At 35.1% G+C, this 144,179-nt stretch overlaps 3 protein-coding genes, 1 long non-coding RNA gene and 4 pseudogenes across 5 annotated transcripts in view; 2 read left to right on the plus strand and 6 right to left on the minus strand.

Annotated features, from left to right (window-relative positions):
- Positions 1–14,663: 14,663 nt before the first annotated feature.
- Positions 14,664–16,774, minus strand: LOC142636931 (G-type lectin S-receptor-like serine/threonine-protein kinase At1g11330). Of its 2 annotated transcripts, none has more exons than XM_075811223.1 (7): positions 16,640–16,774; positions 16,372–16,479; positions 16,126–16,292; positions 15,841–16,051; positions 15,409–15,646; positions 15,167–15,317; positions 14,664–15,056 (listed from the first exon to the last, which is right to left on the minus strand). In XM_075811223.1, exons 1-7 carry the CDS (start codon positions 16,740–16,742, stop codon positions 15,051–15,053), a joined length of 984 nt encoding a protein of 327 aa, XP_075667338.1. In that variant the 5' UTR covers positions 16,743–16,774; the 3' UTR covers positions 14,664–15,050. The 2 variants fall into 2 exon arrangements, with proteins under 2 accessions (XP_075667338.1, XP_075667339.1); XM_075811224.1 differs by lacking the exon at positions 16,640–16,774 and adding an exon at positions 16,568–16,631.
- An 11,904-nt stretch (positions 16,775–28,678) lies between these two features.
- On the plus strand, positions 28,679–30,102 carry LOC142636636 (uncharacterized). The gene is made up of 2 exons (XR_012844365.1): positions 28,679–28,854; positions 29,852–30,102. It is a non-coding gene; the product is annotated as an uncharacterized LOC142636636 (long non-coding RNA).
- Positions 30,103–37,914: 7,812 nt separating this feature from the next.
- Positions 37,915–54,981, minus strand: LOC142636543 (G-type lectin S-receptor-like serine/threonine-protein kinase At1g11300; annotated as a pseudogene).
- Positions 54,982–77,675: 22,694 nt separating this feature from the next.
- On the minus strand, positions 77,676–78,361 carry LOC142635780 (uncharacterized; annotated as a pseudogene).
- A 190-nt stretch (positions 78,362–78,551) lies between these two features.
- LOC142635781 (uncharacterized) lies at positions 78,552–79,732 on the minus strand. The gene is made up of 2 exons (XM_075809870.1): positions 79,708–79,732; positions 78,552–79,624 (listed from the first exon to the last, which is right to left on the minus strand). Exons 1-2 carry the CDS (start codon positions 79,730–79,732, stop codon positions 78,552–78,554), a joined length of 1,098 nt encoding a protein of 365 aa, XP_075665985.1.
- Positions 79,733–104,355: 24,623 nt separating this feature from the next.
- LOC142635782 (G-type lectin S-receptor-like serine/threonine-protein kinase At1g11300) lies at positions 104,356–109,013 on the minus strand (annotated as a pseudogene).
- A 28,911-nt stretch (positions 109,014–137,924) lies between these two features.
- On the plus strand, positions 137,925–141,710 carry LOC142635783 (protein DETOXIFICATION 18-like; annotated as a pseudogene).
- Positions 141,711–142,707: 997 nt separating this feature from the next.
- The window catches only part of LOC142633908 (G-type lectin S-receptor-like serine/threonine-protein kinase At1g11300), a 3,639-nt gene continuing 2,167 nt past the window's right edge, over positions 142,708–144,179 (minus strand). Inside the window, exons 4-7 of the mRNA XM_075808167.1 lie at positions 144,010–144,179; positions 143,535–143,772; positions 143,295–143,445; positions 142,708–143,186 (exon numbers count right to left, since the gene is read on the minus strand). The exon at positions 144,010–144,179 is cut by the window's right edge and continues 41 nt beyond it. Coding sequence (XP_075664282.1) covers positions 142,878–143,186; positions 143,295–143,445; positions 143,535–143,772; positions 144,010–144,179 — 868 coding nt within the window. The 3' untranslated portion in view covers positions 142,708–142,877. The remainder of the gene's footprint in view (positions 143,187–143,294; positions 143,446–143,534; positions 143,773–144,009) is intronic.

Consider the following 144,179-nt stretch of genomic DNA (forward strand, 5'->3'; position numbering starts at 1 on the left):
AAAAATACAGACTAATGTATATACACAAAATTCCCCACGGGGTTTCTTCGTAAAACACGTTACTTTCTAAAACTTTGAATGTAAAATAAGTGAGATGCATAATACAGCCTAGGTATTGATTAGGACCCCAAATTTTAATTACGACTTAATTAATTAAGACTATTTTATCAATTAACTCCAAAGTTTACATGATTAATCAATTGATATATGCATGTAAATAAAATGTAAAAATCCCATAAAATCAAAAGACACAATATCAAAGGTAACACCAAATGTGTTATTAAAGAGGAAAATCTAAGCACCTGGGTCAAGAACCACTTCATGGTACCATCGTCATTATGATCCACTAGAATGAATAGTTGTAATACTTGATAAGTGCAAAACCCCAATTTGAGTATTCTCCTTGCAAATTTCAGGGGAAATGAGGCTAATATATAGAGGATAAAGGCTGGTATTGTAGAGAAGTTCGTAATTAAATCCTCTCTAGTTCAGGTGATTTCACTCGTCCAAGGGTCAAGCCAAAGTCAGGCGAAAATTCGGGATGAAGAATCAATTTCAGTTGATTGAAATTCCTTTTGTAGTATCTTCAAATTTTAGCACTTTGAACCTCAACCCAATTACAAATTAACACACTAACACCAAAATACAAATATTTGAATGTTAGTTACAAGAACTGTTAGGGTCACATTTGTTGTAGTTGGCTAATCTTTTGGCAAAATACATTTTACTAAGATGAGTTCAGTATTTCAAAAAACATGTTGTTAAAGTTAAGTATTAAAGACATGAAGATTAATCCAAGAAACAAGTGAAGAAAAGTTATTCATTAAGTCTTGATAGATAGCTCGACAGATACCTGCTATTGAGACTTAATGTGAAGCTCGATAGATAACTAACAGCAACTCGATCTATCGTGAATTACGATTTCAAAAATTCCAAATTTGAAATTCGGCCCTGTCTTATGTATTTGTGTAAGATTTATTTTTTTACAACCCTAAACATATATAAGGCTTATTTTAAAGGCCGTCATACAAGGATACAAAGGCCAAGAGACTTATTTTCTTTGTGTAAAGCTACTACATTTGTACGCTATAGGGTTTTGTAACCGAGTGTTTCTAGATCTTCATTGTTGATGAACTGAAGAACTTTGTAGCTAATAACATATGTTCAAGTTGCTGGAGATAATCACATACTTGGGATTCGTGCAAAGGGTTAGTCACAAATTGGAGGTTTGTGCATCAAAGAAAAGAAGGCTACTACAAGATCAAGTCCAATTGGGTATTGGAGTAAAGATTCAACTGTAAGTTGGTATTTCGGCATAGGTTAAGGGTAGTTAGTAAGATTCCTTATACTTGTAACTGCTTGATTGTTGCTTAGTGGATTCTTGGGAGTGGTGACCTAGGTGAGGTTTTTGTCTTGCGAGATTTTCCTCATTTATCAATAAATCACCGTGTCAAATTCATTTTCCATTACACTTAGTATTTTGGTGATTTGTTGGTGCCTTCACATTTTTGCATGCAAATTGAACTTAATTAATCAACTTTGGTAATTGAATAATTAATCGGGGTCAACCTATCTTAACCCAACAAGAACAATTTAACCTGGAATATGCCAACCCAAAATAAAACCTAACATAAAACCTAGCCTCTTTATTGTATTGTTATATGTGCAAACCATTAATTATGTGTTACATTCAAAACTTTATGGTGGGTTTTGTGTTTAAAGGAGAACCCACGATTGGGTTTTGTATACTTTTGCAGAAAATTAGAGGCTGTTTGGATGCTTTTTTTTGGTCACTCAATCACTCACTCATCACTTTAAAATGTCACACTCATTTAGCACCATCACTCACTTCCTATCACTCAATATTTTTCACACTATTTGTAGGTCCCATACCTATCATTTGGTGCAGCTTTTTTTTCTTTTTCTTTTTCTTTTTCCGAATACCCAAATTAGCCGAACCCAGTGAAAGAAGAAAAGAAAAAAAAAAAAAAAAAAGAAACCCAGAAACCTGAACCCAGTGAAAGAAGAAGGGAAAAAAAGAAGAAGGAAGAACTGATGAGTGAAGTCTGAACCTAGTGAAAAAAAAAAAATTGAAGAGTGAAGACCGAACCCAGTGAAAGAAGATGGAAAAAAAAAAAGAAAAAAGAAAAAGAAAAAGAAAGAACTGAAGAGTGAAGACCGAACCTAGTGAAAGAAAAAGGGAAAAAAGAAGAAGAAGAAGTCAATTGGTCAAAAGATGCGGCTGAGTTATGACTAGTGGGTCCCATGTGTGTTTAATTACAAAAATGCCATAGAGTTATGAGTTATGGAAACTGAAAACAGCCAAAATGTGTTTTTAGTTTCCATAACTCATGACTCAAAAATCAAAGAATTGAGTGATGGAAACAGAGTTATGGTACTCCCAAACGGACTTCTCGCTATGGGTCCCACCATTTTTGAGTTATGAGTTATGAAAATAGAGTTATGAGTTAATGAGTTATGGAAATTAATAATCCAAACAGCCTCTTAGTTTCTTTGATTTGATATTATCCAGAAATTGATATCCCATATGCTATCATTTTGACAAAGAAAACCGTTGAATCATGAATGTTAGATCAGGCATGTGCGTTTGTTGTATCATCCATGATCAATCATTAAAACTTATCTGGGGAAATTATGCTGTCTACGTATAATGTCCATGTCCAGGCCTGGCGGCCTGGCCGAGCTCCACATATTCATTCTTCATGACAGTGGGAAATATTGACTTATGAGAGAACTGGTCATTGCAATTTATAGCTGGGACTAATCAAGTTTATTAGGTTGGAGGACAGTTGAATGAAAGGCATGTAACATACACTCATTGGACCTAATGGAGTATTTTCTCGATGCAGTTAATAGGAGGATTCAATTCTCATCTTACTCATTAAGTCAAAACAAAAAAAGAGTACAATTGTCCATTTCATTTACCGTTTCCATTCTCCTTTGTCTTTGAAGGCCAGCAATTGGTTGTTCTTTTGTTTTATGTTTATTTGTTTTGTTTTGTATGTGTGGATAAATCATTAAACTTTTATGGATAAAAAACCAACAATACGAAACAAAGGCCAATACAGGCCCAGACAACAAAACTAGGGGAAAACAGAGACTCCAAGGAATACAAACAGACTTGAAAGGCCCAAACCACAGATGCTGCCTATAACCTATGGATTATGGCCATTCTCATTGATGATTCATTCTGAAACATTCTTAAGAGCTACAACAATTTATGTGCTACGGTGGAAGCCCTTTTCAACAGTGTTGAAGAGCTCTCCATTGGCCTCAACTTGGTACTTTTTTTTTCATTGCCTTATAATTTTTATAATAGTTTAATATATATATATATATATATATATACACACACACACACACATATATATATATATATACATATATATTTAGTTTACTAAATCATTCAAATCCCACCAATGGTGTTTATATATAAACATCCTTGTAATTGATATAAATGAACTTTTGTAATTGATACTGACATAAAATCATGAAAGAGTGATAAAGCTAACCAAAGGAGAGTTGTGTGTACGTGTTATAATATGCTGAAGGTAATTTGATGCTGATCACTTGGGCAAATGCATATGATGAATGCACTAATGGAATTAGTTTGGAGTTTGGACAATATAAAAAAGTTATTGCCATTTTTTTTTATTAAAAAAAGACTACTAATTTTTTTAGGCTAAATTAGAAGTTGCATCCTCTATATTTGACTGGAATTCATTTCAATCCTCTAACTTTACTTAAAATTAATTGAATCCTTTAAGTTTAAATTTTGTTCAATGAAGGCATTTTTTCCAATTCCATTAAAAAAATTACCGTTAAGTATGCAATTAACTAATGAAATGAATTTTTTAAAAAAATTCTCATATAAAAAATCTATAAATATTATTATTAATTTTATATATTTTTTTAATGGCAATTTTTTAACAAAATTGGACAAAATGCCTGAATTGAATAAATTTAAAACTTAGCAGATGCAATTGAATAAAAGTAATGTTAGATGACTGAAATAATTTTTAGACAAACTTAGAGGGTGTGATTTGCATTTTAACCAATGGATATTTATTCATATATAAAAGATTTGGTAATTGAAGTCTCAAAATATAAGAAATTGTAGAAATTATCATGAAATATAGAATTTTTAAACTAAAAATATCACACAAGGAATTCAAATTTTACCATATCATTTCTTCCCCATCTTGTAAGTAAATTTTTTGAATTCTTATCCATTTACCTTTTTCTTGTTCCGAATTGTTATGTAACTTATCTAATTATTAATCAAAACTTGTTTTAGAGAAGAGAATTAACACAGTTAATGCAAACGCTCCTTAATTAACTAGAATTGGAAGAATTCAATTAGAAATTTTTCATGGATGGTATGAATGAATTGATTCAAGCAGCACCAAATTAAAGGAGGAAATATTTTTATTGGAAGAGACTGAATGCACATGTTGGAAAAGATAATTGGGGTTTCGATAACGTTCATGGGGCCGTGGGTATGGAATGCACAAATTGTTTTTTGTTTGGTAATAAAAGTGATACAATTTACAAATGTTAGTCCAATAGTGTTCTTCCTCACCGGAAGGAATATGAGGTGTGAGCTCCCCAAGGCATGGCGTAAGTGCCACCATGTCTGCCAAATGAATAGGTGATGTGTGTCTATTCTAAACATAGGCATGGGAATACACCATTAACTCTTAGGTTATATATGGTGAAAAGAGGAGTTATCACCCAGTTATAGACTTATAGGTCCAAGAACAAAATTGACCAGTACCTAAAATGAAAAAGCTTGATCATTTAACCAAGAATTAAAAAAAAAAAAAAACCAATTTTATTTCATTTAAAGGTTCCCAACTGAAGTGTCCATGTTGGTGTATACCACATCTTGAAAGGAAGTTTTAATTTCCTAAAATTATTTTGAAGATCTTCGTCTTTATTTAATTTGAGTCTCAAAAAAATTTATTTCTATGCGAAATTTTTTTTTCCTAAAAAAAAGAAGAGATTTCTTAAACAAAAACTATGCCTGAGAATAAAATCATTTTATTTCAATCATTTTTCCAAGGATAATGATAAAATTTTATTAATATCACAATGTGAATAAGAGTTCATTAGTCCATATTCTCTCTATCAATAGATTTAATATTTAATTAAAAAAATAGATTTAATATAAAACCATATCTGGCTAACACATAGGCATCTGTGCTGGAAGTCTTTGAGGCTATCCAAGTACCCATAACTTTCGAAAGTCTTCCTTTATACTCCTTCCGTCCCACTTAGTTTGTCCTATTTGAAAAGTCAAACTTTTTTAAGAGAACATCATTTATTGTCTTGTCTAACTTTTAAAAATGTATTAGTTTCCAAAACTACCCTTAAATAAATTTATCAAAAAATTGTTTATTTTCTTTTCAAATGGAGTAGTTTTGAAAATTAAATGGGGGTATAATAGGAACATTAGTAAATTAATGACTTTTATTATTAGAAACAGGACAATATTTTGAGACATCTCAAAATAGAATAGAGGACAAATTAAGTGGGACGGAGGGAGTATAATTTAGGAGGAAAAAAACAAACAACCTTTCAAAAGTCTTTTTTTTTTTTAAGCTACCTTTCAAAAGTCTTACTTGTAGGAAAATTAGCAATCAAAGGTACAGTACTAAACAAGGTTTATCTGTCATTGTCTCAAGTATAAAATCTGTTTAACCATTAGGTTTTCAGTTTTATTTATTGCTTTGCTGGTTTTTATTTATTTTTTTTTTCATTTCAGGTAGGTCAAACAAGGAATGAGTTGAAGCATCTTATATTGGTTAAACAAAAAATGACTCTGTTCCAATCGATTGGGAATTTGGGATTAAAAAAAAGGGTAGGCGACACAATATGGGGATAGCACTTAAACCCTTCAAAATACAGATTTTGCTTACTTTCATTATTTTTTTTAACTGAAATTTCCTTTTAATGAGAAACTACCACATCACCCACTAAATGAATAAAATGTGAAGATTAAAACTTACTACCACTTATTATTGTATATTTAAAATAAAAAGAAACCCCCAGTTAAAAAATACTAGAGGTAGCCAAACCCCTCAAATACGTCGAAACTTTTTTTTTTTTTTTTATATAGAAAGTTTCAACTTATTGTGTCTGCTCTTGATGATAGCTCTTTATTATTAGACCAAGAGATCAATCAGTTTTTGGTGTAGAGAGAAATTGAACCCCAGTTCTCTTATTTAACCAGCAGTGACTTTACCAATTAAGTTAATTGGAACCCACAAATACAATAAAACTTGAAAGCATGTTTGTATCATTTAAAAAAAAAACATGTTTGTATCACATTGCGAAAAAAGTAATGCACTAGAATAGAATTAATAAACTACCAATACGTTTGTGACAAACTAAACTCTTTCTACCCTCTGTATCTCTGTTTGTTTGTTAATTTTTTAATTAATGAGACACTGTATCTCTATTTTAAGCCTATTTTTATGTTTGTGGAAGACAAACATTGAAGTTGACATAGAAGAATCCTCAAATTGGACTAAAATCATGGACAATTAATGTTCCTTGATTTTAGTCAACCAAGGAGATCAAATGTGTAAATTGTGGTATGGTTAATACTCAATACACTAATCTGTTTGAAGGTTTAATATCTTAGTTTGGTAAATTCCATTAAAATTATTATGGAGATTGCATAAAATTATTTGATTGCTTATTATTGAGATTGCTTATTTAATACACGAATCGGTTTAAATTATTTGTGTCCAACAGATTAGGGCTTGGACCATTATGAAGTCATAATTAATTTAGTAATAAAGTAAAATTTAAATAAATATAACAATTCTGTAAGAATTAGCAACATTACTAAAAAATATAAAATGAAAGTTAAACAATTTTCAAGCGCATTTTTTCAAATTACCTATGAAAAATAAGAAATAATAAAGAATAAAAAATTTTAATTAAACTTATAATTAATCCATCAAATACAAAGCATGATAACATAAATAAACAAAGAATTTCCAAGTTTCACATTGTAACACCACAAAGATAAGAATCATTCATTAAAAAAATATACAGCCGTAATCTATAAACATAAATTTTAAACTTGTCAAGTACATAAAGTCATAATGAATGACATAATAAAACAAACTATAAATGGTTTAGGTTTTTTTTTTTTTGATAGGAATGGTTTAGTTATAATCTATATATCTATTTAATATCAAAAGGTATAATATTTATTGTTATTACGCTTCTATTGAGCCACATCAATGTAATATTTCGGTCCATTCAATCCACTCGGTCCATTTCAGTTCAATTATGTCCACTTCAGTCAATTCGACCCCACTTAGCAAACTTTTCAAGCCAAGTTCAAGTTTTTGTGGATTCAGTCTTATTTCTTAGAGATTTAATGCCTAAAATATATCCCTTCAAATGGAAGTTTATTGTGTGAGCTTTCTAGTTGAAGTAAAATACTAGTTCATATGCTACACAGGTAGGTGCCATATTAATTAGCAACTAGCAGATTGCCCGCGTGATGCGCAGATAATGTTGAAAGCTTTGATGTAAAATGTTTATGGAAAATGTTGAACATATATTAGAGTAATAATATGAATTATTATTGCAATAACATAAATATTTTTGTTGAATTGAAGTAGTACAAATAAAGGTGATAAAAAATATAGACTATAGCATAATTGTTATAAAAATTAGAAATTAGATGAAGCAATTTGCCATAAAAGAGAGAATTTTAAGTTCCACGCATATATTGATTACAATTTTTTTTTTTTTTGGTGCTAAATTTATATGAAGCCTTCTAATTTGGAAATACACTTCAATGACTATGGTGTGCATTTTTTTAAGAAAACAAATCAATACAAAACAACACAAAATTCAATTTTGGTTGTAATCCTTTTCGAATTCTTTCTCAATTCGATACCTCAAAGTTATGTGCTTTAAGGTCTGAATGCCAATCATTCAAAGTTACGTGCAAATATGAGATTAAAGATTAAATACAAAATTACTCTAATAAAGCACCATATAACAGAAATTCATATTTTGAAATAATATATATGAAATTATTTTTATGGCTGCACATTTCCTTTGTGACAGAATCATTATTACAAATCACTACAACAAAATGTATTTTTAGTGACGAAATTTAGTGAGGAAATATTTTTCGTCGCTAAAAATATAGCTTTAGTGACGAAATATTCATTTCGTCACTAATGGTGAAAAAAATTATAACATTTAGTGACGAAAAATAAATTTCGTCACTATTGTGGTCTGAAAAATGGGCGCCAAGGGAGGGAAACTTTAGCGCGAATTTAATTAATCTATAGTGACGAAATATTTCGTCACTAAAAGTTGAAATTTTTAGTGACGAAACATTTCGTCACTATAGGTTTTGCACTTACATATTTTTAGTGACGAAATCATAATTCGTCACTAAAAGCATGCTTTAGTGACGAAATATGAATTTCGTCACTAAAAACCTTAACAAATCCTCCCAAAAGTCTCTCACACAAACCTGAAATTTACATGTCATTTCTCCCTTTTATTTCAGCTCCCAAAAGTCTCCCACAAACCTTCAGACCAACACAAACCTTCAGATCAACACAAACCTTCAGATCAGCAACGCTTCCTGTTGGCGACGGCGAGGCTTTCATTCGTTGACGGTGACGCTTCCAACCGCGACGATCTCCGGCGACGCTTCCAACCGCGACGATCTCCGGCGACGATTCTCTCCAGTCGCGACGATCTCCGGCGACGATTCTCTCCAGTCGCGACGATCTCCGCGACGCTTCTCCTCAGCCGCGACGCTTCTCCTCAGCCGCGACGCTTCTCCTCAGCCGCGACGCTTCTCCTCAGTCGCGACGCTTCTCCTCAGCCGCGACGATCTCCGCGACAATCTCCGACGAAGCTTCTCTCCAGTCGCGACGATCTCCGCGACGATCTCCTCAGTCGCGACGCTTCTCTCCAGCTCGCCGTCGCCGATTCAACCCCAATCGCGACGATAGAACTCTCCGGCGAAGCTTCTCTCCCAATCGCGACGATTTTCTGGCGACGCTTCTCTCCCAATTTCTGCGATTTAATTCTCCGTCGCCGATTCAACCCCAACTGACTCTTCGCCTCCCTTCGCCGACCGTTCACCTCCTTTTGCTGATTCAACTCCCAACGCCGACTCATAAGTTTCTTTCTCTTCTCTGTACGCTTTTCTCTTTTGTTGTTTTTTACCGTTTTTTTTTTTTTTTTTTTGCTTGATTCTTTAATTTCTATTTGGCAACACTTGATTTTGATGGACTTTTCAGATTCTTTGCTCACCCAAGACTGAAGTTGGTCTCTCACCCGTGTAAGTTTTCCTCAATTTTTTCTTCATTTTTAGTTGAAAGTTCTTTTTTATTATACAGAATTAAGTTGCTTCATATGGTTTAGTTTAGAATTAATTTTGCATCATGTGGAATTTGAGATGGCTAACTGGGTATGTAGAATTTGAAGTTCTTTTGTGTTTTTGTTAAATTAGTTGGAATTTGAGCTATCTGGGTTGGGAGAATTTTGAGTAAATTTGGGTATGAATCACCTCGGTTATGGTAAACTTAATTGGGTGGAGTAAACGAACTTGGGTTTGGTGTAGTCAGTTGGCATGGATTACTTAATTTAGATGAAATGGGTGTTGGGTTCACTGCTAGATGATGCACTTACATTACAACATATTTTGCTATATTTGAGTTGATTATTCCTTCTAGTCTTGTAACTTCTTCCAAATCTTTGCCCTTACGTCTCTCTATCTATCATTTGACATAATTTTTGTTTGCCTTTATGTGGAGAATTGCTTTAATGGATTGTGTTGTTTCCTTTGTTTTTTTTTTTTTTTTTGAAATGAAGATTGTGTTGTTTTCAAATGGTTATTGTCTACATTTTTCTGTCTTTGAAATAAGATGTGTAAGTTTATAATAATCTGTAAGGATCATTTCACAATGTGGCTTGTCCTTAATGTTCACCAAACCAAGAACTTGATTTCAGTAAAAAATAACTTCATTTTATCCAATGCATGTAACATTGCTTGGTTATCCTAGTGTTAAAGTTGAAATTGTATATATTATAATATTACTAGCAAAGATGACTTTATAAAATTAAAAGCAAAGGAAGTATACAAGAACTCATAGGAGTAACCTTAGCATACAAAGGCCGCATAATAAAGGATCTCTCCCAAAGTTTAAATTGTAAATATATATATCACTACATCTTATTTCTTTTGGGTCTTCACTTTGATAAAGCTAGATTATAGTTTTATGGTTTAGTTAGTTATTTTAGATTATTTTTTTGTGTTTCTCAATTTTCAATTTTGTTTCTCTTTCTCAGAAAACATTTCGACCGTAAGTATACTTTGGCAAAAACTAGTGATTGATCACTCCCTGGCCTAGTGCCTTTGCTTCTTTTTATTATGAGGATCATTTTCAAGATTGAAGTATTTATAAATTTAACTTTTCTTTGCAGGTTAAATACACATTGTTTGCAATAACTTTGAATTTTTTCTCGAAAAGTTGTAAGCTTCGCTTGAGCAAAGTAAGTAAATTTTAGTAGAAAACCTTATAAAACTCTATACGTGTGATGTTGGAAATTGGATTTGTGGTGGTATGTTGTGTTGGAGCAAGCGGGTGGCTTGCATGGTGTTATAAGGTGGGTTAAACTAATATTGGGAGTGTTTTTCATTTCTTGCAAATGTTAATGAGTATTGTTGATTAGATGTGATGAATAGTGTTTTATTTGATTTAAATACTTGTAAAACTCTATAGTTGTGATATTTGTGATTGGTTTTGTGGTGGTATGTTGTGTTGGAGCAAGCGGGTGGCTTGCATGGTGTTATAAGGTGGGTTAAACTAATATTGGGAGTGTTTTTCATTTCTTGCAAATGTTAATGAGTATTGTTGATTAGATGTGATGAATAGTGTTTTATTTGATTTAAATACTTGTAAAACTCTATAGTTGTGATATTTGTGATTGGTTTTGTGGTGGTATGTTGTGTTGGAGCAAGCGGGTGGCTTGCATGGTGTTATAAGGTGGGTTAAACTAATAGTGGGAGTGTTTTTCATTCTTGCAAATGTTAATGAGTATTGTTGATTAGATGTGATGAATAGTGTTTTATTTGATTTAAATACTTGTAAAACTCTATAGTTGTGATATTTGTGATTAGTTTTGTGGTGGTATGTTGTGTTGGAGCAAGCGGGTGGCTTGCATGGTGTTATAAGGTGGGTTAAACTAATAGTGGGAGTGTTTTTCATTTCTTGCATGATTTTATTTGATTTCAAAACTTGTGCATTCATGAATGGGATAGAACTTTATCTAAGTAGCTTATAGACTTAGATGTTAGAATATATTATGCATGAGTTATTCTTATTTTACTAAAGTAGCATTTACCTTATTGTAGTCAAACATGGATAAAAGTTGGATGCTAATGGCTAAGACACCTGATGGTAGATTAAGTCGTCCATATATTGAAGGGGTCAATACATTTATTAATTTTGCAAGATCGGTTGTGGACTTGAGTGGTAATATTCCGTGCCCGTGTATTCACTGTGTGAATTGCTATCGACAATCTCTTCAAATTGTGCGTATCCATTTGCTTCATCGTGGGATTATGCAAGAGCTAAGGACCAAGAGGAGCGAGCTAGGGACCAAGAGGCACGAGCTAGGGACCAAGAGGCACGAGCTAAGCAAGAAGAGGTCCAAAAGAATATTCTTAATTTTTTAAGGAGGAATGGTTATGATGACGCTCTTACCTATGGGGGTGGTTCAACTTCAAGTTAAAACATGTTTTGGTTAGTACTTTCTTTTAGCAATTGACCCATATTACATGGTATGACTACTCTTAATGTATTGTTAGAAATGTTTCTTCTAATATAATTAATGTTTTTACTTTATGATTTTAATGTAGTATTGGTTTTATATTTGTGCAGATTTCTTATTGGTGGTTTTAAGAAGATTTACTTTTGGCATTACTTGAAGACATATGAGGACATCTTCCGTTAGTTCTAATTATATTATGCTACACTTTTTGTATTGTTATAAAACATCTTGAGTTATTGTATATGTTGAAAACAATTATTGTATGGAAGGAATTTGAATTAGATACTTGTTTTATTTTTTACTTGTGGAATGTATGGATCTTTTTTTTATAAATGCGTTGTTGAAATAAATGTATTATTCAAATGTGAGGTTTTAGTAATGTAAAAACAGGTTACAGGTTAATATCAAAACCATGAAAAAAATAAAAACAGAAAATAAGTTTTAGTGACGAAATATTTCGTCACTAAATGTAATAAAATTTTGTAAGAAATGGTTTTAGTGACGAAAATTTTCATCATTATATGTGCATGGATTTTCTTAAAAATAGTTTTAGTGACGAACTTTTTCGTCACTATATGTACCCAATAAATAGTTTTAGTGACGACATTATTCGTCACTAAATATGATTTAATAAACTAAAGTGTTTTTAGTGACGAAATATTTTTGTCACTGAATGGTGTTTTTAGTGAGGAAAACATTTAGTGACGAAACGTTTTCGTCTCTAAAAGTTAAAAAAAAAAAAAAATAAATCGGACTTTTAGTGACGAAATTTTTCATCACCAGGACTTTTAGTGACGGGGTTTCAGCGACGAAATGAATTTCGTCACTAAAAGTCCAATTTCGTCACTAAAAGTTTTTAGTGACGAAATATTGGAATTTTAGTGACGAATTTTTTCATCACTGAAAATACATTTTGTTGTAGTGAATAGTTTAACAGTGGAAGAACACCAAATGACAAAATACGGTGCTATGGAACTTAAGAGAAGATAACAAAGTGAATTATAATATATTGCACATATAATAATACATGGTGCCAAGAGGGAATTGTCACAATTCCAAATAATTTGTAAATAAAAAAAGAAAAAAGAAAAAGAAATCATATGATTTTTTAAAGCCATATGATTAGTGATTACCACTATAATTCCATGTAAATAAAATTGTACATGTTTAAGGCTAGGTGACTCAATATTTTATCTATGAAAGAAATCTAAATTGACACAAGACTGAATGGGGTCCCATTGTGTGGTCACCACCATCAACCATCACCAATCATATTCACCCTTAATTGGCATCAGCAAGCAGCCAAGCACCAAAGGTCAATTTGTTTTAATAGATATGAAATCGTTTGCTAAAATAACCCAAATAAAGAAAAATTACCATGTGATATCACTATGACCGATCTTGGATTATTCCATCCATGACGTTCACTTTCTTCTTCAATGCAAGCTTCAAATCCTTAATTGTTGTGATTCAACGATGTTGTATCTTCACACACAAATAGAAAGAAAGAAGGAAATTAAAACAACTATTTTCTTGTCAAAATGAGTATTAGCTTTCAATATAATTTTAGTTATAGCCATATGCTTGTCAAAATCTAGAGAGAGAGAGAGAGAGTACTAGAGGAAGTCCCATCCAGCAAATTGAGGACGGAGATACTAATAGTGATTCCCAACGTGATCACAACCCACAAGGTTCAATATATATTTTAACCCTGCCTTCTTCACATTAATGCTTTTGCATTTGTATTCTAGTTCTAGTACTTATATAAGAAGATTGGGAATAGAAGAAGTTAGGCAATGCAAGCGTTACATGTGAAGGTGGAGATGAAAGGCCCAAATCTGATATCAAGGCGTGGTAAATGAAAAGCATTCTAATTCCTTTTAAGACAAGGATATTCACCCTTTTAAATATGAGAGAGAGAGAGAGAGAGAGAGAGAGAGAGAGAGAGATGACCACATGGCAGTCATTAAACATTTAGGTGAGGTGGAAAGTCAAATAGAAAAATACTCGTAGCTGTTCGGGTATGCTAAAAGACATACAGAGATGAGAGATGTGAATGGAGTAAACTCTTCAAAGAGAGTGTCACATGGCAGAACCTCATACTCTGCCACATGAGGTCTCTACTTTTATATATATATATATATATATATATATATATATATATATATATATATATATATATATAGATTGCATCCACATTGGCATGACAAATCAAAAACATCCACCATAAATGCTTCCCAAGAACTCAAAAACAGCTCACAACACTCAGAATGAGTAAGGTTTGTGTTTGGGCTAAGAACCTCTCAAAGGATATAGAATTAGAGAGGGAGGAGTATGAGGAAAACTAAGAGAAATGTGTAGATGATTGTAGGTAAGTAATCTCATACTCTCAAATGGATTTCTAGGGTTTTCTCTTTGAAACTCTCCTTACAATATCGTGGATAATGTGGGCTTTTATAGTATAAGTAAAGAAATGAGGGAAGACACACAAAACAGCTAGTAGTGCATCTTGGGAGTCAAGTCGTGAGTTGGCAAAGTCTCGAGCCACTCATGAGATGCCATCCATCACTTAAACCTTTAAACTTCTAGCATTTGCCCTCACGTGACCTTCTATGAGTTGCACCACTCGTGAGCTAGTTGTGAGCCAAGTTGTGAGATGCTTAGTTTTACAATTCTTCACCAATTTCACACACTGAACCCATTACATTGAATCCCACAAAAATATAAGGAAATGATTGAAGAATTACAATCAAATTTAACATGGAATTAATGCCAATAAACGTAATTGAAAATCACAACTTTACAAATGCAAACAAAAGTTTAAGATTCTTTAAAAAGTGTTCAAAATGAATAAATAACTACAACATGATTATGTGAATAATACATGCCAACTATCGACCTTGAACCATTGTAACAGTAACATTGTTAACAGAGCATTTTGTTTGGAAGCATTTAGAGGGATCTGTATCTAATGCAATCAACTTTTCAGTGAATGCTGGTTTCGTTGGAGGAGGTAGATTACTAATCTCACTTTTAAGCATGGAAACAACAATAGATACAGTTGGCCTATCTTGAGCAAATTCTTGCACACACAACAACCCAACTTGTATGCATCTCAAAATCTCTATTTCAAAGCAAGGCTCATATATCACTGGGTTTATTAATGCTATAGCATTGTCTGCATTCCACAATTTTCATGCCTGAAAAAAGTGAAAACAGGACTGAAATTATCACCACCAATACCAAAAATTATTAAAGAACAAAAAGCAATGGACATTTAAAAAAACAATGAGGCAATTAAATGACTTACAAGTCCTAAAAGGCTTTGGGACTGCTCATCATTATAAAAGCTAGTGTTTCTTCTTCCACTAACTATCTCTAGTAACAACACTCCAAAGCTGAAGACATCTGATTTTTCCGAAAATCGGCCTTCCATTGCATATTCAGGAGACATATAGCCACTAAATTTTAACAAATAGTACATCCAAAACTTGTCATCAATAATATTAGTATCAGTATCTAATTGAAATGTTCAAACCAAAAGCTACTTACTAAGTTCCAACGACCCTATTAGTATTGGCCTGGTCTTCATCACTTCCAAAAATCCTAGCCATACCAAAATCTGATATTTTTGGATTTAGCTCTTTATCTAACAGGATGTTACTTGCCTTTAGATCTCTATGAATAATCCGTAATCTAGAATCCCTATGAAGGTAGAGTAGACCTCGACCAATTCCCTCAATAATGTTAAAGCGTTTTTTCCAATCTAGTAGTCTTTCTTTGTGTGGATCTAATGAATTTAAACAAAAGAAAAAAAAATGAAAGAAAGTGCTGATTAAATCTACAAGGTGAATGAACATGAACTTTGCAAAATTTCTTTTGGTGGAAGTCATCAGAAAACTATTTCAAGTGAAGTACGTGCACAAAATTAAAAGAAGAAGTAAAATATTTTTGTAATAAAAAATGGTTTCAAAATTAACTAACCGAAGAGAAATGCATCAAGACTTTTGTTTGGCATGTATTCATATAACAACATCCTTTCTTCTCCTTCAACACAGCAGCCAAGGAGTCTAACAAGATTCCGATGTTGGAGTTTAGAAATTACTACCACCTCATTCATAAATTCTTCTAACCCTTGGGCAGAGGTTCTAGAAAGTCTTTTCACTGCAATTTCTTGTCCATCTGACAGTTTTCCCTAGAAAAAAACCCAAATCATTAACTACATATTCATAGTATTTGAAAATAAAACTTTAGAAGAGCAACCATTACCTTGTATACGGGACCAAATCCACCTTGACCAAGCTTGCTAGATAGATGGAAGTCGTTTGTTGCTCTCACCAGCATCTCAAAATTGAATAGTGGGAGCTCCTGGACTTGGTTCAGGTTGTCACTAGGAAAAGGTGTATGTGATTCCTCATTTCCTTTTAATCTCCTTGCTGAATTCGACTAAAGTTGTGATCAATCTGAAATATATACAAAAATTTCCTAGTGGTGTTATTTTAGTTGAAATATTACCTTTTTGTTTAGCCAGGATCCTCTTCCACAATCTGTTAACGCAGAATGAAATGGTCATTCCTATGATCACAGTGATTCTGACAATTTTTTTCACTTCTCGCTTTGTATCTGTAAATCAGAAAAAAACTATTACATTAATTCAAATAAAACAGCTAACTATATATGTTTTCTTGGGGTCAGATATATTGCATATAACATGGATTTCATCAGCTTAGGGAGCTGAGGAATTTTGCGGGGCTGGGTAAAGACGGAAGAAAAAACAACTCACCAAGTTCTGAATAGGCAACATGAATGTAGAGATCAACTCTGTCGCTAGATAATGCCTTTGGGTCAATTAAGCTTCCAGTGTGGAAAAATAATGCAGTTGACATACAAGTATACAACCTGTCCCAGTATGAAATGCATAAGCTATAAAAAAACTGTTACGTGCGGCTTTAACTTGTGGAAAAATAATGCAGTTGACTAGAATTAATAAACTTTCATTACGTACGTGATAGACCAAACTCTTTCAGGCCAAACTCTTTCAACTCTCTGTCTTTTTTTATTTATTTATTTAATTAATTTTTAGTTTTATTATTATTAAATGCTTCATATCTCTGTTTTAAGCCTATTTGTCCAACTGTGTGACAAACACTGAATTTGGCATAAGAGAATCTCTTAATAATTGGATTAAAATCAAGGACCATCACTATGGGCTAAATGTCGTATGGATGATACACTAGTATGGAAATAGGTTTGAATAATTTTTTATCTTAGTTTGCTAAATTTGTTAAAAGTATTTTTGGGATTGCTTAAAATTATTCAATTGATTATCTTTATCGTAATTCAAGTAAAGTGGATTGTAACCCAACAGGTTAGAGCTTGGATTATTATGAAGTCATAATTATGCGTGTGTGTATTAGTGTGTAGAATTAAACAACTTTCAAGCGCTTTTTTTTTCTTTCAAATTACATAAGAAAACTAAGAAATAAGAAGGAAAAAAAAAAAAGAGAAAAATTAATATTAAACTTATAAATAATCCATCAAATAGAAAGCATGGTAATATACATATACAAATTGTCAGTCTATTTTTAGTGTGGTTGTACGGAGTCAAATTGTGGTCACCCTGACAGTCCCTCGCTTACAATGATGCTCATGTGACTTAAATCCATGACTTGACTCAAATATCATTTGTCAAACCGTGTGCCACTCCACCTTAAAATATATTAGTAATGTGGAAGACACTCAAGCCTTTTATGGCATTCAACAATGTGTCCTATAGGCTTGTTTTTAGAGCAGTTGTAGAGAGTTAAACTGTGATTTCTTAACACAAATAGTTTCCAAATTTCACATTGTAAAACCGCAAAGACAAGAATTTTTCAATAAGTAAAATATATACTCATAATATATAAACATTAATTTTAATCTTGTTGAGTATATAAATTCATAATGAATAACATAATAAAAAACTGAGTAGGTTATAATTGAAAAAATACGTGCGTTCATTTGTTATTGGTTATTGGTAGGTGCCATATTAATACAAAATTTTTGGAATTAACCTTAAACCCCTAATATACCAAAAATTTTGTGTTTTTTATTAATATCATTTATTTATGAGTCCTAAAATTTTGTGTTAAAGAGAGGTAAGTGTACCAAGAAGGGTATGGTTTAATGGTTTACTTCTTAGATTAGACAAATATGGTGGACTTCAAAGAAATAATAGAGGAAGTAGTTTATTTATTTTTTATTTTTTATTTTTTCAGTTGAATAGAGAGGAATTAGTATTAACATCATATATAATGCGAGAGTATAATCATATTTCAGTTAAATTATGTAAATATATAAAATTACCTAAATTCTTTAGCTTCACCTCTGATTACCAAAAAAAAAATGTTAAAAAGATGCTACTAATACCTTGGCATGTATTTAGAACCTATGAACCGTTTTACCGGCTTAATCACTTTTAATCTAAAACTACCAATTAGTCCAATGTATGTGATTAACCAAGTTCCATATAGCAATCATGAACAATTAATAGCTAAAGAAAATAAATAAGAAATATAGAAATGCAGAAATAAAAACAAACCAAAGCTAAAAATAAGAAAGTATTTAGGAAGAGGAAAACCTAAGCCTTCGGGTGAAAAAAAACCTCTCCCCCACCACATCATTGGAAAATTTCAACAAGATGAATAGTTGCTGTCGACGCCCGGGCCGCGAGCGGACGGAAAAAACCTCCGCCAGGCCTTTGTTCGACCACCCGCAATGGCTATGCTCTCGCTCACGCGGGGCCCATTAGAGGCCCCTCTCGAATGTTGGGTCTTTGCGGGGTTCACGCAGAACTTCGAGTGCTTTCTCTCTCTTGGTGGAGGAGGGTGTGTGTGTACCTTTGGAGGCATGGCAGACATCTTGGCCAAATTTTAAGGGATTACCAAAGATAAGTAAAGTCACCACCAATCATTGGATTTTTCTAAGGTGTAATTGGTCACCTGTTTCTAGTTGATTTTATTACCAATCCTAGGTTAAGAAAAATGGCATTTTTCCTAATCTAATGTGGATGGCAAAAAATCTTGATTCTTGAGTCTCGAAGTTTGGTTACGTGTGGGGAAGGTGTTAGACACCCCTACAACGTCTGTCCAAGGACAGTCCTTTGTTTTGATAAAACCTTAATTTTTGGAGATTGGCAGTAAAAAACATGATTTTGACATTAGCTTTCGGGGTTTTGCATGCATGGGGCCTTTGAGGTTTGGATTTTGAATGGGTGTGGTCCCAATCTATGCTTCACTAAGACATTCGGGCAAAGTACTAGATTTCCACTGCAAAAATCTGGTGACATGTCACCTTACTTTCATGGTGAAAACTAGGCATTGCTTTGCCTTAAGTGGCATGGATTGTGACAATCACACTAGAAGGGGCGAGCAGGTATATATATACATACATCATGCACAATGCAAGCACACAGAGTAGAAAAGTAACTGCCTACATTCTTAGAGCATGGCTCAAAATATAGGTGTAGGAAACTAAATAGGGGGCGCCATACTCTAGAGATGAGAACAAATGGTACATGACATGATATGCCTAATACAACCCATCTAAGAGAGAAAGGAAGGAAGAAGGAAGGGGGTTTAAAAGAGTACATAACCAAATGGGAGAGGCTAGACCCCTAAATCTACTGAACATAGCTGCTTGGCTTATATCCACATGCTTGCATCCTCGCCCTTTTTTGCTTACGCCTGGTAGACCATGCTCTAGCTCCATGCATCCTCGTTCCATGTGTGTACATGCAAAGACAAAGGCAGGAACCAGCAGACAAGCAATGGAAGGAAAAAAGATGCAAAGAGCATGTGAAAGAGACATAAAGCAAATAAGCATGATAGACATGGAAAGCATAGCATATGGCAGGAGATATGACGAGCCACAAGATAAACAAACAAGCAAGAAGGCAAGAAGACAAACAAGCAAGCAAGCAAACAAATGGTGGTGTCTGCGAGGGACATGTCCATAACTTCATTGTGTTGAAGCATGGATGAAACAGTGGCAAGCAAGACTCATGCATGAACATGTAAGCAAGTGTATAAAGATGCATAGAAAACCAATTGGTGGCGCAAACAAGCATGGTAAGCATAGCATTGCATGGAGCGGAAAAGGGGAAAGGTATGCATCAAGCAATCAGCATCATGATGATGTGTCCCAAATGGTTAAATCCAAACAAAGCCTTATGGGCGTCGGATGTCACCGGACAACCACAAACCCGCTAAAGGCGTCAAGCGTGGCAAAACCTTGAACTAGAAAGACTAACATGGAAGAAAAGCATAGAAGCAAGCAAACATAGACATACAAATAAAGATAATCCAAACCCTTTGATATGGGCCAAGGTGTACGAATGATGACCAAGACCATAAAGGGGTTAAGATCTAAATCCTACCAAATGGACAAAACACAAGAAAGAGAGACAAAAGAGACAAAAGGGCTACAATAGCACATGGCATGACAAACATAGCCTAGGTCTAAGCACACAAACATGGCGTGGACCGCACAAGCACATGGAAGATAGTATAAAGCATGTAGAGAACATAGATCCAAGTACAAAGACATGTGAAAACTTAGGTCAAGACATGTAGGCATAGAAACATACACATCAACATGTACAAACCTAGCACATAAATTTCGAAGAACATGAATCCAAGCATATAAGCATGTGAAGACAAGGATCTAACCATATAGCATGGAAATATACACATAAATACATAGATCCAAGCGAGGCATAGCCAACAACATCATACAAACATGTGAGCATGTAACCTTAACATCAACATAAAACAGAAAGAGGAACAAAGCATAGGAAAACATGGCATAAAGCGTAAAGCACGTAGGAAAGACAAATAGACATGTAAACAAGCATAGAAACATGTGGATCTAAACTAAGAACATGCTAGGAGCAAGATAATGCAAGAATCATGCTAGATAAAGCAATAAATCATGTTATTAAGGCAAAAATAGCAAGATAAATGCTAGAAAAAGATTTAGAAAGTTAAGGGTGTGGATAGTAGCTAAAAAGCTACATCCACACCCCTAAAGCCCAAATCCAAGGTGTAGAACCAAGGAAAAGAAGATTGGGTGTAAGGACAATACCTTGTGTTTTTGGTGAAGAGAAGAATCAAGAGGTATTTTGATGTGTTTTTTTTTTTTTTTTTTTGGGTGTGTTTTTTGTGTTTATAAGAGAGGAGAAATGTGTAGAAAACTTCTAGGCAGAGAGCAGGCAGCCAGGGTGTCCTCCTTTTTTGATTTGGAGGTGCTTGGGGCCTTTTGTAGCCCCATCGTGTTTTTCGAGGCGGCAACCGCCACCTTCAAATGGTCTCTGATCGGGTTGATCTTGACTTCCTGCTTCTATAAAGGTATGAAACTCGAAAATCCAACGGTCAGATCAAAAGTTATGGCTTCGAGAAGTTAGCGGTGCATTAATCGATGCGTTAGCCCAATTTTCATGATATCTCGACTGTTCTAACTCCGATTTTGACTCATGAATAGTCGTTGGATTGCGAATTTGATAATCTTCGCAATGGTAGTGGTTTCAACCTATTTTGGAGGCCAAATCAAAATTAGGGTTTTTAGGGCCCACCAAGAGTCAATTATAGGTCAAACTTGGTCAAAGTTGCCGAAGATCTCCGAAAAGCTCGGGTTTGATGTAAAACCATGAAAAATGTTGTTTTGTGAGGATTTTGACCTTATTTGACTTTTAGTCAACCCAAAGTTGACTAGGGGCATTTTGGTCATTTTGGTTGAAAGAGGCACTTTGAGTGCTCTGGTGTCCAAACGAGTTGTGCCACGTCATTCTAGATGTTCTTGCGGCCTCATGAAAAGAAAATAATATTTTTTTTAATTTTTCGGGATTTGGCACGCAAATCGAGGGCAGATAAAATACGGTATCAACAGTTGCAATACAAGAGAAACAATGAACCATCCAAGTCCATATCCTCCAATGTACTTAAACCCTCTAAGCTCTCGATAGCAATTGCCTTCCTTGAGTCCTTTCTTCAACTGGCTTGTTGGAGACACCACCATTAAGCCACCAACGGAAAGGCACCAAAAGTATTGTATTTGAGATGAAGGGAATACAAGTTCACCATAAGTCAGTGGCGACGCCACGTACATTTCAGGGTGTTCCCAGGAACACCCTGAACTGAAATTTTTTTTTATATATATATAATAATTAAAAAAAAATTTGTTTACCTTAAAAAAAAAATTTAGGAACACCCTCAATCAAAGGGAGGAACACCCTAAAAAAAAAAAAAATTATTTGTTCAGCCAAAAAAAAAACTTGGAACTAAAATTTGAAAAAAAAAAAAAAATGTAACAGAGCAAGCGGCAAGCCCACGGATTCTCGAAAAAAAACAACGGACGCCAAGCCCAACATCGAGCCCAACAGATGGTAGCAAACCCAATAACCCACGGATTCTCAAAAAAAAAAAAAAACCTAACCTAATATACTGAAATCAGATCAGGCCAAACACTTCACACTTCATAGACACAGACGCAAAAAATTTCACAGACGCAACAACCAACGGAACGAATGACGGAGTAGGAGATCGCCAGATCGGGCCGGCTCAAACTCGATCTCCCATTCAAACGGTAGCTACATCTCGACGTGCTGCCCCGCTGCTCGATCGGTCTTCCTTAGTTCCTTGCCTCGCCACGCCACTGTGCCCGATCGGTCTTCCTCAGTTGAGTTCCTCGCCTCGCCACTGTGCCCAACGGCGCCACCCCTCAGGTATTTCATCTATGTGACTCTGTCTCAGTCTCTCTGCTCTCTTTATCTGAAGAGTGAAGAGGGAAGAATGGAAGTGAAAAAAATGAGACTCTCGGACTCTCCCTCTGTCTCTCTGTCTCAGTCTCTCTCTCTCTTTTAATACTTTGAACTAAGAACTGTTATTATTATTATTTTTTTGGTGATTGTCATTTGTCTGCTTTTGCCTTTTGGTTAGTATGCTTTATAAAGTTTTATTAATATTTGCACTGTTTTTGGAGTTATCCGTTGGTATTGATGTTGGTGTGGTGAGATAAATTAATTCTCTGTGTTGGTGCTGGTGTCTTTTTGTGAAATACAATGGGATCAGGGGCATTGGGTCCTGTTGAATTGGGGTGAATGGGGGTGTGGCTGTTTGCAATAGTGCAACAAATAATTAATGAACAATCATTTAATTAACTAATAATTAATAAAAAATTATTTAATTAACTAATAATTAATTGAAGGAAGTAACTAATAAATAATAATTAATAATTTAATTAACCAATATATTATAAAAGACAAACAAATTAAATTATGTTACTCTAGGCTAAACAACAATTAATAATTTTATAATTAATTAAACAACAATATAACAAATTATAGTTTATAAAGGTCAAAAAATTAATGAAACAACTAAACAACAATAATTAATAATTTTATTAATATTTCAAATGAACTTATAGTTTATTTGCTAGAATTATGGACAAATATTTGATAAGAAAATCACGTACAAAAAAAAAATTCTGAGAAAAATTTTTAGGAACACCCTGGAAAAAATTCTTGGAGCCGCCACTGCCATAAGTTCACCAAAAGACACCATAAGTTTCCAAACTTTCACTCATCACACAATAGTCAGCTATAGGTGAATGAGATGAAGGGAATACAAGTTCACTCAAGAGCAAGACAATGGTGAAAGAAATAGAGAAGAGAGATTGAGAGTAGTTAAATCTCAAAGGCAAAGAATCTCTTTCTCTACAAGGTGGGAAGATGAAAATGAGCTCTAGCAATAGGCTTATACTTAGATCCCACTCTCTAGGAACGTCCAGCTTGCACATGGTGTGTGTTGGACTATATGGAAAAAGCATATCAGGATGAAATATGACAATCTATTTGCATGCTGTTCATGATCTAGTCGCGACCTAGCTAGGTCGAAAAGATGTCGTAACATGCCTTGTCAGTAGCCACCTTGATCTTCTGCGACGTGTCACTCGCAAGCTATGCAGATCACATGAAGGCCGCGAGGTCTCGGAAGCAGCGTTAGCCATGATTGACTAGGGTCAAGTACTTTTTAGCCCCACTACAACTAAGCCCAAAAAAAAAAGAAAGAGTACATAAAAATGTTGTCACTGAATAAAGCCAATAAAAACATAAACTTTACAATAGCGTCTATTATTTGTACCAATGGTTTTGAATATTCATTCAGTTCGATATAGCAAAATTTTTAAGATTCTCCTGAAAGTATTCAAAATGAATGCACAACAAGAACATGATTATGTCAACAAGACATGCTAGCTATCAACCTTGAACCATTGTTACAAAAACATTTTTAACAGAGCATTTTGTTTGGCTGCGTCGAGAGGAATCTGTAATCAGCCTTTCGGTGAATGTTAGTTTCTTTGGATGAGGCATATCAACAATCTCACATGGATACAACAATGGATACAGTTGGCCTATCTTGAGCAAATTCTTGCACACACAACAGCCCGACCTGTATGCATCTCAAAATCTCCATTTGAAAACTGGGTTCAAATATCATTGAGTCTATTAATGTTATAGTGTTGTCTGCCTTACACAATTTCCATGCCGTGAAAAATGAAAATAAGAATGAAATTATTACTATCAATACCTAGACTTCGTGAAGAACTAAAGGCAATTGAGGCTTTAAAAAACGAGGCATACTTGTGCGTTAATCTGTTGATATCCCATATGCTATCATTTTGACAAAAAAGACCGTTTAATCATGAATGTTAGATCATGTTTGTGCGTTAATTTTTTGGATCATCCATTATCAATCGTTAAACTTAGATGGTGAAATGATGTTGTGTTTGTGCAATGTCCACGTCCAGGCCTGGCGGCCTGGTCGAGCTCCACATATCCATTCTTCATGACCGTGGGAGATATTGATTCGTGAGAGAACTGGTCATTGCAATTTATAGCTGGGAGTCATGTCAAATATATTAGGTTCGAGCATTTGTGTGTGTGGATAAATCACTAAACTTTTATGGATAAAAAACCAACAATTCGAAACAAAGGCCAATACAGGCTCAGACAACAAACCCAGGGGAAAACAGAGACTCCAAGGAATACAAACAGTCATTGAAGGCCCAAACCACAGATGTAGCCTATACCCTATAGATTATGGCCACTCTCATTGATGATTCATTCTGAAACTTTCTTAAGAGCTACAACGATTTATGTGCTACCATGGAAGCCCTTTTCAACAATGTTGAAGAACTCTCCATTGGCATCAACTTTGTAATTTTTTTTCATTGCCTTGCAATTTTTATAAGGCAATAGTTTGATATATATTTTTAGTTTACTAAATCATTCAAATTCCACCAATGATGTTTATATATAAACATCCTTGTAATTGATATTACAAGGGTGATACTAACATAAAATCATGAAAGAGTGATAAAGCTAACCAGAGGAGAGTTGTGTATACCTGTTATATTATGATAACGGTAATTTGGTGTTGATTACTTGGGCATTTGCACATGATGAATGCTGTAAAGTTGTTATTCACAACTATGTTTTATGTTGGCTTTATTTCATGATAAAAAGTGTTGTAATTGCATTAATTTTGTTCCTTATATTTTGTGGGATTTTATTGTATTTTGAAATGAAGATCACTGCAGTTTCGCGACTAGCTCGCACGAAGTTCGCGAGAAAGATCCCTGCGAAAAGGACACATGAGAAGTACATGCTAAAAGCTGAAAAATCAAGTGTCAAGACTGCATTTTGCAAGTACTTCGCAAGACAAGCCATCTCACGAGATACTTGCGAAACTCTCTACCTAAAGGATTTTTAAATGTAACTTTCTTATCCTTCACCTATACTATATATACCTTCATTTCCCATAAAAGCAAAAAGAGAATATTTAGAGAGAAAACCCTAGAGAGGTTTTTACAACACAATACACCCACCTTTTAGAGAGAGAGGTACTCGTCTTTAGTGAGAAATATTTGTAGCCTCTTTTCATTCCCTCTCCCATTGTTATACCTTGAGAGGAAATTTGTACCTAAACACAATCTACACCTTTTCAGAGTGTATAGAGTGTTTTAGAGTTTAGGAAACCTTAGGAATTTGCCAAAAGAAGCCGGTGAGGCTTGGCGGATGCAATCAGGCGTATTGTGGAATCCAAAACGCTAGAGAAGACTTGATTTTAAGAAGTCCGTTGGTAGCAAGAGCTTGGAGGGCTCAAGTATACTGAGAAGACTAGGCTTAAAGGGTCTTTTGTTATTCGTGTACTCCAACTTTATTCTCTAGTGAACCGATTTCAACTTTGAGGGTCGTGGAGAGGGTTTTCGCCGAGTTCTTCGGATTTCTTTTCGATAACATGTCTTGGTATTATCTTATGTTTACATCACTTTTCTCTTACTCTTGTGTTTTACTTTAATTGTTTATTGTTTATGTGTATGCACTAGAGTAGATCTAGTGATTGTGCTTCATTTACTCTTGTTCTGCACTTAGATAAGTTAGAGTAAAAGCAATCTAGCCGTAATTTTTTATTTGAGAATCTAAACAAGCTCTTGGGTTTTAGCACAAATCCAAGCTTTCAAATGCAATAATGGAATAAGTGTGAAGTTTGGACAATATGAAAAGGGTATTGCAATTTTTTTTATTTTAAAAAAAAAAAAAAAAAAACTACAACTTTTTTAGGCTAAATTGATCCTTATCTAGAGATCGAACTTAACAAAAATTTCCAAAGGTAAGGTATACGCTTCGGATGATGTTAGGTGCCTGGTGCCCCACATGATCAAATGGATCAGCCTCCGATTCTGTTGGGCTTCCTATTTTAATAAAATATTTATTGTGTTAAAGGGGATATACACAAGGAAACCTTTTGAACAATTAAGCAAATATACTTTGAATTAAATTCAAAACTAGCTAGACAATCTTCGCCAAAAAAAAAAAAAAAAAGAGATAAACAAATCAATCAACATTTAAAAAGGAATTAGACCAGAACAACATTCAATGGAAAATAATCAAATCAAATCAGAATTTATTAGGAAATCGAATCGTATTAATGTGAAAAAATCATAACAAGAAAAATAAATTAAATAAAAGAACCAAATAAAACTTTTTTTTTTTTGTTTTGCAAAAATGTGCGTGTGCTTCCATGAAGGGTGAGTATGCAGCCTAAAAGGCATAAACGCAAAGCCCTGAGGACAATGAGGAGGCTTATGCATGCTTGGATAGAAACTCACAACAAGCACACAAACTTGTGAAAATTACAATTTAGAGGTCAATGTTGATGCATACTTAATCTAGATGACTTAGGCAGCATGTGAGGGTGTCACTAGGGGTGGAGCTAGGAATTTTTGTATGGAGGGTCAAGTTGTAATACTAATATATTTATCAAAAGACAACCCCTCACACACACGCACACATATATACACACGTTTTTTTAAAAAAAAAAAAATTATAGACACTTTTTTAATTAAACAAGTAACTTTATTAAGAACATCATAAGAACCTCGAAAACATAGTTTACCTAATTAAACACTTAAAATTTAAGCACGTAAATCATGAATCCCCATTCACGTGATTGTCACAAAAGCTATAAGAGTCAGAATGCCACTAAGTTAAAATCTAAGATTAAATAAGATATCACATAATATAATGAAGTACATTATGAGAGATCAAACATTTAAGAAAGCTCGAATTTTGGCCATGACAGAGATGTTCACCATGGCACTCAAGATATTACCTCAATTTAAGGCAATCTTCATGTTGATTTATCGATATAGAGAGACACTTTATTTTGTACTTTCTAGAACTTGACTCCTAGCCCTGAATGAGGAACAGCACCTAAAATGAAAAGGCTCGATCATTTGACCAACAATTTAAAAAAACTACCAATTTTATTTCATTTATAGTTTCCCAACTGTAGTGTCCATGTTGGTGTATACCACATCTTGAAAGGAAGTTTTAATTTCCTATAACTATTTTGAAGATCTTGGTCATTATTTAATTTGAGTCTCAAAAAAAAAAGTATTTCTATGCAAAAATATTCTTTTTTCCTAAAAAAAGAAAAAAAAAAAAAAAGAATTCTTAAAACAAAAACTATCCTTGAGAATAAAATCATTTTATTTTATATATATTTTTTAAATACTAAGTATTTTTAACAACGTACACGAGAAATTGAGAGAATATTTTAAAGAAACTAATAATAGTGTTTATTCAAAATGGTGTTAAAATCATTTTATTTCAATCATTTTTCCAAGGATAATGATAGAATCTGATTAATATCACAACGTGAATATGAGTTCATTAGTCCATATGCTTTCTCTATCAATAGATTTAATATAAAACCATATCTAGCTAACACATAGGCATCTGTGCTGGAAGTCTTTGAGGCTATCCACATAACTTTCAAAAGTCTTACTTCATATAATTTAAGAGGAAAAAAAAAAGACCTTTCAAAAGTCTTACCTGTAGGAAAATTAGTAATCAAAGGGATGCAGTATTAAACAAGGTTTCTCCGTTTCTGTCATTGTCTCAAGTGTAAAATCCTTTTTTTCTTTTTTTTTTATCTCAGTTCAGGTAGGTCAAACAAGGAATGAGCTGAAGCATCTTATATTGGTCAAGCAAGAAATGATTCTGTTCCAATCGATTAAGAATTTGGGATATCATTATCACTGCAAAATAATAATTTAGTATACCAAAATAATGGTAGGCGACACAATATGTAGATAGCACTTAACCCTCCCAAATACAATGAAACTTGAAAGCGCGTGTATATCGCATTGTGAAAAAAATAATGCACTAGAATAGAATTAATAAACTTAAAAGTACGTGTCTGACAAACCAAACTCTTTCAACTCTCTGCGTTCAAATTTCATTTTTCATTCCTTCTCAAAAAAAAAAAAAAATCATTTTTCATTGTTCATCAAAACTCTACAAACCTGCTGTGTCTCCAGTTCACCTCTACTCCTTCAGCTCTCAGATAGCTCGCTTCAGGCTTAGGCTTGATGAGATCTCCATCCTTCTCTTGGGTTAGCTCTCTCTCTCTCTCAATATATTCCCCCCCTTTTTTTTAATTATTCCAAGACTTTGATTTCGTGCAACAAACACAGCTTTTTTAGGGGTTTAAATTTTAAGTATTTCATGCAATGGATGTTTATAATTTATTGAATTTGTGTAAATCAAAGTACAAATTGATAGGGCTTGGTCTATGCGAGCTTCCTCCTGAAAGATTGTCTTTAAGGTGTTTGTGAAAATGCCTGTTTGCTTGACATTTCTCTATTGGCTTTATGCTTTTGCTTCTGGTGGGTGGGTTTGAATGAAAAAAATATATATGAAGAAATGAGTCCATAGTTGATGTCACTGAGCCAAGTAGTACCAATTTAGTTTTTATTTTCCACTTGTTGCTCTTATAGTTTCTTCAAAAGAAGATCAATAAGACATGGTGTTTTGGGCTCTTATTTATTCAATATTTTGTAATTTGAGTGTTTTGTCATATGAACTTCTTGAACTCCAACCAAAAAAATAAAGGTTCTTGGTTCTTTGAGCAATTTGCTTTGGCACCCATTAATTGTTAATAGTTCTATTGTTTTTACCAACTTCAATTTATCGTGAAGACGTAAAACTCACATTCCCCCTTTTGTCTTTTAGTATTGGCTTAAATTTGCTGCCCGCTTTTTTTCCTTTAGGTATTAGCTTGAGAATCCCTGTTTACAAATACTTAGGCACATGTTTACAAATACTTAGGCCTGAAGATATTAGAGTGTAAGAGTGTACTTCACCAGTTTTAGTTTTTGGCAAATTTACAAGCATAGGCAGCCACACCGTTTATGCTTTGCAACTATTTTCAAGGAATGTGCTTTATATACTTATTGCTCCACTGATTGCTTATTATTTCTCTAATTGAAGTTTCAATGAAATTGTTGGTTTATTTCACTTGAAACCAAATGAACATATAGAATCTTTGCAAGTAAATGGAGGTTTGGCTTCTTGGATAATACTGTACGAATTGAAATTTGTTTTTCAAAGTTGCAAGATGATGGAGTCCCAGCTAAGCCACATTGCTAATAAAAGGTTTTTGAAGCAGTCACGATGGATTGAAGTCATGCATCTTGAAGTTTCCGAGACAAATTTTTAGTTTTACTAAAGTTTTAGATTTGATACATGTTAACTTCTTTTTAGTTTGAAAAAAGTGACATGTCATGTACATACTTTTGGAATTTGGCTTATAGAGATCATAATAGCTCATTGTTGTGCTTGAGAAAACAGTTCTTCCCTAACCCTCTTTTTTTTTAGGTGACTGGAATCCAAGTTTTAAACCATTTGTTGAATATATAAAAAAATTCATCAAAGATTTTTTTTGTTCAAATAATGATGCCTTGAGAAACCAAGCACTAAATGCCATATACTTCCATTTTTACGAGAGAAATCAGGAAAGAAATGCAGCAAAGTTGCTCCATGAGTTCCAAATAATAGAATTAAACATAATTAGTTTCAAAAGCATAAAATTGAGTCCCATGAATGGAATTTAGCGTTGGCTAAATCACTAAGTCTATTCAACCCAATCTTGAATGAGGCAAACCAATCATGAGTAAGACTCAGCTCTCTTATTGGTGTTGAGTAATATAAATAATGCAAGCACAAAGACTAGAACCTGATCTAAGCCTCAATACTCACATTCTCAATCTCACTAAAAGTTTTAACAACATCAAGACTCGACACCCATTTCTGAGCTCAAACTCGTTTACATACCAAATTCAAACAAAGTTCATTAAAACCTCACATTTATCTGGAAAAAATCTGTCAGCCTAATAATGTCAATACCACTGAAAAAATTCTTTAAGGTAAATTCACACAAATAATACTTTGTCAACAAGCTCTTAGTTCTTCCTAAACATTAAATCAAGAACTACTACCAGGAAAAAGAAGGGCTTAACAACCTATGAAGAAGCATTTCAATCAATTGCACTCACATATATCATATCAATAAAACCCATATGAACTGGATGACTAAAATCAACATTAAAACAAACCGAAGCATCAAAAGGCACAATATATGCAACTATGGGCCAAAATTTGAAGCTTAAAAGAATCAATAGAAGTAGAATCACATACCTTTAGACCATTTCGAAGCAAACCCAGAAGCAATCTTCGTGCTTATCTATTGTTCCCTGTGAATATGAGATTATATAACCATCAAAAGCGTTCAATTAAATGATGGCTCATTGAAAGAAAAAAAAATTACAGATTAACAATGACCCAAGTGACCAAACAACCATAAGAACAAATCCAAAGAGAATAAGAAGATGGGACACGCACTTCAAGTAGATTGAATTGAAACAAAGCAGACCCTTTTGCTGCACAAGAGTGAGAGAGGGAGGGGGGGGGGGGGGGTGGAATTCTTAGCTTGCTGACCTTAGAGATCTCATCGAGCTTGGGTTTGGGAGCTGAAGGAGAAGAGGTGGACTGGAGACAGAACAGGTTCTTGGAGTTTTGATGCACAATGAAAAATGAAATTCAAAAGTGTGCGGGTGAAAAAGTGTAAGGAAATGCGTATAATGTTGTTTAAAAACTGAAAGCATATATTTAAACACATGTACCAAACGTCCCATTTGAGTTTTGAGTTTTGAAACTGAAAATTTTCACTAATGCCCCCAATTAATTCATTTCCAAAAATTTTGAATTTGTTCTTCAGATTTTGACGGGTTAACAGATGTTAAGGTGGGTGAAGTTTATTTAGTTAATGTGGCATAAAAGTTTATGTAAGCTAATTTTAGTGAGGTGTCTTAAATCTATTGGTTGGGACTACAAGGTCAGCCCAGACCACCCAATAATTTCCCAAAGTGGACATAGAAGAATCCCCAAATTGGACTAAAATCAAGGACAATAATGTTCCTTGATTTTAGTCGATCAAGGAGATCAAAATGTGTTAAATTGTGGATTGGTTAAAACTTAATACACTAATCGGTTTGAATTGTGTGATATCTTAGTTTGGTAAATTTTGTTGAAAGTATTATTGAGATTGCATAAAATTATTTGATTGCTTATTTTAATTCACACAAACTAGATTGTGCCCCAATAGATTAGAGCTTGGACCATTATGAAGTCGTAATTAATTTAGTAATAAAGTAAAATACAAATAAATATAACAAGTCCGTAAGAATTAACAACATTGACTAAAAAATATAAAAAGAAAGTTAAACAATTTTCTAGAGCATTTTTTCAAATTACCTATAAAAAAAGAAATAATAATGAATAAAAAAAATTAATATTAAACTTATAATTATTCCGTCAAATACAAAGCATGATAACATAAATAAACAAAGAATTTCCAAGTTTCACATTGTAACACCACAAAGATAAGCACCATTCTATAATAAAATATACAGCCATAATCTATAGACATAAATTTTAAACTTGTCAAGTACATAAAGTCATAATGAATGACATAATAAAAAATATATAAATAGTTTAGTTATAATCTATATAATATCCAAAAGTATCATATTTATTGTTATTACGCTTTTATTGAGCCACATTAACATAACATTTCGGTTTCATTTAATCAACTCAGTCCAATTATGTCCACTTCAGTCAATTGGCCCACTCTGGTCTATTTGGTCCACTTCAGTCCATCTGTCTACTGCAGTGCACTTTCGTCTGTTTTGGTCTAGTTCGGTCCATTCAGTTCTTTTAGTCCATTTGGTCCACTTATGTCAGATTTTCAGCATAATGTTGGTATGATCTTTATAAAATTACATTTTTCTTATATGTTATTAAAGTCATGTATTTTTTTTTTTTAATGTTAGCGATGAATTTACTTATATCTGTTTAATCCTTAGGCCATTCTAGACGTGTAGAGGATGAATTTTGTGTAAATAATACTAGAAAAAAATCCCAACCTCACATTATATTATTTAAAAAATATCTCATCTTATATTATAATTGAATGTAAAATGTATTATGTTTCCTTGTAAAAAATCTTACAAAATCTAAAACACATTCAAATAACAAATGCATTTAATTTATAAAATCTAATATATTGTGTCAACTATAATTTGTTAAAAAATAATCACATCATTTTAAGAAGATTTTGGGACTAATTCTTATAAGGTGAAACGTAACATTTATTTTTCTTGCACTTCTGTTAAGTCACATCATCATTTATTTTCTCCTTATTAATTTATCTCCTTTTTGTAGGGAGATTTTTAATTTATAACCTTAAAATTACATTTCCCCTTCACTTCTATGTTTTATCTTCCATTTCCTTTTTACCTTAATGACTAATCTTACAATTCCTCCATCCATTCATCCCCCTTTTATTTCGACTCTTCTTCTCGTCATTTTATTTACTATAAAAATGTATTATTCTCTCTCTTTTTTCAATCCATATTTTGCCCACAAAAAGGTAAAAACTCTCTCTCTCTCTCTCTCTCTCTCTCTCTCTCTCTCTCTCTCTCTCCTTCCTTTATGTTGATGAATTTTTGTGTTGAATTCTACTTTGGGTTAATGTGATTTGATTGAGTTTTAAATTTTTATTTTTTATTTTTTATCTTTTCTTTTTATCTTTTTTGTTTTTTGTTTTTGGAGAATCATCTTTTTTTTTTTTTTGAGAAAGAGTTTCAACCTATGGCGTCTGCTCCTGATGATACTCTTTATCATCAAATCAAGACACCAATTGGTTTTTAGTGTAGACAGGGATTGAACTCTAGATCTGGGATTGAACCCTAGATCTCTTATTCAACCATCAGAGACTTTATTAGTTGAGCTAAATGGAACCCACAAATCATCTTTGTTTTGATTGTTAAATGTTATCTTCTGAAATTATATAGTATAAAATGTTATAATGTTATTCTGTTACGTAGCATTACTCGGATAATTTAGCGTTTACAATTACACATTTTTTCTTTCAATATTCTTCATTTCTTCTACTAATCTTTTTTTTATTATAAAAATTTGCCATTTCTATCACATTATCTCCAAAAAGGGGTAATTATTCTCTCTCTCTCTCTCTCTCTCTCAATTATTTATTCTTTATTGCAACTCTACTTAGATTGATGAATTTTTGTGGGTTTGTATCACTTCTTTGCGTTAAAACATTTTGGCGATGTGCCTTCTGAGTTCTTCATCACATATACTTTCTCTTGCTCTTATAGTTTTGTTTGAGTTAATTCTTAGATATTTTGAAAGTGAGAATTTGAATTTATGTCAAAATACACTGTACAGGGCTAAGTATTTGAATTTGTCTATCAATTATAAATTTATGATGAGGTTTTATTATCATGATAATCTCCTTAAGAAAATGAGAAATTTGAATAATTAATTTGAAACTTAAAATAGCTTAATTGTACCAAAAAAGAACAAAGCACACTATAACAAAAATTTGAAGAATATAGACCACTTCAAAAAAGATAAATATTAATCAAAGACACTCAAGTTTCTAAAAAAAAACACCAAAAATAATAGAATGATATATTTGTAAAGAATCTAGAGATATAAGATGAAAAATAATTTTAGAAATAGTTTAATTTTTAAGGAAAATATATTATCTTTATTAAATTTTAGAGAATAAATTATACATTATATCACATTACTAATTGAAAAATCAATTAATTTGAATGGAATTTTAAGGATTTTATTTTAGTTCATCCCTTAAAGATCAAATATAGCAATCAAAATCCCTTGTAATTCCTTCTCAAAAAAAAAAAAAAAAACCCTTGTAATTAATTGTGATAGGACCAAACCACATTGTATAAATTCCCATTTTCCCATTTCTTCTAAAATTAAACCATAAATTCGAAGGTTATATCTAAATTCTTTCATATTTTACTTCTCTACATCGGTAAAAAGATGCTTACCTTTGGTATTCCAATCATGTTTATTTTTAAGTTACACTTTGAATTTCAAGCCAGAGGACAATCACATTACCATAACAAGTTAAACATTACTGTACCTATCCAACTTGCAAGCTTAAGTGATAATATCATCTTTTGATTGTGAGACCTTTATTATATAAAGAAAATTGAAGACATTAAACGGAAAAATGAAAAGTAAGTAGTACTTTGGATTGAAGAAAAGAGTTACCAAAAAATGAAAAGAATTACCTTTCAAAGCATATTAAACTTTTCTTCTTTGGAAATTTAATATATAAACATTTATATTTAAGCTGTTTTTTTTTTTTTTTGATAGAAAATAGAATTTCTACTCTAACTTAATCTAAGTATATATGTGTGTAAAACTTCCTTCTAGAAACTTAGGACTTGAACCTTAGCCCTTACCCTCCACACCTCATAAGCATTTACACCACCGTACTAAGGATGTGTGGTAGTTATTTAAGCTGTTAATGTGTGCGTGTGTAGTTGTTTTTTGTTTCTATAAATTATTAATGGCTGAATTTAGTGTTAGTTTACATTTATGTATAAGTTAATATTTATGTATGTTGTTTTTGTCCACGCGCTTATACATATATTTTGTTGGGTTGTGTATGCGTAACATTTGAATTAATGTTTCAAATTTTTACCCATTAAATTTTTATGGAAATTTAATTTTTTTGATAAGTCAATTTATGATTGAAAATTACTAGGTACTAGGAAAGAAAAACATTAGCAAAATAATAAATCACAATCTCTGTTGTATTTGTATAAAATATAGATTTGTTTCAATTTCTTAGAGGCAAGTACATTGCTTTTTACAGTTCTTATCTAATGAATTTATCTTATATATATATATAAGATAAGAGTTGCGCTGGCACTAAAATCTATAAGATAGGAGTTGTAAATGAAAACAGAGATAAGAATACTAGCAAATATATGCATTAGGCGATGACACGTTCTGCTTTTAATCTACAGAGGGTATAAAAAAAACTGCTACTAGTGAGAGTAAAAAAGGAATTAGATACGGTCATAACATGCAACTTAAGTCTCTCTTGTATTTGTATAAAAGACAGATTCTCATCAATTTTTTAGGTGTAAATAATTAGAAATTGATGGTTTTAAATTTCAAAAGAAACAACTAATATGTATATATTTTTTTATGGTTTTGAGGAAACTACATCTAAAGAGTTGGACAAAATCAAATAGAATGCCTAATAATTTTTCATCATAAATTGATTCATCAATAGATAAATAAAAAATAAAATTTGTGTAAAACTATGATTTGGTAAAAATTTACAGCATTAATTCAATTGTTACACATACACAATCCAAGGAAATAAATATGTCATTCAAAAGAAAAAAAAAGCGTAAATACAAAATAAGATAACTTTAGAATAACCTTTGAAAACTCATTATCTTTGTTCTTCTTAGTGAATTTTTGTAGATAAACTTAAAATTTAAGTTATTAAAGTATATTTTTATTCACATAGCTATTTTATGTTTCGGTAAAAATATTAATTGTTGAATTTAGTGTGTTAGTTTGTGTATATGCATATGTTAATGTTTATGGTGCTTTTATATATATATCTATATATATATATATATATATATATATATATATATATATATATATATATATATATATATATATGTCAATGTTTATGTTTGTGTCAACAGATTTCCTAATCAGTCTTAGAAATGGTCCTAGGATTCAGCTTAACAACAACTTCCTTCTACCATTGACAAAGTAACAAAATCAAGGTTGTTAAAATCGGGATCTTACATAAAATCGTGAGAGGTAAGTGGGATCGTAGATCGTAAGATCAGATCGTGGATCGTAAAATCAGATCGTGAATCGTAAAATCAGATCGTGAATCGTAAGATCCTACATTATTTGAGAAAAAAACAAAAAATGCACATTGGTATGTTAAATAATCACATAAATTATACATTCATTGATATAATTATCATACATCATTACATCAATTTGTAAGCATCATTTAAAAATACCAAAAATCTCAAAATGTGACACTCTATTGGGATATTTTTTATTTGGGTCTAACTAACACTCTTTCTTTATTAGAGTAGAAAAACTTGGTCTATTGGGGTTTTATTTTTTCATTTAAGTCCAATTGAGCCTTCTATCAAGTTAAAAAATATAAGAAACTAAGGTCGTTTGAAATCATACGATCCTACTGATTCTAAACAATCGCAAAAATTCTTAAAAGATCCGAATCGTTTTGGGCAAGTGGGATCATAAAATCGTAGGATCGTAGGATCCAGATTGAGATTTTGACAACCATGAACAAAGTGATCAAACGTGATTAGTAAATAGTTCATAGCAATGTGGGTACCTCAAACTACATTTGGAAACTACAAACTCTAGATTAGGGTATCAATGTCATCTTTCCTACCCTGAAATCATTGAGAAGTCAAGCAAAGATTATTACTCATGGGTAACCAGCTAGAACCATTGCCATGGCTCCAACGATGTAAAAGATACCCACAAGTTGAACTGATCTAATCTATCCATACTTATTACTTGTCCACGCTCCAATGACAATCCCTAAAACCGCGGTTATGATAATACAATTGCAATAGGTGCTATGTCATTTTGGAGCCATCTTTCATACATAGAATTAGCAAAATCATTAATTATGCAAAACATAGACACAAGACTTGTCATACATAGAATTAGCAATAAAATGTTAAAATTAATATTTCACAATTGGATAATATTAATTTGGGGAAATAAAGCAAATGGAGAGTATACATTGAAAATTTTAGATAATAATAATAATATAATAAGGCCAATAGTGTGCTATTAGGAAATTTGAGGAACCAAAAGCACTCACTTAGCAAACTTTTCAAGTTAGTGCTTTTGGTCCCCAAGTTCAAGTTTTAGTGAGTTCAGTCTTATTTCTCAGAGATTTAATGCCTATAGTATATCCCTTCAAATGGAAGTTTATCATGTGAGCTTTCTAGTTGAAGTAAAATGTTAGTTCATATCATCATATATTACAGGTAGGTGCGGTATTAATTAGCAATTTTTGGAATTGACCTTAAAGCTCTAATATACCTAAAATTTTGTGCTAAAGAGAGTTAAATCATCCTTCAGATGATTTAATGGTTTGCTTCGACGTAGATAGGACTAATGGTGGACATAAGAGAGAATAGAGGAGTCAGTATTAAAACCATATAACATGCTGGAAATGTCTATTATTTGTAACAATGGTTTGAATATTCATTCAGTTCGTTGAATACAAACAAAATTTTTAAGATTCTTTTGAAAGTGTTCAAAATGAATAAATAACCACAACATGACTATGTCAATAACACATGCCAATTATCGACCTTGAACCATTGTAACAGTAACGTTGTTAACAGAGCATTCTGTTTGGCTGCGTTGAGAGGAATCTGTATCTGATGCAATCTGCCTTTCAATGAAGGCTGGTTTCATTGGAAGAGGTGGATCAACGATCTCACTTTTAAGCATGGAAACAACATCAGATACTGTTGGCCGATCTTGAGCAAATTCTTGCACACACAACAGCCCAACTTGTATGCATCTTAAAATCTCTATTTCAAAGCAGGGCTCATATATCATCGCGTCTATTATTGCTATAGCGTTGTCTGTGTTCCACAATTTCCATGCCTAGAAAAGTGAACACATGATAGAAATTATTACCAACAATAAAAAAAACTTATTAAAGAACAAAAAGCAATGGATATTAAAAAAAATAAAAATGAGGCAATGAAATGACTTACAAGTCCTAAAAGGCTTTGGGACTGCTCATCGTTATAGAAACTACTGTTTCTTCTTCCACTAACTATCTCTAGTAACAACACTCCAAAGCTAAAAACATCTGATTTCTCTGAAAATCGGCCTTCCATTGCATATTCAGGAGACATATAGCCGCTAAATATTAACAACAAAACACATCCAAATCTTGTCATCTCAAATATTAGTATTAGTATCTAATTGAAATGATCAAGTCAAGAGTTACTTACTAAGTTCCGACGACCCTATTAGTATTGGCCTGGTCTTCATTACTTCCAAAAATCCTGGCCATACCAAAATCTGATATTTTTGGATTTAGCTCTTTATCCAACAATATGTTACTTGCCTTTAGATCTCTATGAATAATCCGTAATCTAGAATCCCTATGAAGGTAGAGTAGACCTCGACCAATTCCTTCAATAATGTTAAAGCGTTTTTTCCAATCTAGCAGTCTTTCTTTGTGTGGATCTAAATAAATGAAACAAAAGAAACGTTAACAAGAGAAAGAAAGTGATGATTAAATCTACAAGGTGATGAACATGAACTTTGCAAAAAGTTATTTTGGTGGAAATCATCAGAAAACTATTTCAAGTGAAGTCTGTCCAGAAAATTAAAATGAGTAAAATATTTTTGTAATAAAAAATGGTACAAAAATTAACTAACCGAAGAGAAATGCATCTAGACTTTTGTTTGGCATGTATTCATATATCAACATCCTCTCTTCTCCTTCAACACAGCAGCCAAGGAGCCTAACAAGATTCCGGTGTTGGAGTTTAGAAATTACCACCACCTCATTCATAAATTCTTCTAACCCCTGTGCAGAGGTTCTAGAAAGTCTTTTTACTGCAATTTCTTGTCCATCTGACAGTTTTCCCTTAAAAAAAAAAAAAAAAAACCCAAATCATTAACTATATATTCGTAGTATTTGATAATAAACCTTTGGGAGAGCATCCATTACCCTGTATACGAGACCAAATCCACCTTGACCAAGCTTGTTAGATAGATGGAAGTTGTTTGTTGCGTTCGCCAGCACCTCAAAATTGAATAGTGGGAGCTCCTGGACTTGTTTCTGGTTGTCACTAGAAAAATTTTTATGTGATTCCTCTTTGTTGAACAATAACATCCCTTTTTCTTTCATTCTCCTTGCTGATTTCAACTACAGTTGTGATCAATCCGTAATATACTGAAAAATTTCCTAGTCGTGTTATTTTAGTAGGAATATTACCTTTCCGTTTAGCAATCCACTTCCACAATGAGTAAGTGCAGAATGAAATGCTAAGAATTCCCATGATCACGGTGATTGTCACAATTTTTTTCACTTTTCTCTCTGTATCTGGAAATCAGAAAAAGAAAAGAAAAAACTATTGCATTAATTCAAAGAAAACAGCCAATTAAATATGTTTTTTTGGGGTCAAATAGATTGCTTTTTACAAGGATTTCATTAGCTTGGGGAGCTGAGGACTTTTTGGGGGTTGTTGGGTTAAAGATGGAAGAAAAAACAACTCACCAAGTCCTGAATAGGCAACATGAATGTAAAGATCAACTCTGCCGCTAGATAATACCTATGCGTCAATTAAGCTTCCATTGTGGAAAAATAATGCAGTTGATATGCAACCTGTCCCATTATCAAATGCATAAACTACAAAAGAACTGTTACGTGTGGCTTTAACTTGTGGAAAAGTAATGCAGTTGACTAGAATTAATAAACTTTCATTACGCATGTGATAGATCAAACTCTTTCAACTCTCTCTATCTTTTTTTTTTTTATTTAATTAATTTTTAGTTTTATTATTATTAAATGCTTCACGTCTCTGTTTTAAGCCTATTTGTCTATCTGTGTGTGACAAACACTGAAGTTGACATAAGAGAATCTCTTAATTGGACTAAAATCACCATCACGATGTGCTAATAGAGAAACAGGTTTGAATAATTTGATATCATGATTTGGTAAATTTGATAAAAGTATTTTTTGGGATTGCTTAAAATTATTCAATTGATTATCTTTATCGCAATTCATGTAAAGTTGGTTGTAACCCAACAGATTAGAGCTTGGATCATTATGAAGTTTTGATTCAAATATATATATATATATATATATGTGTGTGTGTGTGTAATAAATTTGTAAGAATTAGTAAAATTGACTAAAAAAATCTATAAAAAAAAATTAAACGACTTTCAAGTGCATTTTTTTTTTTCAAATTACATAAGAAAACTAAGAAATAAGAAAAAAAATAAACAACAAAAAATTAATATTAAACTTATAATTAATCTATAAATACAAAGCATTGTAATATAAGTAAACAAATTGTCGGACAATTTTTAGTGCGTTTGTGGAAAGTCAAATTATAGTCCCCTAACAACCTCTTGCTCACAACAATGCTCGTGTGACTTGAACTCATGACTTGCTTGATGCCTCTAATATCATTTGTCAAATCGTGAGCTATGCCACTCTACTATAAAATATATTGGTGATGTGGACACTCAAGCCTTTTATGGCATTCAACAATACATCATACGGGCCTGTTTTTAAAGTAACTATAGGGATTTTTTTTTTTTTTTTTTTTGAGATCTCCCAACACAAATAGTTTTTAAATTTCACATTGTAAGATCAAAAAGATAAGAATTCTTCAATAGATAAAATATACAGTCATAATCTATATACAGTAATTATAATCTTGTCGAGTATATAAATTCATAATGAATGACACAATAAAAAACTATAAATAGGTTATAATTGAAAAAATATGTGCTTTCATTTGTTATTGGTAGGTGCCATATTAATACGAAAATTTTGAAATTAGTATTAAAATCATATATAATGCGAGAGTATAATCATATTTCAATTAAATTATGTAAGATATATAAAATTACTTAAATTCTTTAGCTTCTCTTCTGATTACCAAAAAATTAAAAAAAAAAAAAGAAGAAGAAGAAGAAGAAGTTAGAAAGATGCTACTAATACCTTAACATGTATTTAGAGCCAATGAACCATTTTACTGGCTTAATTAATCTCTTTTAATTTAAAACTACCAATTAAATCAATGAATGTGATTAACAAGTTCCATATAGCAAGCATGAACAATTAAGAGCTAAAGCAAATAAATAAGCAATATGGAAATGCTAAAATAAAAACAATCCAAAGTAAACACGAGAAAGTGTTTAGGAAGAGGAAAACCTGAGACTCTATGAGAAAACCCCTCTCCCCCAACCACACTATTTGGAAAATTTCCACAAGATGAATAGTTGCAATACAAGAGAAACAATGAACCCTCCAATCCCATATCCTCCTATCAAGGGAGTCAATCTTATACCGAAGGCTATATTGGTTTGACCAGTGAAACGATATATTTTGGTATCAGTCAATACCGATGTACCGTTTTGAGTTTATTGCTATTTTATATATATATACACACACACACACACACACACACACACACACACACTATAATAAATATAAAAGTTTACCATAAAACATTACCTCAATTCAGAATAAATTATTCATGATTTTAAACTTTAGCATAAAACAAAAAAACAAAAAAAAAAACACACACACACACACACACACACAATATAAAAAACAAAAGGCTTAATTGTTCATTGTTTACTAAGAAAACAAATAATACTAATAAGTTAATATAAATAAGTTACCATTTTGTCCTTACAAAAATTCAAAAATTACAAAACTAAAAAAAAAAAGCTTTTTTCTATATCAGCTAATACGCTCGGTACATGGCCGGTACACCTAGTATTGAAATTGGTACGAAACATTACATATACCGATACAGTACATGAAAGTTCATTTGGTGTGTAAAACACTAGTGAATGTTTAGACCCCTAATTTCAAATAAATCAACACAAGCTTATACTCAAACAATATATATGCGAAATGATAAGCATAAATTATACCCAAATAAACAAATTACTCTAGACCATAATTAATCACAACATAACAACAATTAAAGGTAAAAAGTAAAAGTTAGAGAGATGCAAACACATAGATAACTCCTACACGTGTTATCTGTCATTGTCCCAAGATTAGAAGTTGTACAGAGGATTAGAGATTCAGAAAAAGAATTGGTCAACAGGCTAAACGACATAAGTTGCCTTTATTTATTGCTTTTCTGCGTTGCTTACTAGTGAAATTTTTTTCATTCTGTTCAGGTATTTTATTGCCTTTGGCTTCTTCAAGCAAGGATTAAATTGAAGTATTTTATTCTTACTAACAAGTCCCATAACTTGTTCAGAGTTATCTTTTGATTGTTAGAGCATCCACAGCAGTGGAGCTAAAAATTTAGCTTTTTAGCTTCACAAAAAGTTACTTTATCTATTTTACCTATACATTTTACAAAACATGCTGTAGCAGTGGATCTATTTTAACTTTCAACACAATAAAATAATATAAACCTCACAATAAAATAATATATCTACTACAATAAAATAATATATTCATTACAATAAATAACAATCACAACCAACCGCAACCGCTATCACTACCACTACCACCACTGCCACCGACTCTTCCACCGCCACCGCAATCGCTACCGCCGCCCACCGTCACCGCCGCCACCGCCGCCACGTAATAGAATAATATATTCTCTACAATAAACAACAATCACAGCCACTGTCATCACCACTGTCACTACCACCACCGCCATTACAACTGCCACCACCACTGCAACCGCCACCATCAAAAAAAATATTTTTTTCTCACCAATATTAAATAGTAATAATCTACTGCTTAAAATTTATTACAAAAATATTATAAAACATTACTTAATTTTAATTTCTTATTATTCTTTATTTTATTTTTCTTATTTATCTTATTTGTTGGTTTCATCCAAATACACGTTTTTTTTTTTTTCCTCTTTGTTTGCTTCATTTCTTCAATCCTCTGAACTTTTCTTTCTGAAAGTGAATGAGAGACAGAGAGAGGCACGGTGATAAAAGAAAGGAAAAAAAATGGAGCAAAACCCAGAAGGATCGACGGTGAGCTCAAAATGATCGGCGGTCAAACTCAACCAAAAACCCAGATCAAACTCATAAGGATCGGCGGCGTGGGCCTGAGCTAATCGGCGGCTTGGAGGGTCGGTGACGGTGTGGGTTTGAGAGCTTGGGATGGAGTGGGTCTGAGGTTGAGAGGGTTGATCGGCGGTGGGTCTCAGCTGGTGGGTCGGTGGCGGTGGGTCTCAGCTGGTGGGTCTCGGTGACGGTGAGCTTGAGAGAGTTGAGAGCTTTGGACGGCGTGGGTCTCGGCGACGGTGAGCTTGAGTGAGTTGAGAGAGTTGAAAGAGAAGAGATGAGAGTTGAGAGAGTTGAAAGCTTCAGTGCACACAGAGATGAGAGTGACTGAGAGAGAGAGAGAGAGAGAGGCTTTGAATTATTTTAATCGGGGCCCGAATAAAATATATATTTTTTTATAACTTTCAGCTACAGTGCTCATGTATTGATACATGAGCACTGTAGCGCAAAGCTAAAATTTTTTAGCTTTGCCTCCACTGCTGCAGGTGGGTTTTTGTGGTTTGAGTGGAGCTAAAATAGCAATATAGCTATTTAGCTCCACTGCTGTGAATGCTCTTAGTTATCAGCGACAGAGGCTGTTGGCTACCCAAGCACCCATAACTTTTAAAAGCCTTCAAACAACTTTAAGAAAAAAAAAAAAAAAAAAAAAAATTTCAGAGAACACCCATCAGATTCAGAGTTCTTCTGGGAAAATTAGTAATCAAAGGGTTGATTCGCTGCAGTATTAAACAAGGTTTATCTGCCATTGTCACAAGATTTGAAGTTGTTTAACCATTTCTTATGGGGATTAGAGATTCAGAATCAGAAATAGAATTGGACAATTGGGCAACTGGCCATGTATACTTTGTCAGGTCTGGTATATTTTACCTAAACAGTCTATACTACACACTTTGCCTTAATTTATTGCTTTTCTGGGTCGCTCACTAGTGAATTTTTTTTTTTTCTTTCAGTTCAGGTATTTTATTGCCTTTGGCTTTGTCAAGCAAGGAATAAGTCGAAGTATTTTATACTGGTCAATCGAAAAATGATTTTTGTTTCAATCTATTGGTACTATCGATATAAAAAACTATTGCTTTTCTTTTCTGTCTTAAATAATTAACAGGAATACCGAAGCAACGATTCCCATGGCTTTGGTTGGCCGATGAGAGAGTCAGGGAGTCTTGCAGGACGTATTGGATTTCCTTTTTAACATTGAAAAACAATACCACTACTCTTTTTCCTTCACACTTGTGATATGTTCTACACAGTACATACATCTTAAAATTTATACATGTTAATTTCACTTTATGCTTTACAATTTGATCCAAAAGGAAAGTTCAATAAAAAACAGGACAATTAGATGACTTGATAAGAGATTTGGGAATTTGGGTTGCTTAATTCTATGATTTTGTCTATTACTTTTTTTTTTTTAATCATTTGACTGATGATTTCTCTTGGTGCTGTGTTTTGTGTTTCTTAACTAATCTCCTAAGATATCCCGTAAACTCTCAGATTCATTCGCCAAAAATCTGCTTTCAAGATCAAACAACACAAAAGCACGTTGAGATTGACCAAAATATAATCAATCAATTGTCTTTGGATGAATTCAAATTTTTTCTCATTATTGGGATTTTTGAGCTCCTTTTAAAAAAATAATAATAAAAAAATGATGTTGGTCATGGTTTCGCTTGAGTGCATACTACATATGCCCATCTAATGTTGATATTTTAAATTGAACATTAGAACATGCACATTATGTGTTTTAAAAAATGCACACACACACACACACACATATATATATATATATATATATATATAAAAGAATTAGAAACCATAACTGAAAATATCTAAATAAAATTGAAAAAAATCTCAAGTGCATTTTCTCCAATCTAGCATTTAATAAATAAATAAATAATTTCCAAGTTTCATATTGTAACATCCCAAAATAAAGAACCTTTCAATAAATAAAATAAAAAACTGTCATGCAGTTTTGGTGTTGACGTGTAAGTGTATTCCTTTATCTTATCTATTTCCTCTATATATGTGTATGTGTGTGTTTCTCAAAAAATCTTGTCAAGGTACATAAAATCATAATGAATGACATAATATAAAACTATAAATAAATTAGTTTTTTATTTATTTATGCTTTTTGGGTAAATAAGGACAATTTTTTTTTCAGAAGTAAAAGAGGGACTAGGGCCACTAGGGGAACCAACTCTGAAGCCCATTAACATCAATAAGAACTCAATACAGAATAGAGTTCCCAAGTTATACAAAGATGGGCCCAACATGCGCTCAAGTGAACCTGTCTGAGCACAAGATGGGCTTGATAATGGCATAGATTACAACTTTGGCATTACATTCAAAGAGAACAGATTTGCATCCTTGATTAGCAACAATGGTCAATGGAGACCGCAAGTAAAGGCTGCCTTAGCTTCAGCTTGAGCAGGGCAAGATACGAAAATCTTTTCAGTGACTCTTTTATTTGGCACCCAGATGATGACATCTTCAGATGGGTTTGATGGAACTTGGATATTTTGAATGGGATTGGCTGTGTTGGAGTGAATTTTTTTGGAAAGAGAATAACTGATCCATTGCTTTGAAGAAAGGTGAAGGAGGATGAAGTCAGTTACTTGGTTGATTTTAGTTGTGGAGAGAAGTTGAGGATTGTAGGGACCCTTGAAACAGTCAATAGTATTTGAGCCTGATCCAATGAGGTAGCAAAGACTGTTGTTAACCAATGGAACAGAGTTTGTGAATTCCTTTCCAGATGGGAGAAGCTGATTTCTTCAATTTTGAGGATTGGAATGGGATACCACTAAAATTATTTGGATTTGAGAATATGAACCCATGTCTTACTCTGCAACAGAAGCTACTGATGACTGATGAGCCCAACCTAGAGATCAAGGCTTTATTTAGATCATCAGTTCTTCTGAGCTGAATAGCTTCAGCTGATTTAGGTTTACAAATAGAAGACCATGCTCATAGGTGCCTATCTTAATGGTTGAAACCCAGAAAAAATCACGGAGTATGTTTTCTATTTTGTGTAAGATATTCTACCGAGCTAATATGAAAGTTCATTTGCTATTGGTAGGTGCCATATAATTAGCAATTTTGTGTCAAAGAGAGGTAAATCATCATAAGTGCTCCAAGAAAAGAATATGGTTTAATGGCTTACTTCTTCATAGATTGGACTAATATTGGAAATCAAAGAGGGAACAGGGGAATCTGTATTAACACCATATAAGATTCTTCGGAAAGTGTTCAAAATGAATATGTAACCACACCATGACTATATCAATAACATATGCTAGCTATCGACCTTGTACCATAGCAGAAGTAACATTGTTAACAGAGCATTTTCTTTGGCTGCTTTGAGTGGACTCTCTATCTAAGGCCATCTGCCTTTCAGTAAATGCCAGTTGCTTTGGACAAGGAAGATCAACAATCTCACTTTTAAGCATGGAAATAACAACGGATACATTTGGCCTATCTTTGGCAAATTCTTGCACACACAACAGGCCAACATGTATGGATCTCAAAATTTCTGTTTCAAAGCATGGTTTAGATACCATTGGGTCTATTAAGGCTACAATGTTGTTTGCATTCCACAATTTCCATGCCTGGAAACATAAAAAGAAGATTGAAATTCTTAGCATCAATAATAAAACTTATAAGAAACAAGCCTTGGAGGTTTCAAAAATAATGCTATGAGATAAGGATGACTTACATGTCCTAAAAGGCTCATGGACTGCTCATCATGATAAAAGCTAATGTTTCTTCTTCCACTAATTATCTCTAGTAACATCACTCCAAAGCTAAAAACATCCGACTTCTCTGAAAATCGTCCATCCATTGCATATTCAGGAGAAATATAACCACTAAATTTCAACAACAAAACACAATCAAATCTTGTCATCTCAAATATTAGTATTAGTACCTAATTGAATTGGGCAAACCGAAAGGTACTTACTAAGTTCCAACGACCCTATTAGTGTTGGCCTAGTCTTCATTACTTCCAAAAATTCAGGTCATACCAAAATATGATATTTTTGGATTTAGCTCTTTATCCAGCAAGATGTTACTTGCCTTTAGATCTCTATGAATAATCCTTAATCTAAAATCCCTATGAAGGTGGAGTAGACCTCGACCAATTCCTTCAATAACGTTGAAGCGTTTTCTCCAATCTAACACATTTTTGTGTGCGGATCTAATGGAAAAAAAAGGGGGGGGGGGGGGAGAGAAGAAGAAGAACAAAAACAAGAAGAGAGAAAAAAAAGTTAGGATTAAACTTACAAGGTGAATGAACATTAAGTTTGCATAAGAAGTTCATTTGGTGGAAGTCATCAAAAATCTGTTTGAAATGAAGTACACTACAAAGAATAATGTTCCATTGTCACATAATACACTATTTCCATCCGCAACTAAAAAATGTTATCAAACTTAACTAACCGAAGAGAAATGCATCCAAACTTTTATTTGGCATGTATTCATAGATCAACATCCTCTCTTCTCCTTCGACACAACAGCCAAGGAGCCTAACAAGATTCCGATGTTGGAGCTTAGAAATTACAACGACCTCATTCATAAATTCTTTCAACCCTTGTCCAGAGATTTTGGAAAGTCTTTTAACTGCAATTTCTCGCCCATCTGTCAATTTTCCCTACAAAAAAACATCAAATCATTAACTAGATGTCCAAATTATCAGACAAGAAACCTCTGGATGAGCGACCATTACCCAGTATACAGGACCAAATCCACCCTGCCCAAGCTTGTTAGATTGCTGGAAATTATTTGTTGCACTCGCCAGCTTCTCAAAATTAAATGGCGGTAGCTCCTGGACTTGAACTTGGTTCAGGTTGTCTCCAGGCACCTTCTCAGTAGGAACTTTTTGATGTGCTTCCCCTCTGTTGAACAACAAGATCACCTTTTCTTTCTTTTTCATTACTGAATTTCACTACAGTTGTAAGTAATCTCTAGTATACAGCAACTTTTCTTAGTCCATTTTGTTAATTTTAGTCAGAATATTACCTTTTTGTTTAGCCATCCATCTCCAGAAGAAGTAGGTGCATATTGAAATGGAAACTGTTCCTATGATCACTGTGATTGTGACAATTTTTATCACATGTCCCTCTGTACCTGTATTTTTTTTTTCGAGAATCTGTCCCTCTGCATATGTAAATCAGGAAAAAAAGAAAGTATTACACTAATTCAAACTGTTACGTGGCTTGAAGCCTTGAAATAAGATCCGTGTACAGCACATGAATAAATTAGTTAAGAACTCAACTTCCACCTGGATTCTGAAGTGCGCACCAAGGCAATTGTGCACCTAGTTATTTATTGGCCTACTCTATTAGTTATGATATGCGGCAAAACCTAACATAAAAGGCGCAAACTCATGCACATTTAATATATATAGGGTTGAGTTCAAGTTATAGTTAATGTATTTTTTAGTAATATTACACCACGTAACAACTCTTTGTTAGATTAATAATTTGAAAATCTCATTGTTCGATTACAAGTTCTTTATGTTCTTAACATTTATGTCGAATTTCATGTATGATATTATTTACTATTTGATCAATACGCTCATCTTTAATACATAATTTTAAACTAAAAAACTTACGTTTCAAATATTTTATTGATGACATAATTATTAATCTTTGATATAAAAGTTTGTGAACATGGAGAGTATATGAAGATAATGTAATTAAACGGTGAATTTGTCAAAATTTACACCCAATAAAAAAAATATTAAGTAGTGTAATAGGGTTGGAAATAAACCAAGCCGATCATGAACAACTCGAACTTGGCTCGATAATATGCTCATTCATATTTGTTTGTTTATAAATAAGCCAAACTTGAGTTTTAGTTTTAGGTTCGTTTAATAAATAAGCCGAGCCTAAAAAAAAAAAAATTGTTCATGAACAAGCTCGTGAGCTATTAGGCTTGGTACAAAACAAGTTAAGATAGACTCATTTATAGGTTTATATGTGTTAGCTAAATATATCATTACACTTGTCTTAATAAAGACGTGGCCAACATAGGACCACTACCCATTACCTTAATTTTTTTTTTCATTTTCTCTAAACTGACCAAGAACCACTTTAGACTATAGTTACATTTAAAAATTAATTAATTAATTAAGTGGGTCATATATGATCCTTCCCTATCAATCATCTAAAGTAAAGTTATGAATCATGTAAGTATTTTCTCATTCATACTAGTTACAAACAAGTATTTTTCTAGTTATTTTCCATCTAACATGAATGTAAAAATTGCATTTTGAACAATTGTTGTAAATTTATAATTTGAATAGTGACTAACCATAAGTAGGACAAGATGCATGATAAAATTAGTATACTATTTTCTTTTTCATTTTTCTTGATTTTTAAGATTTAACCCTTTGATAATGTAATTTTTTAAGATCTCAAGCTTAAAAACTTAACCTAAGCTCGAGTTTGAGCTTGATATTAAGTTTGAGCTTAGCTTAACTAATTACTAAAGTCAAACCAAGCCAAGTTCAAGCTTTTTGGCTTTCTCACGAACTCAAGCTCCAACACTATTTTTAAGCTTATCACGAGCTCAAGCGAAGCTTGAGCTTTTGACTTTTCCTAACAAGCGAAGCTTGAACATGCACTACTCAACAAAGTTCAGCTCATTTACAGCCCTACCAAGTGATCTACTCTCTTAATTTTTTTTTCTTTTTAAAAAAAGAGATCAACGAACATAATTTTGATCTTTTGCAAACTATATTTTTTTAGTGAAAATTTCCTCTTTATGTTGCCCATGGACCTAGGCATAAGGCCAAATCATTTCAATTAATTGTAGCATTACATGGGTTAAATCTTGCACACCTTTGGTTAAATTGATACAAACTTATGAATAGAACTCACCCTTGAAAACTAACTTGTAAGGGATAGGTGTCTAATAGTTTATATACACATGGTTAAACTTACAATTAAGCTATGTAGGACACTAGAATCATAATATAGTTTATATATTATTGTAAGAAATAGGTGTCTAATAGTTTATATACACATGGTTAAACTTACAATTAAGCTATGTAGGATACTAGAATCATAATATACCACCACACTTCACAGTTGACATCCACAACAGCTCACTCTATATACTAACGTCCAAATGGTAGCCCTTTCTCTTTTCTAACGGCTCCACTCACCTATCAGTTAATCTACCCCTTAGGTAGCCCCCTTTGAGATTCTACCACAAAGCCATAACTCATTTGATCCCATAATAAATTACGTTCAATTACTTGACGTGATAGTTGGCTTTGATACCAAATAACTTAAGCACATGGATAAAACTCACACTTGAAAACTAGCTTGGAAGGGGAGGGTGCCCAATGACTTATATACACATGGTAAAACTTACACTTAATCCATATGAAGCAATGTCATAATACAAATCTTGCACACCCTGATCATAGATCAGCCTTGCTTAAAACCAAACAACAACACAGGTCAACCCATCCCAAAACCAAACAACAGCACAAATAACATATCTCTCTCTCTCTCTCTCTCTCTCTCTTGGTATCTCCTACTCTAAGGGAAAAGAGTGAATGTTTGTAAGTTGTGAGTGTCAATCTCTTTATTATAAACTAGTCACAAACTCACGCGATTTGTGGGAATATATGATTATTTTGAGATGTGATATAATGTATAATTTTTTCTCTAAATTTTATTGCCGATAATTTGTTCTCTCTAAAAATTAAACAATTTATAAAAGTAGTTTCTATCTCTCTATTTTTACAAATATGTAATTTTATCAATTTTGGAATTTTTGAGTGATATTATTCTTTTTTAAGTGGTTCATATTATTCTAACTATTATTATGTTGCATTAGATTTCCGAATTTCTTTTGGCAATATAAAATTTTTAAGTTTTAAAATTATCATTCAAATTTCTCATTCTTTTTAAGAAGATTATCATAATAAATAAACTTATCACATAATTACAATTGATATTACTCAAATAATAGATAGACACATTCAAATATATGGCCATGTAGATTATATTTGATATAAACTCAAATTCTCACCCCCAAACTAATGATAGATTAACTAAAAAAAAGATCAAACCAAAGCTATAAATGGGAGAAAGAGGACTTGTGATGGAGAACTCAAAAGACAGAACACCAAAATATATCAACCAAAAGTAAAGATATTAGAAAACATAAAAATCCATCAACCTAAGTAGAGTTATAAGAAGAAAAAAAAAATTAAAATCTAGAGAGAGATAGCATAATCACTTTTTTTTAGGAGAGAATATGAGAGGGAACAGAAAATTTATAGAATAAAATATAATGAGAAGAATATTCAAAATAAAAGGTATAGTTGTAAACACAAAATTATCCAAGTCACGCTATGAAATAAAATATCATTATATCATATACTATATTTGCAATAAAATAGGATCGCATCTAACATTCAAAGAAAAAAAAGATAACAACATTATTTATTTTTAGTTTATGCTCACCTAAAAAAAATTATATTCCACCACTGTATTCATATCTGTATACTAGTGTAGCATTCAACACTAGGTTAAAGGGTCCAGTTCCATTCCCGCTTTAAAAACCATATGTCATTTTCATAAAATTTAAGAGATAGAGATAGCAAAGACAACAATTTATTTATTTTTAGTTTATACTCACTTGAAATGGACTAAATAGACTGATCGAATTGAATCAAATGGACCGAAGTCTACTGAATTAAATTGAATGGACCAAAGTGGACCTAACTAGATTAAATAGACTGAAGTGGATCAAATTGGACTAAAGTGGGTGCTCATTATCTCTATCTCTTGAAGTTGATAAAAATTACATATGGTTCTTTAAGTAGGAGTGAAAATGAACCTTTCAACTTGGCATTGAATATAACATTAGCATACATATATTAATACTGTGGTAGCATATGATATATATATTTTTTTTCAGGTGAGTATAAATTAAAAGCAAATAAATGCTACCTCTTATATTACAAACTGTTTATATTACATATATTTTATATTGTAAGTTACATTTGGGCTCAAGAATATATAAAGTCATGGTAGTGAAAAGTGATGGTCTTATCATGATTGCTAAGTTACAATTAGTTTTGAGAATGTGTTAATGCATAATGCATTTTTGCTTATATTAATATATATATATATATATATATATTAAAAATGATGGAAAGAAAATAATGTCATGGTCACTGATATGGCTTGACAGAATCGTAATAACAATAAATATTACACTTCAACTTTTAAATATTATATAAATCTATATATTGTGTGTGTGACTGTGTTTGAAACTAATTGAGTGTATTATTATTACTATTATTGTTGTTGTTGTTAATATGTTATTTGCATGTATGTGTCCATGTGTAATATAAATATAACATAACTTTATATAGTTTAATAATAAATATTTGTTATAAAATTAGTGATTCAAGAATAAAAAATAGAAATGGTAGTTATTGCTCAAATATTTGATTTGTTAAGTAGACACTTAGTATATTATTTATGTATAGATGAGTGTATCCATAAATGAGTGTATATTATTTACGCTTCAACTTTTAAATATTATATAAATCTATATATTGTGTGTGTGAGTGTGTCTGAAATTGATTGAGTGTATTATTATTACTATTATTGCTTTTGTTGTTAAAATGTTATTTGCATGTATGTGTGTATGTGTAGTATAAATATAACATAACTTTATATAATTTAATAATAAATATTTGTTATAAAATTAGTGATTCAAGAATAAAAAATAGAAATGTTAGTTATTGCTCAGATATTTGATTTGCTAAGTAGACACTAAATATATTATTTATGTATAGATGAATGTATTCATGTGGGTCAATAATTAACACAGTTTATTATTAAGGTTAAAATATTTTTATAAAAACAATGACAATAAATAATGTAATGAACTATTATAGAATGATTTCAAAATTTAAAAACTTATGAAAAGAAATTATAAAATTTCATTTATTTGAGTGTATTTTTTTTCTCAAAAAAAAAAAAATTGTTTAATTTAAACTTCTTAAACTTTTTGGAGCCGCCGCTGAACTCACTATTATGGCTGCACACAACGAATAGGAATTTGTATGATTCAAGTCCGAGAAAAAAAAAAAAAAAAAAAAAAAACCCCACCACCAACCACGGGGCTAACAGTGAATGTTTTTGACAAAAAAAAAAAAAACTAAAAAACTCACCAAGTTCTGAAAAGGCAACGCGCATGTAGAGATCAACCCCACCGCTGGAGAATTTTTGTGCGTCAATTAGGCTTCTAGTCCATGACAAACAAGCAGTGCCAGTATCGTATGCATACGCTATACAAGAACAGTTCTCCAAACACTTCTGCCTGCATTCGTCCTCAAGAGCAGAAGAGTAATCTGCAAAGTCTGAAACCTTCATCATTTGCAGTTTCAAAAACCCATCCATTTTGCTGTCTTCACCACCAGTAGTATTCACTCTCTCACACTACAATGGTGTCCTTCTCACACATCCACTACTCCAATTTCCTCTATTCCATTCTTCTGTATTCCTTGGCCCAAAACCCCCTAAACAGCTGCAAATTGGCCAACTTTGTGAATTACAGCTTCCAAATGCCCCACACTTACCATAAAAATCGCACTCGCTCTGCAAAGCTTTCAACACCACCACCCAATCCTTCTTCTTATCATCCCAAGATCTTTGCTCCATATTTCCATTCGAATTTTGGACTAAATGTATCAAAGATTCGGTCACATAAGAGAAACTTAAAGAAAATGTTCCTTCTTCATCAATTTCAATACTATATCCGTCGCCAAATGCAGAATACATATTTGGTACTCCAATAAAGATTCGACCATTCCATTGACCACTGCGCCAATATGGGCTATGGTCTTTCCAAATGAAAGATTGAGGAAGACCAATACTAAGAGGATCAAAACCTGAAGAGAAGCTTCCAATGGATGGATCAGAAGGGCTTTTCCATGATGTCAGCTGAACTTTCTTACCTGTTCTTGCATTAGCACTTATTTTCATCTTGGGCAACATTGTATTAGTAGGAAATTGAAAACCTTCCCATATGGTTGTCCTTGTTGTGTTGTCTCGCAAGACCAAGTTCCCTGAATCTAAAAGCTGCGCACTTGGATTGATAACAGAGTTGGTAACATTCGATGACCAAAGAATCTCCTTTTGTCCATTTAATACTACAAGGTTGCCATCCTCAGATATAGTAAGAACCCTTGAATAATCATTGAGGGGTTTCTCTCTGTTAGCTACCCATACGACTGTGAATACGGAAATTCTATTATACCATATTCCAAGATATCGATTCGTTGAATTCACTGGGCTGAAGAATCCTAGTTTGAAAGTACTTCCATTGGAAATTATGTAATTAGAGTCTGTGTCTTTGATGGATTGAGAAGATCTAATGGTGTCTACGGCAACGACTAAGTTAAAACAAAGGCAACAAAGGACAAACAACAAGTTACTCTTGCTAAGAAATCTCATAACTTGTTTGAACCTACTTGGTGTAAGAATGCAGGAAAGGGTTCAGGGAGGCTTTGTTTATTTAACAATTTACGGTGGATCTTTTTTATTTCTTCTTTGCTTCATAAAGCAGTATTTATGAAAAGTCCGGTTTTCTAGTAAAAATGCTACTCCAGAATTTCGCAAGTCTAACATCTCAAATAATAATAATAATAATAATAATAATAATAATAATAATAATAAAATGGACCGTCTTTGTTTTTTAGTGTATACTAGCAGTCGTTGATATTCTATGAAGCACGAGTGCGTTTTCGGATTCGGGTGCGGGTGCGGGACTCGGCAATATTTGAAAAAGTAGAGTGTGGGTGCGGCAATTAAAAAATTATTAAAAATATTTTTATTTATATTTTTAAATATATTACTAAGCATATTTTTTCACATTATATAAACATATACCAAATAAAAAATCAATATTACTGATTTTTTATTTTATTTTATTTATATACATATATTTCTTATATAATTTCTTAAAAATAATAAAATTATAAGTCTATGTTTCAACTAATATATTAATATTATGCCTAAATATCTACCTAAATTATAATTATAATAATAAGTTAATAACAACTATCACTTTTTAGAATATTAAAAATTTAAAAGTTTAAAACATTAATATAGTATGTACGGAGATAATGAAAAAAAAAAAAAAACAAACAAAGCCACAAGTTAAAAAATAAAAAAATAAAACAGAAAGAAAGAAAGACAGTACGGAAGGGTCAGACTTAATAAAAAAGTTGGGAGAGTTTTTCAAACTCTTTGCTACTTTCCAATGCTTTGTCACGTGAATATTGACTAAGCTCACAAAACTAAAAAGAAAGATAAAAGATAAACAAAGCAGAGAAACTAAAAGAGGAGGAGATGAAAGTCAGAACTCAGAGGACTCAAAAACAAAGAACAAAAGAGTAGAGAGGAAACAGAGAAGAAGAAGCCTGATCTACGATTCTGGGTTGTCTGCAATGAGTGAGATTGTTCTTCAGGAAACCAGAACGAGGTGAGCTTGAGTGCATCTGTGACTGAGTGCGTCTGTGAGAGAGGGGAGACCGGAGAGCAGAGAGCCGAGAGGGGAGACGGAGCACAGAGAGTGAGAGATAGCTGAAGATTGAAGTGAAGAATGGTGCGTAAGTGCGTTTTGCACCGAATTGGCGTGTATCGCGTCGGCCCGAATCAGCGCGTATCACGCTGAAAAAAATATTTTTTTTAAAGGCGGACGCGGCACGGACGTGCAGGTAGTCGTGTCGCCTGCGCATCCCCGCGTCGGACGTGGGTGCAGCGGCCCAAACGCCGCACCCGTGCTTCCTAGTTGATAATTCTCATCATCTTTTGTTGGCCAAAAAAGGCAGCTTAATATGCCGTCTTTGTTATTTAGTATAGACTAGAAGTCGTTAATAATTCTTATTATCAGAGCCTACCATTTACATCATTATGCTATTTTGTAGTAGTACTTTAGATTAAGTAATATATTTGAGCTTTGTAAGAGAGTAATTAAAAGTGTGTGTGATTATCAATTAGTTTGTTTTTTTTAAAATAAAATAAAATAAGTAACAATGATGTTTAAAACACATCACGTTTTTGCAACAACGATGTTTTAGGGATTTTATACCTAAAATAGCCTCAAGTATTTGCTTAATAACAAAATTATCATCATGTAAAACTCTTGCCTGTTTGACTCTCCAAAGCTTGCAACTTCTCCTCACAAGCTGTTTTCATGGAAAGAAGACCATACGATCCACACCAGACACCACAAGAACAAGCTCAATGGTGAGCTCCGCAAGCTATTTTGTTGAAAAGACTCTCTCTCTCTCTCTCTCTCTCTCTCTCTCTCTCTCTCTCTTCACTTTTTACTTCTTTTTTGTGGTTGATAATGATATTAACCAAACAGATAATTGTTAGTTTGCATTGCACTATTCATTTAATATTTATATTGTAAATTAAACAAATATGTAGAACAATGTACACATTTATTAAAAGTATACAATATTGTATACATTTGCATGAAAGTATGTAAACATTTATTTAATTTACAAAATATGAATCTTACATGAATAAGATAATATAAACTAATAATTTCCTTAACTAATAAGTAATAACTAGCTAAGCACTTATATGCAAAACTTAAGCCATGCAGTGTGAGTTTGAGTCTCGCGAGAGGTCTGGGGAAGAGGATGCGGAGCTGCAGCGTAGTACCAAGAAAGTTAAGGAGGATCAGCCCCTCGGCGCTTCACAGGGGGGCTTTGCGAGGGATGATGTAGCTAGGGGGACTATGTCCTTCAAGGCAAAACTTGTAGGTGACATTCCTGGCGCCTATGCGCAGGCTTTTAAGTTCCAGGCTGATGAAGAGGAGGAACCTCTCTCTGATGAAGAGGTAGATGACCCTCCTGAGGGCAGCCTTGTTGCCATTACCTTGTCTAAGAAGACCAAGATGAATATCCGGGCTAAATGGGCTCACTCCCTCATCGTGAAAGTCTTTGGAAGAACGGTTGGTTTCCATCACCTTCATTCCGGGATCATGCAACTGTGGAAGCCGGCGGGAAGGCTTGAGTTGCATCGATCTAGAAAATGACTTCTATTTATGCAAGTTTGGGTTGGTGGAGGATTTTGAAAAAGTCTTGAAGGGGGGACCTTGGTTTATAGGGGAACACTACCTTACTATCCGTGCATGGGAGCCATATTTCAAGCCTACGAGTGCCGCATGCTCCAAGGTCGCTGTTTGGGCCCGCTTACACGGGCTCCCCATTGAGCTTTACGACATGGAGGTACTTAAGGAGATCGGGAGGGCCATAGGACGTGTGCTCCGGATTGATGCCAATGCGGCGGGCACGAAGGGCGTTATGCGCGGCTGCATTCAAGTTGATTTGGACTTGCCAGGCCGAGGAGTGTCCTCATTGGAAGATTTAAACAAGAGATTTTATATGAAGGTATTGGGTCTCTTTGTTTTTCTGTGGAAGATTGGGACATAGGAAACCTCGGTGTCCATATACGGTCAAGGAAACGAGAGGTAAAGATGGATCAAAGCGGTGAGAATGAACCGAGAAGGAACGCAAGAGGCCCGACGAAAACCCCAATCCCGAGGGAAAAGAAGCGAGGAAATGAAATGGATGATTATGGCCCTTGGATGTTAGTGGAGCGTAGGAAGCACGCTTCTAATTCCCGGGCTAACCGTTCCCAATCCTTCATGTCAAATCCGGAGCAAATCACGGCATTTAATGCCAAAGATTTGGGCCGGCTAAGAAGGCTTACCGGATGCAAACCCACCAACCAAGGCCCCTCTTGTCTCACCGGAAGGAAAGCGTAAAAATAGGAGATTGGACAACACAAGTAGTTTGGACCCCACCACCCCATTCAATCAAGAGCCAACGGATATTGAATTAATCCAAGGTGCTCGCCCGGTGCACTTCATAGGCCTTTGGGTTTGAAGAAAAAGGGTACTTCGTCTCTTCCAAACCCACCAAGGACGGAAACTAGGACGCCTAATCCAAAAGCTAGCAATAAGTTCAAGTACACAACAAGAGAAACCCCGATTAGCCATGGGAGACAAATCACAAGGCAATGGGCAATAAGCCTCCACGGGAAGCTCATGCCACTATCCGGTTTCCCTCATTCGGCTAGATTCGAGCCTCTCCCACCATGATATGGGGGTGGTTCGATCGGGAGCAACTACGGGCATGGAGTCTCATTTTTCCTCTAACCCAAGAGAGCCAAAAGCGGGGTTCCTACCTCGACGAGATCCGGCTTGGCTAACATGGGACAACCCCCGGTGGAGATTCCCGACGGACGTTCCTTCAAAGGCGAAGGGGATTCTGGGGTGGAGAGCACTATCACTAACTTCGCTGGATCGTCTCTTGCCAAAATCAAACCTATTGAAGGAGGTCCAAACAAGGAAAATATCGGCGGATGGACTAACAGTAACAAGTTTAGTGGGGTCTTCGGAAGCAATCAAGGTGATACGAGGGTGTGTGGGAGATATCCACGGATAAATCTTCGATCGAGTTCACGGGAGCAACTGTGGGGATCATGGAGCATGCAGTATGCATTTGGAAGAACACGGATCTTTCGAAATCCAAGCTGAGAGAGCTGGGTTGGAACTTGCTAAACCAAGCAAGGAATCGGTTCCAAGTCAGTAGGGATCCGCCCATCGCCCAGCCAGTGTCCATGAATATCATTTGTTGGAATTGTAGAGGGGCTTTAAACCCCCGTTTTAGACATACATTGGATAGTTTGATGAATAAGTATAATCCTTCTCTTGTCATTGTGACGGAAACCCGCATTGGTGGTGCGAGGGCTAAAGACATCACGAGATAGACTCCCTTTGATGGAGCCATTCACAACGATACTATAGGGTATCTTTGGAGGGCTGCGGGTTACTCGGAACTGCGAGTAGTGGAGGTTACTCTTTTGGCAAAGACGAGAGCGGGAAATCCACGTAATTGTGAAGGTACTCGCCTCGAAACTGTCTTGGATTTTATCTTGTATTTATGCTAGCCCTAGATTTGCCGAACGTAGATCGCTTTGGGATAATTTAGCAAAAACTTCGACTATAATTTAGCACGGATTTGTACTAGGAGATTTCAATGAGGTTTTATCTAGTGCCGATAAGTGTGGTGGCAACCTGAGTTAATATGAGAAGAGCCCAAATTTTTAAAGAGCAGCTAGATACGTGCAAGTTGATTGACCTTGGGTTTCGGGGGCCGAGATTCACTTGGGTAAACAAGCGAGAAATTGGTCACTTCATCCAAGAACGTTTGGATAGGGCCTTTGCAAATCGGGATTGGGTTAACCTATATCCGGAGGCCTCAAATCACCCATCTCACTAGGGTGCATTCGATCCTTTGCCCAATTCTTCTCGGCTGGAAAAGTCTCCCTCTCGGTGACCGAGCCTTTTAGATTTCAGCGATCTGGATGACTCACCCCCTTTTTGCAAATGTACTTACTAATAATTGGGTAAGTGACCTCAACCTAAGAACAAATCTTCTTAAGTTCTTGAGGCCGTGGGAATTTGGAACAAGGAGGTTTTTGGGAACATCTTTCTTAGGAAGAGACGGGTGGAGGCTCGGCTTGGTGGCATTCAAATTGCTTTAGGCAAGTTGGCCTTCGGCCCATCTCCTAGCTACGGGAAAGAGAGTTGATGGAAGAATGCGGGTTATAGTTCGGCGGAAGAAGAATTGGTCGGTCGAGTCGAGGTATAATTGGCTGATCCGGGGAGATAGAAATACTAATTTCTTTCACACTTCAACTCGATCCGAAGGAAAAGGAATCGAATCCTTTGCTTTAAGGATAGCTCGGGTAATCTGTTGCATAATGAGGAGTCTATTGCTGCAACTATTAGAGAGGGTTACATTTCTGTTCACTACTAGTGAGGCTTGTGCCCCCATCTCTCGTATGGAACATCGCTAGTTGGTCTAATAAGTTGTCAAGTGAGGACGGTGAGGCGATTAGCGCCTTGATCCACGGGGAAGGAGGTTAAAGAAGGCCTTTGGAGCATGAAACCCTTCAAGGCACACTGGTCGGGATGGAATGCATGTTTGGTTTCTATCGGGCGAAAGCGGAACACCTTGTAAAGGAGGTAGTGGTGAGGGAAGTGTGTGAAATTTTCAACACGGGAGTCATGCCTAGCCACCTTAATCAAACCTTGATCACTCTCATTCCAAAATGCGCAGAGCCGATTGCCTTGGCTTATTTAGACCAATTAGCCTTTGCAACACGATCTATAAGGTTGTGACAAAAATCCTTGTCCGGAGAGAATTAGACCCCTGTTAGATGAATTGGTTTCCCCATTACGACGACTTTTGTTCCCGGGAAGGAAAGAGTTTGGATAATATGATAATTGTGCAAGAGCCGATCCATACCATGAGCACCAAGAAGGGCGATCAAGGCTATATGGCAATAAAGATCGATCTTGAGAAGGCCTATGACGGACTTGAGTGGCATTTTATCGGGGGATGTCTTGAAGCTTTATAATTTCCTCGGGACACGGTGAAGCTTATCATGAGCTGCATATCGGGTTCTTCCATTTCGGTCCTTTTTAACGGAGGAAAGCTTGATCCTTTCAGTCCTTCAAGAGGAATCAGGCAGGGGGACCCTCTTTCTCCCTACCTTTTCATCCTGTGTATGGAGGTTTTGGGGTTTTTAGTTGAAGATCAGTGTGCCTCTAATCTGTGGGACCCTCTCAAATCTTCCCAAAATGGTCCCTCTTTTTCGCATCTCTTCTTTGCGGACGATCTAGTTCTCTTTGCCAAAGCTGATAAGAAGAATTGCCGGAGCATTCGGGACACTTTAGATACCTTGTGCGCTTTACGGACGGAAAGTGAATATGGCTAAGTCTAAGGTCTTCTTTTCGCCAAATGTTGATAAGGAGAACCGGGGAATTTTGCACCATTCTTGGATTTAAATCAACTCCTAACTTGGGGAAGTACCTTGGATTTCCCATTCAACATAAGAACTCCTCCTCTAGGGATTTTGACTTCATTTTGGAAAAAGTCCATAATAAACTACAGGGATGGAAAGCCAAACTGCTCTCCATGGCTGGTCGCTTAACTCTCACCAAAGCTGTTCTTTCAGCCATCCCCTCATACACTATGCAAGGGTGTATTTTGCCTAGTAGAATCCATGCAAACTTGGATAAGGTGTGTATGAATTTTATGTGGGGTTCTACGGATGAAAGAGAGGAAACTCCATATGGTTGGTTGGGCTAAGGTGACAAAGCCAAAAAATATAGGAGGGCTAGGATTACATGCTGCTAAGGAAAGAAACACTACGCTGGCAGCTAAGCTTTGCTGGAGATTGAGGGAGGATAGTGGAGAGCTCTGGTCCAGAGTTTTGAAATTGAAATACAAGAGAAGGTCTCTCTCAAGTAAGGCTTCCAAGTCTAGAACCTGGAAGGCAGTGCTTCATGGTGCAGCGGTTTGTGAAGCGGGTTCAAAATGGTCTCTGGGCACCAATAGCCAATTGTCTTTTTGGTATGATAAATGGTTGGACTTGGGCACTGTCAGGGAATGCATTGAGGGGCCTCTTCAGAAGAGTGAGGCAGATTTGTGAGTTTGTGACATCCTCACCAATGGTATATGGGAGCTGCATAAATTATCCTTTATTCTCCCTCCCATTATTAGCCAATCCATAAAAGCAACCCCTTTTAGAACTGCCTCAACCTGCAAGGATCACTTGTCATGGATTGGTAGTCCGTAGGGCTTTTGATGCAAAAGGTGCCTACCTTATTGCTTGTGGGACTGACTTCAGAGGAGAGTGCTTTAGGGGTGCCTGGTTATGGAAGTTAAAGACTTTGCCAAAAATAAAAAATTTTATTTGGAAATGCTACCATAATAGCATCCCTGTGAAGACGGTTCTGGCTCAAAGGGGCATCCAACTTTCTACTATATGTGACGTTTGTCATGGGCATCCAGAGACCATAAGTCATGTTCTAAGGGATTGTAAGGCTGCACAGGGTTTCTGGGCAGAGGCAAATCGGCCAAATGAGATTCTCCACACCTTTGATATGGATGTTATGGATTGGATCAAAGCGAATGCTTGTTGTAATATGCTCGCTCAGGGGAAAGGTTATGCTTGGGCACATTTGTTCCTCTTTGGCATTTGGCATTTATGGCTCCGTAGGAATAAATTGATGTTCCAACCTCAACAATCCCCGAATGTTCCAAACGGTCGAGGCGCATGTATATGAATTCCGGTTTTGTGTCCTTGACCAAATTGAACCTAGGCGCGTACCACTATTCGTGGGTTGGGTTAAACCCCACGAGAGATGGGTGAAGTTGAATACGGATGGTGCGGTGAAGGGAAATCCGGGAATGGCGAGTGCGGAGGGTTTGTTGCGTGATTGTCATGGTAATTGGTTATGGGGTTTTGCAAGGGCAATCGGTATCACGTCGAGTCTTCTTTCTTGAGTTGTGGGCTATCCGAGATGGGTTAGAGCGTTGCTGTCGCCTATCTCTTGAGGCGGTGGGATTGCCGAGGTGGATGCCTCGGTTGCGGTATCCCTTATCTCTAAAGATACTCATACTAATGGGGAGCTTTCTTCTCGATTGATATTTGCAGGAACCTCATGAAGAACTTCCAGCAGGTCAGGTTGAAGCACTGCTTTAGAGAGGCCAACCGGTGTGCAGACGCCCTTGCTAAGTTTGGCACCACCATGGAGGAAGATTTTATTGTTTTTGAGTCCACTCCTGCTTTTGTTTTGAATCTTTTACTGATCGGACGGATGGGCTTGACCCAGAATCGTATTTGTAATATTGTGGTGGAGACCACCTAGTTTCTTTTCTTAATGCCAGTTTACCAAAAAAAAAAACTAGCTAAGCACTTGGGAAAGGGAAAGTGAATAGCAACGTATATATTATAATAATGTTGCTGTTGATCAGCAGTCTTTTAGCTCTGTAGCGTGGGGGATCATGGGAAGTGATGGTTACGCTTTTGACGTGTTTGTCAACATATAATAATAATAATAATAATAATTATTATTATTATTATTATTATTATTATTATTATTAGGATGGTCTACATTTGAAATGATATTATAACCTTAACATTACAATTATGTCCTTTTTGGCAATTTGCATCCAAAACAAAAAAATTTGATCTTTCAAACAACAATGTTTACAAGTTTTACCAAATGTTCAACTATGATTTTCAAAATCCACGTTTTAAAATTACTATTTTTTAAAAATGCATTTATTTAAACAACATAATCAAATAGACCCAAAGTAGCTTTATTATTATTACTTTTATGGGAAAGCAAAGTAACTTTATTAAAATATAAAGCCACTGACAAAATTAATGAGAATACCACTCAGTTATAAATGCTAGAATAAAATCTCGTTTCATTTTAATTTCTCAAATGCCTTTCCTGTAAATTGTATTCATATATACTTCATATGAGTATCAATTATCATGATTGTATTTTGTTTATATCTCATTTCATGGAATGCCTTTATGTAAGAGTCATCACCGACTAGCATAGGCCGGTGATTGTTTGTACAAGCATATGCCTGCGTGTTTCATAGTATGATATATCTTTGCATGTGGTTGGCTAGTAACAAGAATGTAATATAGTGTGAGAAAAACAGATGTGAAGAAACCAAGGGAAGCATGAGCAAGGTGTGGAGATGGAGGAATTCAAGATGAAGAGAAGTTGCTATTATTTACTTTTCCTTCGCATTATTTTCAACTATACGTGAGTTATTTTAGTGGCTTATCTCCTTTGAGTTCTATAAATAGCTATTATGCCATATGCTTGTAATCATCCAACAAGTGAGATAGCAAATAAATATATGTAAGGAAACAAGAAAGCAAAGAGTGAAATAGTGAAGAGTGGTGTGTATAGCAAAATGTGTGCTATGCTATAAGTATCAATAAAACTCTCTTTTATTGATAATTCCAATGTGTATTCTATTCTGAGTATAGTAAGATTTATTGCAATGTATTTGATACTTTCATCTTGAGTGTTTTTTTTTTTTTAATAGATACAATAGTATTTCAATCTTATATTCTTATGGCATCAATTCCATGATAATTGCTCTTATTCAACATCAATCTCTTATTCAACAATAAGTGACTTTACTAGTTAAGTTAACTGGAACACATTAAAAAAACATTAATATGTTAATATTAATACAATGCATGAATGAACTACTATTTCTATATTCAAAGATTTGAACCCTTTTTTATATGCTCTTTATCTTTTTCGTGGTAAAATAGGTATTTATTTAATTATACTACTACGTTTAGTTGATCTTGGAACCTTTCTTAAGGAATTTTTCTAGTTCAATTACCCAATCTATGTGGGATAAGAGAAGTACATTGTGCACAAATACAAATCATCTGTTCCACTTTTTGTCTTTTACTTTATGTTCTACCAATACAACTTATAATGAATTTCTCTAACTTTTCTTATAAAAGAACCAGAATTTAAAGTGGCATCTTGGTCACTTGTCCCTCCGTGATCATACAAGAGTTTTACACTAATATGCACGGATTTGATTACTCTGTACATCATTTCTTCACTCGCATTCGAGGTACGTGCATTATAGTCACTTCGGATCTTATATCCAAGGTGCTACACATTTCGAAGGTAGCGCATCCTGACTATCCTGGCTGTCGTCGTCTTAAGATTGTGTCTAAAGATGAGTTCATGTCTCTATTCTGTGAGACACCTTCATCATAGGGTGAACTTCAAAACACCTCATGCTCGACCTTTGCTAAAGGTCCGAGGTTCCTGAATATGGTGATGACATTTGTTTTACATCTCTTGTCTCATTATAATTCTATTACTGAGCCTCGTGCTTGATTTTTGTTGTCCCTCCTTGAGAGGCTTACTATAGACTTTCCCTCTCACTTTATACTCTCCCTTATAGATGTCTATAAGGACACGGCGACCCATGAAAAACTTATTTTCCCTTCTGCTATCACACGAATTCTTCGCCATGCATCTGTCTCCTATCCCGAGTCTCCTCACTTCTCTAACATGTGTGCCATTAACGTGGCGACCATTAGACAAAGCGAGGCCCAGCTTTGACTAAAGCGGCCACGGACTGAGACGGTGACTCCTCCAGATTCTTTCACTCCATCTTCATCCGCCCCTTCTTCTACGAGTGGTGTGACCCTCGAGGCAATCATGACGCAGCTTTTGGGCATGGATGCTCACCTTGATACACTCACTACTGAGATGTATCAAGTGAACACCCATGTTAGTTGTATTGCATGATGATAGGCTCACCTTGGTGGCTTCGTAGAGTCTCCCTCTCCTTCTCTAGAGGCTTCTGAGGACGAGGACGATGGTGGTGACTTTGATGGTGATGCTAATAAGGATGAGGCTTCTAGCTCTTCCAGTATGAGTAGTTTTAGGTATGAGAGTAATCATGTACTTAGGGGGAGAGTTAGTCTAGGAGATATTTTTGTTGAGGTTGTTATTACATTCTTTCACTTATCTCTTCATGTGTTGTTTCTTTTCTCTCTTTATGCACATGCTTTTTATTGCTTATATGCAATCTTTTATTTCTATTTCACACTAAGATGCCGTGATGAGTTTTGTTTAAAGTGTTTCAGAAATACAAGTTGTCAAAGTCTTCCTTGCCACGAACTCTCTTCTTGCAAAGTTTGGTATAAGGTATTGGGAATCCTTTACTTGTAACTGCTTGTTGTGAAAATAGTGGATTCTCGGAAGTGGTGACCTTAAATTCTCCTGGTGGGATTTTTGCCTTGAAAGGTTTCCCCATTCGTAAACAAATCACCGTGTTGCATTTGACTTAGTTGGTGATTTGTTTATTCTATCATGCATATTACATATTAATTGAATTAATTAATTAACTTGGCTAATTAATTGGTTAATTTATCACAAGGGGTCAACACATTCTTTGGCCTATCACTATCTATACATACATACATGCATGCATGCATACATGTGTGTGTGTGTGTGTGTGTGTGTGTGTAAATTAAACCGTATCATTTATTGTTACTAAGCTCCTGTTGTGCCATCATCCGCTAAGTCCAAACGTAATCATTTTTTTCTTATTTATTTTTTATTACTAATTATTTTGATAACATTAAATATATAAATTGACTTTACACATTCATATTGGGTGATTTTAAAAATTCAAAATTGATTTTATTTTTGAACAAGGAAGATCAACAATCTCACTTTTGAGCATGGAAATAATAACAGATACAATTGGTTTATCTTCGGCAAATTCTTGCACACACAACAGGCCAACATGTATGCATCTCAAAATTTCCATTTCAAAGCATGGTTCAGATATCATTAGGTTTAGGTCTATTAAGGCTACAATGTTGTATGTGTTCCATAGTTTCCATGCCTACCATAAAAAGCGGATTGAAATTTTAGCATCAATAAAATATTAAAAGTTATAAGAAACAAGCATTGGAGGTTTTCAAAATAATATGGCAATGAGATAAGACTCAGTTCTCCATTTTACTTTTGGATTGAGCAACATGTTTTAAAATAAGGATTTGAAGTGCCAATTTAATTTTAGGCAAAAGCATAATAAAATCGGGATGCCCATTAGACCCAATTCAAGTGTAATATTTTTAATTAAAAAATGTCACATCACTTAAATTAAAAATATGCTAAACCATTGTTTTGTTAGCCACATAGGTATGGAGACTAACAATAGTAGCCACATAAGTATATACACAAACTAACTTATGAAATCCAACAATTAAAAAAATTAAAAGTTTATATAAAAATTCATGAAGAACAAAGTGAGTTTTAAAAAGGTAATTCTCAAGTTATTTGATTTTTTTTTTTTTTTTGTATATTTTACTTTTGGATGACATATTTATTTCCTTGAGTTGTGTTTTTGATAAATCAATTTATGGTGAAAATTTATTAGGTATTTATAAACTTTTTAAGGTATTTTGTTAGATTTTTCCCGCATCTTATAGATTTACCCCAAAACATCAAAAAAATTTAATTTTTTTTTGTTTTGAAATTTAAAACCTTAAATTCTTAATTATCTATACTAGTTGAATTCATATTAATCTAAGGTCACTTGCAATCTACACTGAATTCAAGATCTTAATTTGACATGAGAAAAATCTAATTGTAACTGTGGGGGTAAAGTAGATAAAATATTTATTTGGATCTTGGGCCTGATTTGGTGGTGTAAGTCTGTCTGAGCAGAGTTTTTAAGGCCCATAAGCTAGTGCACACTACGAGAGGTGGAGGAGTCGTCCGAGGAAGAGTACCTCTTCGGACGGGCCCAGTGAAGGTCATGGGACATACCAAGGGATTTAGAGACAGAATTCCGGAAGATCTGTTGGGTAAAGGCGTGATCCACACAATGGTTGGAAAGAAAAATGTGTGAGAAATATTAGAGGAGAAAAAGCTGCCACCACCGCATTAAAGACCATGTACCTACCTCCCTAGCCACATTAATGGAGAAATGACATCTGAGCAGTGAGGTTCAGCTTTCTAGCTGGTATTTGGAGGTTTAAAGAAGGTGCTGGATGGGACAAGTATCTAGGAAAGAGATTGGTGATACACGTGGAAGAAAGAAGGAAGAAGAAGAGGGATACAAGAGAAGAAGAGAGATATAAAAGAGAGAGAAGGGAAGAAGGAAGGGGGGATTGAATACTTGAACTGTATTTGTAATATTGTTCTTAAAAGAAAGAAAGACAACACAAGTTGTCCTTGGCTTACGTCCGAGGAGAGATTCTTTGTTGTTCTCATCTATTGAACTCGTGGATAATAGCAATCTAACCTGTTTTTCCCTTTTTCCAACATCCATAGTCTAGGTTTCAATCCCACACTCTACAAATTTTTATTGTATAAGGCTCTTTGGACCTGAGTCCACCTAGTGATTGGACTGAGTACAATTTGTGCACTTACAATTGGCGTCGTTTGTGGAAAATCTAGTGCTAAGGGGTTGGAACATTATGGCAAGCTTAGATTTGCATCATGCAGAGTCTCAGGGCTCCTAGCGTGAAGATCACTTTGAACATCTCGAGCGTCAGAGGGATCAAGAGGGAAGTGTGCATACGGTACATCCCAGTGCAAGCCATACGCGTGGTGAAAGCAGGGCCACCTACGAGGATGACGCCAAGGCCATGCAGAAGGAGATTAACCACCTTAAGAAAAAATTATGCCGTGTCAGACGAAGGTGAGCCTCACCTCCTTCCAATCCTTCCTCTGGGTGCTCCTAGGGAAGCAGTTATAGTCCAAGGTCCAGAACTCCTCCTAGCGAAACTTTCTCTTACGAGAAGGATGAGCTTCCGGGTTGTAGGCACAAAAAGCCTCCCTCTTGGGGTTTGGGAAGCGATGCTATGAGCAGGGCGTTGCTTTAGATCTCCAAGTCCCCTTTCTCACGTAGGATCGAGAAGGGAAAGCTTCCACGATGGTTCACCCAGCCCACTTTCACCATTTATAATGGTAGGACGGACCCAGTTGAGCATGTGAGTCACTTTAATCAGAGTATGGCAGTACACTCTTAAAATGAAACCTTGATGTGCAAAGTCTTCCCCTCTAGCCTGGGACCTGTTGCTATGAGATGGTTTAACAGACTAAAGGCGGGTTTTGTTGATTCTTTCATGGAACTCACTAGGGCATTTGCGTCTCGATTCATTACATGCAACAGAGTTCCTTGGCCTTTGGACTCATTGTTATCTATGGCCATGAAGGAGGGTAAGACCTTGAAAACATATTCTGATAGATACTAGGAGATGTTTAATGAAATCGATGGCGATTTTGATGAAGTGGCGATTAACACTTTCAAAGTGGGCCTCCCAACTGATCATGATATAAGGAAATCTCTGACCAAGAAGCCCGTGCGGAGTGTTCGTCAGCTCATGGATCGCATTGACGAGTATAAAAGGGTTGAAGAAGACCAACAACAAGGTAAGGGTAAAGCGAAGGTTATCCCTCAAGAGAGGAGGGATTTCAGGTCGGATAGGTACAGTAACAATAGGTCGAGGAGAGATTTTTCTAGGCAATCTGGCTCAGCCACTCCTCATGTAGTTAACACAGTGTTCTGAGAACCAGTGCACCAATTGTTGGAGAAAGTTCGCAAGGAGCCCTACTTCAAGTGGCCTAGTAAAATGGCCGGGGACCTGCAAAGCGGAATCAGAACCTTGTTTGCCAATATCACCAGGATGTGGGCCATACTACTGAGAATTGTCTGACACTTTGGAATAATTTGGAACAGCTGGTCAATGAAGGAAAGTTGAAGCAACATTTATATCAGCCCAATGGACAAGGAAGAAATTCGAGTTCGATTAACCAAAGGAACAATTCATCTCGGCCCCCCTTAGGAACGATTAATGTCATCCTTGCAGCCCCAGGTAGGACCAGTTCCTGTCCTACGAGGGTCATGTCCGTATCACGTGTTCTCACCGAGGAGTCTGGCTCTAGGCCGAAAAGAATTAAAGGTGCTCCTCCGCCTATCTTGGGCTTCTCGAACGAAGATAAGGTTGGGACCATCCAACTGCATGATTACGCACTGGTGGTTACTCTAAGGATAGGGAACTACGATATGAAGAGGGTGATGGTTGATCAAGGTAATGGTGCGGATATTATGTATCCTAACTTGTTTAGGGGGCTCGATTTGAAGCTTGAGAATCTTACGGCTTACGATTCACTACTAATAAGATTATTAGTTGCAAAGTTCTTCAGTTCATCAACAATGAAGATTAAGAAGCTTCTTGGTCACAAAACCCTTGGCGTAAAAGCGCAATAGCTTCTTTAGAGAGAATGATGAACAACTCTTCTTCACTTGTTTCTTGGTCAGACCTTCATAGCTTTAACACTTGAAGTCTTAAATCATCCTAGATCTACCTAATTACAAGTAAAGTGTATTTTGTCAAATGATTAGTCAATTACATAACATATGTCCATAACACATGATTTTTGGTTCTTTGGTGGTAAAATAGCTTCTTCTTTTTGCTAATATACAATTACCATTGTGAATGTTTTTATTGTTTTTGTTAAGATTTTGGGTTGAACAGTTGCTAGTTGGAGGGGGTCTAAGGTTTTGGAATGAGGGCAACTACAAAAATGATGTATATAATTTGTAAAACAAAATTGGACCAGGGGGGTCTAGTCCCCTTGGGCCCCCACCTGGGTCCGTCTCTTATATAAACACATGAATATCACTTCCAAAACTTATAAATCACTTTAATATCATTATCAAACCTTAGATAAAAGAATCTCAAGCAAAATTATAAAACCCACTAAAAAATATAAGCACTTTTTACTCAAATAAAAGGGTTGAAGATGCTTAGAGGTTCCTAGGGATTTTCCAATAATCTTGCCAAAAAATTGATGGTGGAGATGTTGGTGAGGAGTGCTACCAATGGGAGAGTGAGGGAGTGAGAGGAGTTTTTGTGTGTTTAAGTGAAAAAAAAAATTAAAAAAAAAAAGAAAAAGAAGAAAAAGAGGAGTGATGGACGACCAAGAGAGAAGAGATATTTGTTAGAATGAGTGATGGGGGATGATGGGGTAGGTGGGGCACATGGGATCCAAAATTCTGACCTTAAATTTTTTTTTTTTTTTTTTTTTTAAACCTAGGATGTTACATAGGTAGCCAGTGAAAGAGTAATATATATTTTTTTACGAAAACCATAAAATTCTTCGTTGTCTTGTCTTTTTGTACTTTTTATTCTTTGAGCACTAGAGTAGGAAAAATCATATTTGCAATTTTCGGTATTATATTTTTTATGACATTTGGAACTCAACCGTTTATTGTATGCATGATTATCTCATAATTCTCTCTATCTCTCTCTCTCTGTGTGTGGGTACACGCGCATAACAATAAGACTCAATTCTTCCTCTTATTATTGGCTTGAGCAACCTTTTTAAAATAAGGATTTAAAATGCCAATTTAATTTGAAGCAAAAGCCTAATAAAATTGGGCTGCCCATTAGCCCAATTCAAGTGTAATTTTTTTTAACTAAAATATGTCACATGACTTAAAAATTTGACACAACATTGTTCTTTTAGCCATGTTGGCATTGAGAGTAAATGCATTACTGCTCACTAGAAACTTAAGGGGCCAAAAGTGCTCCCTTGAAAATTTTGCTAAATATGCACTTTTGGTCCCTCAAGTTTCATGATGGTGCACACTATTTTGTGTGTATATTACACACATGCACACCCAAACATAAACATTAATTTTAACACTAACATAAGCATATACACAAACTAACATACAAAATTCAACAATTTATAATTTTATAGAAACATAAAATAGCTAAATGAGTAAATATTTACTTTAATAACTTGCATTAAAAGTTTATATAAAACAATTCATGAAGAAAAAAGTTAATGAATTTTAAAAGGTAATTCTCAAGTTATTTGATTTTTATTTTCTTATTTTTCATTTGGATGACATATTTATTTTCTTGGGTTGTTTTTTCTTTAAAACAATTTATGGTGGAACATTATTCAGTATTTATAAATTTTTTAGGTATTTAGTTAGATTTTTCCTGCGTCTTATAGATTTAGTTATGCCAAAACATCAAATTTTTTAAATTAGTTTTTTCTTTTGACATTTAAAACCTTAGAGTCTAATTACCTACCCTAGTTGAATTTATATTACTCTAAGGTCACCTACAATCTACAATGAATTTAAGATCTTAATTTTCCATGAGAAAAATCTAATAGTAACAATAAAAATATTATCAATGTTTTAATTTGTTAATCAACACATATTTATGGATTTCCTTATCATATATAGAAAGTTTTAAGAGAAAGCCTAAACCCTCATACATAATCAATGATGTCATATAAATGTTTCTTAATCAACACAATAATAGTTAATTAATTACCATATTTCATCTCGAAAAGAAGCCCTCAGAGCATCACTTGGTTGTTGGTTATAGAAATTAGTGATCAAAATCAAGTCTGCACATAAAATTTTCCACTCAAAAAATAATACAGAACTAGAGTATCACCTAATTTTTAGTGAAAATATTTCACAAAACTTTTATTTATGTGAATTTTATGTTGTTTAGCATTTTTTATTATTTATTTTGTGGAACACTCTTGCAGGAGAGAGGGAATGGGGTCCCATATTCTTTCAAGAAGCTTGGTTGTTCTTGTTTTTTCAATTTGGTGAAATATTTCTATTTTTATATATTTTAATTAAATTCAAATATTCAACCTTATAAATTCAATTGATATTAGAAAAGAGAACATTGACTGTAGTTTTTTTTAAAAAAAATAAAAAATGCAACTAGTATTTGAATTTAATTGATATTGAAAAAGATAACAAGTTTTTATATTTTATTAATCAGTGCAAGTAATAATTATGACTTTTATACCCACACTTTCGGGCTGGGAATGGGGTCCCATCTTCTTTCAACAAGTTTTTTATTTGTTTGAAATAATGTTAGCTAAAAGATTGGGGGAGGTTTAGAGAATTTAGAGAAAATGTAACTAACCTTTCCATCCTCTTAATATATAGAGATAAACCTATTAACTAGCTACATGTAAGCAAGCATTTGCGCGCACATACACACATACAAAATATCAAAACATGAACGATAACATATGCATATACATAAACATAACGAAAACAATATATTCAAAATTTTATAATTTATAACAAAAAAAACTATATAAAAAGATACACACACAATATCAACGTATTTATAAATGTTTATATATAAAGTTGATGAAGAAGAAAAAATTTAATGAGTTTTGAAATTGCTAAGTACACACCTAAAGTTTGGAATTACTTGAATTTTACACCCTGAAATTTGAGAAATTGAATTTTACACCTTAAAATTAGGTTCTATTAGCAAAAACCGACCCTCCATTTGTTTAAGCTCTTTAAGTAGGTGAGTGAGGTCACTTTCTTTGATTCTGTTAACAAAACTATTGGTGGGCCGTGTTGGCTATAATTGGCACAAAAACAAATTGATGAGATAATTTCGAGCAACAAAATTTGATTCTATTAACAAAAATATTATACTAATATACTACAAATTTCTCAATACTACCATATAACTAAAATCCGGAAGGCTCATGAGAACCAACTTACGGTCTTCACATACAAAGTTGAAACCACATATTGAGTTAAATGGTTGAGGTCCAACTAAGTGGTCCCTATATTGTGCTTTTTGCTCCTTGTCTGCATGTATGTCTGGTTGCATTTATGTGTGTTATATTTAGTAATTTATTAATTAAAGGTTTTAATCTAGTGTGTGCAAGGTATTAAATATGGAACCACCATTGGATAGGCCTATACATCATGGAGGGGTATTCATTACATATAGTGATACACATATGAGGGGCGGAACTAGGAATTTTTTATTAGGGGGGGGGGGGTGGCAAGATTAAAGTATCTTGTGTTGAGTCACAATTCAAGAAAAACTCAAAGTAGATATATGTCATTGTGTATTAGTTTAATCAATATAAATTTTATTAGCAATTATCAAAACTAAATGACCAATTTAGTATCTTAAGGTCATTTCCTCCCTAAGTTTCTATTATATATATATATATATATATATATATATATACACACACACACACACACACTAATAAGTAAAGCTCAAAAAAAGTTTAACTAAAATTTGAAATTAGAATTCAATTTTACGTCATGTGTCTAAATTTATGTAGGGATCACATCATAATTATCTACTTAAGTTTTTTAATCTTTATGTCAGGTGAGTTAACAAGTACAAAATACTAAGAATCAATAATTAATGAATTATAAAATTAGAAAACAAATCACATATATTCAATAAAAATCACCACACGTTCTATCTTATTAAATATTATAACAAAAATGATCATAAATTGTATTAAATTTAGGTAAGAATTTTAATATGTGACTAACTACATTTACTTTAAAAAATTAATTTGACTAATTATTTATATTTTTATAATAAAAAATTAGCTTAATTTTAAATAGATCTATACGTTTACATGAGTTAAAAAAGAGACAGCGAGTAATTAAGAGATGGACTTGATAACATCTTCAGTGGAGACCGCGAGTAAAGCTGCCTTATTTTGACCCAGATGATGGCATCTTTAGATTTTTGAATGTGGATACCTAAATTGGAAGTTAAAAACAAATAAAAATTGGAAAGATGATCATTCTTGCATACTTGCATTGCTTTGAAGCAGGGAAAATGAGGTCTGCTACTTGGTTGATTTCTGGGATTGGTTGGGAGGGTGGGGATAGTTGTGGAGTGAAGTTGGGGATTGAGTGGACCTATGGATCAGTCCATATATTGGTATTGGGATTGTATAGAGCCATGAATAGAGTTTAAAATTCCATTCTAGATGGGAGAAGCTGATTTCTTCAATCTTGAAGATTGGAACTGAAGACGTCAAAAATATTTGGATTTGAGGAGATGCAAAGATGAACCCATGTCTTAATCTCTTATCTGCATTAGAAGCTACTTATCAGCACAAAATCAAAGCTTATATAGTTTATCCATTCTTTTGAGGCCAAGACCTTCAGTTGATTCGGCTCTTGGGGTAGGTGCTTCTCAAAATGGCTGAAACACCAGTAAAAATTCTTTTGAAGTAATATGAATGTTCATTTGTTAATGAAAGTTCCATGTTCATTCCTGTTCAATAATGAAATTATTTGGATGGTTAAGATAATGTTCATTTGACTGGTAAGTTCCATGTTCATTCAAATTTCACTTAACCCGCATGTTACTTTGCCAACTACGCACTGTCATTTCAGACTTTTTTGTGGTAGAATTGTTAGGTGCACATGTGTGAATAAATTCTTACATTAAATAATAATGATAAGAGTAGGCGATTAATATAATATAGTTGAGCCTAAAATCATAAGGTTAAGCCTTTAGAGTTAAGTGGTATCCTATTTATTATATAAACTACTCAATTGGAGGCTCCCCAAGGAATTACCTCCCTAACAAGAATGTCATTTTTCATAAGGTAGATCTCCTAAAGGGTTATTAGGTAGACATTGAAAGAGTTATATGTCTATTATGAAAATTATAAAATTCTTCATCATCTTATGTTTTTGTACGTTTTATTCTTTGAGCACTAGAGTAGGAGTAATCAAATTTGTGATTTTCAGTATTATATTTTCTATGAGATTTGGAACTTAACAATGTATAGTATGGATTATAGTTTATTTTCTATGAGATTTCAGTAATATGATGTGGCATTCCAGGTGTTCTGCATGAAAATAATAGTTTATTCAGTCTGTTATGCTCTAAGTCCCAACGGGAGTCCAATCCAGAACAAAGTTGATGGGCTAGAGTTCCGTCGATATACAAGTGGCCCAACATTAAATTAACGCTCTAATGGATAAGTCTGAGCAAGAAGTGGGCTTGATAACAGCGTCAATGAAGACCGCGCGTAAAGCTGCCTTAACTTGGGCATGAGAAAGGGAAGAAGCGCAAAACTTTTCAGTGACTCCTTTATTTTGAACCAGATGATAGCATCTTTAGATGTTTTGAATGTGGATGGATACATTAGGAGTTAAAAATAAATAAAAATTGGAAAGATGAGTCCTTACCTCCCTTAGGCTTCCTAAGGGCCTGAGTATTAATCTTTTTCCGGTCTCTCTCCCTCTTACTTCTTCCAATAGGGTCTTAGTGCATCATGGCTGAGGCTGTCTGAAATTTAAGAAAATCTAAAACTCAAGTCCGAGGAGGAGGAAGTCATTGAGATTGCTGATGAAAGGAGGGCCAGTGAGATTGAAAGCTGTGTGCTTAGTTTGGTAGGAAAATTTTTAACATGTAAACCGTATAATAAGAAAGCTGCTTTGAGTACTTTAAGGAGGGTTTGGGGGTTGGACATTGAGTTGCAGATTGTGGAAGTGGGTGCAAACTTGTTTCAGTTTAAGTTCAAGACTGAATTTCAGATGGCTAGGATTCTTAAAGATGGTCCTTGGTCTTTTGATAATCAAATGTTATTGCTCAAAAAATGGCAAAGAGGGATGTCTGCAGCCAATGTTATTCTTGATCGAGCTTCTATATGGGTGCAAATTTGGGGAGCACCCTTTGACATGGTTTCTCCACAAGTAGCAACAGATATTGGTGGTCGGATTGGTATGGTGGAGGAAGTGGAAAAACGAAGGTCAAGTGATTCACAAAGCTTGTTCATGCGAGTGAGAGTGTCTATCCCTGTTTCTAAACCATTAAGAAGGGGGTGTTTTGTCTCTGATTCCAAAGGTAACCGTACATGGTTAAAATTTAAGCATGAGAGATTGACCATGTTCTGCTATTTTTGTGGCTGTGTTTGGCATGACTTGAAGCACTGTGCGGGTTTCTTTGCTGCAACAATGGAACTTTAGTATGGTGACTGGCTGAAGGCAGCGGGTGGTCGGTAGAGATCAACATCACGAGCTGAGGGAGAGACGAGGATGGACTCCCAGAACAGGGCGGTGCAGAGAGACACAGGTGGCACGAGTGAGCTGGCTGTGCAGTTCCGATTTCGTGGCACGCTCCCTGTTTTTTCTAAGAATATTCCAATGAGAGGGGCTACAGGATCAATGGATAAAGAAAGAGACTAGAGGGTAAGCCAAGGGACGTGGGTTGAAGCAGATTTTGAGGAGATTTTGGCGAAGATTGATGCGGCAATTAAGGGAGCAGGAGTTATTATCCCCGACACAAGCAAGGCCAAAATTCAGGGAGCTCTCAATAGGAAGGGACGGATATATGTGGCTGTTCAGGAAGCTGGCGTGAGTCCTAATGTAAATGCAAAGCTATCTCAACAAGTTTTAAGGGCCGGGCTTGAGGTGGACTCTTCTAAGTTGGGCTTTAAATTAGGGGTTGATCCAACTGATGGCAGTAAACAAAAAAGAACCAATAGGATTTCATGCAAAGGAAATAAGTGTGGGAAGCTAAATATTAAGGCTTCTAACGTGGTAGTGGAGAGTTGTCCAAGTAGGGGCAAGCTTAAACAGGGTACATGGAAAAGAAAGGATGGGAAACCCATGGAAGAGACTTTGAGCGCTAACATGGATATTGATGTTGGGCAGAAACGCAAAATTGTTTTTGAAGGGCTAGTTGATAATGAGTCGGGTCCAAAGAGAGGTAAGACTACCAAGATGTCTGAACTTATTCTAACGGTGGAGGTTGCTCGGCAACCCCGCCGAACACAATGAGTATCATAAGCAGTGCCGGCTCAACGAATTTGGGGGCCCTAGGCGAGAGCTTTATATAGGGCCTTTTATTATATGTTATTATATATATATATATTTTTTTTTTCAATTAAAATTTATTTTTCTTGCTTTTTGAGAGGCAAAATTACTAATTAAATTTTTACATTCAAGTTCCACTAACATTTCCTTTTCAATTGATAATATAGCTAATCCACTTAATCTTTCTTGTGACATAGTTGATCTTAAATAGGATTTTATTAATTTTAATTTTGAAAAACTTCTTTACGCGAAGCATATGGCAACTGTAACAGGTATAGTTAGTAATATTCTGTAAGCAATACATGCATTCGGAAAAGATTCTAACCTCTTTATATAATTTAGTACATTAATTGGAGAGTTTTCATTTGTTTGCAAAACTTCTCTTAAAATTTTTAGTTCTGAATATAAATCTAAGCCATCAATATCGGAATAAGTTTCATGTGTGAGAGAACATTCAAGATTAAGACAATTTTTTTTCAAACTATCATCATCTAGTGATTTTAGTTTTTCAAAATTAAATAAAAAACCAAAAATATTTTCATATATTTGAAATTGTTCAAACCTACTTTCAATTGAAGAAATAGCTTGATCTACTATATATAAAAAATAATTAATTCTAAAATATTCTTCGGAAGTTGTGTTGTCTCATCATTGACATTCTCATCAAACTGGTTCTTCCTACGAATTATACGTTTTTCACAAAATATAGGCTCTATTTCCATTTTGGTTGCAATTTCTTTAGATGAATTCATAGCAGATGTAAATCCATCTTCTCTATATTTTTTTAAAAAAAGACATGAGACCTTTTAATTGATCTATAGCAACATCAATATGCATGTCTTTCGATTGTAAATTTTTACTAACGAGAGTTAACAAGAAATAATATGTCATACCAAATAGTCATAGCTAGCAAAAACTCAAAACTTTCAATCTCATATGTTGCTAAACAATCGGCTTCACTTTTTGTTTTGGGATCTTCACTTGTTTAACGAGTTGTAACAAAGCATCTCTTATTTCTAGAATTTGAAATTTTATTGCTTTCACACTTTCAATTCGACTTTCCCAACGTGTTTGTGACAATGGCTTAAGAGTTAAACTCATTACATTATCTTGTAAAATTTTCCATCGCTTTGTGGAAGAAGAAAATAGTGTGTATATACGTTGTACTACGCCAAAAAAAGATATAGCTTTAGGACAAGAATTAGCCATATCACATAGGACAAGGTTGAGATTATGACAACCACATGGTGTGTAAAATGCTTTAGAATTTATATCAAGAATTCTTTTTTGTACCCCTTGTTTTTTCCCTTTCATATTAGACCCATTATCATATCCTTGTCCACGTACATCATTAATATCAAGTTCAAGATTTTTTATTGCATTTATAATTTCATTGAAAAGACCTTTTCCAGAAGTATTATCTACCTTTAAAAATTCCACAAAATGTTCATCTATTTTTATCGGACTTATTGAAATATCCACACATCTTAGTATGAAAGTCATTTGTTCTTGATGACTTACATCAGGGGTACAATCAAGTATAATTGAAAAGTATTTTGCTTCTTTAATCTTTTTTATAATTTTACTTTTAATTTCATTTGCTAATAATTGTATCACTTCATTTTGTATATTATGTCCAAGATAATGATTATGGATTGCACCATGTTGAATACGTTGAACATGTTCTTGCATTATTGGATCAAATTCTGCAATCATTTCAATTATACTTAAAAAATTTCCGTTATTTTCTTGATAGATCTTTTCGTTTTTTCCTCGGAATGCCAAATTATTTTTACCAAGATTTTTTACCACCGCTATTATTCTTAATAACACTTTTTTCCAATGATCTTTCTCTTTCTTAATTTGTTCTTGGACATTTCTATCAATTGTTTTATTCTTCAATAATCTTAGTTCTAAATCAATCCAAGTATTCATATTAGTAATATGCTCATTGGTTGTTTCGTGATTTTTAAGAATAGAACTAATATTTTTCCAATCCTTAGTTCCTCCATTAGCTAGTTGATTTGTATTAGATTTTGAATTAAACAACTTGCAACAAAAACAAAATACTTTATCTAGGTCTTTTGAATACACTAACCATTTTCTATCATGTTTCTCCCCATTTGGCAATTTTCGAATATAATGCGTAGTAGAAAAATGTCTAGAGTTCTTATCTATAGGAAAGTTTAGATCATCAACTCTTATTGGACCATTTTCTACTAACAAATCTCTTAATTTTATATCAATAGTTTTCCATTGACTTGGATCAAAAATATTTGTAGGAATATAGTTAGGTTGATCATTAATATTTTCTCTCTCCTCTAAATTATTTTGAGCTTCATTATCAAGAATGGTGACATTACATGTTTGAACATTATCATGGCCACCTTCGTTATTATCATTTTGTTGTATATTTTCATTATCTTCTAACTCTTTTTGATGAATTTCTTGTTCATTTATAAAACCTTCACTCAAATTTTCTGCAAGATTTTGTTTTTTACTAGTAATAAATTTGTCCATAGCTCCTTTTTGAGATTCAATTAGTTCTTCTCTTTGCCTTTTTTTTTTTAGTTTTTCATATCCAGATAGATATTTTCTAGTAGACATTTGTAATTAAAAACTATTTATGAATAAATGAAGCACAATTTATAATTAAAAAAATTACAATTTAATTAGAATAATATAAATTTAATGTATAAAACAATAGAACCTGGTTTATCAAAAGCACAATTGTAGCTTTACTTAATATGATCACTTTACACTTTAAACCTGCACAAAAAATTAAAATTAATATTAATACAAAGTAAATAAGCAATTTATTCTAAGTAGCAGTAAACCCTTTTTTTTTTTTTTTAAGCAAGAGTCAACTTGAACCACAAAGCTAAGACCAGCCCACTAAATCTGATTTCTTAAAAAAAAAAAAAAAAAAAAAAAAAAAAAAAAAAAAAAAAAAAAAAACAAAACGTGTAAGAGGAGTTCTAGAGAAATCTAAAGAGTAAAGACTAAAGCCTTTGACTCTTAAGTGGACCCACTGACCAATGACTATTCTATAGCATTCTAGAGAAATAACTTAAGAGAACAAACCAAAAAAACAATAGAAGCAGTCAAGCAGGAAACTCCTCTTCAAAAAAACCCGGCGAGCGGCGAAGAGCAAAACTCCTCTTCCAAAAAAAAAACCGGACACCCAACAACAAGCGCAAACCATGAAGAAGACAAAGAGGCAAAGGAAGAGAAAATAATAAACGAACACGAAATGAAGATGCGTGAACACACCAAATTTATTGTCAACACCAATTGATGAGTAAGTCAAGGGTTTTTTTTTTTTTTTTAAGAATGAAGGAAGATGGAGAGTCAGAACTCAGAAAGTGAAGAGTATTTTTTTTCTGCCTTTTCTTATTTGTATCTTCTTTCAATTTTTTGCCTTTCGTAATTTTTTCTTATGCAAGCTATCTTTTGTAATCTTTTCTCCTGCAAGCTAGAGATTTTGTGATAGGATTAGCTTGCCTTTCATGTCACTTCAGAGGCAGAGCAACGGGATTTTTTTTTTTTTCTTCAGATGAGAACTGCAAGCTAGAGATTTGGTGATGGTGGGCTGATCTTCACGTCACTTCAGTCTTTTTGGGTTTGTGAGAAACGGTTTTTTTTTTTTTTTTTTTTTTTTTTTTTTTTTTTTTTTTCAGATGAAAAACTAATACTATATAATATATTATTATTTTGGGGCCCCTGTTACAAGTGGGGGCCTTAGGCGGGGGCCTAAACTGCCTATAGCTTCAGCCGGCCCTGATCATAAGTTGGAACTGCTGGAGGCTTGGGAACCTCCGGACAGTTCGTGCCTTGGAAAAGGTGGTGAATAAAGAAGAGCCCGACATAGTTTTTCGTATGGAGACCAAGGTAGAAAAAAAGGAGTGGATTGATAAAGTAAAAGAAATGTATAATTTAAAGCATGGGGTGTTTGTTTTGAGCAATGGTAATAGTGGTGGCTTAGCATTATTTTGGAAAGATGAGGTGACTCTTGATGTGCAATCTTATGCTTATGATTATATTGATGCTTGGATTGATGGTGGTTCGTGTTTTGGTTGGTGGCATCTTACGGGGTTCTATAGGAGCCCGAAAACGGAGAGGAGACTGGAGTCTTGGGCTAAAATGAAGTTCATGAAGAACTCCTCTTCTCTCCCATGGTTGGTGATTGTGGCTTTCAATGAAATCATTAGGTTATCGGAAAAGGAAGGGGGACGTATAAGGCTAAAAAGACAAATGGAGCTATTTTTGGAGGTGATTAATTTTTGTGCTCTTAGGGATTTGGGTTTTGTGGGACCTAAATATACTTGGTTATATCAACAAAGAGATGGCTTCCATATTAGAGAGAGATTGGATAGAGCCTTGGGGTGTACGGATTGGATGAATCTTTTCCCAAGGGCAACGCTACATCATCTATCCTCCTTAGCTTCAGACCACTCACCTCTATCCCTACACTTAAACAATTGATCTAGTAAGAGAAGAAAAAGAAGGTTGTTTTGCTTCGAATCCATGTGGCTCAAAGATGCTCGTTGTGAGGAGGTAGTTAAGGAGGCTTGGGAGGAAGGGGAATTGGTGGGATTCAATTAGGCTATCTTGAACTGCTTGGAAAAGTGCAAAGTTGAATTAATGAGATGGAACAAAGAGCAGGTCGATAATATGGAAGCTATGGTGGCCAAACTACAAGCTAGGCTGGCTTTGTTAGAGAACCAACCTGCTTCTTCTAACCAAATTCATGCCTTGAGAAAAACGAGGATTGAATTCAACTGTTGGTTGGATAGGGAGGATGAGATGTGGAGGCAAAGGGCTAGGCAGAATTGGTTTCAAGGTAGTGATAGGAACACATTTTTTTCATGCAAAGGTTTCGAATCTTCAGAACAAGAACCATATTGATGGTATTTTTTATGGGAATGGGGTGTGGCATGAGGAAGAGGCTGAGATAGCTGGAATTTTTGTGGAGTACTACATGGGTCTTTTCTCTTCTTCCCTACCCGTGGACTTTGAGAAGATTCTCCATACAGTTGAGCCGAAAGTCTCAGGGGAGATGAATACTGATTTGACTCATGAGTTTCATGAGGGTGAGTTCCGTACAGCTCTAAAGCAAATGTATCCTCTGAAGGCTCCGGACCTGGATGGTATGCCACCTTTATTCTACCAACACCTTTGGAGTACATGCAGGCGTGTAGTGTGCAAAACGGTCTTGGATTTCCTAAACCATGGTATCTCTCCTCCAAACTTTAATCATACTCATGCAATGTTTATTCCTAAAGTTAAAGAGCCAAAATATGTGATTGATTTTAGACCTATTAGTTTATGCAATGTAATCTATAAGATTGCTTCGAAGGCTATAGCTAATAGATTTAAAAGAGTATTGCCATCTATTATTAGTGATTCTCAAAGTGCATTTGTGCATGGTAGACTTATTACTGATAATGTGTTGGTAGCATTTGAAACTATGCATCATATTAGTAAAAAGAAAGGGGGGAAAGTGGGGGACATGGCTTTGAAGCTTGACATGAGTAAAGCATATGATATGGTGGAGTGGGTTTGGTTGGAAAAAATTATGGAAAAGTTAGGGTTTGCTGAAAAATGGAGAGGTCTTGTTATGAAGTGTGTTACCTCTGTAAACTATACAATTAAGGTCAATGGGAACCCTATGGGAAGCATTACTCCTACTAGGGGTATTCGCCAAGGGAACCCTTTATCGCCTTATTTATTTCTCCTATGTGCAGAGGGTTTATCTTCTCTCATTAAGGCATCTATGGCTAATAATGAAATGAAAGAGATCTTAGTTTGCAGAGAAGGACCCAAACTTTCCCACCTATTTTTTGCAAATGATAGTCTAATCTTTTGTAGAGCTTCATTGGAGGATTATAATGAGCTTCAAAGAGTACTGGGATTCTATAAGAGAGCCTCTGGTCAACAGCTAAACCGGGCAAAAACTTCTTTATTCTTTAGCAAAAACACTCCAAAGGATATTCAAGGGGAAATCCAAAGAAGGTTTGGAACTCAAGTCATAAAACAACATGAGAAGTATCTTGGATTACCATCTCTTGTGGGGAAAAACAAGCGGAACACTTTTAATGATATAAAGGAGAAGCTTGGCAAAAAACTAGCGGGATGGAAGGAGAAGTTGTTATCTAAAGCGGGCAAAGAAATCCTCACTAAAGCTGTGGCTTTGGCAATCCCAACATACACAATGAGTTGTTTCAAAATCCCAGAATCACTTTGTGATGATTTAACAAGTATGATTAGGAATTTTTGGTGGGGCCAAAAATCCGAGGATACTCGGGTAGGGGAGTTGATAGATATCAAGGCCATGTGTTGGAAATCTTAGGTGGTGGACTCTATTTTTCTACCACATGAGGCTAAAACTATCAAAAGCATCCCGTTGAGTGTTCCCTTCCCTTAAGATAAATTGGTGTGGGTTAAAACAGCTAATGGTAAGTTTAATGTCAAAAGTGCTTATCATCTGGCTGCGAGTTTCTCATCATCAGAAAATAGAGAGAGTGCTTCGGATTGTAGGTTGATAAGAAGGTTTTGGAGAAGTCTATGGAGGCTTCCTATTCCCCATAAGGTTAAGCATTTTTCATGGAGTGCATGTAGAGACACGTTACCTACAAAAGTAAATCTAAAGAGACAAAAGGTACTAACAGATAATTCATGTGAATGGTGTAAAGTGAAGCTCGAAACTGCTGGTCACGTTTTGTGGGGTTGTCCGAAAGCACCGGAGGTGTGGGAGTGTTCTAAGTTGGTCCTAAGTGTAGAGAGGAGGGATGATATCTCTTTTATGGACATCTTGTGGTAGCTGTTGGTGGATGAAAATGCAAATTTGGATGGTGTCTCTCGGCTGGTTATGGTAGCATGGAAGTTATGGCTCAGTTGAAATGAATGGTGCCTTAATAGGGTGATGAAACCTAGGAGGCAGCTGGTGTTTGGTGCAATGCAGAACTAGGCTGAGTTTCTTGCAGCTAATGAGGATGATGTGCGGTCCAACAATGCAGTCTAGAGGGTGCATTGGTCTCCTCCTCCATGGGGCCTTTGCAAAGTAAACGTTGATGCTGCCACTTTTAAGGGTAAAAGATCAATAGGTATTAGGATTGTAATCTGTGACTGCTTGGGGCCAGTTGCAGTGATTTTATGCAGGAAATTGGAAGCTCCTCTCGGTCCACTTGAAGCAGAATCAAAGGCATTTGAAGCAAGAATTCTATTTTCCCTGTGTCGAGGCTTTACTGACGTGGTGTTGGAGAGAGATTCAAAGGTATTGGTAGATGCTTTGGCGAGTTTTTCTCCTCCTCCCTTAGTTGTGGCTTTTGTTATTCAAGGCATCCTAGAGTTGTGTATGGGGTTCACACAAATTCAGTTCTCCCATGTCAAGAGGCAAGGGAATATGCTTGCCCACTTAGTAGCAAAAAATGCTTCTAGCATTGTTAATGACATTATATGGGTTGAAGAGGATCCTTGCTTTGCTAAGCAAGCCCTCATACATGATGTAAACTTTATGTTTTACTAGTAATGGAAAGTTTATGCATTCCCTATAAAATAAAAAAATAAAATAAAATAAAAAGAGTAGGAAAAATTAGATTTGCAATTTTTGGTATTATATTTTTTATGATATTTGGAACTCAACAATGTATTGTATGCATGATTATCTCATAAATCTCTCTCTCTCTCTCTCTCTCTCTCTCTCTCTCTCTCTCTCTCTCTCTGCTTGAGTGTGCACGCACAACGATAAGACTCAATTCTCCCTCTTAATATTGGCTTGAGCAACCTATTTTAAAATAAGGATTTGAAGTGCCAATTTAATTTGAAGCAAAAGCTTAATAAACCGAGCTACCCGTTATCCCAAATCAAGTATAATGGTTTTAGTTAAAATATTTCACATGACTTAAAAATATGACACACCATTGTTCTTTTAGCTATGTTGGCATTGATATTAAGAGTAACCACAATAATGCTCATTAGAAACTTAAGGGGCCAAAAGCACTCACTTGAAAGTTTGCTATATATGCGCTTTTATCCCTCAAGTTTCATAATAGTGCACGCTATTTTATGTGTGTATATTACAATTACACATATGCGCACTCAAACATAAACATAAATATGAAAATTAACATAAGCATATACACAAACTAACATACGAAATTCAACAACTAATAATTCTAAAGAAACATAAAATAGCAAAATGAATAAATATTTACTTTAATAAGTTACATTAAAATTTTATATAAAAAATTCATGAAGAACAAAGTTAATAAGTTATAAAAGGTAATTCTCAAGTTATTTGATTTTTATTTTCATATTTTTCATTTGGATGACATATTTATTTCCTTGGGTTGTGTTTTTTATAAAACAATTTATGGTGGAATGTTATTAGATATTTATAAATTTTTTAGTTATTTTGTTAGATTTTTCCCGTGTCTTATAGATTTAGTTATGCCAAAACATCAAAAAAATTTAATTAGTTTTTCCTCTTGAAATTTAAAACCATAGATTCTTAATTATCTAGACTAGTTGAATTCATATTACTCTAAGGTCACTTTTAATCTACAATGAATTTAAGATCTTAATTTGCCATGAGAAAAATCTAATAGTAACAATGACAATATTATCAATGTTTTAATTTTTTTAATCAACACATATTTATGGTTTTTCCTTATCATATATATAAATTTTTGAGAGAAAAACCTAAACCCTCATACGTAATCAATGATGCCATATAAGTTTTCATACTTAACACAATAATAATTAGTTAATTAAATAATTACCAGTTTTCATCACAAAAAGAAGCCCTCATATACTTATGATGCTGGAGAATTGGAGCATCACTCGGTTGCTGGTTATTAAGAGCACAAAATCTAGGCAAATTAAAAATCTCCCATTCCATGAATAATAGAGAGCTGTAGTATCACCTAGTTTTAAGCGACAATATTCTACCAAGTTTTTATTTATGCGAATTTTATGTTTTTTAGTACTGTTTATCTTTTTTTTTTGTGGAACACTCTTGCAAGACAGAGGGAATGGGGTCCCATCTTCTTTCGAGAAGCTCGGTTGTTCTTGTTTTTTCAGATTAGTGAAATATTTCTATTTTTATATATTTTTAATTAAATTTAAATATTCAACTATAGAAATTTAATTGATATTAGAAAAGAGAATATTGATTGTATTTTATATATAAAAAAAAAAAATTCAACTAGTATTTGAAATTAATTGATATTGGAAAAGATAATATTTTTTGTATTTTATTAATCAGTGCAACTAATGACTTTGACTTTTATACCCACACTTATTTATTTGTTTGAAATAATTTTAGCTAAAGATTAGGGGAGGTTTAGAGAATTTAGAGAACTTGTAACTAACTTTTTCTATCCTACATAGAGATAAACCTTTTAACTAGCTATATGTGAGCCAGAGTATGCACACACATACACACATACAAAAAATCAAAACATAAACGATAACATATGTATATACATAAACATAACTAAAACACTATATTCAAAAATTTATAATTTATAACAAAAAAATATATATAAACATATACACAAAAAATATCAACTTATTTATAAATGTTTATATATAAAGTTGACAAAGAAGAAAAACTTTAATGAGTTTTGAAAGATAATTCTAAAGTTTTTTTTGGTAAATTTCTATGTACACTCCTAAAGTTTGGAATAATTTGAATTTTACACCCTGAAATTTGAGAAATTAAATTTTACACCCTGAAATTTGGTTTCATTAGCAAAACCCTACCCTCCCTTAGTTTAAGCTCTTTAAGTAGGTGTGAAATGTCTCTTTCTTTGATTCTATTAAGAAAAATATTGTTGGACCGTGTTGACTATAATTGGAACCAAAAAAAATTGATGCGACAATTTGGAGTAACAAAATTTGATTCTATTAACAACAATATTACACGAATATACTACGAATTTCTCAATATTGCCATATAGCTAAATTTGGAAGGCTCATGAGAACCAACTTACAATTGTCACATACAAAGTCAAAACCACATATTTCATTAACAAAACACAAGTTTCGTGTTGGATTTCACTAAAGTTTTTTGTAATATATATTATCCGTTGATTGAGACCAATTTTTTAAAGGATATTTGTAGTAGTTTGTTGTCTTTTGTTTATAATATAGTTGGTTGTGTTTTTTCTACATATAGATTACTTTATTAATCTTTAATTTTGGAAAGTCAACCCCTAAGGTTTTGATGTGCCGTTAGAGTTTAGATGTATGTTATAAAATAATACACATTTTTAGTTGGTAAATTAATTGAGTTAGATGGTTGAGGTCTAACTAAGTTGTCCCTATATTGTGCTTTGCGCTCCTTGTCTGCATGTATGCTTGGTTGCATTTATATGTATTATATTTAGTAATGTTTTAATTAAGGGTTATAATCTGGTGTGTTCAAGGTAATAAATATGGAACCACCACGGGATATGTCTATACATCATGAAGGGGTATTCATTACATATAGTGATCGATATACATATGCAGGGGCGGAACTAAGAATTTTTTTGGGGGGGGGGGGCGGGCGAGGTAAAAGTATCTTGTATCGAATCACAATTCAAGAAAAACTTAAACTAGATACATGTCATTGTGACTTAGCTTAATCAATATAAATTTTATTAGCAATTAGCAAATCTAAATGACCAATTTAGTATCTTAAGGTCATTTCTCCTCCTAAGTTTCTCTTATTCCTTTTAATAACCATGAGTCCATAACATTCAAGAAATTAATATATGAATAAAACAACACTTGACTATATTTACATGAAGACATAAAATAAATAGAAATTAAATATAACAAAATCGTTATAAGCCAAGATGACTTTCACATCTGGTTGGGAGTAGAATAGAAGTCAAAATGAAATTTTGGATAAAACCTATCAATTGGTTTAATAAATTAAAGGATAAGAAAATCATAAACCATAGGATAAATAAATACATAGAAATGAAAAACAAAAGGTGAATAAGAATTTAGTACCTCTAAATATTTTAAGTCATTTTTGCTACACTTCTTAAAGAAAATAGAGGATCTAAATACTAAGTGAGAATGACATGCGAGCATATAGCACTCTAGTTGAACTTGAATAGCTGGGGGAGGAAGAGCAGTTTGAAAGGGTGGGAATTTTGAGCAACATATTACATAAAGAATCTTGGAAAATGAAAAAGTAAAACTTCTATATCAAGGTAATTGTTTAAGATGTCAGGGGTTTCCAATAATAAAGGCAAAAGACTAATAGTGTAACAGTAAATTAGTGGAAAATATTAAAACATGAAAAGTAAGTTTTAAAGGAAGACAAATGTGGACAACTCAAGTCAAGTTAGGGGGGCCAACTGTTTTTCTTTGGGGGAAGGCGAGGGGCAGATCCTAAAAAAATTGCTCAGGTCTTCAAATTTGGCCGCTGTAGACAATTTTTAAGCAATTTTTTGGCCGCCTCACATATAAACGTAGTTCCTTCCCTGCACATATAGATTATGCTCAATGGATTGAATCAAGGGTTTCAGACGTTGATCTTGACACGTTTATTGTTTATGAAATGCTTGGCTAATTTTTGGTATTATGGATGTTGAATTTTTTTTTTTTTTTAAAACCAGATTCCTCGAAATGGAACTTCGTAGAAGCTTATATACATTAAAAAGAGATGATGATTGTAGGGTCGTTCATGATTGGTCGGAATTTGCACTTGGAAGGTTGATACGCATATATATGTGATGCATGTTGAACAAGCTGATGAGGAACATGTTGATGAGGTTCAAGGTAATGAAGATGATGATGAGCATCAGAGTTTGATAAACGGAAGCTTGAAGAAAGTACACACGATGCTCCCTTTAATGGATAGAAACTAAACTGTTAGCTTCTAGGTAGTAAACCTTGAATCCACGAGGTGATAAATTGGAATCCACCAGAGAAAGAATTTGACAAAAAGTTTGTATTTTTATTAATCTGAAAACAGAATTGCCTTTGGAGGCTACAATGCATTTCAATAGTAAAAAAAAAAAGCCTAGGGTGGCTAGAAACCCTAAGGCGGCTACGAAAGTGTATAAAACTCTAATTTGACTAAACAACATTAAAAGCGCCTAAAAAGAAGGAAATAAATAACCTAAACCTAATATAACAAAAATTTCATAAAAATAATATAATTAAATAATCACAAAATTTAAATATTAAACCGTGTCCTAAATCAGACCTCTCCACTTGAAACAAACTCATCCTCAAGTTGATGGTCAAAATCTAAAATCTTCCACTCCAAATAAACAAATACTTTGAATGCTTCAATAAATTGATTCGATTTTGAAACTTAAATTTTTCATAAAATGTAGCGTAAAATTTCTTCTCATCTACCTTCAATTTATTTGCAACATCAATCAACAAAGAGTTGATAATAAAATTAAAATTTTCTACTCTAGTAAAATGAACATATTGTGTAGTCATCTTCAACAAATCTACTGGAACCTGGGGGTTATAAATGATGGACTTATCATCATATTGAACCTCAATTGGATCTTCCAAAATATTCTCAATAATTACCATCTCTTGATTTCTGTCATTATCTACAATCAAGTCAACCTTCTTTTTTTTGACATCTTTATCAAACTTTTGACAACTGGTATCTTCAATCTTCAATTCAATAACTTATTGCAAGTCTTGATCTTATTTAACCACTTCAAAATTTTCTTTAGAAATAAGCTACTTCTTCTCAACCCTCAAAATATTTCCTTTACTTGGCACATGGACTTAGCAATGATAATTTTGGTTTTGTGGTTGACCTTTCTTATGTTGAACATATTACTTTTCATATGAATATATAGATTTATAATCAACACTTGTCTAATCTAGTATATCATAATAGTCATTAGGGAACCATAAATTAATTAATATCATTTTCATTCTTTGCCAAGAGAATATTGGATGCTTACCTTGTCACTTTCTATCAATTTGAAGTCTTCCCAGCACTCCTTTGCTTCATCCTCCAATTTATTAGTTACAAGCTGCACTTTTTCTTCATCACTAATCTTCAAAAAATTAAAATACTCTTCCAAATCAAGAAGTCAGTCAATAAAATCTAACTTACACATGTCACCATCACAGAATTGAATTTTCTTGTAGTTAAGAGTGCATCTTTGAATATATTGATCATTATTGTTGTGAGATGATTTCCTAGCAAGATGAGTAACAATCATTTGCTGGATTTCACCTATAATTTGCTGACTTCTTTCATAAAATTTTTTATTCTCATCACAAAACTCAAGGAACTTAGCACTAGTGAGAACTATTGTATCGATGTTGTTGCCGCCGTCGTTGTTGTGGTGGTCACTGTCTTGCCGGTTAGCCATCAAACCAGGGTATGTCAAGGCTCTGATACCAACTGATATTAAGAGTACGTCTTTGAATATATTGATCATTGTTGTTGTGAGATGATTTCCTAGCAAGACGAGTAGCAATCATTTGTTGGATTTCACCTATAATTTGCTAACTTTTTTTCACAAAATTGTTGATTCTCATCACGAAATTTGAGGAACTTAGCCCTAGTGAGAACTGTGTTGTCGACGTTGTTGCCACCGTCGTTGTTGTGGTAGTCACTGTCTCGCCGGTTAGCCATCAGACCAGGGTATGTCAAGGCTCTGATACCAACTGATGTTAAGAGTGCATCTTTGAATATATTGATCATTGTTGTTGTGAGATGATTTCCTAGCAACATGAGTAGCAATCATTTGCTGGATTTCACCTATAATTTGCTAACTTTTGTCATAAAATTGTTGATTCTCATCACGAAATTTGAGGAACTTAGCCCTAGTGAGAACTGTGTTGTTGACGTTGCTGCCACCGTCATTCTTTTGGTGGTCACCGTCTCACCGATTAGCCATCAGACCAGGGTATGTCAAGGCTCTGATACCAACTGATGTTAAAAGTGCATCTTTGAATATATTGATCATTGTTGTTGTGAGATGATTTCCTTGTAAGATGAGTAGCAATCATTTGCTGGATTTCACCTATAATTTGCTAACTTTTTTCATAAAATTGTTGATTCTCATCACAAAACTTGAGGAACTTTGCCCTAGTGAGAAATGTGTTGTTGACGTTGTTGCCACCGTCGTTGTTGTGGTGGTCACCGTCTCGCTGGTTAGCCATCAAACCAGGATATGTCAAGGCTCTGATACCAACTAATATCGCAGAAGCCTGAAGAAAGCACACAAGATGTGCTCTTTAATAGACAGAAACTAAATTTTTAGCTTCTGGGTAGTAAACCTTGAATCTACAAGGGATTCCTTAAATCCACAAAGTGATAAACTTGAATCCACCAGAGAAAAAATTTGACAAAAAGTTTGTATTTTTATTAATCTGAAAACTGAATTGCCTTTGGAGGTTGTAATGCATTTAAATAGTAAAAAAACCTAGGGTGGCTAGAAACCCTAAAGTGGCTAGAAAATCCTAAGGCAGCTACGAAAACATATAAAACCCTAATTTGACTAAACAATATTAGAAGCGCCTAAAAAGAAAGAACGAAATAACCTAAATCTAAAAATTACATAAGAATATATAAATAAATAATTACAAAATTTAAATATTAAACCATGTTATACATCAATAAAGAAGTCCATTATGTTAATTTTAGTCGGAATATTACCTTTTTGTTTAGCAATCCATCTCCACCACAAGCAAGTGCAGATTGAAAGGGAAACTGTTCCGAGATCTGTGTACAACACTTGTACAAATAAATTAAAAATCCAACTTCCACTTGGAATCTGAGAGTGTGCACCAAGTTATTTTTTGTATTCTGCTCTCTTAATTGCTTACAAGAGAGAGAGAGAGATCAAGTTGTTATGACGCATAAGATAGATTTTGACAAGCCGTGCATGATTTCATGCATATGACAGATTTTGACCACCCCCCCCCCCCCCCCCCCCCCAAAAAAAAAAAAAAAAACTCAAGTTGTTAATGAGCAACACGAAAGTAAAGAAAGATTGTGTGTCAATTAAGCTTCTATTTCATGACTTACAACTAGTGCCAGTATCATATGGATAAGCTATGCAAGAACTGAATAATAGTTCTCCAAACAATGTTGTCTGCATACGTCTTCATTAGCAGATGACCAATCTGCAAAGCCTGGCAACTTCATCGTATTCAGTTTCAAAAACCCATCCATTTTTCCGCCTCTGTATTCCTTGGCTTAAACCCCCGAAAACAGCTCCAAATTGGCGAACATGGTGAATTCCAGATTCCAAATGCCCCACAGTTACCTTAACCCTCACAGACACTCCGCAAAGCTTTCTACACGCCCGCCCAAACCTTCTTCTCATCATCCCAAGATCTTTGCACAAAACGCCCATTAGGAATGAGAGAAAAATGTACTAAAGTATTGGTCAGATTAGAAAAACTTATAGAAATTGTTCCTTGTCAATCATCTTCAAGATTAAATCTGTTATGATAATATGAAATGGAGAATCCGTATTTCCAAATGAATAGAGGAAGACCAAGAGGACAAAAACCCCAAGAGAAGCTTCTAATGGATGGAATATGATTGTCGTGTTTTCTCGCATGACTAGGTTCCCTGAATCTAAAAGCTGGGCACTTGGATTGACAACAGAGTTGTTAACACTTGATGACCAAAGAATCTCCTGTCTGTCCATTTAATAGTACAAGGTTGCTGTCCCAATGTATAGTAAGAAATCTAGAAGAATCCTTGAGGGGTTTCTTTCTGTTAGCTACCGATACCGCAGTGAATACATGAATTTTACTATACCATATTCCAAGGAACAATGTATCAATTGTTTGCTGTTCTCATAAAGGTGAAGTCGCTGTGTCTGCTCTAACCGTAGACGTTTCTTAGAGGCCCAACATATATAATTGTTTGTGGGTCATAAAATTAAATGAACGCTCTAATGGACCAGTCCGAGCAAGAAGTGGGCTTGATAACAGCGTCAATGGAGACTGCGCGTAAAGCTGCCTTAACTTGGGCATGCGAAGGGGAAGAAGCGAAAATCTTTTCAGTGACTCTTTTATTTTGAACCAGATGATGGCATCTTTAGATGTTTTGAATGTGGATGGATACATTAGGACTTAAAAATAAATAAATATTGGAAAGATGATCATTGTTACATTGCTTTGAAGCAAGGAGACTGAGGCCTATTACTTGGTTGATTTCTGGGATTGGTTGGGAGGGTGGAGATTGCATGGACCCATGAATTAGTCCATATATTGGTATTGGGATTGTATGTACTCATGAATAGTTGTAAATTCCTTTCTTGATGGGAGAAGCTGCCTTCTTCAATCTTGAAGATTAGAACTGAAGGCAGAAAAAAATATTTGGATTTGAGCAGGAGATGCCGAAATGAACCCAGATCTTATCTGCATTAGAACCTACTTATAAGCCCAAAATCAAAGCTTATATGGTTTATCCATTCTTTTGAGGCTAAGACCTTCAGTTGATTAGGCTCTTGGGTATACGTGCCTCTCTAAATGGCTGACACACCAGTAAAAATTCTTTTGAAGTAATACGAATGTTCATTTGTCTCTGGTAAGTTCCATGTTCATACCTATTGAATAATGAAATTATTTTGATGGTTAAGATAAATTTGACAGGTTCATTACAAGAGATCTTCTTTATTAAAATTAGTCGAACCCGCGCGTTGCGTGTGATTATTTTTTAAGGTGGTCTCATTATTATTATTATTATTATTATTATTATTATTATTATTATTATTATTATTATTATTATGTAATTTGAACTAATTTAATGAAAAGTAATGTATTTCATAATCATATTTATCACAAGATAATTTTTTATTATTGTAGAATTGTTTTATTTAAAATTTGAAATCTTAATTCTACCATAGTCGATTGACTAATTTTATATATCTAAGTCAATTAAACACATTTTCCATGCTACATGTAAACCTTCTTTTCCATAAGGGTTGAAATAATGTGGGTAATATTTTTTCTATGGAATTAAAAAAAAATTTAAAATTCACCTTGTCTTAATGTTTTCTAAAAATTAAATTTGGCAATTTTCTTTCAATAATTGTAAAAATTTCAAGCAATAATTCAGAAGGTAATTAATGTTACATGTTCAGGCTTTGATTGTGTAATTTTATGATTGATTTGAGTTGTAATTTATAAGTTGATTATGGTGGTGTATATCTAAAATAGTCTAACTCTGTAGTTTATGTAATTAAATATAGTGTTCTGTGTGATTTAAAGAGTAGCAATGGTTGTAGTAATTAAAATTTGGTTTTTCATTGTTTTTTAAGTTAATAAAAACCTTACATATACTTTTTTTTTTTCAAAAAAACCTTTAAATATTTTTTAACGTGAATCTTTACATATACCTTAATAAGTAAACTCTATACATTTCATTTTCTTAGATGCATAAAAAAAGACATTTATTCCATAATAATAGTGGCTAATTAGTTTTTTCATGATCTCATTTCACACACGCATATACTTAAATTAGGTTAAAGTAGAATTCTATCTTGTATATATATAAATAAATAAAAAAAGTCGTGGTGTGTGAAGAATATAAGCATTTCAGGATTTTTTTTAATATTTTATTATTTATAAATAATGTTAAATGAAATGTCAAAAAAAGGATTTTGAAAATTTTCATCTTTATTTTTAATATATTTCTATTATTACTGGCGAGAGTGAAGATATTGCCAGATGACGACAGGAGTTTTCTGATTGGAGCGAGTGTGAAAGACAAAGAGAGAGTTGAGATGTTACTGTTTCTTGTACAGATCGTAGACGTGTTCGCTTGGAGCCCGTATAAGGTACCCGGGGTGGACCTTGAGTTTATAGTTCACAAGCTCAACATGGATCCCCTATGCCCTCCCAAGAAGCAGAAGCCAAGGAGATCGGCTAAGGAACACGTCAAGGCTGTCAAACAAGCGGTCAAGAGGTTGAAGGGAGCCAGGGCTATAAAGGAGATTTTCTTCTCTGAGTGGCTTGCGAATACCATGCTGGTAAAAAAGAAAAATGATAAATGGAGGGTCTGTGTTGACTTTACCGACCTGAACCAAGCATGTCCAAAGGATCCATTCACGATGCCCATGATTGATCAGCTAGTAGATGTCACATATGGGCATCCAAGGATGAGCTTTCTGGACGTTTTTCAAGGTTATCACCAGATTGCCCTAGTTGCCGAGGACTAGGAGAAGATAGTATTCATAACCCCTGATGCTAACTATCATTATACCGTGATGCCGTTTGGGTTAAAGAACGCCGAGACTACATATCAACGAATGATGACAAGAATGTTCAGAGACAAGATAGGGCGAACAGTTGAGGTGTACATTGATGACATGGTGGTGAAAAGAAAACAGGAAGTGCAGCACATCGACAGTTTCAAAGGGGTGTTCGAAGTGCTTTGACAGCACAAGCTGTGACTCAATGCCGAGAAGTGTGCTTTCGGAGTGGGGGCTGGCAAGTTCTTAGGGTATTTGACCAGTAACCAAGGAATAGAAGTCAACCCCGATCAAATTTAGGTAGTACAACGTCTTAGACCATCTAGCAATCCAAAGGAAGTCCAAGTACTGACTGGCATGTTAGCTGCCCTTAACCAGTTTATCTCCAAATTTGCATACCGTTGCCGTCCAATCTACCAACTTTTGAAGAAGTGGAAAGATTTCCAGTGGAGTGAGGAATGTGAAAAGTTTTTCCAGGAGTTGAAAGAATATTTGGTGCGGGTGCCTATGTTGACAACCCTTGACCACGGGGAAGTATCTTTCTGTGTTGGAACATGCTGTGAGCTCCATACTTCTTAGGGACCGGAGAGTGCAACAACTAGTATACTAGATCAATAAGACCATGGTAGATGCTGAGACAAGGGTATAAGAAGTTAGTATTGGTACTAGTACATGCTACACGAAAGTTGTCCTACTACTTTCAGGCTCACACCATTTACGTATTGACTAAGTATCCTCTACAATCGTTATTGAAGAGATTTGATTTTACAGGAAGAATAGCTAAGTGGGGAACTCGGCTGAGCTCCTTTAATATCAGATACAAGCCAAGAAGCTTGGTGAAGGGACAAATTCTCGTCGATTTCATTGGGGAGTTTTCCCCAAGAGGAGGGAATGAGATGGTTTGCCCAATAGAGGTAATCTTGTGGAAGGTATTCGTAGACGGTGCATCCAGCGCATTAGGAGCTGGTGCTGGGATCATAGTCATCACCCCAAAAGGAATAAAATTGGAACATTCCTTTCAGTTAGGCTATAAAGCCTCCAACAACGAAGCTGAGTATGAGGCCCCGCTGGCCGGGCTAAGAGTTGTATCAGATATGGGTGCCAAGGAGATAGAGGTATATTCAGAATCTCGGTTAGTGGTTAGTCAGGTACAAGGAAGCTTTGAGGCGAAGGATCCCCGGATGATGGAGTACTTATGGTTGGTGAAACAAACTATGGACCTCTTTTTAAGCCTCAAAGTGGTTCAAGTATCAAGGGGGCAGAACCGACACGCTGACTCATTGGCCACATTGGTGTCATCATCAACCAAGGAAACTCCTCGGTTAATAAAAGTGGAATTAGTAGTAGAACCAAGTATTAATGTGAGAATGGGAGTTTCGCAGGTGACAACAGCTGGGCCATGCTGGATGGATCCGATCATCAACTTTTTGGGCGAGGATCGTGTGCCTGACAATGAGAAAGAAGCAGAAAAAATTTGCTAGACAGCAGCTCGATATTGGCTATCAACCGATCGAATGTTATATCGAAGATCTTTTGATGGGCCCTACTTGTAATGTTTACACCCCAGTAAGATTGAAGAACTTCTAGCCGAGCTGCATGAAGGGGTGTGCGGCAGCCATGTGGGGGGCGTTCATTAGCACATCGAGCAATGACTTAGGGATTTTGGTGGCCACAAATGCAAAAGGATGCTAACGAATATGCTCGGAAATGTGAACAGTGTTAGAAGCACTCCCCAATGATCCATCAACCGGCAGGGAACTTGAATCCCATCAGTAACCCTTGGCCCTTTACGTAATGGGGGTTAGATATTGTTGGTCCATTCCCTCGGGCGATGGGAAACCAAAGGTTTGTCCTCGTGGCCGTGAATTACTTTACTAAATGGGCGGAGGCAGAGGTGTTGGCGAACATCCATGACGTGGATGTTAAGAAGTTCATATGAAGGAATATAGTGAAGAGATTCAAGGTGCCAGAGTCCCTCGTGTCAGATTACAAGTTGCAATTCGATAGCAAAGCTTTTCCGCAAGTTTTGTGGTAGCCTTGGTATCACAAATTAGTATTTCACCCCGGCATATCCACAAAGCAATGGCCAAGCTAAAGCCACCAACAAGACCATTGTGAACGGGTTGAAGATAAGGTTAGAAGGTGCCAAGGGCAGGTGGGCAGAGGAGTTGCCTAGTGTTCTATAGGCATACCGAACTACCCCGAGAAGGTCCACAGGAGAAACCCCATTCTCCCTGACATATGGAGTGGAAGCAGTCATTCCGGCAGAAGTGAGCTTATGCAGTGCCTAAGTTTTGGGATTCAACCTTACCGAGAATTCATAGTTGATGTTAAAACAATTGAACCTATTGGAAGAACGTCGGGAATCCATGACCATACGGTTAACAGAGTATCAACAAAAACTTGCCTAGAGATATAATAGGGATGTGAGGAAAAGGGAGTTTGGAGTGGGAGACTTGGTACTTCAGAAGGTAGTAGGGAATACACGAGACATCAACGCAGGGAAATTAGCACCAACTTGGGAGGGACCGTATAGAATTACCGCCATTACAGGCACAAGGGCATATTATTTGGAGGATTTAGTTGTGAAACCTCTTCCTCGGCCGTGGAATGCCCACAATCTGAAGAAATTTTATCACTGATTATCAGTATGCAAGGATACCTATCAAGTGTGGTATTATATGTACATATTGTTAATCAATATAAAGCGATGTTTATCCATGTAGGAGTATTTTTACTTATGATTCCATCATTTTTTTTTAACTCATTTGCCCCGGTTAATATATGTAGAGAGAAATGTAAGATATTCTAAGGACAAAAACCTGTCCTTGATTCGATCTTCATCACTGAGCAGGTAGAAACCTTACACTAAAATATTCTAAGGACATATACCTGTCCTCAGTTTGATCTTCATCACCGAGTAGATGGAAACCTTACACTAAAATATTTTAAGGACAGAAACCTGTCCTTTGTTCGATTTTCATCATCGAGCGCGTGAAAACCTTACACTAAGATATTCTAAGGACAAAAACCTATCCTCGGTTCAATCTTCATCACCAAGCATGTGAAAACCTTATACTAAAATATTCTAATTCCTCGATTTGATCTTCATCACCGAGCAGGAGGAAACCTTACACTAAGATATTCTAAGGACAGTAACCTGTCCTCAGTTCGATCTTCATCACTGAGCAGGTGGAAACCTTACACTAAAATATTCTATGGACAGAAACCTGTCCTCAGTTCGATCTTCATCACCGAGCAGGTGAAAACCTTACACTAAGATATTCTAAGGACAGAAACCTATCCTCAGTTCGATCTTCATCACCAAGTAGGTGAAAACCTTACACTAAAATGTCCTAAGGATGGAAATCTCTCCTCGGTTTGATCTCCCTCGCCGGGCATGTGATAACCTAAGCTTGAAACTATATCTAAGGGTTGAAACTTGCTCCCGGTTCGATCTTTATTACTAAGCGGGTGGCGACTACAAATTAAAACAAGGTAAACCCTGATATGGATTCCCTGCCACCATAAGTGAGAAAATAAGGTATGATAAGCAAATTAACCACAATTATGTGTAAACTCGGTAGTTACCTACAAGCATGGATATGTTTAAAAGAAAGGGGGAGGAAGGAGAAAAACACCCAGCTTCCATCTTAACAAGACTAATTAAAATAATTCAAAGGTTAAAGAAATAGTCTCGTTGCCACAACCTAACGACTTAGGCAAACCAAGTACATGACAAGCAAAATAACATAAACAAAGCATTAATCTTCTTAGCAACTTTGCCTTTTTCCTTGGCCGTGGCCGCAGCAACGTCTTTTAACGCCTTCTCCCCTTCAATGACCTTGGCAACCTCTTTTAATCTCTCATCAATAACGCAAGTCAGCTGCGCGGCCTTATGACATGACAATGATAAAACCATAAGTAAAGACAAGAAAGATACCTATGTATTACAACACATGAAAGAAGGTGAAATAGTAAATTACCGCAATGGTGTGCCACTGCAACCGCCTAGCTAGTGACTCGTCGTCACTCTCCAAGAAGAAATGAGCATCCTCGGGCAAAAGGAGACCCTTTGCTAGGCTCTGGGTGACTCACCCCCTCCTCCTTATGTCCACAACCGTACACTAGCAGTAGCCAGCAAAGGCCTATTGCCCAATCTAAAGACAGTCTAGCAACCCGTCTTAGGCTGAGAAAAGGATGCCACATTGATCCTGACCTGGACTGCTCATTGGGAAACACCGATCAACTCCTGGATCATAGGCCCACCTGTTGCATGAGGCGGGGTCTTCGAGGGAGTATCGCTCGGGACGAGAGTGGTTTTCTAGATGGTGCGCTTCCTTTTCTTAGCCTCACTAGTAGGAGGAACCTAACCCTTTCCTTGGGGGAGTTAAAGTTAAGTCGCGAGGTTGATGCCAAGCAAAAACCGATCAATGGTCATCACTCTCTTCTTTACCATCTTCTCTGCTTGGTCGGCCTCGGCGCCCAAGGGACTAATCGGCTCAGCTGCTTTTGGCTCGGCTACTGGGGCAGGGGCCTCGAGCTCTCCAACGGGCACGTGTCTTTTACAATTCTAAGATACAATTTCAGTAGAGCTGTCCCTTATCAGCACAAGATCGTCCGCGATAGTATACTGGGGGCCAAGATCCCGAGCTTCACCGACAGTGAGCATAGGCAGGAGTAAGTTTTTGTGCCGAATGCCTATGTACGAGAGAAGTGGACTATCTACCAACAATGCGTGGCTGAATGATTGCCAAGTAGTATACAGCGGGTTAACGCTGAGTATCAAAAGGGATGCTCGGAGTTGCCCGTCCTCGTGTATGAAAATTTCTGATCTAAGTACAAATTTAAGATCTCGTACGTGTACAACTCGGAGATCTGGTTGGAACCATTTTGATTATGTAGCAAATCAACAAAAAAGACCAATTAGTTTAATACGTAAACAATTAAGAGACGCAAACTTAAAGCAAATGAAGGTTCTTGGTACCGACCAACGTCGTGCGGCGAGACCGGGCAAGGGAGCTCTTCAACAAACCAATTACCACTCACTCGGACAAATTTCCCTGTCAAGTTTTTGTTAGAATCGATAAGGCAAGATATCAGTCGTACCCGTGTATCTCTGGTTTTTAGGTAATAATCGAACCTAATTTTTCCGCACAGACTATACATAAAGTTAATGTTGTGGTGGTTTAACTGCTGATCGAATATGTGGTTTAACCTACTCACATAACTCACCACTCGAAGAAAAAAAGAAAAAAAAAATGAAAAGGTCGTCTTATTCAAAACCCTAATTATGAAACCCCTTAGAGGGAGTTGGTCGAGACACAAATTGTGAAACCTAAGGGTACCTATAATAAAGGGGTTGATTGGGAACCCAACCCCACCCTCAAGAATAGCCATTAGAGGGAAAAAGACGGTGTTTACACCAATACGCCTATGAAGGTCGATATCGCCCTCGTGACAATAGGCGATATCGATGTCTCTAGGAACATTATAGGCTGCCCTAAAGCTAGCCAAGGACGCCTCTGAAGATAGGAGGTGAGAATAACCCATTCCTAAGCTTAGATTGAAAGAAAACTGAAAAAAGAAGAAGAAATGAAAGGAATGGTGAAGAGAACTTACTTTGGGAGTCTAGGAAGGAATGGTGTTCTAGGCTGGAAGATGAGCGCACAATAACAGTATGCTCGGCAGAGAGGTAGTTTGGAGAATGAAGAATGCAAAAGTGAAGTAGGGACTCAGAAGGAACTATTTATAGGAGCCAAATAAGGGAATAAATGACATTTAATAAATGGGAAGTGGGAAACCCTACAAATCCCCATCTCAACTACCAAACACGTGCTGCCTCAGTTCACGAACCGTAAGACAATGATGACAGCTGAGCCAACAGCCAAATGCCACACGCCTTTCAAGGGCGCATTAATGAGTCTTTTGAGCTGTCATGTATCTGTTTGTTGGACTTCTCATATAGTGCTTGGCTCTTAGTCCTTGATTCGTGCCCAGGAGCCGGGCACGAATCAATGGGGGGCTATTGTACAGGATGCTACTTCCCCCCAAGTTCATAGTTCATAAAACCCATCACAATAACGCCACTTATACAAGGCTGTGGACTTGTTGGGCCTCGGGTCTTGGAACATCATGCGTGAATGTGTGTTATGTTGGGCCTACAAACTTAGTCCAGGCAAACCTTGTCGCCCATCCAAAACCCAGGAACTGTAATGAAGCCATTATGACATGAAAGGCGAAGTTGAGACCCTGCCTAGTTGGAGAATGCAATTACCTGGGAAGGTGAGTCCCAAGATGCTCGGCATTGCCTGGGGAGTATCGTTGCCGGATAGATCTTCTAATGTGGGAACCAGTTCCAATGTCACTCTCACCGCCTCTCACTTCCAACTAAACACCTACTTAAGGGTAATAACATTGACCTCTTTTCCCACTCACCACGAAAGTAATCATAACTCTTCTGCTAGTCTTGAGCTATAAATAAGAGATGAGAATGAAGAAAGTGGGGGTGGGTAATTTTAGAGAGAACACTGGGAAAAGAGAGTAGCCATTCTAAGGGAGAAAGAGGAAGCAATTATGTGAGGTTTAGAGAGGAGTTGAAAAAATAAGTGTAATTGAGTTGTCAGGCACAAAACCACCCATAGAAGGAAACCCAAAAACCCACAATACAAATAGATTGTGAGCCCATGTAGGGGTTGAGCCCAATAATCACATTTTGGGTACGCACAATATACTTACAGCTTGATTTTGAGGATATTGAATTTCATACAGAACTCAATTTTGTTAAAATCGAGTTTCAAAACAAGAGCATTTTGCTAAATAGTTTGAAAAGTGTGGTATTTTTCTACATAGTTTAAAAATTAAAGGAATTTACCTATTTTGGCCTATTCAATTGCTTTGAACTTTGAAGCAGGGAGGGTGAGGTCTACTACTTGGTTGATTTCTGGGATTGTTCTAGATGGCAGCAGTTGATTTCTTCAATCTTGGAGATATTTGGAGTTCAGGAGATGAACCCATGTCTTATCCGCATAAGAGATCAAGGCTTTATTTAGATCTCGGTTCTTCTAAGGCCAAGACCTTCAATTGATTTAAGTTTAAAAAGTGGATGCCATGCTCTCAGGTATGCTGTCTATTTTGTTATTGGTATATGTGCCACATATTATTTAGCAATTTTTGGAATAGACACTAATCCCTAAGATACCAAAAACTTTTGTGTTAGAGAGGTAAATCATGCTTGAGTGTACAAAGCAGAGCATCTGGTTTAATGGTTTACTTCTTATATTATAGAGAATTTGGTTTAAGTGTATGTAAATGGAATAATTGGAAATTGGTTCGTACCTGCTCAAGCACTGACCCTGAGGTATAGTATAGAGCCCTCTCCAATAAAACTTATGAACTTCTATTGCTTCAATGGCTCCTAGTTGATGCAAATTGGGTTGGTGATCCTACCAATAGCTATTGTTTTTTGCTTGGAACGTCCCTTCCTAGTGTAGTAAGAAGCAATATATATGCCATTGCCCGCTCCTATGTGGAGGTTGCATACAGAGCCCTCGCCAATATCACTTCAAAACTGTTATGGCTTTGATGGCTCTTAGCCCATTCAGATGCTCCGCACATGACTAGCACCCACATCAACTATGACAATTGGAGTGCTATCCATATTACTCCACGAGCCCACCAAACACATTGAGATCGATTGCCACTTCATTTGTCACCATCTTCACCATAACAGCATCCACTTGCAATTTGTCTCGTTTGAAGATCAACTTGTCAACGTGTTCACAAAATTTCATCCACCTAGCAGTCTTTGTGATCTCATATTCAAAATCAAGACGGCTTGAGCCATTAGTATAGCTACTATAGTTAATGCAAAATCATTTTCATATTTATTTTACTTGTATTCAATCCTCAATCATGACTTGAACCAAAGATGTTTTAGCTTTGGTGTGTAAGGCAGACTGTAGTTTTGCTTAGTTTTTTCTGCAATAAAGATTGAAGTTTATCAACAAAAAAAAAAAAATCATGACTTGAATCAAAGCATGTCAATTAACCTTGATTCAAGAAAAAATTAAGGTCCTAGGTAAACTCTTTCCAATATAACTCACTGAAATCTCAACGTATACCCCTCTCCTATACAAACAAAACATACCGAATAGAGAAGTCTTTACTTTCATTAATTCTTGTTCATTTCCTCTATTCTTTTCTGTATTCACCATAATATAGTTTAAATAGTTTGTTAAAGAGATAAATCTTCGTAAATGTACCAAGAACAGAATATGGTTATATACTTTAGTCCTTAGATTGAATGTATGACAAGGGACTCATGGTGGAAATTAAAGAGGAAACCAAAGAATTAGTATTGATATCATATGAGAAAAAAAAAAAACTGGAATATAGAAATATTTCAGTTAAATTGTGTATGATAAAATTCAACAAATTCTACTGCTTCTCTAATAAAAATTTCATGTCCAGTTATTTTGAATATTCATTCAATTCGATTAAATAACCGCGACAAAATTATGTTTAACACATGCTGGCTATTGACCTTGAGCCATTGTTGTAATAGTAACGTTGTTAACTGAGCATATATTTTGACTGCTTTGAGAGGACTTGGTATCTAAGTCCATATGCCTTTTGGTGTATGCTGGTTTCTTTGGATGAGGCAGATCAACAATTTCACTTTTAAGCATAGAAACAACAACAGATGGAGTTGGCCTATCTTTAGCAAATTCTTGCACACACAGCAGCTTGACATGTATGCATCTCAACATCTCAATTTCAAAGCATTTTTCTTAAATCATCGGGTCTATTAATGCTACAATGTTGTTTGCATTCCACAATTTCCATGCTTGGAAAATATAAACAAGATTGAAATTGTTTGCACAAATACCAAAACTTATTAAAAAAAAAACAAAGCAATAGAGGTTTTAAAAAATGAGGCAATAAGATGACTTACTACTCCTAAAAGAGTTAGGGACTGCTCTTCATCATAAAAGCAAGTAATTCTTCTTCCACTAATTATCTCTAGTAACAACACTCCAAAACTGAAGACATCTAATTTCTCTGAAAATCGTCCTTCTATTGCATATTCAAGGGACTTATAGCGACTGAATTCCAACAATAAAACACATCCAGATCTTATCATCTCATATATTAGTATTGCTAACAAATTAAATTTAACAAATCAAGTGTACTTACTAAGTTCTGACGACCCTTCTAGTATCAACCTGGTCTTCATTACCGCTAAAAATCCTGTTCGTACCAAAATCTGATATTTTTGGATTTAGTTCTTTATCCAACAAGATGTTACTTACCTTTAGATCTCTATGAATAATTCTTAATCTAGAATCCTTATGAAGGTACAGCAGACCTCGACCAATTCCTTCAACAATGTTGAAGCGATTTGTCCAATCTAGCAATTCATTTTTGTGTGGATCTAATGAATTTAATCAAAAAGAAACAAGAGAAAGAACATGAGAGTTAAACTTACAAGATGAATGAATATAAAGTTTGCAAAAGTTTATTAAGAGAAATTCACTAAAACACTATGTTTCAACTGAAGCACCACAACAAAGAATATAGTTCCATTATCTCATTACACAGTGACAAAATATTTCTGTTAAAAAAATCAACATCTAATTCAAGTCAAGGTACGAATCTGTTATATAACTCTAGTCCAAGTTCATTGTTTCTAATCAATCCTACTTAGAATCTAAGTAATGTTATCATAATCTTACTTGGAGTGCAAACAAAATTATCACAATTGAAGTATTGTAACCAAGTTTACCTACTATTAGTTTAGAATTGAGTCTACTATAAATATTCTATAATGAGTTCATTGTAATACATAGAGCTAATAACTAAGATTTATCCATCAAGAGCTTTTTTTGTGGATGTAAGTCTCTAAGGCCGAACCATGTTAACTCCCTATTTTCTTTTTTAATACAAGATAGAATTCTACTCTAGCCTAATCTAAGTGTATATGTGTGTGAAACTCTCTCCTGGAGACTTGAACCCCGACCCTACTCTAGCACTTATACTTGTGAAGTGACCATCACACCAAGGGTGTGCAGTGGTAACTCTCTATTTTCTAATACCAAGTAAAAAGAGAAAAAAATTAAATTGATGTATATGAGAAAATATATAAAATAAATAAATAAATAAAAAGAAAGAAAGAGAAAAAGAGAGAACAAAGGGAATTAACATGGTGCATGAACTATAGTAGGATTAGGAGTACTTTACAAGGACTCTGAGTAGGATTGGATATAATAAACTCGTATTAGAGGTTTATAATAGACTTGTGCCTTGACTAGGATTGGCACTTAACATCTTTAGCAATTTCTATGCACGAAATTATAAAATTATAATTAAAAAAAATTAAAAAGGTGAAATATTCGTGTAAAAAGAAAGGGAATCAAAATTAACCAACCAAAAAGAAATGCATCCAGACTTTTGTTTGGCATGTATTCATAGATCAACATCCTCTCTTCTCCTTCAACACAGCAACCAATGAGCTTAACAAGATTCCAATGTAGGAGTTTAGATATTACCACCACCTTATTCATAAATTATTCTAAGCCTTATCCAGATGTTTTGGAAAGTCTTTTTACAACAATTTCTTTTCCATCTATTAATTTTCCCTATGAATAAGACTCAAATAATTAATACATATTCAAATTATTATATAATAAACCTCTAGAATAGCAACCATTACCGTATATATAGGACCAAATCCACCCTGACCAAGCTTGTTGGATTGATGGAAGTTGTTTGTTGCACTTGCCAACTTCTCAAAATCGAATAGTGGTAGCTCCTGGACTTCAACTTGATCCAGATTGTCTCCAAGCATGTTTTCACTTGGAAATTGTTTGTGTGCTTCTCCTCTGTTAAATGATAAAATCCCATTTGCTTTGTTTCTCCTTGCTGATTTTTACTACATTGTGAGTAATTTCTAATATATAGATAAATTTCCTAGTCCATTGTGTTACTTAGAAATATTACCTTTATGTTTAGCCATCCACCTCCACAATATGAATATGCAGATTGAAATAAAAACTGTTCCTATGATCACGGTGATTCTGACTATTTTTATCACATCTCCTTTAGTATCTGTAAATCATGAAAAAAAAAAATTACACTAATTCAATCAAAATTGATTTCTAAATAGGTTCACACTTTTTTTTTTCTTTTTTTTTTTGGGGGGAAGGGGGGGTGGGGGGTCAACTTGATCTATGGATTGAAGTTAGAAGACAAAGTAACCTAACAATTGGACCGGCAGTAAATAATTTGAAGCATAAGATAAAATTTTGACAGATAACAAAACAACTCACCTAGTTCTGAATGGGCAACACGAATGTAAAGATCAAATCCACGGCTGGAGAATTTCTGTGTGTCAATTAAGCTTCTAGCCCATGACATACAACCCGTGCCAATATCATACGCATAAGCTATACAAGAACAATTCTCTAAACACTGCTGCCTGCAATAGTCTTCATGAGCAGGTGACGAATCTGTGAGGTCTGGCACCTTCATCATTTTCAGTTTCAAAAACCCATCCATTTTGCCGGCTTGACCACCAGTATTATTCACCCTCTCACACTGCAATGGTGTCCTCCTCACACATCCACTAGTCCAATTTCCGCTACTCCATTCTTCTGTGCTCTTTGGCTCAAACCCAGGTAAACAGCTGCAAATTGGCGAACTTTGTGGGTTACAGCTTCCAAATTACCCACACGTACCATAAACATCACACTCACTCTGCACAGCATTCCACACATTCCCCCAATCTTCTTTCTCATTATCCCAATATCTTTCCACTATATCTCCTTCGGTAGTCAGGACATAATGAAACAAAGAATCGGTCACATAAGAACAACTGAAAGAATATGTTCCATCTTCATCCTCTACGAGACTAAATCCATCGTGAAACACCGTATCTGTTTCTGGCGTTCCAATAAAGTGCCCAGTGTTCCACGGACCACTACGCCAACGTGGGCTACCGTGTCTCCAAAGGAATATTTGAACAAGACTCTGAGCTTGAATACCGGCAGAAAAGCTTCCAATGGATGGATCAGAAGGGCTTTTCCATGAGGTGAACTGCACTTTCTCTCCTGTTCTTACATTGGTGCTAAATTTCATTGTTTGCAAGAGTGTATCAGAAGGATTTTTAAAACTCTCCCATACGGTTGTCCCTGTAGTAGTGCTTTCTCGCAGGACTAAGTTCCCCGAATCTTTAAGCAGTGCACTTGAATTGGGAGAAGAGTTTGTCACATTTGATGACCAAAGAATCATCTTTTGACCATTTAATAGTACGAGATTTCCGTCCTCGGATATAGTAAGAACCCCAGAAGAATCATTGAGGGGTTTATCTCTGTTAGCTACCCATTGGGCAGGTAAAACAGATTTTTTATTAAACCATATACCGAGGTAGCGATTGGTAGAATTTACTGGGCTAAAGAATCCCAGTTTGAAAACACTTCCATTGGAGATAATGTAGTTAGGATCTTTGATGGGTTGAAAAGATGTGATGGTGTCTATGGCAGAGCCAGAATCTAAACAAAAGCAATATAGTAAGACTAGAAGAACAGACATTCTTGTATTTCGAACAAGAGTCACACAACTTGTTCAATGATTCTGGTTTGTGTAAATTTGTGGGGATACCCAACTCATTCAACCGTTGTTTATAGATGCCTATCCCCCATGATGGGTGGACAAACGAACGGGTTTTTTATAACCACAGCCGTTGGATGATTCTGGTTTGTACAATTCCCCCACATATATAATGTACAATAATTCTTGGTTTGTGAGAATGATGATTTTGAAAATCGGAAGAATTAAATGCCTCTTTTCCCACGTATGTTGTACAAAGATTCTGGTTTGTGAATTGTGAGAATCACGATGTTGTTGGACGCTATTGCTTCTTTGAAATCTCTCATAAGAGCCGCCCCTATGGACTCAAAGTTGGACTTTCTATTCCTGAAAGGGGACCCGCCTCTTTTTTTCCTTTTCTTTTTTTCGTTTTTCTTTCTTATATTCAAGGTGCGTCGGACTCAAATCCAAGATGACATAAATTTTGTATCAAATTCATAATAGCGTGTGAATAACCACTTAAAAGTTCTATATATTATCTCAGTTATATTTTTTATGAACAAAGTTCACCTTCAAAGAAAATTCACCTAATCCATTGCATAGCCATTATTAAAGCTGTTAGGTTTTAAGACTTTAAGAACTAAATGTATTAGAACTTCATTTTGTATATGTTGACAAATCATGATCAAAATAATGAATCTAGGTTTAAGCTTGCTCAAAGTTTGTTTAAGTATAAGCTTGAATTGAGTGTTTTGTAGGAATTTACTGTGTAAAACTGCAAAGTTAGATCGATCGAGAATTGCAGCCCAAAAAATTCTGCAAAAGTTTCAAATGCAGCCCAAGCTCATATGACTTTCACTCCAAGTATAAAAGGAAAAACCCTTGCTACATTTTGGAAGTCTTTGATGGGTTGTGTGTTTAATCTTTTGTAAGATTTAAGAGGTGTTTACCTTAGAACACACACATAGTTCTACCAAGATCAAGATTCACATCAAGAATTGGTAGATGATTCAGTTGTTGCATATAAAACTTTCAAAGAATAACAAAACCTTTGAGAGGTGTCTTAAAGTCACAAGTAGGAGAATTTGTGTTGGTGCAAATTCAAGGAAAGAAGTAGTCCGTAGACTTGGAGTTATCACGTGGTCTTGGTAGTAAGTTTTCTACACGAGGTAGCATTAAGATGTTAGTGGTCTAAGTCCTATTGTACAAACTTCAATTCTTCCATAGTAAATCTGTTTTTATTTTGGGGGTAGCTAAGTCAAATCCTCCCTAAGTTTTTTACCGGTTTAGTTTTCCTAGGTCATCAGATCTTTATGTTTTTTACTTTTCGTATTATATTTGTTTTGCTCATAATTGTTTAACCTAGGCTTGAATATCAAAGATTTTGATCAACTTGGCTTAATATTAGGTTAAACATGTTGTGTTAAGGGGTCTAAAAACCTAACAAAAACTATTCACTTGTTCTTTTGTTATGCTAAATACCAATCTTTGATCGAAGAAATCACATCACAATCTCACTAAAGAAAATCCACAGTTACTTCATGGGTGTGTTTTCTAATAATTTTTGTTATGTGGGAGTGCAATAGACATTTTAAGGAGTAGATGTCAATGATAGTTATAAATCAAATACTAAATAGTAGAAATTATTATGATTGATAAGTCCCAACCGGCTTCAAGAATGTTTTAAAGTCATGGTGCATTATTGAATATTTTAATATTTAAATTGAATATTGCAAAAAATAGATGAAAAGTAAAATACAAAAAAAGAATAATAACGTGGCTGATGAAATATTGGCTCAATAAGAGTATAGCAACATTAAATGTTACAATTTCCTTTCATTTTTTTTATATAGTACTACTCACAATCACACATGATACATGAGAATATATAACTATTTTATAATGAGGTGTAATATATAAATAACAACAATTTCTTCAAGTATTGTTTTTTTTTTTAACGACTTCTACCAGTACCTTTTTTATATTTTTAACTCTACAAATATATCATTCTATTGGTGTGTTTGATTAATATTTTTTTGAGGCAATCCATATTCTTCTAACTTCTATTATAGTTGTGGGGGGTAAAAAGATCCTGATGGGAATGTGGGCCTTTTGGGCTATGCTAAGGAAGGCCGACCTACTTATGGGTTTGGAATCTGTTAGTACTGCGGGTCAGCCCATTTGCCGAGGATCCGAGGATCCAGCCGAGGGTGAACTTCCCCTCGGACGAACACCGGAGAACCCGGGACTTCATGGTAAAGGTTAGGGAATGACACGGTCAAGACCAATGGTTAAAAGGGGTGAACCCTTGAATGTCCTGGAAGCACCGATGTTAGAGAAATACCAAAGATAAAGGCTGCCACCTCCACATTAAAGACCCTGCACCTACCACCCTGGCCGCATTAATGCGGAAGTGACACCTGAACAGTGGAAGGGAAACTTCTGGTTACTATTCAAAGGCACTGAGAAAAGAAATATCTAGGCTAAGGGGGAGTTGGGGCAACACGTGTACAAAGTATCAAAGAGAGGAGTATTTAAGGAGCAACCTAGAACAGGAATCGGGGCCCCCTTTTTGTAATCGAAAAAGAAAAAAAGAAGAAGAAAGAGAAAGAGATAATATAAGAACAGTTCTCGGCTTGTATCCGAGCAGGTTGTTTTACAATATTCCTTGTTGTTTTCAAGTGTTAGCAATCTTTGACTTGTCATTTAATCCTTAGACACTTCTAACCTGGGTTTCAAGCCCACACTCTACAAATTCATATTGTTTAAGGCTTATTGGGCCTGAGCCCGTAACTGTTTTTGGGGCCAGGTGCAATTGTGCACTTACAATTGGCGCCGTCTGTGGGAAATCTAGTCTAGAAGAGGTAGGGATATTATGGCAGGCTTAGGCTCTTACCATGCAGAGTCACAGGGATCACAACTGGAGGACCATTTCGAGCGTCTTGAACATCGAAGGGATCATGAGGGAAGCGTCCACACAGAGTATCCAGGCGCCAGCCATACCCATGGTGGGGGTAGCACCACTCACGAGGAGGGTTCTAAATCCATGCAGAAGGAAATTAATCGTTTGAAGAGGAAGTTACGCCGTGCTAAGCGCAGGTTTTCACCGTCCTCGTCTAATCCTTCCTCTGAGGAGGACAGGGGAGATGGCTACAGCTCGAGGTCACGCTCCCCCACCAATGCAACATCCTCCGATGAGGAGAACGACCAGCCAACTCGTAGACGTAAGAAGCTTCGTTCTAGGGGCTTAGGCAACGACGCTATGAGTAGGGCGTTGCACCAACTCTCTAAGTCTCCATTCACATGGAGGATTGAAAAAGGAAGGCTTCCCAGGAGGTTTACCCAGCCCACCTTTACCATCTACAATGGCCGGACTAATCCGGTGGAGCACGTGAGTCACTTCAACCAGAGGATGGCAGTGCACTCTCACAACGAGACTTTGATGTGTAAGGTTTTCCCCTCCAGCTTGGGACCTGTGGCTATGAGATGGTTTAACGGTCTCAAATCGGGGTCTGTAGGCTCATTTGGGGAGTTAACTAGGGCATTCGCTTCGCGGTTTATTACGTGTAGCAGAGTCCCTCGGCCATTGGACTCGCTGCTATCCATGGCCATGAAGGAAGGGGAGACGCTGAAAGCATACTCCGACCGATACTGGGAAATTTTTAATGAAATAGATGGTGATTTTGATGAGGTGGCGCTTAATACCTTTAAGGTAGGTCTTCCTACTGACCACGACCTAAGAAAGTCTTTGACGAAAAAGCCCGCCCGCAGCGTACGTCCCCTTATGGATCGTATTGATGAGTACAAAAGGGTAGAGGAAGACCAGCAGCAGGGGAAGGGAAAGGAGAAGGTTATCCCGCAGGAGAGAAGGGATTTCAGGTCGGACAGATATCACAACAACAAGCCGAAGAGGGATTACTTCGGGCAATCCGGCTCTGCAGCACCTCAGGCTGTAAATACTGTGTTCCGAGAACCAGTGCATCAGTTACTAGAGAAAGTTCGTAAAGAGCCCTTCTTCAGATGGCCCAGCAAGATGGCAAGGGACCGTGCGAAAAGAAATCAAAATTCCTTTTGTCAGTACCATCAGGATGTAGGCCACACTACCGAGAATTGTCGGACCCTCTGGAACCACTTGGAGCAGCTTGTCAGTGAGGGAAAACTGAAGCAGCACCTGTGCCACCCTAGCGGGCAGGGCAGTTAATCTGTTTCAAACAACCAGAGGAACAATTCATCTCGGCCTGCATTAGGAACAATTAATGTTATCTTCGCTGCACCTGGTAGAACCGGCTCAAGTCCCACTAGAGTGATGGCGGTTTCCCATCCTTAGGCCGAGGATGTGGGTAGCAGGCCGAAGAGGTTGAAGGGCACTTTGCCCGTCCTAGGTTTCTCCGAGGAGGATAAGGTAGGGACAATCCAGCCCCATGACGATGCTCTTGTGGTCACCCTCAGGATAGGGAACTATGATGTGAGAAGGGTGATGATAGACCAGGGCAGCGGTGCAGATATCATGTACCCTGATCTATTCAAGGGGTTAAGGTTGAAGTTGGAAGATCTTACTCCTTATGATTCGCCGCTCATAAGTTTTGAAGGGAGAGCCGTTGTGCCGAAGGGACAGATTCGTTTGCCCTTTCAATCCGGCTCAGAAACGGTTGAGGTGGACTTTATTGTGGTTGACGCATACTTACCATATACAGCCATCCTTGCCAGGCCATGAATGCACGCTCTTGGAGCTATCTCCTCTACCTTGCATGTTAAAGTTAAATTTCCCTCAGGGGAATGTGTTGAAGAGGTCCTCGGCAGCCAATCGGTGGCCAGGCAATGCATATCGGCTGCTGTCCTGCATCAAACGGAGTCCGAATCTTCGGCTCTGAGCACTAAAGGTTTATAGCAATTAACTGCTCCCGGTTCATCTGGGATGGCGACAGGGGAGGAGACATATTGTGAGGAGTTGGAGAAGTTTCCAGTAGCCGATGACCCAGAGAGGTTCTTCCAAGTCGGTGTACTTTTGCCACACCAAGAGAAGATGGAATTGTTAGGATTCTTGAAGGACAATGTTGATGTTTTTGCGTGGGATCCTTATGAAGCTCCAGGCGTTGATCCAAGCTTCATTTGTCATCACTTAAATGTCAATCCAGCTATCGTTCCTAGAAGGCAGCCACCTCGGCGACCTTCTAGGGAACATTCCGAGGCAGTGAAGGAAGAGGTTCTTAAACTTAAAAGGGCTGGTGCTATCAAAGAGGTTTTCTACCCCGAGTGGTTGGCCCATACGGTTGTTGTCAAAAAGAAGAATTGAACGTGGAGGGTATGTGTGGACTTCACTGATCTGAATAAGGTCTGTCCTAAAGATTCGTTCCCAATGCCACGTATTGATCAACTGGTGGATGCCACTGTCGGACATCCCCAGATGAGTTTTTTGGACGCCTTCCAGGGTTACCACCAGATTCCCTTAGCATTAGAGGACCAGGAGAAAACTGCCTTCATTACACTGACGGGGAATTATCATTATAAGGTCATGCCATTCGGCTTAAAGAATGCTGGGGCTACCTATCGAAGAATGATGACCAGAATGTTCGAACAGCAAATGGGGAAAACCATTGAGGTATATGTAGACGATATGGTGGTGAAAAGCAAAACAATACCCTCACACGTGAAAGATTTGGGCGACACTTTTCAGATACTGAGAAAGTACAAGTTGCGCCTCAACGCCTCAAAGTGCTCTTTCGGCGTAGGGTCGGGAAAGTTCTTGGGATATATGATTACTCATAGAGGCATAGAGGTAAATCCGGTGCAGGTCAAGGCTATTCAGGACTTGCAGTCTCCTCGGAACCCAAAAGAAATCCAGAAGTTAACGGGAATGATTGCTGCCTTGAATAGATTCATATCTCGGTCAGCTGACCGGTGTCGTCCTTTCTTCCAACTGTTGAATAAGTGGAAAGGGTTTCAATGGACAGAGGATTGCGAGTTAGCTTTTCAACAGCTCAAGCAATATCTTTCTCGGCCACCCATTCTGTCTCGTCCGGAGGCACATGAGATTTTGTTTGCTTATCTGGCAGTGGCCGTCCATGCGATCAGCCTAGTCCTGATAAGAGATGATAACGGGGTGCAAAGACCGGTATATTATGTTAGTAAGTCTTTAGGTGATGCCGAAGTGCGTTATCAACCTTTAGAAAAAGCGCTCCTGGCCATGGTTCATGCCACGCGAAAGCTTCCCCATTATTTTCAGTCTCACACAGTGGTTGTTCTGACTCAATTGCCCCTCAAGGCAGTGCTGCGTAGCGCCGACTACTCAGGAAGGATAGCAAAGTGGGGGACCATCCTGGGGGCTTTTGATGTTAAGTACAAGCCTCGCACCTCGGTGAAGGGCCAGGTCCTTGCTGACTTGGTGGCAGGGTTTACTGAACCATTGCTAGAAGAAGCTCTGAAGGAAGCACACATGGATGTAAAATCAGTTGGAGTGATCATGGCTGCAGTGCCCTCGGCTTGGAAAGTGTATGTGGATGGGGCTGCTAATCAGAGAGGGTCTGGTATTGGACTTGTTCTAATGTCCCCTGAAGGAATTATCTTTGAAAAATCTTTAAGATTGGCCTTCTCGGCTACTAACAATGAGGCCGAGTATGAAGCAGTCTTGGTAGGCATGCAGATGGTACGTAAGATGGGTGGAAAGGAAGTCCATGTCTTCTCGGACTCTCAACTGGTGGTCGGCCAGGTCATGGGGACCATGGAGGCTAGAGACCCCAGAATGCAGGAATATTTGGCCCAGATCAAACGCCAGCAAGCTGAATTTGACTCCTTCGCCTTAACCCATATCTCTCAGAGCGGAAACACCCATGCAGACTCCTTAGCCACGCTGGCAACTATCTCGGCTCAAGGTTTACCTAGGGTTATCCTCGTTGAGGATTTACTAAAACCCTCTGTTGTCATTGCCGACGCATCTCGCATCCATCTAATAAGGCCTGGACCTAGTTGGATTGACCCGGTCATATCTTTTCTTAGGAATGATGTCCTTCCTGAAGACAAATCTAAAGCAGATAAGATACGCCGAAAGGCGCCGCATTTCTGGTTGTCCAAGGACCAGAAACTGTACAAACGATCCTTTTCAGGACCGTACTTGTTGTGCGTACACCCTGACTTAATGGAAGGGCTTCTGGAAGAACTGCATGAAGGGATTTGTGGCAGCCACACCGGGGGAAGATCCTTAGCCCACAGAGCTCTAACTCAGGGTTATTGGTGGCCCAATATGCAAAGGGAGGCTCAAGACTATGCCAGAAAATGCGATCAGTGTCAGAGGTTCGCCCCTAATATTCATCAACCTGGAGGAGTTCTTAACCCCCTTTCCAGTCTTTGGCCCTTCGCACAGTGGGGACTAGACATAGTTGGGCCATTCCCAAGGGAAACAGGCAACAGGCAACAAAAGATGGCTTCTTGTGGGAACAGACTATTTCACTAAATGGGTTGAGGCCGAGCCCTTAGCAAACATTAGAGATGTTGACTCCAAGAAGTTTGTTTGGAAAAACATCGTCACTAGATTTGGTATACCACACACGCTCATCTCAGACAACGGTGCTCAGTTCGATAGTAAGGCTTTTAGGAAGTATTGTGGTGACATGGGTATCATAAATAGATATTCCACCCCAGTTTATCCTCAAGGAAATAGACAAGCCGAGGCCGTTAACAAGGTCATTGTCAGTGGGCTGAAGAAAAGGTTGGACGATGTGAAAGGCAGATGGGTAGAAGAGCTCCCTCACGTTCTGTGGACGTATCGGACCACACCGCGCAGGTCCACTGGAGAAACGCCATTCTCTATGACTTATGGAGCCGAGGCGGTGATACCTTTGGAATCTGGTTTTCCTACCCTAAAGACAAGTTCTTTTAGCTCGGAGAATAACGATGGACTCCTGGAGAAAGGTCTTGATTTACTTGAGGAACGACGCGAGGCAGCTATGGTTCAAATGGCTTACTATCAACAGAAGCTAAAACGAGGATATGATGCCCGCGTGAGGCTAAGGCCACTTGCACCTGGTGATCTTGTGCTAAGAAAAGTTGTTGGCACCTCTAAAAACCCAGCTTGGGGTAAGCTAGGACCCAACTGGGAAGGCCCTTATCGCATTGTTTCAGTAGCAGGCATAGGGTCATATCGGCTAGCTGACCTAGACGAAAAAATTGTACCACGCCCGTGGAATGTAAATAATCTTAGAAGGTATTATTATTAATAAAATGTGCTTTTGTCAGTTAACATTTCGAAGTTATAAGTACCTCTGATGCATGAAGTTACTGTTCTAAAGAATCAAACAGAAACTTGGTTAAGTGCAGTCCTCGGACCACAAACCTTGTGGAAATTGATGTCTTCTCATTTGTTAAACAGAACCTCAGTTATGCCGGGTCCTCGGACCTCCTACTTTGGAAAAATTAACAGTTGAAGTTACTGTTCTAAAGAATCAAACAGAAACTTGGTTAAGTGCAGTCCTCGGACCACAAACCTTGTGGAAATTGATGTCTTCTCATTTGTTAAACAGAACCTAAGTTATGCCGGGTCCTCGGACCTCCTACTTTGGGAAAATTAACATTTGAAGTTACTGTTCTAAAGAATCAAACAGAAACTTGGTTAAGTGCAGTCCTCGGACCACAAACCTTGTGGAAATTGATGTCTTCTCATTTGTTAAACAGAACCTAAGTTATGCCGGGTCCTCGGACCTCCTACTTTGGGAAAATTAACATTTGAAGTTATTGTTCTAAAGAATCAAACAGAAACTTGGTTAAGTGAAGTCCTCGGACCACAAACCTTGTGGAAATTGATGTCTTCTCATTTGTTAAACAGAATCTAAGTTATGCTGGGTCCTCGGACCTCCTACTTTGGGAAAATTAACATTTGAAGTTACTGTTCTAAAGAATCAAACAGAAACTTGGTTAAGTGCAGTCCTCGGACCACAAACCTTGTGGAAATTGATGTCTTCTCATTTGTTAAACAGAACCTAAGTTATGCCGGGTCCTCAGACCTCCTACTTTGGGAAAATTAACATTTGAAATTACTGATCTAAACAATTAAACAGCAACTTGGATAAATCTTGTTCTCGGACCGTAAACTTGATTAAAGTTAATTCCTCATTGCGCCTGGAAATTAGTACCTTACTGTTTGTTAGATCGGATTTTAAAGTTCCATATCTTTAAGTGTTAAGCAAATTTATGTAAGGAATGGTCATCGGATCTTACATCCTACTAAAAACAATGCTACACATTATAAGGTTTTAATCGTTATATGAGGTCTCTCTTTTTTAACCAAGGCATTATTTAAACATATTAGCCATATCACTTTTTATTAAGTTTTTAATAACACACGAACGATTGTGTGGAGGTTATGATTGTGTAATACTTGAAGTTAGATTTGTTTGTTTTCTCCCTTTTTGACTATGTATTAATGGCAGTCTTTATGACAAATACAAAAAGAATAAAGTAAAATGGATGCAACATGGGTGAGAATCAAACGAAATACTTCTTCATTAATTGCTTAAATGTATATTACATATTTAAGGCAGATGTAGAAAAAAGAGAAGTCCTAAGGCTAGGTCCTAAGCTTTTGGAGAAGGGTCTTGCTGAGAGGTACTGGTGGCCTCGGTCTCTTTCAACTCCAGCTCAAAGAGAGTCATGACTTGTTTTCCTTTGTCTGCTGTCTTAGTTGGGAGGACGTTAGGTTCTACCTTTTGGCTCAAGTCCTTCTCTGCATCCTCGCCTCCTTCCTTTTCTTTGTTGGAACCTGAAGGTTCTGTAGGATCTAGAATTAGCTGTGGGACTGTCAGAGGCAGAGCAGGGAGAGTTGAGTCAGGGGTAGGAGTGGCAGCAGGAGCCTCTTCAATCTCCTATATCTCCAGGGGAAGCCAAACGTTCTCGGACTTCCTCAGATCCGAGGATAGAGGAACTCCGGCCACGTTTAGGGCTTCCTCCCAAACTGTTTGACAGTACTTCCGGCACAAAGACCCAAAGGCCTCTGTCAGCTGCTCCTCGGTGGTTGCTACCCCTTCCTTGTAGCTCGTTTGCTTGGCAGCCTATAAGGAGCGTTGGAATGAGCTGGCTTCTTCCTTCATCAGCGCAAGTTCTTTTTCCAAATCCGAGCGTTCCCTTTGGATTCGGGCAAGCTCATCATCTTTTTCGTGAAGGAGTTTGCGCTGCCCTTCTATTTGGGTCTTCATAGTCTTCAAGTTTGACTCGACCCCGTTTTTCTCTCTCCTCAGCTCAGCCACCTCCGAAGTAAGATTCTCATTTTCAGTAAAGGCTGTGCCCAAGGACTTCTCAGTCTCCATCCTAACCTCCTGCTCAGTTCTGGCCTTCTTCCGAGTGTCTTCTATGAACTTCTCGGCTACAAAGACTTCCTGAATGGCCTGTAATAAAGTATAAGGGAGTCAGGAATAGTAAAAAACTTATGAATACTGTTAAAAGTGGAATCTTCCTAAAAATGGAAAAACTTACCAGCGCTAAGTCTCTTTTTAAAAAGAGGAATAGTTGTGGCTGGCTTATTTTTTCCAAGGTTTCCATGTCTTTGGGCAGCAAAAGAGGGCACTCCAACACTTCGGCCAAGTGGTGGGCACGGCCTTGTTGAATCGCCCTTATACTGGATTGGCAGGAGATGGGTGCACCGTCCAATCTTAAGTCGGGGGACCACGTGGTCGGTGCTCGGCGCACTTCGGCCACGTTCATGATTTCCCCGCTTTCAACTGAGCGGGCCCTACCCTTGCCTTTATCCAGCTTCTGCTGCTGAGCCGCTAGAGGCTGTTGCTGTGGTTTTTTAGGGTCCTTGCTGATCGTCCCCTCGGCCTCCCCCTTTCTCTTCTTTTTGGGATCCTCGGCCGGAAGTTTTGGCTCGACTGGAGGAGGGGGAGGTGGCAAAGTTTGAAGAGCTTGGGATGCCCCCATCTTTTTCTCAGCGACCTTCACACCTCTCTTGATTAGGAGATCCTGCATCCTATCCATGTCTTCCTCGGCTTCGTCTTCCGGTCGGGCAACTACCAACCCTGCAATTCCAAAGGCCTCAGTGGCTTCTTCTTCCTCGTCAGAGAGTACAACGAATTGGTTCCCTCGCGGTCTTTCGGTTTCGTCAAATCGAAACTGTTCTATCTCCTCGTCTAGCGTGTTTGAAGAAGACACTTGCTCCTCTGGAACAGCAATTTCTTGTGAGTGTGTAGCTAGAGGGACTGCAGCAATCAGTTGTAGATGCAGTACGGTGTGAGGGGCATCAGGGAGATCGTGGTCGTCCAAAAAATGGGGCCAGACTACATTGATCTTTTTTCGCCTTCGGTCACCCGCTACTATAGCGTTTTCTATCTCTTGGAAGTCTGAGGAGATGGGATCGTATCCTAGAATCAGATGAGCTACTTTGAGTTGTAAGTCCTCACTAACAAACACCTCGGAGCGCAATACTCGGTTGAGATCTGCAACGTTGCAGTGGCTTAAGCGTGGGCGCACGTGTTGCTTATCTGCAAAAGAAGACACCAAATCACACGAACATGGTCAGATTCACACAACATCTAATAAACCTAAATAAATGTGAATACATATTTGTGTGAGTGTTAGAGGAGTTTGTGCGGGGGGGGGGGAAGGTTAATCCTAAGGTGTCGCACCTGGAGCTCCCCACTCAACTGGACAGTGGAGGCCGTTGTGCCAGTTCCTAGAAGTAGTCATCCTTCATGCCTTTGTTGGATTTGGGCAGATAGGAGATTAGCCTAACGATGCTGGAACGGGATTTAATATAGTAACCTACTTTGGAGAGTTTATGGGACTCGTACAGAAAGACGACGTCGTGCCAGGTGAGGTTTAGACCCATTTGCTCGTTTAGAGCATCGACACTACCCAAAACTCTAAAATCGTTTGGGAGGCACTGATCGGGACACAACCGGTGGTTGCGAAGGTATTCCCTAGTTACAGGTTTCATTGGGAGGGTCATCCCACCCTCTATGAAGGCTATCATTGGGATGATAACTTCTCCCTCTTTCCTAGAACCGGCCACGGCTTCTGCCGGGCAATACTTTAAACCCACATTGCCGGAAATGTGATACTTGGCTCTGAAGCCTTCCATTCCGGCAGCAGTATCAACTAGACACTTAAACCTACCCATTGGAAAGAAACGAAAGGCTAAACTCTAAAGGAGAAAATATTTATGAGGACAGCCAAGGACTCTATCCGAGGAGAAAAGGTTAAGAATAGAGAGAGCAAGAACTTACAAAGTTGAAGGTGTGCAAATTTCCACTGTTTTCTGCAGGTGAAGTATGATTTCTGATGTTTTGATGGGATTAGTCCCTGGGGAATTAAATGGAGGCGCAGGTTTCCGAAGCGTCACAATGTGCGGAAAAGCGGCCTCAAAATTACATTCGTCCCGCCCAAATTTTCGTGGAGTAACGAGGACCGTTGGATACCCATCTCGCCGTTGAACGTGGGGGACAAGGTATAACTTACGGTAATAAATGCGCGCGTTTTGAAAATAAAACCGCCAAGTGACATCTTCTAGGATGCGAAACGATTTCCACACGTGCAATTATTCACAAAGTGTGTGGAGTAGGTTCTCGTCGGATCAAAACTCTATTTTCTCCTCGGACGTTGAAAATTAGAGTTTTGAGAGGCTATTGTAGGGGGTAAAAAAATCCTGATAGGAATGTGGGCCTTTTGGGCCGTGCTAAGGAAGGCCGACCTGCTTATGGGTTTGGAATCTGTTAGTACTACGGGTCGGCCCATTTGCCGAGGATCCGAGGATCCAGCCGAGGGTGAACTTCCCTTCGGACGGACACCGGAGAACCCGGGACTTCATGGTAAAGGTTAGGGAATGACACGGTCAAGACCAATGGTTAAAAGGGGTGAACCCTTGAATGTCCTGGAAGCACCGATGTTAGAGAAATACCAAAGATAAAGGCTGCCACCTCCACATTAAAGACCCTGCACCTACCACCCTGGCCGCATTAATGGGGAAGTGACACCTGAACAGTGGAAGGGAAACTTCTGGTTACTATTCAAAGGCACTGAGAAAAGAAATATCTAGGCTAAGGGGAGTTGGGGCAACACGTGTACAAAGCATCAAAGAGAGGAGTATTTAAGGAGCAACCTAGAACAGGAATAAGGGCCCCTTTTTGGTAATCAAAAAAGAAAGAAAAAAAGAAGAAAGAGAAAGAGATAATATAAGAACAGTTCTCGGCTTGTATCCGAGCAGGTTGTTTTACAATATTCCTTGTTGTTTTCAAGTGTTAGCAATCTTTGACTTGTCATTTCATCCTTAGACACTTCTAACCTGGGTTTCAAGCCCACGCTCTACAAATTCATATTGTTTAAGGCTCATTGGGCCTGAGCCCGTAACTGTTTTTGGGGCCAGGTGCAATTGTGCACTTACAATAGTGTTTTATATTTGCCTAATACATAACTAAACTTTATAAGTTTCAAATTTATTTTTCAAATTTCACATCTATTAAGAAATAAAGAGATTATCATGAAAATCAAAACTCATCACAAAATTACAATGTTATCTTAACCAAAATTAAAATGAAACCAAAAGAATAAAAGATAGACTTTATATCAATTTATTACTCAAGAAATTGGTAGGCACATTCAAATTCATGACCATGTAGATTGTGTTTTGATATAAACTCAAATTCTTATTTTCATTAAGTATTAACCCAATCCAAAATCCAACAAAACATTAAGAGGGAGAGAGAAGACTTTGTGATGAGGAATTAAAAATACACAACGCCAAACACATATAAAAAGAAATTTTTAAAAAAAAACTATCAAGCTAAATTAGAGTTATAATAAAGAACAAATATCCAGCAAAATAAAGTAATATATATATATATATATATGTATATATATATGTATATATGGAGAGAGAGAGAGAGTACTCACATTTTATGTGTGGAAAAAATATAGATTGAATGATAGAAATTATACCAAATTAATACAAAAAATATATAGGGAGAAGAATATTTAAAATATAAGAAAGATGAAAGGATGAATGTAGGGGTGGCAAAATTTGACACGACCCGCGAACCCGACACGACACGACATGAAATTAGCAGGTTATGGGTTGAGGCTTAACGGGTTCGTGTCATATTCGGGTTGACACGGCTAACCCGTTTAATAAATGGGTTGGGTTAGTGTTGAACACATAGAACCCGTTTGACCCGTTTAATCAAATGATATTTTACCAATATACCCTTCAAACTCTAAGTATATGAACTTATTAGTTGTTGTGATTTATATTCTTTGACATATTGTGATTGATTATTTGTGATATTGGGATATGCTTTAATTTTGAATGATTATTTGCGATGCAGTTACTCGTTAGTTCTGAATTTTATATTAAAAATATTTATTTGTTTGTTTTTTCATTAATTTTTATTTTTTATTTTGATAAAATCTGATAAACAGGTCGACACGACTAACCCGTTTAATAAATGGGTCGTGTTAGGGTTGAGGAATTTTGACCCGTTTAATAAACATATCGGGTTAGTGTTGACCTATGTAGTCGAATACTCATGACTTGACATGACACGAACCCGACACGCGAACACGAATTGCCACCCCTAGATGAATGCAACAGTAAATTAGACAGTAGTGGGGAGATAAGAGCATCTCCAATAGTCACTTCAAAATTTTATACTGTTTAAAGAGTGAACAATTCATTTTATCTTTTGCCTACTTACTTTTTCAAATACATAATTTTTATATAACAAATATATTACTATTCCATTTGAGTGGAGAAATATATTATTATTCCTACTATGATTCGTAACAACTATTCGTAACCAATTAGTATTTTGAATTTGATACCCAGACTTTTGTGAGTCTAATATCGCAAAAAATAAGTCAAGTCTTCGTCCCTACTGTAGACTAGAAATTGTTTATATTTATTTTTCTTCTCTTGGCCAAAAAACGGCGTTAAATAAAGAGTTAAGGATGATGATTTAAAATTAAAATCTTTATATAACATAACAAAAACAAAGTAGTCATATTGAACTCCATGGCTATTGACAAAATTAAGGAGAGAATACCTCTCAGCTCTCACCAATTATACTACATAAGATGCTAGAATAGAATCACACATCTTTTAAATTTCTCTTGACAAAAAAGAAAAAGAAAGAAAACCGCCAAGTCTTTTATTTCGATAAGTCAGTGTTTGTTCTCTATAAGTCAGTCTTCGCTCGTGTGGACTAGAAGTTTTTTTATAATTCTCATAATCTGCTGTTTGCCGAAAAAGGCAGTTGAATAAAGACTTAGGGGTAGGAGGAGTAAGGACTACGGCAGAAATTAAGAAGAGATTTTTATTTTTTATTTTTCCTTTTTCTAAGAATAAATGAGAGGGAGGAGGATTTAAATCTAGTTAAAGTAGGTTTTTTATATTTATTTTTATTTTTTTAAATTTATGAGAAACAAAGTAACTTTAAGGGTCTTGACAAAATTATGGAGAATACCACTCAGTTATAAATGCTAGAATAGAATCACATTTCATTTAAAAATTTCTCAAATTCCTTTCTTGTAAATTGGAGTTTTGCTTTGTATGAGTATCAATTATCATGATTGTATTTTGTTTATATCTCATTTTCTTTGACTTTAGCTAATCAAGGATAACAACATGAACTAAATGTGATCGACATGATACACTAATAAGTTTGTTGGAAATATAGGAGAGATATTATTTGACTTTTCCTCAAAATTTATACAAAAATGATATTACTAAAAGAGATGATGGCAATGAGGTGTGGACTAAGTTACCATCTTAAGACAATATGCACTGTTTGTGAATTTATCTGATGTAGTAGACAAATAATTTCTGCACGCTGTTTTCAGGATACATCAGTCCAGCCACCTTACTTATTTTCTTCACAAATCTACCCCACTTGTAAGACATGAAGCTCTCAAATTTCATTTTATAGAATTCTTAAGCTGTGCTTTCCATCGTGTATAGTACAGTTGGAGACTTTTCCTCATATTATTATTATTATTATTATTATTATTATTATGCCAAATTATACTGTTAGTCCCTCAAGTTTCAAGTGAGCACTATTAGTTATTTTGTGAACTATCACCGGTCTCAAAGTTTACAAAATTAATGGAACAATGATGTGGTTTATTTTTAAGTGAAGTGTTAAAAATTTACACATCTTTTAAAAAATTCTTGTTGAATAATGAAATTACTTGGATGGTTAACATAAATTTTACAGGTCCATTGCAACGGATCTTCATTAAAATTTCACTTAACCCACATGTTACTTTGCCAACAACATAGTGCCAATTCAGACTTTTCAGTGGTAGAATTGATGGGTGTAAATATGTGAGTATATTTTCACATTGAATAATAATGATAAGAGTGGGTAGTTAATATAACATAGTTGAGCTCAAAATTAAAAGTTTAAGCCTTTAAGGTTAAGTGGTGTCTTATATTGGGGATTCTTTAATAAAACCCATGGTACAATTCCCACGTGGCCAAATGTATTGTACAATGATTCCGGTTTAATTTGTGATAATAATGGTTTTTGATGGCAGGAGCCGTGATTGATTCTTTTTCCCACGTATATAGTACAATTATTCTGGCTTGTGTGCATCACGATTTTGAATGCGAGGAGCAGTTATTTTGTTTCTTTTCCCACACATTTCTTTGAAATCTCTCGCAAAAGCTGAAAACTTTGGACTTTCCATTACTGAAAGGACCCTACCATATTGGCTAAGACATGAAACATTTCCATCCTATTTCTTGACTAAGTTAAAACATGAAACATTTGCATCCCATATTTTGACTAAGACGTCAAACAGCTCTCACACATCCACTACCCCCATTTCCTCTATTCCATTCTTCTGTATTCCTTGGCTTAAACCCCTGTAAACAGCTGTAAATTGGCAAACATAGTGAATTACAGATTCCAAATGCCCACACTTACCATAACCAGGGGCTGATCTAGGATTTTAAGTTAGGGGAGCCAAAGTATAGGAAGAAAAAAATCCAAATAGGTATCCATACAATACACACAAACTATCAACCAAGATCAATACACAAAATCATTTTTTCTTAATACATTAAGATGCAATCATTTACCAATAAATACCAAAAAAGAAAATACAATATAATTTTGTTTCTCAAGAGCATCAACTGTTGCAAAAAAAAAAAAAAATTTTCACAAACCAAAACTTACTTTTGCTACTTTAATATATTATTTGAAATGTCTTTTACAGTAGTGTTTTTGGTATTTGGTGTTCTAAATATAAAATATTTACCATTTAAGACACCTAATGCTTGTATTCTAATACTGGGCTGAATGAGATTTTTTATTTTAAAATTTTGTTTTTGTTAAGTTTTTGAGTTGGGTAATTTCTAGTGGGCCTATGTTAATTAAAAAGGAAAAGTCTAAAGTTTTTGGAAGAGTGAGACAACTCTAAAAAAATTTTAAAGAAATTTAATCATTAAATTTTTTTTTTTCTTTGGGCTAGGGGGCCATTTTTTTTTTTCCCCCTTTTTTCTCTTAGGGCCAGGGGGCCTGGGCCCCCTTGTGGGTCCGTCCCTGACCATAACCATCACACACACTCCGCAAAGCTTTCAACACACCTGCCCATATACCTCTTCTCATCATCCCAAGATCTTTGTTTAAACTCCTAAGTTTAAACAAAGGATAGATGACAACAGGGTCTTCTGGGTAACAAAGGATAGACACCCTAAGTTCTCACTCTCACTCTCACTCTCACTCTCAATGCGTTCTTCTGCTTATTTTGAGAGCAGTCTGCTTTCATTTCATTTTCTTTCTTTCATTTCTTCTCTCACATGCTTAGTAGCACTAGGGAGTACCTATGTGAGTCTCAGGCTTTCTTTGATTGGAGTGATTATAAGGAGGATCGAAAATAAAGGAGAGAAAAATAAGGTGAATTGTTTTTGTTGTTGTTTGGTTGACTTGAGGGTTAAAAACGTGAGAGATTTTCGTGGGACTCACAAATTTTCTCTCCTACCCCACCAAACACAATCATCTCGAATTGGGAGAGAAAAATGGGCAAAACATGTTTGGAAAAAATTGATCATATTTCACTTTTACTTTTTTGGCTACTAGGCATAAAAGTGCACCTAACAATTCCTTTTCTTTTTTCTTCTTTTGGGTTTAACTAGAGTACTGGACGTTGGGTTGTTGTTGTTGTTGTTTTTGTTTTTGTTTTTGGTTTTTTTTTTTTTTTTTTTTTTTTTTTTTTTTAAGCATGATACATCATATAACATACACTACCCTTTTGAAAAAAAAAAATTCTTATTGTATTTTGGGCATGAATTTTATTTTTTAAATAAACTTGGTGATAGCGTTTTTCTTTTCTTTTTTTTTAACTGGGTATCATTTTTAATAAGAATATATGAGTAAATTTATATAAACTCTATTTTCTATACTTCCATTTCTCTTTCCAATCAAACAAAAAAGTTTACTATCCTTCAATTTTTCCACCATTACAAACTAGGGAAACTAAAATCTCTTCTATCCTCCCACAAAAATCTCGAAAATGAACAATGAAAAAAATGAAGTATTTGTAGACAAGAAAGTAACTAAGATGAGGAATTCATGTAAAAAATACCTTTAAGGCTTGAGGACGAAGAATTTGTAGAAACAAAATTGAAGAAATGTCAAAGTGAGGGTAAACCACGTAGAGGATTTGGGTGTGGTTGCTCTATACATATAGAAGTAGGTTGGTTTTGTTTAAAACTCCACATGTTGCTAACTAGTAGTTGGTTTAAAATTCTTCAATTTATTGAGTAGTAGTCGGTTTAAAACTCTCATTATGGTATAATAAATAAATAGGTAAATTCCACAAACCACCCCTAAGGCTTGCGATAATACCAACTAGGTCCAAGACATTCCAAATTGACCAATTTGGTCCGTAAAGACTATTTTGTCCCTGAACACCACTAAAAAATGTTAACCTCCATTAGTTTCTCTCTGTCCCTCTCTGTTACTCTTCTCTCTTCCCTCCTCCCTCACTCTCTCTCCTCAAATCAACCATAACCACTCCTCAGATTAGCCACAACCACTCAGATTAACTACAACAAGAACCGCAACACAATTTTACTACTCATACCAAAACCCAATCAAATCTGCTCTAACAGTATCCAAATCCTCCCAACACATAGAAAACTCGCCACCACATCAAAACCCAAAACCACCCCCATTGCAAATTCATTCCATATTGGAACCCACCACCACCACCATCACCGGCCACTAAACCCAGTAACCACCTCTGGCCACAAAACCCAGTGACCACTACCGGTAACAAAACCCAACCAAACCCACATCAATAAAACCCAAATCGAAAAATTCCAATCACCACTTTGTAACCCACAACCACCTCACTGCAAATCCACCCCAGATCGAAACCCATAACCACCTCCATTTCAAATCCACCCCAAATCAAACCCACCACCTTAAACAACCACCGACCACAAAACCCAAATAAAAAAAACTCAAACCCACCACAGATCAGAATTCGCCACCACCAAAATACCCACAGCAAAGCGCAACCCATCACCAGCAACTAACAACCACCATAACCACGATCCACAGACGACGCCATATCAGGCGAATATTAGAAAGTTATGTGGCAAAATATTAGAAAGTTAAAACCTCTAGTTTTCCTTTTTCTTTTTAAAAGGGGATATATTTATAGGGTTCTTTGGACCAATTTAATTCTTAAAGAAAAATGTTTTTTTTATATTTATTTATACAAGATAGAATTTCTACTCTAGTATAATATAAGTGTATATGTATGCGAAACTTCCTCTTGGAGATTTGAACCCCAGCCCTTGCCCCTCACACCCCATAAATACTTATACGTGTAAAGTGATCATCGCACCAAGGGTGTGCGGTGATTTTAAAGAAAAATGTTAAAGGTACCACATAAAGCTTACAAACTTGTATAGAAATAAATATGATTGGTGAACTTTAATGAAGACATAATGAATATTTGAATTGTCTCTTTAGTTAGTCATAAATTCAGGATATATATATATATATATATATATATATATATATATATATATATATATATATATATATATAACTTCAAATTTCCAAATAAATAGCCAATAATAAAAAATCTAACTTTAATACTATTAAAAAAAATTGGAGTATGTATGTGAGTCTCAGTGTTGGTTTATGGTTCCTTCTTTCTAGTTTGAGGTCTTGAAAGTTGAAAGAGTCTTGAAATGTCAATACTTATAGACATTGGACTTGTTAGGTTATCCGATTAAGTTGAATTGTTAAGTCTCACTCAGTAGCCCACGTTGTGGGAGGTAGGTCTGGATCTTTAGATTTGTATATAAAGTTTAGGGTAAATTACTATTTTGGTTCCTAAACTTTACCAAAAGTTTGTTTTTGGTTCCTAAACTTTAAAAAGTATTTTTTTTTTTTAATTCCTAAACTTTGTAAAAAGTTTTTCAATAGTTTAGAGGCAAAAATAGAGATGAAAAAAGAACATTTTTTTTTTTATAAATAATTTAGGGATGAAAAATAAACTTTTTGTAAAGTTTAAAGACATAAATAAAACATGTTCAATAGTTTGGGGATGGAAAATGAACTTTTCAATACTTTAAGAACAAAAAATGAACTTCTTAAAGTTTAAGGATGAAACCGTGCACCCTTCGTGTGGTGATCACTGTACAAGTATAAATGCTTGTGAGGTGTAGGGGGTAAAGGCCAGGGTTCAAGTCTCTAGGAAGGAGCTTCACACACATATACACTTAGATTAGGTTAAAGTAGAAATTTTATCTTGTATAAAAAAATAAAATAAAAAAAAACTGATGAAAAACAAACTTTTGATAAAATTCAGAGACCAAAATGGTATTTTACCTTAAAGTTTAATTTCTTTTGCAAAAAATAAAGAAATTAATGCAACTCATAGTGCATTGTTGGATAATCCATCATCCATCATTAGAAGGCGAAACTGCCTTCTGAACGTGCGGTGTCTTGGACTTGGGGAGGCAATTCGTGATGTGTGAGATATGCAATGTGCACAGTTCTTTTTTTGGTAAAGATTTGGGATTGTGAATTATTTTCGTGAAAAATTCTCTGACTCTAGACTTATTGAAAGAAGCGATATCTATTTGAAGTATTTAGATTCTTATTGTGTCCCCTGTCAATTGTGCTTAAAAATTGGTGCACTGAATTGGGTAGATGAAATTGCCAAGTTTTGTATCAAAATAAATAAATTGCCAGGTTTGTGCAATTGAAGAAAATAGTCTACATAAATTAATTTTGTGAAATTTCCTTTTGAAATATTTTATTTGATAAATTAGCAGTAAATTTGTCATTTGATGTTACTAGATGTTTGAGTGATTATTTTAAGTATTTATGAATATTTTATTTTGGTCTTCATCTTCCTCATCTCATTATTAGTGATTTTTCTGAGATTTTAAAGAAAATAAATTCATCGAGATTTTTAAGAAAATAAGTTCATTTTTGAGTTAAAATAAATTATTTACTTATTTATTCATTATTCACATAATGGATTATATTTTGGCAATATTTACACTTTTTTTTTTTCAAAAATTTTCCTCTACCTTTTATTTATTTATAATTTTTAAGAAAAAAGAGTTAAAATTATCATGCAACCAACACTTCTATTTGGGATTAGCCACCTATTTCCATTGTGTAGCTTCAAAGCCTTATTGAAAATTCTAAACTTAATTATGCATCCTTGCAATTTTGCGTGTAACATAAATTATATTTCCTAATTTTGTTTTATCTATATTTTTATCAATATATGATATATTTGCCATGAGGAAAAGAATAAGGATCCTGAAATATACTAAAGTTTGTTCCCCCTATTCTTTCTTCTCTTCTCTTCTCTTATTCCCTCTTCGGTCTTAATGTCACATAAGAGGAGTTGAAGTAAATCTTTTGGACTTTGATTTCAAACTGTAGTTTTTTTGAGTTTTTTATTAATTTTTTAGATACGTTGCCAGTGTTTTGGATGGTAGGAAAAAAAAAAAAAAAGGCATTGAGAAAGCAATTTTAAAACTAAAAAAAAAAAAAAAAAAAAAAATCCAATTTCTAACAAGGTTTTAAATGATGTACAACATGTTATAAAACTTTTCTTTGCATTTCGCATATTAGCACCTACTTAATTTTAATAACAACAAACATAAACATAATAATAAACAAAATAAAAATGGAATAATATCTATTCATATAGATACAAAAAGAAAAGTTTTTCTATTGATTCAAACGTTATACCTACAGGATACGAATAGAGAAAGAGGGAAAAAATGAAGATTTCACATAATACTTGTAATCAATAAACACAAACATAATATTAAAACTAATAATGATGGTAATCACGATGGTGATACTTCTTGATTGTGATTTTGGATTTAAAGCAATAACCTTAATCATAAGCCTTCATTATTTATCTTACCCAATTATTATAGGTTGCCAAGGGTGCATATTCTTTCATCATGCACTTTCGTCTTTAATAAATTGCACTTAACTCAACCAATGTGCTTGCCAACGGCAAATTGTATGGAATGGTTGCATTTGTATTTGAGAAATTAGACACCATGTACAATTAAAATGGAGATTTGAAAGCATTGATTTCCAAGACATTTTTCTGAATTTGACGGCAATTGAAAAGCAAGATAATTTTAAAGGGACACTCTTTTGTAAATTGCGGAAATTCTTTGAATTTTAAAAATGTAAAACAAATATTACAACCCCAGTTTTCATAATGGAGCGGAAATTTCCGATTGGGTTGCTTCAACCAAGAAAGAAATGTTATTCTTTATGTTTAATTGGTCTGAGCTTGTAACTAGATAGTCTTGTTTGCAAGACCCTATTTCAATTATGGTTGCCCCACTTAGCCTAAGTAGGTTTTCGAACTCTAAAAAGTTCTCATCAACATGAGTGGAGTAACACAAATCATAGAGATCTTCATTGTGGCTGCCTTAAATGATGATGTAATAATTTTCAATGACAAATTCGAAACAAGAATTTCCTAAATGAATTGGAAATGATGAGACACCTTGGCATTTGTCTGGTTTACCTTTTGCTGCTTCTTCAATATGAAGGATGCCAAGAGGAGGGTAATGACTCAAGGAGCAATCCTATTAAAAATATTAATGAGGTTGATGCATCTCCATAGATGTCCCCCTCATAAACCCCCAACCTTGTATTTTTTTTTTTAAATCTTTTGAGGAATTAAGTTGAACTCTTTTCTTCTACCTACACTTGGATGAACTCTAGTCAACCATAAAATATTTTTCGTTGAGACAACAATTTCTCTTATGGTTAGTTCTATTTTTTAATTGATATATATCATTAATGAGTACTTTTTCGAGGATATAGAGCTATCAATAACAATACACATAAACATAAACAAAATAACTATAAAAATCAATATAAGATAAAAACTATTGATCACCCTAAAATTCCAATTGTTGGCTAATTTATCTTTGATTGTAGAATGAAAATATTATTTTAAGTTAAAAAAGAACAAGATTAAAACTAATGATAGTAATCATACTTTGTGATTGTGATTGTTCTTTTAAGCAATGCCCAACAGCTTCCATCAAATGTTATTCCATATATATAAAGCCAACTTGAGAGAAAATTTAATTAGATTTCAACTGTAGGCTAATTTTGTGCCCTGTGTCCACTTAATCTTTTTAATCTTTGTGACAAGTGACTTAATGTGTGAAAAATACTAAGAGTCCAATATTAATGAACTATAAAAAAAAATAAAATGAAAACGAATCATATATTTACTTAAGAAAAACCACTGCATGCTTTATCTTATTAAAATTAGAATAAAAATGATCATAAGTAGTAATGTTAAACTTAAGCAGTAATTTTGACATCCATCTACCTTGAACTTCCTTACCTCACTGTAAGTTCTTCCCAGACTACTTCAAGGTTAGAGCAATATAAGACAAAAAAGAACTAATGAGATCTCTCAAGGTCTTTGCTTGAAGGTTAGAACAAGCTAAGCTAGATAAGAATTTGTATTAGACGTGAGCTCTCTTCTTTCCTTTTGTAGTTGCATGTAGCTCCTTGCCTGTAGTGTTAAGAGCACGATGTATAGAATTATAACCCATTACCTCTAGAAGCACCGTCGACATTGAATTTGAACCTTCTCAGAGGAGGTCTACTCCATCTTACAGCCATATATCAAAGAGATTTTGGCTTAACGATTGGAATACCCACCCCTTCCTAACGAACATTTATTTATTTATTTTTATAATTTGATTAATTATATATTTTTTTGGATAAAAATGTGTTTATATTTAAATTCATCCATCCGTATACATGGGTTGTAATTAAGATAGTAAAAATGAATATTGAAGATTCAATGCGATATTAACATATCCAGTGAAAAGCATCAAGAATGAAATTAGATAGAAAATGTACCATTGTAGTAATGGGATATTTTAGAGATTTTTTTTTTTTTTCTTTCCAACTCCATTAAAAACAAAATTGGTGATTGTTACTCATGGTCTCTTTCTCCTAATTAAGCTGTCGCCAAAATCACAAGTGCACTATAGTTTGGTTTATAAGATTTATATAACAAATATATTACTGTTCTGTTTGGGTAGAGAAATATATACCATTCCTACTACAATTAATTTGGAACAACTATTCATTAGTAATTTGAATTTCATTAATGAAATTGGTAATTGTTACACATTTTGTTGTTTTGTTTTGTTTTGGTAAATAAGGATAATTTATTCAGGAGAAGAAAAAGAGGGACTAGGGGACCCTGTCCGTTGGCATTAACTAGTGCCCAATCCAGAATAGAGTTGATGGGTCAGAGACTTTCACTTGCCAAGTTATACAAGGAGAAGCCGAGAATGCCCAATTGTGGGCCAAACCATTAAATAAGCGCTCTGAGCACGAGATGGGCTTGATAACAACACCAATTACAACTTCCACATCACCTTCACCGCAAGTAAGGCTGCCTTAGCTTGGGCTTGAAGCAGGGGAAGATGTGACAATGTTTATAGTGACTCTTTTATATTGGAGTAAAAAACATCTGGAAAGAAAACCAATGTTCTAGGGCAAAATGGGTAAATACCCTTAAATTTCAAATTACGTAGCAAAATTTCCTGTTTCAAAACTATCAAGCAAAATATCTCTGTTTTGGAATTCGATTTTAATAAAATCAAGTTACAGGTGAAACTCGATATCAGCAATGTCGAGTTCTATGCATATTTTGCTACTTAAATTTTTTTGAAAATTTCAGTGAAACTCGACATTACTAATGTCGAGTTCTACTTAAAAATACATTTAGAACTTGATTTTGAGGATATTGAATTTTACATAGAACTCGATTTTGTTAAAATCGAGCTCCAAAATAAGGGCATTTTGCTAAATAATTTGGAAAGTGTAGTTTTTTGCTACATAGTTTTAAAATTAAAGGTATTTACCTATTTTGGCCTATTCAATTGCTTTGACCTTTGAAGCAAGGAGAGTGAGGTCTAGTACTTTGAAGAAGTAGATTTCTTCAATCTTGGAGATATTTGGATTTCAGGAGATGAACCCATGTCTTATCTGCATAAGAGATCAAGGCTTTATTTAGAACATCGGTTCTTCTACGGCCAAGACCTTCAATTGATTTAAGTTTAAAAAGTGAAGACCATGCTCCCAGGTATGCTGGCTTTTTTGTAATATGAAAGTTTATTTGTCATTGGTATATGTGCCACATATTCTTTAGCAATTTTTGGAATAGACATTAACCCCTAATACGCCAAAACCTTTTGTGTTAGAGAGGTAAATCATCCTTAAGTGTACCAAGTAGAGAGTCTGGTTTAATGGTTTACTTCTTATATTATAGAGAACTAGTAAGTTTTTCGTGCGATGCACGGATACTGTTATAATGTTTTATGTAAATTTGTTTTTAGAAAATATTAGACATATATTATAGCATATTTATTATAAAACTTTGTTAGTAATGAGTTCATCATAAAAAGTAACAATTATAAATTGCTCACATATATCTATTATAATTATTTTGTTCAAGTAATAAGTAATAATTAAAACCACTAGGAGTAATATTGTATAATAAAAGTTGATAAAAGCATATTAATTCATTCTATATTATTGATTTTTATTATATGATGTAATAAAAAGCTTCATTACGAAATCTTTTTTTTTTCTTCAATCTTTGTTATTAAGGTATGGTGATGCTTGTTCTCATCATCAGTTTCTCTATCTTCAACGTTTGAAGTTTAGTCTGTCCATATTTGTTCAATTTTTGAGTTTTCATCATTTTTTTTTTCCTTTTGTTGCATCATTTGTGTTAATCACTAATGAATTGGCATCGAGAGATTTTTAATTGGATCTTACAAAGTTTGGACTTTGTCGCTAAGATTTTTCAAAGTATTTGCATTTATATTAAATTTCAATAATGTTACAGTTTTTTGTAAATATATATATATATATATTTTTTTTTTTTTTTTGTTAATTTTGGAATAGTGTAGCAAAAAGAATTAATATAGCATATTGAATTGTGTATTTTTTTTTCTTCCATGCCTTTTTATCATTTGAAGGTGCATAAAAAATCTTAGCAACTATGTAATTTTTAAAACCACCCTTTAGATTGAATTCATTCAAATGAGGTAGAGAAATCAATTTTTTTCCTAATTTTTTTTTTCAAATCACATGGAATTCGTTCTCCAATATCAATATTTTTACAATAATTTAAATAATTTGTACCTCAATTTATTTTTCAGCAAAATATCTTGTAGATTCAATTAGGATTTTCTCGGTATCTCAATCAAATATCACAAAATTTGTTTTGATAATTGCATCAAAAACTTCAATTTGAATCATGTATTTGAAGTAGTTTGCAATTGTATATATATAGTAGTTATAGTGAGATAAATATATTATAAACATTTGGAGGGTATGTAGTTAATGTGAGTGCCTCTAACTTTAGGATAGAAAGATTTATTTTTGTTTCACATTTTGCATACCAAAATGATTTTGCTTGTGGTTTGACATTCCTTTCACAAAGTACGCATAAAATGTAATACAAACTTATTATTGTATCAATATTACTTATTATTGCAATGCCCTAGCAGTTTACATCTTGCAATGAACTTTGAAATTAATATGTATTATTTTTTTAATGTAAATAATATAATGTATGATTATTTTTTTAAGTAAATGATGAGTATAAATTGAAATGATTAACAAACCTGTTTCGTAGGATCTCATTCAATGCATTTTATCTTTACTATTGTCTTCATAATATTTAAAGATAAATCCTCCTATGAATTTTTTTTTTTTTGCATGTATTTTTGGTATTTCTTGTATAGGATCATGTTTTTTACCATTTCTATCATTGAATTTTTTTAAAGAAAATATTAAGTTAATGGCATTTTGTGAGATAGTAAATGATATTTATTAGATTTTTTTGTTGTTATAAATTTTAGAAATATGCACTTGTCAATTATTTTAGCAACCTCAAGGGTCTTAAGATTTATATATATTTTTGTTGCACTGGTCGATGACAGAGAATTTGTCTGCATAAATTGCATAGAACATTATTAATAGACAAACGCATATTGAATTGAAATTGGGGAAAAATAAAGACATGATTTCATGAGGATGAGATTTTCTAGAAGTATCACCTATACGTGGGAGAGGAAGAAGAGAGTTTGTAAGAGGGTAAGAGTATTTGCTTTGATTTACACGTGGGAAGAACTGACTTGAGTTTTTCATAAGATTTGGTCTACTTTTAAAAGGTATTTTATTTTATAGTGAATTAATTTTGGTCTAATGGGTCTAATTGTCAAGAATAGCCCATATTTTATATAATAGTAAAAAGAAGTTACTATGATCTATTAGGTAACAGTAAAAAAAACTTAATAAAAAGAGGTAAAAAATTCTAAATTTATATAATAGTAAAAAGAAGTTACTATGATCTATTGGGTAACGGTTAAAAAAACTTAATGAAAAAAGGTAAAAAGGGTTAAATGCAATATTATAATGCCACATGGCAAGACAGTAAAAAGAAATTACTATGATCTATTGGATAATGGTTAAAAAAACTTAATGAAAAAAGGTAAAAAATTAAATGTAATATTAGAGTGTCACGTGGCAAGACATCATGCACTCTCACGTGAGGTCTCTGCTTTTATATATATATATATATATATATATATATATATTGATATTGATTGCTAATTTAAGAATTTATTTCACTTAAATATACCAGAATCCTAATAAGATCACACGCGCACACACACCCACACGAGAGGGAGTAGAAGAAAAAGAAAAATTCCTTTCATAAAAAAAGGAAGAATTCTTAAACCAAATATCTCAGCAAACCCGAGTTCAAAGATGAAGGAGGCCAAGAACCAGTTGTTGTTTTCCGTACCAATGATTCTTACCGGTATTATCTCTTACTCAATAACCACCACTTAAAGGTATAGAATATTTAGAAGATATACAAGTTTTGACAGAAGAAACAAATGTTTGAGGGCTAACCAATAGCAACTAGCATATCAAGAATATATCACTCTTGGAGACTCAGGGAACTGGTAATTAAGGATTTGAGATAACTTTCCCTCCATACTTGTTAGGATTCCTGCTGGAATGCCCAAGAAAATTTTGATGGAAATTCACAGCCATACCGCTAATCTGTTACATGTTATTAGACATATTATGGCCCAAAAAGACCATATACTTATAAAACAAGCAAACTAACCATGGGTAACATGTTAGTCTATGCTTAGCTTAGGGTTTTGAAGTAGATAATCCCTACATTAGGTTCATTGTGAAATGAAGTGCTTAGTAGCAAAGATGTAGCCGTTAAAGGCTTTTTGCTGTCTCTCTTTCAATCTCTCAATCATTCAAAAACTTCAACACATCTTCAATCTTGTTTACATCATCTCCTAACAAACATTTAATTGAATTCTGAACGCCTCAAAACCTTATCACTTAGTGAATCTGAACTGTTTTGATCACCTATATTAAGCCACCTGACTCTTGCTTTCTGTCTCAAGTAGCCTTGGCATTTCTCAAAGTCACAGCAATGATATTTTTCCCCTTTATGGCAGTGTTCTGATTTTGACCAGGATTATTAAACAGCCCCTATTGCACCTCTTCAAGATCTCTTTTTGCCTTGTTAAAATTTTCAGTCAAACCCCCATCCTGTTGCGTATTAGACTTTTCAAATAAAATGTTAAGCCACTTCATCTTTCTAAAAACTTTATGCATGGTCACACCATAGACTTCTCTGTTCGTAGTAATTCTGACTATATCCCACACTCAGTTCCCAAAAGTTGTAACACATTATTTCAGAACTTCATGTATTCAGTATTAGAGAGTATTTCTCTTTATTTTATGAAGGTAATATAAGTGCAGAATTTTCTTTCAAAAGCCATTAATTTTGCTATAGCAGAACTAAAGACACTCACAGCCTGGCTGCCAAGAAAAAGAAAGCTCAAACAAAATCTCTGATACAAGTTAACAGCAGGTATTTTTTGGCAAGTATTAACAACATATTAGCCTAGCTGGATCAATGATGATACATATATATGGACACTGGATATCCCAATTCAACAAAGGCATCTATTTCGAATAGTGTAACTGATCTTCATAGGCAATCCTCCGGGCATTTAAATTTTTCTCTTCACAACATCCACTTCACTTCTAATATTGTTTTTGTAAACTCTAGTATATTTCTTTACAACCAAATATTATATATAGCAGCCGACCAAGCTAGCACCATTAAATTTTTTTATAACTTTTGCGCTCAATCTTTCAGAATGTACTCATCCTCCAATTTCCAATCCGCTCATTTGATCTAAAAAATCTCATGCTCCTCTTCCAGCTCCTTCTCTAAATGAAAATTGACAAACAATTGCAGGCTAACTTTTCAATGATGCTCAAAAGTTGACTCTTACATTATAATTATTTGTTTTTCATTCTAGATTGGGTTAAGTGGATGTCTTGAAACACTTTGTGGGCAAGGATTTGGAGCAACATAATAAAGAACGTTGAGGATTCATTTACAAGCCTTTTCTATTATATCCATGCCCTTCTCTATCATCACAACCATCATCTGGTTCTATACAGAACCCATACTGATCCTACTTCATCAAGATACTGACATTGCAAAGATTGCCACTCTCTATATATGGTTTCTCATTCTTGGATTATTTGCATATGGCTTCCTGCAAAACATCTTGAGGTTTCTTCAGGCACAACCTAATTGTGTGGCCCCTGGTCATAGTCACAGGACTACCATTGGTTATTCATGTTGGAATTGCATATGCACTGGACATCTCTCAGTTTTGTGAGAGCACCAGTGCAGCTTCAGTTTCATTATGGTTATCAATCCATATGTTGGCCATCTATTTGACTTGTTCAAAGAAATTTGAGCGTTCGTGGCAGGGATTTTCATTGGAATCATTCCAATACATTCCTACAGACTTGAAACTAAGTGTGATTTTAATCCTATTGTGTCCACTATTCTTAATAAATTTTTTTTTCAAACCTAAAATTTGACATAGCCTTATTTTGATATCAGAATATATTTTAGAATGACAAGATATGAGGAAGTTTTGATAAGATAGAAATATGAACAAAACACTCACCAATGCTTGATGAAGTGGTTTAAATTTTAGAAATTATTCTTTATATTAGTGATATACCATGAATAAAAGAAATTCTAAACTGATCTCAAATTAAACAGGCTAAAAGAACCTGGTCCATATTGAAATTAGCATTGTGACTAAAATCAACCCAGTACATAAGTTGAACCCTAAGACATGGTATCAACCAAGGGGTTCTGGTTTTCTTAGCGGGACTGTTGAAAAACTCAAGAACAACCACTTCATTTATTTCTATTTGGTAAGTTTCACTGTCCTTTTCCCTGGCTATACCAATTATAGACCTGATCTTTTTGCTTTAATAATTCTTTTCTGGATTAAAACTTCAGCATGAATACAGAAGCCTTTGCTTACATGTTCTCATACGGTCTCAGTGCTGCTGTAAGTTTAGTTGGAATAATATCTTTTCTTAAGTTGTCTTATTCTTTTCAAGGTCCGCATTTTTATTTTTATTTTCAGTGGGCAGAACTTGAAGGAAAATTCCTCCAACCCAATATAAATGTGGCATTTGAAATAACCATCAACATGTACTTAGTCACATAAATTTTTACCAGTTATATGACTTGTTCAAATGATTTAATGAAGTAATTAAGCATATGTGGATGATCATCTAAGTGCCAAATAATTTGTTGGAAGAGATTCTTCAAAACTGTTTATAGGAAAACTTTGTCCTTTCTCTAGTATGTTCCAAATATTAAAAAAAATATTACACTTATTGGGACAGCACAAGCGTGTCAAATGAGTTAGGAGAAGGCCTTCCAATCGGGCTAAGAATGCCATGGGTGTGAGTCTAAAGCTCTCTCTCCTTGTTGTGGTTATACTAGTTTTGGCTATGGGATTTGGTCACAAAACATTTGTTGGTTTCTTCAGAGATAGTTCAAATATCATTAAGCAATTTACATCAATGATTCCTCTGTTTTTTATTTCAATTTTCATTGATTCAGTGCTAGGTGTCAAATCAGGTATGAATCTTACAATTTTATATGCCACATCATTTCAATTATATATTCTCAGTTTCAATGCTATTGCTTTTGATACTGCAGGGGTGGCCAGAGGATGTGGCTGGCAGCACTTGGCTGTCTATGTTAACTTCGCAACCATCCACATGAACTTTGAAAAGAAAGTTCTTGGGTTGGGTAGAAGCATAAATTTAAATAAATTGTTAGGTTCTAAATGTTTAGGATTAAATATTTAGACTTCTATTTTTATGTATGTTGGCAAACCAAGGTCAAAATATGTCTAGATTATGTATTAGACATTGCTCATGATAAGTACAAGTTAGGATTGAAGAACTTACAAGTTGCAAAAAGGAGAAGTTAATTTCAGTGAGGTTTGACTGATCGAAATTAGGCATTGATTGATCAAAAATTGCAGTCAAGATTTTATTTGCAAAATTTTATTTCTACCCAAGCACTATAAAAACATCTAGGGTTTTAAGTAAAATACTTCTTGGTATAAAAGGATAATCCTAACTACGTTTTAGAGGTTCTTGGATGACTTTGGAGGTGCTTTTGTGATATCTAAAATGTACTATGCCTTCTCTTGTCAAAGTTACTACCGGAAATCATTCTTATACCATTAGAACTGGTAGATCTGAAGTTGCTGCAACAAGATCATACATAGTTAATGATTTAAACCTTCAAAGGTGGTCTTGGAGTCACAAACTGAAGAGTTTGTGTTGCTAAACCTTTGAGTAGGATCTCAGAGTCACAAACGGAGAGTTTGTGTTCAACAAATCTAAGATAGAAGAGTATGTGGATTCGAAGCTGCATATGTTCGTATTAGTAAGTTCTACATGAGATAGCTTTAGATTTAGGGTTTAAATCTATTGTAATCTTCAATTTTATCATAGTGGATTTGTTTACATTGAGGATAGCTAGGTTAAATCCTCCCTAAGTTTTTACCTTGAAACGGTTAGTTTCATTAGTTTTCCTAGGTAATCATATTACTGTCGTTTTTATTTTTCCTCAGTAAGTAATATGTTTGCATGTGTTTAACCTAAATCTCATAATTAACCTAAGTAAATACTTGGCTAATTCATTAGGTTAAACAAATCTAGTTTGTAGGGATCTAAACAAACAAACATAAATGATTCAAAAGAAATATTTATTCAATTCTGCATATTCCAACATGCCCAATGGTGGGGCAGACCATTAAATGAGCATTTGAATGGACCATCCTGAGCACAAGATGTGCTTGATATCAGAGCATCAATTACAAATTTGGCATCACCTTCAAAGAGAATGGATTGACATCCTTGATTTGCAGCAATGGAGGCCAAGAGTAAGGCTGCCCTTAGCTTTGGCTTGAGCAGGGGAAGATGCGAAAATCTTTTCAATTACTCTTTTATTTTAGGGACCTAAATGATGGAATCTTCAGATGGGGTTGATGGAATATGGATTTTTTGAATGTGGATGGCTGTATTTGAATTTGGGGAAATGAACCCACGTCTTGTCTGCATTAGAAGCAACTGATCAACCAAACTTAGAGATCAAGGCTTTATTTAGATCATCAGTTCTTCTGAGGCCAAGACCTTCAACTACTCTCGGGTATAGGTGCCTATCTGAATAGCTAAAACCCCCTGAATGGCTAAAACCCCAGAAAAGTATGTTGTCTATTTTGTGGCAGATGCTCTTTCAAATTAATAACAATGTTCATTTGTTATTGGTAGGTGCCAGGGAAATTGCTATTGATACTCTTAGCAAATAATTAAACCCCTGCTAACCAATTCTAAGTCATAATCACTTTTACCCTAAATTAACAATTAATGCTTAATATAAGTGATTAACCAATTTTCATTGCATTGCATGCATATTCAAATAGCAATAAATGAATATAAAGCAATATAAAGTAAGGAATAAAAGAAGGGAAGGAAGCCAAAAATAACACCTAATGTGTTATTGAAGAGAAAATCAGACTTTTCGATGACAAACCTCTTCTAAGCACCACCATTGAATCTCCATTAGTGAATAATTGCAATGCTGGTTTCCTAAAGACCATCCAAGCCTAAAGTTCCCCTAGTACTTGAGCCCTCCAATTTCCAGCTATAACCAAATTTATCAAAGTCCTTTCTTCACCTAGTATTGGAGTCCCTGCATTGAGCAGCCACAGTAAGCCACCAAGACCTCTTGGATATGTGGTGCAGCTTCTCTAATAATTTCCAGCACCAATCACTCAAGGAATATCACTCAAAGGGAACATGGAGTGTTTGGAAAGTTACCTCTCAAGATATGGAAATGGTGAGAGGGAAAGAGAAGAAAAAAGGCTATGGATTCACTCAAGGAATATGGGTTTTCTCTCTCTCAAAGGATGAGCACAATAAACTCTCACAATGGTTCACAATCTGCTCTATAGGGTTTTCTCTCTAGCTCTCTTGCAGATTGGAATGAGTTGTTTTTTGGATAAGAATGATATGACTGCAAATAAGAATGTAGTGTGGAAAGTCTATCCTCGAGCAGGTTGTGACTTGCATAAATACAAATGCTTCCTTTTTTTTGCCACATGTCCACCTTACAACCTAGGATGCAGCTTGCAAGGGCAACTCGAACTACTCAACAAGAGCAGCAAGGGCTCAACCACTAAAGTAAATCTACCCCAATAGATTGCAATCCCCAATCCAAATTAAGAAGATTTACAAGTAAATTTGGTATGAAATAAAGCCAACAAAACATGGACTTTATAGGTGCCATAAAGTTAGCATTTTAAGTGTACCAAGAAGATAATTTGGTTTAATGGTTTTTTTCTTCTTAGATTGGACTAACAATGGACATTGAAGAGGTAATAGAAATGGCAGTATTTACACCATATGAGATTCTTGGGAAAGTGTTCAAAATGAATATGAAACCCCAAGATTATGATGTCAATAACAAATGCTGCCTATCGACCTTGAATCATTGTAATTGTAACATTGTTAACCGAGCATTTTCTTTGGCTAAGTTTAGAGGACTCTGTATCTAACCCAATCTGCCTTTCAGTAAACGCTGGTTTCCTTGGATGGGGAAGATCAACAATCTCACTTTTAAGCATGGAAATTACAGTAGATGCAGTTGGCCTATCTTTGGCAAATTCTTGCACACACAACAAGCCAACATGTATGCATCTCAAAATCTGCATTTCATAGCATGGTTCAGATATCATTGGGTCTATTAAGGCCACAATGTTGTCTGCTTTCCACAATTTCCATGCCTGGAAACATAAAAAGAGGATTGAAATTCTTAGCATCAATAACAAAACTTAAAAGAGACAAGCATTGAAGGTTGTAAAAAGTAAGGGAATGAGATAAAGATGACTTACATGTCCTAAAAGGCTCATGGATTGCTCATCATGATAAAAGCTAGAGTTTTTTCTTCCACTAACTATCTCTAGTAACAACACTCCAAAGCTGAAGACGTCTGATTTCTCTGAAAATCGTCCTTCCATTGCATATTCAGGAGACATGTAGCCACTAAATTTCAACAAAACACAACCAAATCTTGTAATCTCTAATATTAGCATTAGTATCTAATTGAATTGGAAAATCTGAAAGGCACTTACTAAGTTCCAACGACCCTATTAGTATTGGCTTGGTCTTCATTACTTCTAAAAATCCGGGCCATACCAAAATCTGATATTTTTGGATTTAGATCTTTATCCAACAAGATGTTACTTGCCTTTAGATCTCTATGAATAATTCTTAATCTAGAATCCCTATGAAGATATAACAGACCTCTACCAATTCCTTCTATAATGTTGAAGCGTTTTCTCCAATCTAGTAGTATTTCTTTGTGTGAATCTATTGAATTTGAACAAAAGAAACAAGAGAAAGAAAGTGAGGTTTAAACTTACAAGGTGGATGAACATGAAGAAGAAGAACATTTGGTTGAAATCATCAAAAAAACTGTTTCAATTGAAGTACCATAACAAAGAATATTGTTTGATTGTCTCAAAATACACTACTTTTGTCCACAATTTAAAAAAAAAATAATGTAATATATTTTTGTAATAAGATATGATATCAAAATTAACTAACCAAAGAGAAATGCATCCAAACTTTTGTTTGGCATGTATTCATAGATTAACATCCTCTCTTCCCCTTCAACACAACAGCCAAGGAGCCTAACAAGATTCCGATGTTGGAGCTTAGAAATTACTACCACCTCATTCATAAACTCTTCCAACCCTTGTCCAGAAGATTTGGAA

This window comes from Castanea sativa, chromosome 5 (assembly GCF_040712315.1).
Source record: "Castanea sativa cultivar Marrone di Chiusa Pesio chromosome 5, ASM4071231v1".
NCBI classification, from domain to species: Eukaryota; Viridiplantae; Streptophyta; class Magnoliopsida; order Fagales; family Fagaceae; genus Castanea; species Castanea sativa.

Coding starts and splice junctions, on each gene's coding strand:
- LOC142636931 (XM_075811223.1), bottom strand. CDS start 16,742: ATGTCAACTGCATTATTTTTCCACACTGGAAGCTTAATTGACCCAAAG. Junction 16,480..16,639: donor TGTTGCCTATTCAGAACTTG/GTGAGTTGTTTT, acceptor TCTGATTTACAG/ATACAAAGCGAGAAGTGAAA. Junction 16,052..16,125: donor GATTTGGTCCCGTATACAAG/GTAATGGTTGCT, acceptor GTTTTTTTCTAG/GGAAAACTGTCAGATGGACA.
- LOC142635781 (XM_075809870.1), bottom strand. CDS start 79,732: ATGGGGAGAAACATGATAGAAAATG. Junction 79,625..79,707: donor GAGAAACATGATAGAAAATG/GTTAGTGTATTC, acceptor CAAATCAACTAG/CTAATGGAGGAACTAAGGAT.